The sequence below is a fragment of the Coregonus clupeaformis genome, unplaced genomic scaffold (assembly GCF_020615455.1).
Source record: "Coregonus clupeaformis isolate EN_2021a unplaced genomic scaffold, ASM2061545v1 scaf0721, whole genome shotgun sequence".
Classification (NCBI taxonomy): Eukaryota; Metazoa; Chordata; class Actinopteri; order Salmoniformes; family Salmonidae; genus Coregonus; species Coregonus clupeaformis.
Genome location: NW_025534176.1, coordinates 75041 through 205240, shown reverse-complemented (window position 1 = coordinate 205240; position 130200 = coordinate 75041). Strand labels below are relative to the sequence as shown.

Below are 130200 nucleotides of genomic sequence, written 5' to 3'. Positions count from 1 at the left end.
CGTGCATTATCATGCAGAAACATGAGGTGATGGCGGCGGATGAATGGCACGACAATGGGCCTCAGGATCTTGCCATTGATAAAATGCAATTGTGTTCGTTGTCCGTAGCTTATGCCTGCCCATACCATAACCCCACCATGGGGCACTCTGTTCACAACGTTGACATCAGCAAACCACTCACCCACATGACGCCATACACGCTGTCTGCCATCTGCCCTGTACAGTTGAAACAGGGATTAATCCGTGAAAAGCACACTTCTCCAGTGTGCCAGTGGCCATCGAAGGTGAGCATTTGCCCACTGAAGTCGGTTACGACGCTGAACTGCAGTCAGGTCAAGACCCTGGTGAGGATGACGAGCACGCAGATGAACTTCCCTGAGACAAATTGTTTTTAACGATTTTTTTACGTTGTAATCTTTACCCCCTTTTTCTCCCCAATTTCGTGATTACGATCTTGTCTCATCGCAGCAATTCCCCAATGGGCTCGGGAGAGGCGAAGGTCGAGTAATGCGGCCTCCGAAACATGATCCGCCAAAACTGCGCTTCTTAACACCTGCTCGCTTAACCCGGAAGCCAGCTGCACCAATGTGTCAGAGGAAACACCGTTCAATGGACGACCGAAGTCAGCCTACAGGCGCCCGGCCCGCCACAAGGATTTGCTGTAGCGCGTAAAGCCCCCCCGGCCAAACCCATAAATTATATGGACTCACTCTGTGTGAAATAATAGGGGTTGACATGATTTTTGAATGATTACCCCTTCCTTTGTCCCGCATACATACAACATCTGTAAGGTCCCTCAGTCAAGTATTGCATAGATTCAACCACAAAGACTATGGAGCTCTTCGAAAGCCTCATAAAGAAGGGCAGTGATTGGTAGATGGGTAACAATAACAAATCAGACAATTAATATATCTTTAAGCATGGTCAAGTTAATAATTATTCTGTGGTTGATGTATTAAACCACCCAGACACATCAAAGATGCAGTCGTCCTTCTGAACTGAGCTGCAGGACAGGAAGGAAACTGCTTAAGGATGTCACCATGAGGCCATTGGTGATTTTAAAACAGCTATAGAGTTCAATGCCTGTGATAGTAGAAAACTGAGGATGGTTCAACAACATTGTAGTGACTTTACAATAATTACCTAAATGACAGAGTCATTTAGCTCAGCTGGTAGAGCATGGCGCTTGCAACGCCAGGGTTGTGGGTTCAATTCCCACAGGGGGCCAGTATGAAAAATGTATGCACTCACTAACTGTAAGTCGCTCTGGATAAGAGCGTCTGCTAAAATGACTAAAATGTAAAAAATAAGAATACAAATATTCCAAAACATGCATCTTGTATGCAACAAGGCACTAAAGTACTGCTGCAAAAAAAAAACATCAAAGTAAAACACTTTTTTGGCCTAAATGCAAAGCCTTAGGTTTGGGGCAAATACAACACAACACGTCACTGAGTAACTGTCTCCTTATTTTCAAGCATGGTGGTGGCTGCATCATGGTATGGGTATGTTTGACATCGGCAAAGACTGGGGAGTTTTCAGGATGAAAAGAAATGGGATGGAGCTAAGCACAGTGTTGTGAAATCTGTGAATGTATTTTGATGTATTTAAAATGGTATAACTGCTTTAATTTTGCTGGATCCCAGGAAGGGTAGCTGCTGCCTTGGGGATCCATAATAAATACAAATACAGGCAAAATCCTAGAGGAAAACCCGCTTCAGTCTGCTTTACACCAGTCACTGGGAGAGGAATTCACCTTTCAGCAGGACAATAACCTACAACACAAAGCCAGAGCTTGTAAATCTATGGAAAGACTTGAAAATTGCTGTCTAGCCATGATCCCAAACACCTTGACAGAGCTTGAATAATTTTGAAAAGAATAATGGGCAAATATTGCACAATACATATGTGCAAAGCTCTTATGAGACTTACCCAAGAAGACTCACAGCTGTAATCGCTGCCAAAGGTGTTTCTAACATGTATTGACTGAATCCTTATCTAATCAAGGTACACTACCAGTCAAAAGTTTGGACACACCTACTCATTCAAGGGTTTTTCTTTATTTTTACTATTTTTTACATTGTAGAATAATAGTGAAGACATCAAAACTTTTAAATAACACATATGGAATCATGTAGTAACCAAAAAAGTGTTAAACAAATCAAAATATATTTTATATTTGAGATTCTTCAAATAGCCACCCTTTGCCATGATGACAGCTTTGCACACTTTTGGCATTCTCTCAACCAGCTTCGTGATGTAGTCACCTGGAATGCATTTCAGTTAACATTTCAATTAACAACCCTTGAATGAGTAGGTGTGTCGAAACTTTTGACTGGTACTGTATATTAGTGTTTTATTTTTCAATCATCTTTAAAAATAAAAAAATTATTCCACTTTGACATTAGAGTATTTTGTGTAGATCGTTGACAAAAAATGACAACAAGTATTTTTTTTGGGAAAATCATGTTCAGTTCAATTCAATTAATATAATTTAAAAGTATGCATCAAGGAGTTTGTAATAGAATATACTTGTCAAAAACGAATGTAGACAATTAATGGATGTCTCATCAGTGTGAGAAATGTGTCAGTAGTTTGTTCACTTAAAAGGAGGCCTAAACTTCCCTATGCACACTGCAATAACACAAATCCAATTGCTATAACACAACTACCAAGTTTTCTATAAATCATAATTTAAGCATTGCTAGCAACCTCACTCGTTCATCTCTCTCTCTCTCTCTCTCTCTCTCTCTCTCTCTCTCTCTCTCTCTCTCTCTCTCTCTCACTCACTCACTCACTCACTCACTCACTCACTCACTCACTCACTCACTCACTCACTCACTCACTCACTCACTCACTCACTCTCTCTCTCTCTCTCTCCCCTCAGTGTTGAGACAAAATACAAAACTCCTATTTTGGAAACAAAATTCTCAAGAGACATGATTATATTCAGATACAGTTTTAAGCTCATGATCTTATTGAGTTGATACAAAAGAGATAAGCTGGCTTTTCCAAAACAAATTGAAATCATTTTTCTGGGGTCAACAGTGGGAATAGATTAGTACTCCTTTAAAAGTGTGTTCCCAGCAAAACCATCTTGAATCCTCCCTCTGTCGTCTCTGTTTTCTGCAGATGCCAACATCAACTGACGGGGCCGACATCGAGCTGGGCTGCTCAACGCCTTGAGCTGAATACCTGCTGGCTGCAGGTGAGCAGAACTTCTCCTAACTGGACTGCCTCTCTGTTTGTCTCTCTCAAACCAAACTACCAATCTCTATTTGAGATTCTCTCATCCTCAATTCATCCATTATTGAAATTCATTGGACTATCACCAAAACCAAAATGTCCTCTAAAGTTTTGCTTTGTTATCCTGATCACACACACAACCCTCTGTGTGTAATTTGACACCTGTGCTCTTGTCCTCAGGAGCCAATGTCCATGCCACAACGGCAACAGGATATACGGCGCTGACGTTCGCCTGTGAGAACGGATGTGGCTGAGGTGCTGCTGCAGATGGGAGCTGACCTGGTGAGACCTCACCCTCTGGCCTCATCGCTAGGAAAAACAGTTAATGTCAATACACAGCCTTTTTGCATGAGTTGTTCACACGTTTGCATAAGTGTGGGTGTGCTTCCCGAATGGCACCATATTCCCTTCATAGTGCACTTATTTTTGCCAGGGCACTTAGGGCTCTGGTCAAAAGTAGTGCACTTTATAGGGCACATGTGTCAAACACAAGGCCCGCGGGCCGAATCCGCCCGTGACACATTTCTATCCGGCCCGCGCAATGATTTGGGTTGTCAATTCATTTTGGCCCGCTTCCATACCACCCGCGATGCGCTGCACTACAAGTCACAGCAAGCACTGCCAACGTGCTGCATGCCAACGTGCTGCATGCCAAACAGCAGTGCATTGCCACACACCCACACAAGAGCCAGCGCTGTATCACATCATCACTAATGGCACTGAGAAAATTTTCTACCGGAGCGGAAGTTTAAAATGTTGTAGGCTTAATGTCCATGCCAAGTTTTGCTTCTAAAGGGTCATTGCTGTAGCCTACAGAAAATGTAATCTTGCAAAAAGTTATAAGATAAAGGATTCACACATGGGTATAAATTACTACTAAAGGACAATAGGACACACAAGCGAGTATAAATGAGTCAACAGTTGAGTCATCTACTTTATGAAATTACAGCTTGATACGCTTGCATCTGTGAATTCAACGCTGCTTTCGTGTGTCCCATTTACAGCATGCAGCGGAGGGAAAGTGTACAGATACATGCCACACTCCTAGCTAGGCTCCTAAAATGTTGCAGTCTGGCTTCGGGTTTTAAAGCTTGACAAGGAATAACCAAAAAAACGGTATGTATTAATTTGTGAATGTCCATCACCCATTTCGTATGATATAATCCGAATTGTAATTTGTAACATATGTTACGGATTTGAAAACGTACAATATGTTATGAATTTTCTAAATGTATGATATGTTACGAATTCTAGCTAAGTGGCTAACATTAGCAAGCTCGCTAACGTTAGCTAGGCTAGGGGTTAGGGTTAGGGTTAAGGTTAAGTTTAAGAGTTAGGTTACAGGGTTAGGGGAAGTGATAGCTAAAAGGGTTATGGTTAGGGTTAGGTGAAGGGTTAGCTAAAAGGGTTAGTAGTGGCAAAGTAGCTAAAAAGTAGTAAGTAGTTGAAAAGTTGCTAATTAGCTAAAACACTAAAGTTGTCCGTGATGAGATTCGAACTCGCAACCTTTGGATTGCTAGACGTTAGCATTGTACGCCCACACATCTACCACGACCAACCACCCTACTTTCATATTTTGGCTTAAGTAACCATCTGTCTTATGTAACCATACGAAACGTAACATATCATACTAAATTAAGTGTTCCGGAATTACGTACAGAATAATACGAAAGCTCTGAGACCAAGTTGGTGATCCATCCATGCAATGCAATTTTTAAAAAAACATTTTATGTTTAAATGTTTCAACAACCTAGCTATGTTTTTGTTATTTGGAGTTATTAAAAGCATATTATGCACATCTAGCAGCAAAGGCTGGACATATTATGTATCTCTTCTTTTGTTTTAATATGTTAAATTGCTATATACAGCATCCTATGTACAGTTGAAGTCAGAAGTTTACATACACCTTAGCCAAATACATTTAAACTCAGCTTTTCACAATTCCTGACATTTAATCCTAGTAAAAATTCCCTGTCTTAGGTCAGTTAGGATCACCACTTTATTTTAAGAAGTGTCAGAATAATAGTAGAGAGAATGATTTATTTCAGCTTTTATTTCTTTCCTCACATTCCCAGTGGGTCAGAAGTTTACATACACTCAATTAGTATTTGGTAGCATTGCCTTTAAATTGTTTAATTTGGGTCAAACATTTCGGGTAGCCTTCCACAAGCTTCCCACAATAAGTTGGGTGAATTTTGGCCCATTCCTCCTGACAGAGCTGGTGTAACTGAGTCAGGTTTGTAGGCCTCCTTGCTCGCACACGCTTTTTCAGTTCTGCCCACAAATGTTCTATAGGATTGAGGTCAGGGCTTTGTGATGGCCACTCCAATACCTTGACTTTGTTGTCCTTAAGCCATTTTGCCACAACTTTGGAAGTATGCTTGGGGTCATTGTCCATTTGGAAGACCCATTTGCGACCAAGCTTTAACTTCCTGACTGTCTTGAGATGTTGCTTCAATATATCCACATAATTTTCCTTTCTCATGATGCCATCTATTTTGTGAAGTGCACCAGTCCCTCCTGCAGCAAAGCACCCCCACAGCATGATGCTGCCACCCCCGTGCTTCACGGTTGGGATGGTGTTCTTCGGCTTGCAAACCTTACCCTTTTTCCTCCAAACATAACGATGGTCATTATGGCCAAACAGTTCTATTTTTGTTTCATCAGACCAGAGGACATTTCTCCAAAAAGTATGGTCTTTGTCCTAATGTGCAGTTGCAAACCGTAGTCTGGCTTTTTTATGGCGGTTTTGGAGCAGTGACTTCTTCCTTGCTGAGCGGCCTTTCAGGTTATGTCGATATAGGACTCGTTTTACTGTGGATATAGATACTTTTGTACCTGTTTCCTCCAGCATCTTCACAAGGTCCTTTGCTGATGTTCTGGGATTGATTTGCACTTTTCGCACCAAAGTACGTTCATCTCTAGGATACAGAACGCGTCTCCTTCCTGAGCGGTATGACGGCTGCGTGGTCCCGTGGTGTTTATACTTGCGTACTATTGTTTGTACAGATGAACGTGGTACCTTCAGGCGTTTGGAAATTGCTCCCAAGGATGAACCAGACTTGTGGAGGTCTACCATTTTTTTCTGAGGTCTTGGCTGATTTCTTTTGATTTTCCCATGATGTCAATCTAAGAGGCACTGAGTTTGAAGGTAGGCCTTGAAATACATCCACAGGTACACCTCCAATTGACTAAAATTATGTCAATTAGCCTATCAGAAGCTTCTAAAGCCATGACATCATTTTCTGGAATTTTCCAAGCGGTTTAAAGGCACAGTCAACTTAGTGTATGTAAACTTCTGACCCACTGGAATTGTGATACAGTGAATTATAAGTGAAATAATCTGCCTGTAAACAATTGTTGGAAAAATTACTTGTGTCACGCACAAAGTAGCTGTCCTAACCGACTTGCCAAAACTATAGTTTGTTAAAAATAAGTTTGTGGAGTGTTTGAAAAACAGGTTTTAATGACTCCAACCTAAATGTATGTAAACTTCCGACTTCAACTGTACATAAGTGGACATTATAAAGGCCATATTTTGTTGGGTTTTTTCATTATGGCCGTGCGCTGATTGAGTTTGATTCCCCTGTTAAAGAGAATAGGGTGCCATTTAGGACGCAACTTGGGTGTTGTTTAGATGCATGACTGCTTGAATACGCGTGTTTCCATGGGTACGTTTTACTCCTGTTTTTCTCTTTGCTTGCAGAAACATGAATCGGAGGGGGACAGAACCCCTCTAATGAAAGTCAAGAAGGACCAATGTTTAGTGAGGTAATTTGCTGAGTCCAAATTGTAAGCATTGTGCATCCTACTTTTGTGTCATGTAGTTATAAGGAAGCCTGAGTTCCCGTCGAGTAAAGCTAAGGAGGGCTCACCTAAGGAGCTCTACACTCACAATTCCATTTAGTTCAGGAACTGAATGGGCATTCTTATGGAGAAATCAAATGTCTTATTCAACTGAATTGAGATCAAATTGATCTGTAACTCTTGACTTGCTCTGGTTACTCCCAGTGTTGAAAAGGGCAGTGCATTTCCTCAAAATCAAGGTGGTCCCTGACAGTTGGAAGATGGACATGAGCGAGATCTTAGAATCGTCCAGCAGCGACGAGGAGGACACGGAAGGAAAGGAAAGTGAAGAGGAGAAGGAGGTGCTAAGGGTGGTCACACCATCTTGGTGTCCTACCTCCTCAACTACCTCAACAACATCCTGTCGGTCCCCGCGCAAGACCTATCTCAGCTCACACACCCCTCCCATGACACCTCTCAGGTAGGGACCGCTAGTTTACTAACAGACAAACAACTACTGTACTTCTACAAACATGTTTGTTTATTTGTCTGGATGGAGTTGTATTGACACCAAGTTGATACCAAATATTGATACCAAATATACTTTTGTAATATCTCCTTACAACTTACGAGTTCCAAGCACTGGCCATGGTGTAGCCAGACAGAGTACCCTCCAACATTACAAAACCTCCACCCGTCATAACAAAAGGTCAGTCCAACAATAAATATAGGTCTAACTTTATTAATTCCCTGACGAAGAAGACAACTAGAATCAGTTGACTACACAAGGCATCAAAGCGTTATAATGATTACTGTAATATTGGATGGTACAACCTTGTAACTAACTGGTTGTGTTGTCCTGTGTGGCTGTCTCAGGTGGCTCCAAGCAGAGGCTGTGGCACCTACAGGATAACCCTGTCATTGCAGACTGTCCAGACAGACCTGCTGCCCCCCTTCCACCCGGACCAGCCCTTGGAGTGCATTGTGAAAGAGACGGAGTGCAAGCTGATCTCAGCCATAGAGGGTCTCAGCCATTGAGAAGACCCAGCTGCAGAATAAGAAGATGATTCTCAAGGAGCAGTAAACTAAAGAGTTCATGAAGGCCAAAGGCCTGAAGGATGACCCAGGGCAGCCCCTGCCCTTGCAGACTATCTTCGCACCTTGGCCACCCAGCAATTCAGACTTTAGTACGGCAGACTACCCCGACAGCTCCAGCCCTGACCTGCTGATGCTGATGGTGAGCCAGCAGCCGATGTTGGTTCAGCAGTTGACAGGCATGGGACCGGGTCTTCTCGACCAGACCCCCAACGGACTCATAGTGGCCTTCCCCGCACAGATCATCACAAACACGCTGGTTGACATCATGGCAGGTACATTGCTTTCCAAAAGTATTCACACCCTTTGAGTTTTTCCACATTTTGTTGTGTTACAAAGTGGGATTCAAATGGATTTAATTGTCATTTTTTCTCAACGATCTACACAAAATACTTTAATGTCAAAGTGGATGAAAAATTCTAAAATTTGTTAAAAAAAAATATATATATATATATATATATATATAGTGGGGGAAAAAAGTATTTAGTCAGCCACCAATTGTGCATGTTCTCCCACTTAAAAAGATGAGAGAGGCCTGTAATTTTCATCATAGGTACACGTCAACTATGACAAACAAATTGATGAAAAAAAATCCAGAAAATCACATTGTAGGATTTTTTATGAATTTATTTGCAAATTATGGTGGAAAATAAGTATTTGGTCACCTACAAACAAGCAAGATTTCTGGCTCTCACAGACCTGTAACTTCTTCTTTAAGAGGCTCCTCTGTCCTCCACTCGTTACCTGTATTAATGGCACCTGTTTGAACTTGTTATCAGTATAAAAGACACCTGTCCACAACCTCAAACAGTCACACTCCAAACTCCACTATGGCCAAGACTAAAGAGCTGTCAAAGGACACCAGAAACAAAATTGTAGACCTGCACCAGGCTGGGAAGACTGAATCTGCAATAGGTAAGCAGCTTGGTTTGAAGAAATCAACTGTGGGAGCAATTATTAGGAAATGGAAGACATACAAGACCACTGATAATCTCCCTCGATCTGGGGCTCCAAGCAAGATCTCACCCCGTGGGGTCAAAATGATCACAAGAACGGTGAGCACAAATCCCAGAACCACACGGGGGGACCTAGTGAATGACCTGCAGAGAGCTGGGACCAAAGTAACAAAGCCTACCATCAGTAACACACTACGCCGCCAGGGACTCAAATCCTGCAGTGCCAGACGTGTCCCCCTGCTTAAGCCAGTACATGTCCAGGCCCGTCTGAAGTTTGCTAGAGTGCATTTGGATGATCCAGAAGAGGATTGGGAGAATGTCATATGGTCAGATGAAACAAAAATAGAACTTTTTGGTAAAAACTGAACTTGTCGTGTTTGGAGGACAAAGAATGCTGAGTTGCATCCAAAGAACACCATACCTACTGTGAAGCATGGGGGTGGAAACATCATGCTTTGGGGCTGTTTTTCTGCAAAGGGACCAGGACGACTGATCTGTGTAAAGGAAAGAATGAATGGGGCCATGTATCGTGAGATTTTGAGTGAAAACCTCCTTCCATCAGCAAGGGCATTGAAGATGAAACGTGGCTGGGTCTTTCAGCATGACAATGATCCCAAACACACCGCCCGGGCAACGAAGGAGTGGCTTCGTAAGAAGCATTTCAAGGTCCTGGAGTGGCCTAGCCAGTCTCCAGATCTCAACCCCATAGAAAATCTTTGGAGAGAGTTGAAAGTCCGTGTTGCCCAGCGACAGCCCCAAAACATCACTGCTCTAGAGGAGATCTGCATGGAGGAATGGGCCAAAATACCAGCAACAGTGTGTGAAAACCTTGTGAAGACTTACAGAAAACGTTTGACCTGTGTCATTGCCAACAAAGGGTATATAACAAAGTATTGAGAAACTTTTGTTATTGACCAAATACTTATTTTCCACTATAATTTGCAAATAAATTCATTAAAAATCCTACAATGTGATTTTCTGGATTTTTTTTCCTCATTTTGTCTGTCATAGTTGACGTGTACCTATGATGAAAATTACAGGCCTCTCTCATCTTTTTAAGTGGGAGAACTTGCACAATTGGTGGCTGACTAAATACTTTTTTCCCCCACTGTATATATGTATGTATATATATATATATATATATATATATATATATGGAAAATAAAACACTTGATTAGATATGTATTCAACCCCCTGAGTTAATACATGTTAAAATCATATTTGGCAGCATTTACAGCTGAGTCTTTCTGGGTACGTCTCTATGAGCTTTGCACACCTGGATTGTACAATATTTGCCCATTATTCTTTTTAAAATTCTTCAAGCTCTGTCAAGTTCAGTGGCGGCTCCTGAAAAAATTCTCAGGAGGGGCAATTTTTCTGATGATTTAGGTGACCTACACACATTTAAAAAAAGATATGTCCAGCAACAACATGAAGACAGGGGCAGCATATAAGTCAATACCAGAAGCATTTATTGACTGATCTCAAAAGTGTTGGCTTACCAGGGTTGGTGGAGCCCTCAGTTTCATCTTTGCCTCGCAAAGCTAACTCAAACACTCCGCAAAACTTCACACACTGGATTAGCCGGCTGAGGATGTGGCGGTTCTTGCTAATGTCGTAGTAAATATATTTGTTATAGTGAATATGGAATATGATATGTTGAGTAAAATGTTGTGCTAAGATCTATTTAGGTCAGGAGCTGGTTATAAGTTATGTTCTTATCCAATAACAATGGACAAAAGGGTCCTATCTTGTCAGCCTTGTCAGCAGGTGGCCAAGGACAACACCCACGCCATAGGCCTCTCAGTTCTTCCAACTCACGAGTTCTTGCTCTGAGGACACACACACACACAAACACACACACACACACATCATCACTGTTAAACACACACACACACACACATCATCACTGTTAAACACACACACACACACACACACACACAAAAATCCCTCTCTTAGGCTGAACATTTGAAGACAGAGAACCCGACTCAGAGCCAATGCAACAGTGACAGTAGCCTGGAGGGGACCTCGCCCAACTCATCAGGACCAATCAGAAGATCAGAACTACTAGATTCAACCTACTTCATTTATTGCATAAAATGTCTGCACACAATGTTTCGGGGCTCTCTTCAGATAATAATAATAATAATAATAATATGCCATTTAGCAGACGCTTTTATCCAAAGCGACTTACAGTCATGCGTGCATACATTTTTGTGTATGGGTGGTCCCGGGGATCGAACCCACTACCTTGGCGTTACAAGCACCATGCTCTACCAGCTGAGCTACAGAAAGTGGATACTCATGGATGCGCATTGCAATTGTAAAATGTCAACACAATTGGAGACCCCACGTCATTTTTGGAGACATGTTATTGACAGTAAACTATTGTAGATGCGACTGCTAACTAAATAAAACATTTTAGCTGGCTAGCTAATCATCTTAGCTAAATGTGGGGCAAACAATTCAGTTATTTACCGTTAATTTGAGGGATTGGGGTGAAAGAAATCGAAGTTACATAGTGATACTTTACGATATACTGTATTGACAATATCGCAATATTTTAGCGCTAGTTGGCTGTACCTGCACCAAAACACCATTATTGTTCCTTCATAGCTTGTTCTCAATCTTTTCACATTGGGAGCCAATTTGTTTTCAGCACTTTTATTTCCATGACTGATCAAAACTCGTTCTCATGGCTTTCTGATCCCTCTGCAACAGACATATGGTGCGCAATAAAATCACAGTATCGAATCGCAATACGTATAGAATCATGAGACTCGCAATGCTGATGCATATATCTTATCGTGAGGTTCCTGGCAATTCCCAGCCCAAGTTCATTTGCCACAACAAATCTCTTCGCTAGCAAACGCGATGTCTTCTCCAAAACGGCAATGTGTCTCCAGCAATGTTTACTTTTTTGACGTTCTATGGCATCTCCACTTTCCAAGCATATATGACCACATGTAATATTTTGGTAAGTGATGCAAATAGTGAACTATGTAGGGCCAGGATGTAAAATATATGTAGCTGCAGCAATTTCTCTTATCTGATATGGTAAGTAATGGGGCTTAATTTATAGCTCCCTAAGAGTTTGACGAACGGGTCCGTGAACGCGATTCCAGATATCTTTACCTCTGAATAAACTGCCTTTATTATACCATATCCACCCTGTCCAAAGTCTCTACTTGGTCTCAGTTGGTTCTCCAGTAAACTTGTGATTATCAACACTAACCTCATCGTTGTGGCGGCGGACAGCTAGCCTGTATCCCTCGTCATCCAGTTGAGTGAGTGGCAATGTCTTTTTTCGTTCGTACCAATTTTTGGAAAATCCTCGGGTGTAGGACTTTCCGCCTTTAGTAGAAACCTGTTGAATTATTAAATTTGGTCTGGGAGGTCCTAATTGTTTCGTTGCCAATTTATCTTCATTTGTTCGCCGACAAAAAGGAACTTCTTTCAAACAATCCGCTCTTTTCTCAGTTACGTTCATGGTTACGTAACGTTATGACGAAAAGCGCGTAAGTGCAAGCCCACAGACACCCATTGAGATTGTATTGAAGGCTCTGAAATTTGAAAAAATAGATTTTACATGGGAGTCTATGACAGACTTCTGGGCGATTTTCAACCTGACTGAAATCGCCCCCCAAAAGGGGGAGCCATTTGAAGCACGACTTTAGCCTGATTCGACATTTAGTGGCAGTGTGGCACTGTGGCAGATCAGACGTATAGATTACAACACTGATAACTACTGTTGCCGTGATATAATTGATTAGAAAAAAAATCCCTTCCTTTTCCCGTTTGGCAGTGCGTCGCCCATATCGCCCTATTGAACAGGCCGCCCCTGGTCAAGTTGGTTGTTGATCATTGCTAGATAGCCATTTTCATGTCTTGCCATAGATTTTCAAGCTGATTTAAGTCAAAACTGTAGCTAGGCCACTCAGGAACATTCAATGTCATCTTGGTAAGCAACTCCAGTGTATATTTGGCCTTGTTTTTTAGGCAATTGTCCTGCTGAAAGGTGAATTTGTCTTCCAGTGTCTGTTGAAAAGCAGACTGAACCAAGTTTTCCTTTAAGATTTTGCCTATGCTTAGCTCTATTCTGTTTATTTTTATCCGATGATAAGCATACCCATAAAATGATACAGCCACCACTATGCTTGAAAATATGAAGAGTGGTACTTCGTGATGTGTTGTGTTGGATTTGCCCCAATCATAACGCTTTGTATTCAGGACAAAAAGTTAATTTCTTTGCCACATTTTTTGTTTTTTTGCAGTATTACTTTAGTGCCTTATTGCAAACAGGATGCATGTTTTGGAATATTTGTATTATGTACAGGCTTCCTTCTTTTCACTCTGTCATTTATGTTAGTATTGTGGAGTAACTACAATGTTGTTGATCCATCCTCAGTTTTCTCCTATCACAGTCATTAAACTTTGCAACTGTCTTAAAGTCACCATTGGCCTGTGTATTGATACACCATCCAAAGTGTAATTAATAACTGTACCATGCTCAAAGGGATATTCAATGTCTTTTTACCCATCTACCAATAGGTGCCCTTCTTTGCGAACCATTGGAAAACTTCCATGGTCTTTCTGGTTGAATCTGTGCTCGGAATTCACCGCTCGACTGAGAAAATACACTGCTCGACTTTACAGATACAGTGGAGTCGGAAAGTATTCAGACCCCTTGACTTTTTCAACATTTTGTTACGTTACAGCCTAATTCTAAAAAGGATTAAATCGTTTTTTCCCCTTATCAATCTACACACAATGTCCTATAATGACAAAGCAAAAACAGGTTTTTAGAAATGTTTGCAAATGTATTAAAAATAAAAAACGGAAATATCACATTTACATATGTATTCAGACCCTTTACTCAGTACTTTGTTGAAGCACCTTTGGGAGCGATTACAGCCTCGAGTCTTCTTGGGTATGACGCTACAAGCTTGGCACACCTGTATTTGGGGAGTTTCTCCCATTCTTCTCTGCAGATCCTCTCAAGCGCTGTCAGGTTGGATGGGGAGCGTTGCTGCACAGCTATTTTCAGGTCTCTCCAGAGATGTTCGATCGGGTTCAAGTCTGGGCTCTGGCTGGGCCACTCAAGGACATTCAGAGACTTGTCCGAAGTCGCTCCTGCGTTGTCTTGGCTGTGTGCTTAGGGTTGTTGTCCTGTTGGAAGGTGAACATTCGCTCCAGTCCGTGGTCCTGAGCGCTCTGGAGCAGATTTTCATCAAGGGTCTCTCTGTACTTTGCCCGTTCATCTTTCCCTTGATCCTGACTAGTCTCCTTGCAACTGAAAAACATCCCCACAGCATGATGCTGCCACCACCATCCTTCACCGTAGGGATGGTGCCAGGTTTCCTCCAGACGTGACGCTTGGCATTCAGGCCAAAGAGTTCAATCTTGGTTACATCAGACCAGATAATCTTGTTTCTCTTGGTCAGAGTCCTTCAGATGCCCTTTGGCAAACTCTAACCGGGCTGTCATGTGCCTTTTACTGAGGAGTGGCTTCCGTCTGGCCACTCTACCTTAAAGGCCTGATTGGTGGAGTGCTGCACAGATGGCTGTCCTTCTGGAAGGTTCTCCCATCTCCACAGAGGAACTCTGGAGCTCTGTTAGAGTGACCATTGGGTTCTTGGTCACCTCCCTGACCAAGGCCCTTCTGCCCTGATTGCTCAGTTTGCACGGGGGGCCAGCTCTAGGAAGAGTCTTGGTGGTTTCAAACTTCTTCCATTTAAGAATGATGGAGGCCACTGTGCTCTTGGGGACCTTCAATGATGCAGAATGTTTTGGCACCCTTCCCCAGATCTGTGCCTCGACACAATTCTGTGTTGGAGCTCTACGGACATTTCCTTCGACCTCATGGCTTGGTTTTTGCTCTGACATGCACTGTCAACTGTGGGACCTTATAAAGACAGATGTGTGCCTTTCCAAATCATGTCCAATCAATTGAATTTACCACAGGTGGACTCCAATCAAGTTGTAGAAACATCTCAAGGATGATCAATGGAAACAGGATGCACTCTCCCTATCACAATCACTATTCCCACACTACCGGAGCACCACGAGGAGCTGTTCTTCCACATCGTCACGACACCCCTTCACCGGATTGTCTTGGGATTGCCCTGGCTCAGACTACACAATCCCACCATCAATTGGATCACCAAGAGGATCACAGCCTAGTCTCCCTCATGCCGGAGGACCTGCCTGCCGGTGGTTTGTTGTTCCACGTTAGTGGAGAGTCCGGAGTCCACCCTCCAGCACAACATTCCACGTGAGTACGCAGATCTCTCCAAAGTCTTTACCAAGTTGGACCTGAGGAGTGCCTACAACCTGATCCGAATCCGGGAAGGAGACAATTGGAAGGAGGCATTCAGCACTACCTCAGGCCACTATGAATACTGCGCCATGCCCTACGGCCTGCCAACGGACCTTCCGTGTTCCAGTCCTTCTTCAATGACGTGTTCCGAGACATGCTGAGTAGACAGGTGGTGGTGTACATCGACAATATCCTGATCTACTTGGCTACGTTCGAGGAGCACGTTAGGGACGTCAGAGCGATCCTACTCCGTCTCCAGGAACACAGCCTGTTGGTGAAGGGGGAGAAATGCAAATTCCACCAACAGGCCATCTCCTTCCTGGGATACAGGATCAGTCCTCAGGGGGTGTTCATGGAAATAGCGAAGACGGATGCCGTCAGGTCATGGCCAGTCCCCACCACCATCAAGGGCCTACAGAGCTTCCTAGGCTTCGCAAATGTCTACCTCCGTTTCATCAGGTCCTTCAGCTCCATAGCCGTTCCACTCACCTCTCTTCTTAAGAGAGGACCTCAAGCTGGCCTGGAACCCTGAGGCTGACGCTGCCTTCAAGAGGCTGAAGGAGAGGTTCACCACAGCACCCCTCTTAAAACACCCAGAACCAGCTCATTCTTTCATCCTGGAGGTGGACGCATCTGAGGAGGGTGTGGGTGTGGTCCTCTCCCAGTGGCAAGGTAAGCCAGAGAAAATGTATCTCTGTGCCTTTTTCTCTAAAAAGCTTACCCCCGCAGAGAGGAACTATGGAGTTGGAGACAGGGAGCTGTTGGCGGTGGTCCTTGCTCTGGAGGAATGGAGACACTGGCTGGAGGGCACAGTCCATCCATTCCGGATTCTCACTGACCTCCGGAATTTGGAGCACATACGGGCAGCGAAACGGATTAACTCTCGTCAAGCCAGGTGGGCCCAATTTCTTACTCGCTTTCAGTTTATTCTGTCCTACCGCCCAGGATCCCAGAATGTGAAAGCCGATGCACTCTCCAGGATGCACCATACCAGAGAAAGGAAGAATATGGGGGGTCCTATCCTGCCACCGTCTCTCATCTTGGCACCTGTCATTTGGGATGTGGACGAAGACATCCGCCTGGCAGCTCAGGAGGATCCAGCGCCTGCCAACGCCCCTCGGGGGCGCGTGTATGTACCCACCAGGGTCCGTGACCACCTGCTGATCTGGGCGCACAGCATTCTTACGGCAGGACACTCCGGTGTGACGCGCACCCTACATTCTCTCTCACAAATATACTGGTGGCCCACCTTGGCTACTGATGTCTCCCGCTATATCAACTCCTGTTCCGTATGTGCCCAAACGAAGACACATCGGAATGCCCCGGCAGGCAAACTAGGTCCTCTCCCAGTTCCTCAGCGACCTTGGTCACACCTGTCCATAGACTTTGTCACCGACCTCCCACGTTCTGACGGCTTCACCACAGTCCTGGTGGTCGTAGATCGGTTCTCCAAATCATGCCATTTTTGTCACTAACTGGTCTTCCTTCTGCTCTCCAGGTCACTGAGGTCCTGTTCCAACAGGTCTTCCGGCATTATGGACTTCCGGAGGACTTCGTCTCGGACCGTGGCCCCCAATTCACCTCCCGAGTGTGGAAGGCTTTCCTGGAGAAGATCGGGGCCACGGCTAGCCACACTTCCGGGTATAGGCCTCAGTCGAATGGGCAGGTGGAGCGCATTAACCAGGAGCTGGGGAGGTTTCTTCGTTGCCACTGTCAGGACCGGCAGGGTAAGTGGGCGAGGTTTCTACCCTGGGCAGAATATGCCCAGAACTCCCTCGTTCACTCCTCCACGGGGGCTCACTCCCTTCCAGTGCGTCCTGGGGTACCAGCCGGCCCTGGCCCCTTGGACACCCAGCCAGACCGATGTGCCCGCTGTCGACGAGTGGTTTTGCAGGGTCGGAAAGGTCTGGGACGCCGCCCATTTCCATCTCCAGAGGGCCATTCGTCGGCAGAAGGACCATGCCGACCGCCACCGCAGTGAGGGCCCCCGTATTCCAGCCTGGTGATTGTGTCTGGCTGTCCACAAAAAACCTCCCTCTCTGCCTGCCCTGCAAGAAACTGAGCCCCCGGTTTGTGGGGCCGTTTAAGGTCCTCCGGCGGATAAATGAGGTATCGTACCGGCTGCTCCTTCCTCCTCACTACCGCGTCTCACCCACTTTTCATGTGTCTCTCCTCAGGCCGGTGGTTCCTGGTCCTCTGGCGGATGCTGTCCCTGTGAGACGCAGAGTAGGTGAACGGATGATCTCCGCATGTGTGGTTCCCACCGTAAAGTATGGAGGGGGAGGTGTGATGGTGTGGGGGTGCTTTGCTGGTGACACTGTCTGTGATTTATTTAGAATTCAAGGCACACTTAACCAGCATGGCTACCACAGCATTCTGCAGTGATACACCATCCCATCTGGTTTGCACTTAGTGGGACTTTCATTTTTTTTCAACAGGACAATGACCCAACACACCTCCAGGCTGTGTAAGGGCTATTTGACCAAGAAAGAGAGTGATGGAGTGCTGCATCAGATGACATGGCCTCCACAATCACCCGACCTCAACCTAATTGAGATGGTTTGGGATGAGTTGGACCGCAGAGTGAAGGAAAAGCAGCCAATAAGTGCTCAGTATATGTGGGAACTCCTTCAAGACTGTTGGAAAAGCATTCCTCATGAAGCTGGTTGAGAGAATGCCAAGAGTGTGCAAAGCTGTTGTCAAGGCAAAGGGTGGCTACTTTGAAGAATCTAAAATATAACATGTATTTTGATTTGTTTAACACTTTTTTGGTTACTACATGATTCCATATGTGTTATTTCATAGTTTTGATGTCTTCACTATTATTCTACAATGTAGAAAATAGTATAAAAAATAAAGGAAAACCCTTTAATGAGTAGGTGTGTCCAAACTTTTGACTGGTACTGTATATACGAAAGTATGTGGACACCCCTTCAAATTAGTGGATTCGGCTATTTCAGCCACAAACGTTGCTGACAGGTGTAAAACATTGAGTACACCGCCATGCAATCTCCATAGACAAACACTGGCAGCAGAATGGCCCGTACTGAAGAGCTCAGTGACTTTCAACGTGGTCCCATCATAGGATGCCACCTTTCCAACAAGTAAGTTCATAAAATGTCTGCCCTGCTAGAACTGCCCCGGTCAACTGTAAGTGTTGTTATTGTGAAATGGAAATGTCTCGGAGCAACAATGGCTCAGCTGCGAAGTGGTTCCAAACTGTCTCTGGAAGTAACATCAGAACAAGAACTTTGTTGGGAGCTTCATGAAATTAGTTTCCATGGCCGAGCAATTGCACACAAGCCTCACCATGCGCAATGCCAAGCGTCGGCTGGAGTGGTGTAAAGCTCACCTCCATTGGACTCTGGAGCAGTGGAAACGTGTTCTCTGGAGTGATGAATCACGCTACACCATCTGGCAGTTTGGCGGATGCCAGGAGAATGCTACCTGCCCCAATGCATAGTGCCAACTGTAAAGTTTGGTGGATGAGAACAATGTTCTGGGGCTGTTTTTTCATGGTTCGGGCTAGGCCCCTTAGTTCCAGTGAAGGGAAATCTTAATGCTACAGCATACAATGACATTCTAGACGATTCTGTGCTTCCAACTTTGTGGCAACAGTTTGGGGAAGGCCCTTTCCTGTTTCAGAATGCCTCCGTGCACAAAGCAAGGTCCATACAGAAATGGTTTGTCGAGATCGGTGTGGAAGAACTTGACTGGCCTGCACAGAGCCCTGACCTCAACCCCATCAAACACCTTTGGGATGAATTGGAACGCCAACTGCGAGCCAGGCCTAATCGCCCAACATCAGTTCCCGACCTCACTAATGCTCGTGGCTGAATGGAAGCAAGTCCCAGCAGTAATGTTCCAACATCTGGTGGAAAGCCATCCCAGAAGAGTAGAGGCTATTATAGCAGCAAAGGGAGGACCAACTCCATATTAATGGCCATAATTTTGGAATGAGATATTTGATGAGCAGGTGTCCACATACTTTCGGTCATGTACTGTATGATTGTCTGTCAGGTAGAATAGTTTTGAATTTAATACAAGACAAAGTGTTTTTCTAAACTTGGTGCATGAGGTTGTAGGTCACACCATGTTCTTTAGGCAGCAAGTCTTGTGGCAGAATGACAATGCACAAGTGGAGGCTGCTGAGGGGAGGACAGCTCATAATAATAGCTGGAACCAAGCAAATGGAATGGCATTAAACACATGGAAACCATGTGTTTGATGTATTTGATACCATTCCACTCATTCAGCTCCAGCCACTAAAACGAGCCTGTCCTCCCCAATTAAGGTGCCACCAACCTCCTGGGATGCACATCTCGTTTGGAAGCAGTGCTGGACAAAGTGTTTGCAAGTTGCATCAAATTGCAGCATGAGTGCTAGAACAGTTGGTGTATGTATGGTTATATGCAAAGTTTGCCTTGCATAAACCTGAACAAAAAGGAAACCTAGCTCGCCTTACAACTTCCCTGACTGTGGAAATAATAGACTTATACCGCCACCTTGTGGCTACAGCAAAGCCTACAGTCTTTCGTGAACCTGAATTTGTTTGATGAATCACTTGAAGACAACTCGTATAAAGAGACATTTGTAATACATGCATTTAAATGTCTCTTATTCCCCAGAATAAGTTGGTTGTTTTCCTTTTAATTCACCGGGTCTGCAGGGTTAATTCTGCAGGGTCCCAATTTGGAATAAGAATCGATATGGGTCCAACACTGTCGACAAATGCAGTATGTCTTTTTATTTACTGTTCCAATATGAGTAAATAAAAAAGTAATGCTGTGATTTAAAATGATATAGAATTTATCATCACATTTACACTGGGGGGTATTTACATTTACATTTTAATCACTTAGCAGAACCCACAACCCTGGCGTTGCAAGCGCCATGCTCTACCAACTGAGCTACACGGGACTATTTTGACTTGACGTCCTACTTTCAGAACACAGGTAAAGTTGGTAGTTTACGGGCAACACTATTCAAACATCACAGGGAAAAAATTACATTACATTGGTGTGAAATTTTAAAATAACTTTTATCCAATTAAAACACATTTGGCTCCTTTCAATGACGAAACTATGCCTTTTCGTCCAATCACAACCAAGTTAAGGGCAAAGATGATCTATTATATTTACAAGATAGCCGAGTGGCCGCTCTAACAATGGAAATACACGTCCTCAATTATTGAAGGCAGGCGAGATCAGGTGGGATCATTCTAGCCAATGAGAGGGCAGATACTCGTGATAACAACATGCACAACTAGGTAGTTTTTCTCAAAATTGCCGGAATGCCATATGCATCCACTTGTATCAGTACATGTGTAACAGCCTAAACATTACGAAACTTCTATTCGATCAAATAAGTCTCACGTAATTCGACACTCTGTCATAGACCTTTATACAAAAAAGGGCTTATCTCACGCAGACAGATTTTGGGCGGCGTAAATGCTCTCGCTTCGCTTCTTCCTCTCTGCCTAGGGTTCGGAGCTATGACTCACCAAATAAGGAGCGACAACACCATAAAAGGAAATGTATGTCTGTATATGGTGGAAAGTAGATCTCGAAAAAACGTTTCCCCGGATAGAATTCATGCGCGCTAAATTGGTTACTCTTGTACATTTAAAATGTATTTTCAAAGAGAGACATTCTTTAGATGTTAATAACATAAATTATCTATATTGGAAGAGAGACTGGGAATGGTCAAGCGTTTTCGTTGTGAACTATATGTGATCGCGGATTAATACCAATGGGTGTAAATCGAAATGTCCTTATGTGGAGAAGGGTAGGGGGTTGGGCTTGATTGATTAGTTGTAGGCGGAAACATAACTTCTAACTACAACTTTGCACTGTGATCGTAAATTATATGTCATGGACAATTTATTTCGTTTACAGTAATCTGTGGTAATTCATTTGATCGTGTTTTCCTAAAGCTCACAGAGAACACGCAGCAGTATATAGCTAGCAAGGCTTTACTTGTTGATTTAAGTCGCTAGCTAAATGCCATTTAACTAGCTAGCTATCTCTCCGTTAGCTAGATTTCAAGGCAATTTGCACCAACAGGCTGAGGAATGGACAGATTTTGAATAATTTCTGTTCGATCACAACATCGCACATTTACGCATTGACCAGTGGGACCATCGATCGCGGCGGCGCGAGAGGTTTGAAGGCCTGGGGGACAGGTTCGGAATGTTGGGGGGAAACGGGGCAGGAATAGGTACAAGAGCAGGGGGCGCGCGACCTGGAAATGGGACTGGGTTGACCGCTCTGCAAGTTCATAACCCAGGAACGAACATGAGTGGTGCTGAAGGTGGAAGGTTTGACGACCGAATCAGAGAATACTCAGCCGGGGTGGTGTACAGCGGCTCTGAACCAGAGTCCGACTCCGGGGATGATGATGAGACCATGGGTTCAGCCGGGGACAGAAGAGGGGTGAAACGGGAGAGAGCTGAGATGGAAGTCGCTGCATCGGCGACCTCGGTGGGGCTACCCCCGGGAGGTTATGGCGGTGTCACGGGAGGTGCCACTGGGGCAAAGCCTGGCAAGAAAACCCGCGGACGAGTCAAGATCAAAATGGAATTTATAGACAACAAACTTCGGCGGTACACAACTTTTAGCAAGAGGAAGACTGGCATTATGAAGAAGGTTAGTTGACAGTAGTCTGTCTCTCTGTTTTCATTGCAGACATGCTGCCAACCTGTGCTCGTGCTCCCACACCTGCGCAGACGTTCCATTTCACAGCCACATGTGTTGGCTCTTTGGTAAAAATTCATGAAAACAAATATTTGCTTTTTGGTCTTAATTTAAGGTTAGGCATAAGGTTAGCACTGTGCTTAGGTTTAAAATCAATTTTAAGAGAAATGGTAGAAGGCGGGGGCTGTGGTAACTAGTTATGACCTGTTTCATGTGATGTAACTTACAGCTAACTAATTGATTTAACCTTTATTTTATCAGGGAGTCGTACTGAGACCAAGGTCTATTTTACAGATGAACCCTAAATTACAGGAAATGCACACATCCAAATATAAATACAAAAATGCAAGCAGAAAGAAAGAAAAACACGGTCATAAAAAACAAATGCATTCATCAGTAATAAGGTCCTCAATCAGCTTTCTGAATTGCCCTAGAGGCACGAGAACATCACATTTCCAGAGTTAGCCATCCCTGAGACCGGTGTGGTAACTTGTATGTCTCAAGTTTAGTAATGATGTTAGGTATATTGGGACTTTTTGTAAAAGGGCTTTATGAATGAAAACATAGCAATGTATCAATCTACGTGACATCAGAGGGCCAACCAACTTTCTGGCAGAGAATGCAGTGATGAGTACTAAAATTGTCGCCCGTAATAAAGCGCAATGCGCTATGATAAACTGCATTTAACGGCTTTAATGAAGTGGCAGCTGCGTTCATATAGATGATGTCGCCATAGTCTAGACTGAATAATCTGCTTTCTACTATTTAGCGAGAGGCAGGACCTATTTCGATAGAAGAAGCCCATTTTTCTCAGCTTCTTAAGTAACTCATCAATATGCTTTCTCAAAGCAAACTTTTCATCTATCCAGATGCCCAGATATTTGTAAGCACGGACACGATCAATATGGACAGCATCCAAAGTACATATGCTTAAATCATCAGACTTATTTTGATGCACTCTAGAAAACAACATATACTTAGTTTTAGCTGCATTCAGTACTAATTTGAGGTCAACGTTTTTCTGTAATACAATAAAGGCAGACTGCAGTTCAGATAGAGCCTGGTCAACCGTGGGGGCAATAGCATACACAACATTATCATCCGCATACAAGTGCAGGTTACACTTTTTTTTTTACAGACAAGATGATATTGTTAATGTAAACATTAAAAAGTACAGGACTTAGACTCGACCTCTGCAGGACACCTTTCATAATGTCCAGGAAACCTGATTTAACACCATCAGTAGAGTATTTTTATTTTATGTGGTAACTTACTCATTTGAGTTCAATGGTCTGAGGCCCTATTATAGATCATATTCATAACAATGTTTTCATGAAGGGTTCTTGATTAGGCTGTCCAGAGTATCTACTTTTCATGAGCTGCTACATAGTTGCAGGACTGATTTAGATTTGTAGAGCAATTCAGCTTCTACAGAGGATCAAGAGAGACTGGTGAGAATAACATTTTAATGCATTCCTGCAATCACCTCCCCAAGTTATAGCCCAATAAAAACCTGAGCATACAATTACTTGCTGCCAAAACCACTTTCTTTTCTTGGCAGCTCAATATTGTTTGATCTGGCCTGTTTGGTTAGGCATAACACTTTGCATTTAGGTTGGGTCATCATGTGTAGGCCGATAACCTCATCCTAGATAAATCTGTCAAATGGGACTACAGCAGCAGCATGCATGTGTTCCTCAGGCCTGTGGTTTTAATGTCACATGGACAAGTACAGTGAAATGACTTTCTTGCAAGCTCCACAAAATAACAAGGTAGAACAAAAACACAAGTAATACGTTTTTCCTTTCCCTTTTATGTACAGGGTCAGTTCCAATACCATATTTACAATGTGCAGGGATACTGGAGTGATAGTGGTAGATATGTATAGGGGTAAGGTGACAAGGCATCAGGATATGATAAACAGAGTAGCAGCAGCGTAACTGATAATTGTATGTGAGTGTGTGTAGAGTCAGCATAAATGTGTGTGCTTGTTATGTGTCAGTGTGTGTAGGGTCAACTCAGTCTGTGTAGCCATTCTGTTAGCTATTTAACAGTCTTATGGCATGGGGATAGGAGCTGTTCAGGAGCCTGTTGGTGTCAGACTTGATGCACCTGTACCGCTTGCCCTGCGGAAGTGGAGACAAGTCTATGGCTTGGGTGGCTGGAGTCTTTAACGATTTTCCGGGCCTTCCTTTCACACCACCTGATATAGAGGTCCTGGATGGCAGTGAGCTCTGCCCCAGTGATGTACTGGACTGTCCGCACCACCCTCTGTAGTGCCATGTGATCGAGGTTGGTGCTGTTGCCATACCAGGCAGTGATGCAGCCAGTAAAGATGCTCTCAATGGTGCAGCTGTATAACTTTGAGGATTTGAGGGCACATGCCAAACTTTTTCAATTCCTGAGGGGGAAGAGGTGCTGTTGCCCTTTGGACCGTTTTAAGTCCTTGTGATTTGCACACCGAGGAACTTGAAGCTCTCAACCCTTGTCCCCAGGCTAAGAAGTGTCTGGTGAACGAGATTAGCAGTAAAGAGATAATTTGGGTTGAGAAGCAGGGAGGTATTTAGGTTGGGAATGAATGATGCCTCCTCAATGGGGCTTTAAGCTCAGGGAGCTAGGCAAGTTATCTGTTAGGCTACCTAAACTGTACTATGAGTAGCTTACCTTAAGGCCTTTGCAGACTGTACGATTTTAGCCGTCTTTTGCCATGATTTTGCCGTCCCAGAAAAAATGTCTATGTCGTGGGCAAATTCTTAGGTCGTAAACGATTGTCAGACGTCTTTGCTCGTTCAGTGTGACCGGGTCTAGGTCTGCCGATTTGAAGTACCACAACGTGCGGTCGTATACTTTTTTGTTTTGTTGCCTTTATCGTGTAGTGTGGCTGGTGTTACGAGCTGATCCCAGTGACTGACCAATAGGAACATGGAACCAGCACTGAGTATGCGCACAATAATATGATTATTGTGAATAGGAAGATTAATATAATAGTTTGATTTAAATTTAGCCTACATGCTGTGCAAGAACGATTTCCCTAATAATCTTGTTTACATGACACATCTGCATGATAAATGCGCAACGTTCTACCACAGCGACTACTTGATTCTGAATTCGGACATATAAAGGTTGTATGTGAACGTTTTCTAAGATGCATACTTTCAGTTTTTCCAAACTCACTTCACTCGCGCATAAGCATAGAGTGAGGCTTGCGCTACTGGCACAAAATCCCAGATCAAATACACCGCTGCAGTTGACGTAGCCTCGCAAGCCAATCGCCGAATGTGATGACAGAATTGAAGCAAATCGTACAATCCAGCCAGGTTGATATCAAGATTTTAATTTGGTAACATCACACAGTGACGTGATAATCGTAAAACTGAATCCGACGTACAGTCTGCAAAGGCCTTTAGGAGTTAAACAATCCCGCTCAGGGCAGGGGTACTTCACAGATTTTGGTACCCAGGTGTGCTGAATGCAGCAGGGAGGGGCAAAGAAAAGTTGGCAACCACTGTTACAAAATATAGGCAAGGAAGGGTCTACCTAGTCAGTTGCACAACTGAATGGATTCAACCGAAATGTGTCTTACACATTTAACCCAACCCCTCTGATTCAGAGAGGTGCGGGTGGCTGCCTTAATCAACATCCACGGCGCCCAGGGAGAAGTTGTCTTTTTCCAACTTGCTGGCTCTGGGATTCGAACCAGTGACCTTTCGGTTACTGGCCCAATGCTCTTAACCACTAGGCTACCTGCCGCCCCAGGAGGCCCTGGTTCACTTGGAAAAGCAGACTGCAATGTGGAAGGTAGAGTAAGGCACTGATTTGATGTGCCACAAAATCTGAGCTTTCACTGCTCCTCTATGGTGCACTGCCAACACACTTACAGAGCGATACTGTGTGGGTGCCTAGGCAACCACAAGGTTCCTTCCACTCTGCAATGAGGAGGCAATGCCACTTCTGCATGGGAAAGGGTATACCTAGTCAGTTGCACAACTAAATGTCTTCCACATTTAACCCAACCCCTCTGAATCAGAGAGGTGCAGGGAGCTGCCTTAAACGACATCATCGGTGCCCAGGTAGCAGTTGTTGTTGGGGGTTAACTGCCTTGCTCAAGGGCAAACGGCAGATTTTCCCACCATGCTGGCTCGGGGATTCGAACCAGCGACCTTTCAGTTACTGGCCCAATGCTCTTAACCACTAGGTTACCTGACGTGTGTGTGTGTGTGTGTGTGTGTGTGTGTGTGTGTCCACACAAATTACAGAAAGTGTTGCTGCAAAGTGGAGGACACAGGAGCGCTAGGCCTACTCGCTCAATCTCTTCAACTCTATATTCTCCTTCCTATCGTTTGCCCCTTCCTGTTTTTGTAGCCTTGTTTAATAATCAACACTGGTTGCTTTCTGATGTCGTCCCAGTTTTATGAGCACCATAAAGTGCTTGAATACATTGAATAGCATACACAGCCAACTGGCCAATGGCTTCTGCCAAAAAGATCCCCTCCCCTCCTACTACTATCCCATAGTGCCTGGGAGCCCTGGGCTTGGTCCAGCCATGCTCCCTGCTGCCTACACAGGCACAATGTTTGGCTGTGGGGTTCCCCTTGGAAACAACAGCTTGTGCTCACCGAGATCCTGTTAAAAGCTTTTAAGAAATGGCTATGCATGGTGGAAGGAAGCTTGGTCTGGGCTGCGTTAAGAAGGGCACTGTGTTGTGGTACTAATAGCCTGTGTAGAACAAACATGACCCTCTGACATGTTGAGTAAGTAATCATGTTAGTTCTATTCATGACATTTCTATTTGCAATGTTCCACAACGTTTTGCCTTCTGAACGTGGCCCTGCACTGCTCTAAGCAACTAATGCGCTTGTTCAGAAACATTGAACTCTTACTCTCCCAATAACCTCTAGCCTAACTCTCCACTCTTGGCCTTTGTAGGACTACAGCCCAGAGACCACGTTGCTTGTTCTCTCCTTTATCAATAAATACTTGATAGTTAGAAGACGTGCTTGCTGCCACACCATGTTGCATCAGTGCTAAGGAATTCTGTGTGTTTGCTCCAAGACAATTTTGGCAGAGCACATTTTTAGAATGTTTGCATTGAATATCCATGTACTGTCATTTTGATTTAGGGATTAAGCTTGTGAGAAAAATGAATAATTTATCATACATTATGTAAATTATTTGGGCTGTGTAGAGCTCCAATAGCAGCTCAATGAAGCGAGATATGAGTGATTGTCTACAGGTGGAGAGAACAGTTAGTGTTGCTCATGAGTTGAATGACGTTTTGCATGAAGTTTGTATGAATGGTTTTGCATTTATATACAGCTTTTCATGAGGTCTCAAATGACTTTGCATTGAGACCCTGTGAAAAAAAAAAAACACTATAGGCCTACATCCTAAATGAAAATCAATTCAGTCATTCATCCATCTTGTCATTCACTGAAACTCTAGGCTATACTGCTCCTGTTGCATTACCGTATCACAAATGGAACAATATATTGATAAAGATGCATGCAAAGGCCTGTTGATATCCATTGACGCCCAACTGATGAACTCCCTATATCCCTCTATCAGTGTGCAAGTGCTGTTCGCCATCAATGAAAGAAGTCTACTCAGACAATTGTCTGTCCGATGGGATTTTTCTTGATTAAGCAGTTCTTTTATTTATTTATTAGAATCTCCCTACTATTTTTAACATGTATCATAGCATTAAAATGGATCAATGGATGATTAATTTGTACAGTGACAATCACATTCTCTCTTTTTATTGTTACTGTAAAGTGTTGCGATTTCAAATGCACTTCAGCTCCTTACACTCCTGGAAATTGGCCTATATGGATAGGGCCAACTTGAAATGTTTCTAACAGAAGAGCTATTAAAAAGCATATGCATGACCAGAACACTGGCGACTATGGGGAAATTATTACATTTAGGTTATTTCAGACCAAAGTTGAGGACACAAGACTGAATCCAAACATTACACTGTTGATTTAGTGCATTTTACATTTACTGTACTTTTCACAGCATTTGTCAATAACGAAATCTGAAAATACTCTGTGGATACTGTGCATTCAGTAACATAATAAGAATATTCATTTACATTTTGGAGTAGGTGCAAGATAAGAAAAACCGATTCCAAGGGTTTGAGTGAGAGGTCTAACTGGTGTTTCCATGTGGCCACACACCACTCCAAACTGTGCACAGTTCCTAAGTAATTTCAATGCACTTTTATGACTCGAGGAAAGAGCTTTCACCTATAAGGTGCTTTTTTTTTAGCTCTCCTAACTTTACCATTGAGGAACTGAGGCAAGCTCACTTGTAGTTTTTTGTTTTGAACAAAGCTCTGCGTCCCCACCATCATACAATTGCTGTTGTTGTTTACGCAATCCCAAAATGTTCCATTTATATATCGTAATCTGGGTCAGGTGGGCATCATTTGAAATCGTATTCTATTGCCAACATGGCTAGCTATGTTATAAAATACGATCTTAGTGTTTAGGCTTTCAAAAGGCACTTCAGACAAACAGATTGTAATTTTGATGCACATAGAATGAGTGCATTCAAGTGCGTGTTCCGCGTCTAATCTTCTTCACAATACGACAACATAAGCTCATTCTGTTCAGGACAATCCAGGGTATAGCGCATGTCATCCTTGTAACTGTGTATCAAACATAGCGATCGTAAACCTTGATACTGTAAATTACATGTCTTCAAATATGGAAATGTGAAGTGCACATTTGGACTCACGGGTGTGCTTGTATGACATCAAAGCGGTATTATAACCCTCAACATCTCATCTTTCAGAACACATTGACTCCTCTCAATTTACAGCATTTCCTTCACTCAGGCAACAACAAATGTGCAAAAGGGATGGGGGCATCTTGTTGTCGCGCACATGCACAAGTTTAAAACGGCTATCGGTCAAAACCGATACAGCGTTGTAAAGCGGCAAACCTGAGCTCTGACGTCATGTATAGCATGTTACTCTACAGCCACTGCGTTCCAATTTAGGCACTTATCAATGACAAACTCTGCCATTTTCAACCCGTATACAGGATGACGGGCTGTGAGTGGAAAGGGCTACATGAAGCTTGATTTGATGCCTGACGCTCTTTCATCCCTCTTCCCACTCCCCAAGGCCTACGAGCTCTCCACTCTAACGGGCACCCAGGTCCTCCTCCTGGTGGCCAGCGAGACAGGCCACGTCTACACATTTGCCACGCGCAAGCTCCAGCCCATGATCACCAGCGAGACGGGCAAGGCGCTCATCCAGACGTGCCTCAACTCGCCCGACTCGCCACCCCGCAATGACCCGTCCACCGATCAGCGCATGAGCGCCACAGGCTTCGAGGAGACGGACCTCACCTACCAGGTGTCGGAAGGTGACGGCTGCACGGAGCCCACCAAGGTGAGGTGGTTAGACAGTCTCCTGGGATTAACACAACCGATAGCTGCTTCAGAGAACCTGGGTTACCACGCATCGAGTTGCCTAATGCTGTCTTAGATTATGATTTTAGCATAGCAGTTGCATGGAGGTGTTTTTCGAACTCATAGTTCAACAAACATGTTGATATCACACTTTTTTGGGCCTACTGTGCATAATAGTAGTAGTAGTAGTAGTATTTCAGAATGTGGAAGAGGTATATTGTTGCTCTGTTCATTCTTTCTCCTTTTGGGAAATTGGCACAGACCTCAGTACCGAAGAGGTTTGCTAGATTACTATGCAGTGCTGGAAAGAAAAGTAGTGTAGAATGTCTTAACCTGTAGTAGTATTCATCATCCCTTGAAAAGCAAAGGTGTTGGCTGTCATAATCTCAGACAGTGTTAGAATCAAAGGCAGTTTCACCTCCTTATTCTGGTAAAAAGTCTGTGGGAGAAAAAAAACTTTCCAGCCAGAGAAACCTTTTGTAGGTTTCTGGACCAAAGTCATAGTACAGCATCACAGGACATAATTCTGCTTAAATGGTTGACATCACTACAGGGGTCCTTTAACCAAAGCTGACCAATGGGTTAACTGTTAAATCTCCTTAGACTTCACTGTTATTTATGAGCATATGATCCACAAACACATCTGAAATGCTTCACAGTAGATTGATAAAAATAAGATTTGGCCTCTTTGTCCATATATGGGATGGTTTCCTCTAGTTTTCCTCTTGGCAGAGGGCTGATTGCATTCCATATAAACTGCAGCTGTTTTCAGCGTTGGTTGGAGACCGTGATTTTCAAGGAAACGTGGTGAGCTCTATGTGAGGAGGTTCAGCGATGTTTGCCTACCGTAGGCTAAATCTTATGCTTGAGTAAATAAAAAGGTCCTCGTTGGGTTAGTCTTGAGCTTTATTGTCAACCACTTGAGGTCAAAGTTTCATCTCTCACCTGGCTTAATGCAGAGGGGAAGAAATGGTAGCTTCCTCGGATGGTCATTTAGTTGGCTCATTCACCAGGCACAGGCCTACACTTTCGCTTTGGAATTATAGCGTGAGCTACACAAGTTCACATTAATATTTGGTTGTTGGTGATGAACCACGGTACTACTTCGGCTCACAGCTGACGTGGTGGGAGGAATCCTCACTGCTCACTCTGTGGAGAGGAAGTTGCTATTAGGAGGTTAAAGGGGTGTCTGTCTGACTGACTAGTCACCTCTCAGTTGTGGTGTTGTGCAAAGCACTGATAGAAAGACAGAGTACAGACGACGAAGTAGAGCCGCACGCTGGTGCAAGAAAGCTGTTGTCAGGAACACAATAATACAGATGGACAGGGACGCTATTCAGGAGCAAAAGTGGGGTGGGCTGGGGTTCTAGACTCAATCAATCAGACTACAGCCAGACAGTCAGTGTCATAACAAGGAACAAGGCCATCCAAATCAAACTTAGTAGGGCATAACCCTCGTAACCTAGTTTTTCATTGGTTGCTTTACTCTCAGTAAAGAGACAGGCTGTGAGCACGTTGCGTGGAGGTGAGCCGCGGGGCCCCCGAGGTGTTTGTTTACTAATTTTGTCCCCTCTTTTGAAAGAGACTCGTTCAGAAAATGTTTATGGAGGAGGAAATGGACTTATGCTGAGAGGGATAACTTGTTCAAATAGGCTAATGTAGATGTCCTCTAGAAAGAAAAAAGCAAACCAAGTGCCCTAGACTAGAATGCACAATGATGAATACAAGACACTGAATGCGGTCAGTTGAGTCTTTTTTCTTTTGCCAAATACACTACCAGTCAAAAGTTTGGACACACCTACTCATTCAAGGGTTTTTCTTTAATTTCTTTTACATTTTTTACATTGTAGAATAATAGTGAAGACATCAACTATGAAATAACACATATGGAATCATGTAGTAACCAAAAAAAGTGTTAAACAAATCAAAATATATTTTATATTTGAGATTCTTCAAATAGCCACCCTTTGCCTTGATGACAGCTTTGCACACTCTTGGCATTCTATAAGCGCTTCAAACGTTCATTTTTAGCGCTGCTGGAACAAAGGTGCAGCTGAATGCAGCATTGCAGTCGGCACACTTGACATTTCCTGCAGTTGAGTAGTAGCCAGCCAACCTACTGCCCAAATGTTGCTGTACAGTTTTACCCTTTGCATGATCTTTTGTTGCAGTTTTTGTTTATTGGATATTCATTGACAAGCTTTAAACTAAGCCAAACTGCCACATCTTAGTAGAACTGCGGCACACATCTGTGCATTTTCTATCCGCTGCGCTATAAACAGGACACACGTAAACAACGTAGTTGACGGTGAATACACCAATGCAAGCTCAGAAACTCCAGTCTCCTTTTCATCTCATTTAGCACCTGATTTACTTCAAGCTGCAATATGTCACTTTTGGGCAACCTGGCCAAATTCACATAGAAATGTGTGTTATAGATCTGTCATTCTCATTGAAATCAAGTCTATGAAGCGGTGTATTTTACATTTACATTTTAGTCATTTAGCAGACGCTCTTATCCAGAGCGACTTACAGTTAGTGAGTGCATAAATATTTTCATACTGGCCCCCCGTGGGAATCGAACCCACAACCCTGGCGTTGCAAGCGCCATGCTCTACCAACTGAGCTACATGGGACCTATATCTGTTTTATATGTGCTATTTCTATGCTTGCTGTACTTCAGTTTCGTTTTTGCGTCTTTTACTTTCAGTTTTGTACACCAGCTTCAAACAGCTAAACAGCGGTTTAGATGGTACAATGATTATCTACACCACAGGTGTCAAACTCATTCCACAGAGGGCTGCTGGTTTTCGCTCCTCCCTTGTACTTGATTGATGAATTAAGGTGACTAACTAGTAAGGAACTCCCCACCTGGTTGTCTAGGGCTTAATTGAAAGGAAAAAACTAAAACCTGCAGACACTAGGCCCTCCATGGAGTGAGTTTGACACACCTGCTCTACACTATACTTGCTTGTTTTGTCACAGAAACTGAAATTAGGCTAACTTAAAATGTTATCAACCAGGAAATGCCGGTGCGATTTCTGCATAGTGCATCTTTAACAAAAGGCTTAATAGGTGGTCCAGGTAAATTATGACATAGCACAAGTGGGGGGGTCTTTCCTCTTTTGTTCTCTACTGCTCCTCTGTTTATCCTCAAGCAAGGGGAGGCTGATGACGTCACGGATTCCCATCAGACCAACTCCTTGAATGCTCTACTCCTTTTTAAGTTTGCAGTTGTCTAAAAATAAATGTAATCTTGGTTGTCAAATATATCATTATGGGCTACATGCGAGTATAATGACTAAACGATTTATATGCAAGTTTAAGTGACACACACTAGTATAAACGAGTTAAAGACGTCCTCCAGCAATTTATTTTGACGTTTACTGTTGAAAAGCGTAATCCCTAGTACAGTGAGGGGAAAAAAGTATTTGATCCCCTGCTGATTTTGTATGTTTGCCCACTGACAAAGACATGATCAGTCTATAATTTTAATGGTAGGTTTATTTGAACAGTGAGAGACAGAATAACAAACAAAAAATCCAGAGAAACGCATGTCAAAAATGTTATAAATTGATTAGCATTTTAATGAGGGAAATAAGTATTTGACCCCCTCTCAATCAGAAAGATTTCTGGCTCCCAGGTGTCTTTTATACAGGTAACGAGCTGAGATTAGGAGCACACTCTTAAAGGGAGTGCTCCTAATCTCAGTTTGTTACCTGTATAAAAGACACCTGTCCACAGAAGCAATCAATCAATCAGATTCCAAAAGCTCCACCATGGCCAAGACCAAAGAGCTCTCCAAGGATGTCAGGGACAAGATTGTAGACCTACACAAGGCTGGAATGGGCTACAAGACCATCGCCAAGCAGCTTGGTGAGAAGGTGACAACAGTTGGTGCGATTATTCGCAAATGGAAGAAACACAAAATAACTGTCAATCTCCCTCGGCCTGGGGCTCCATGCAAGTTCTCACCTCGTGGAGTTGCAATGATCATGAGAACGGTGAGGAATCAGCCCAGAACTACATGGGAGGATCTTGTCAATGATCTCAAGGCAGCTGGGACCATAGTCACCAAGAAAACAATTGGTAACACACTACGCCGTGAAGGACTGAAATCCTGCAGCGCCCGCAAGGTCCACCTGCTCAAGAAAGCACATATACAGGGCCGTCTGAAGTTTGCCAATGAACATCTGAATGATTCAGAGGAGAACTGGGTGAAAGTGTTGTGGTCAGATGAGACCAAAATGGAGCTCTTTGGCATCAACTCAACTCGCCGTGTTTGGAGGAGGAGGAATGCTGCCTATGACCCCAAGAACACCATCCCCACTGTCAAACATGGAGGTGGAAACATTATGCTTTGGGGGTGTTTTTCTGCTAAGGGGACAGGACAACTTCACCGCATCAAAGGGACGATGGACGGGGCCAAATCTTGGGTGAGAACCTCCTTCCTTCAGCCAAGGCATTGAAAATGGGTCGTGGATGGATATTCCAGCATGACAATGACCCAAAACACTCGGCCAAGGCAACAAAGGAGTGGCTCAAGAAGAAGCACATTAAGGTCCTGGAGTGGCCTAGCCAGTCTCCAGACCTTAATCCCATAGAAAATCTGTGGAGGGAGCTGAAGGTTCGAGTTGCCAAACGTCAGCCTCGAAACCTTAATGACTTGGAGAAGATCTGGTGGGACAAAATCCCTCCTGAGATGTGTGCAAACCTGGTGGCCAACTACAAGAAACGTCTGATCCTTGTTATTGCCAACAAGGGTTTTGCCACCAAGTACTAAGTCATGTTTTGCAGAGGGGTCAAATCAATTTATAACATTTTTGACATGCATTTTTCTGGATTTATTTGTTGTTATTCTGTCTAGCACTGTTCAAATAAACCTACCATTAAAATTATAGACTGATCATGTCTTTGTCAGTGGGCAAACGTACAAAATCAGCAGGGGATCAAATACTTTTTTCCCTCACTGTATAAATTATGTAAAGTACACACACTAGGGTAAAAAATAAGAGTGTGCAAAGCTGTCATCAAGGCAAAGGGTGGTTAAATAATAATAATAATAATAATATGCCATTTAGCAGACGCTTTTATCCAAAGCGAGCATACATTTTTTTTGTGTATGGGTGGTCCCGGGGATCGAACCCACTACCCTGGCGTTACAAGCGCCGTGCTCTACCAGCTTTTTACTTTGAAGAATCTAAAATATATTTTGATTTGTTTAACACTTTTTTGGTTACTACATGATTCCATATGTGTTATTTCATAGTTTTGATGTCTTCACTATTATTCTACAATGTAGAAAATAGTAAAAATAAAGAAAAACCCTTGAATGAGTAGGTGTGTCAACTTTTGACTGGTACTGTACATTTTACGGACAGTATATTTTTTACTTGACAATTGCCACCAAAGCAAGCGAGCCGGCCGTGTAGGCTATTTGGCTTTGCTCTTGGCGAGCTACATGAGCATATTGAACTATATTTTCTTTGGTAGTTTGCCAATTCAAGCGAGGGGTCCTACGCCTCAATAATTATTTCCCAGCATTGTTTGTTCAAAATGGAAAATTGAATCATCTCGTCATCGCTGTCTCTCCCCTCCCATCCCCAGACTCATCTGCTTTGCTTGATTTTCATGAAGATAGTTAGCACACCAGCTTGCTCACAAACTACATGTGTCCAGGAGTTGAAGCTTAGCCCTTCGATGGAATCCTCGATGTGTATCAGCATCTTGTCAAATCTAAAAACACTCCAACTGAGTGTGCTGACTAAGATGGACAGAGTGCATTATTTTTCTGAAATGTTTCTCGGCATGAGAGAAAACGCAAATACATTTGGTTGGTACATCCCCTTATCTGTACATATTTGGCTATCAAATTATCTACATATCATAACACAGCCATACAGACGTAAGTAAAGATTCTCTCCAAATGCACTGATAACAGATCAATATCATAAATATATCTCTCCTGCTTTCTCCATTTTTCTGGACATGATGAAGCCGACGTTCACCATGGCCAATCTGCCTGCCAGTGTCAACACCCAACCCACGTCGACGTCCTCGTCCTCCACTTCCTCCTCCTCCTCCTCCGTGGCCATGCACTTGCAGAACAGCATCCCTGCCACCTGCTGGCAGGTCTCGTCGGGCATCAATACTCACAGTGCCACCAGCAGTGCCAACGGCACGGTGCTGAAGACCTCGGCCACATCAACAAGTGTCATGCTACCCGGAGGGTTCACCCTCATGTCCGGTGAGTGAGGGGTCTCCTGTTTTTATTTATTTAGATATCTCACTTTCTTTGCCTCATCATTTACCCCCTTTATTACACACCTTATTGGCTTGATGTTCATCCGTGTCGCACCCAATTTGATTTACTTCTATTCACCCCCCTGAATTATTCCCTTGCTTCAGAATTGTCATTAAAAAAAAATTATGGTTTTGAGAATATTGCACCCCAATAAAAAAAAATTCCTCTGGGGCCTTTTGGCTGTGTGTTTGTGCATGTGTTTTGTCTGTATGGCTGTGTTTTGACTGAGTGTGTTTTGTCTGTGACTTTGTGTTTGTGAGTCTCTTTTGTCTGTGGCTGTATTATTTTCTGTGAAGCTGTATTTTTTAAATGTGAAGCTGTCTGTATTTTGTCTGAGGCTATGTTTTGTCTGACTGTGTTTTGAGGATGTTTTGTCAGTGATGCTGTGTTTTATCTGTGGCTGTTTTGTTTGTGTGGCTGTGTCCGTTTTCTCTCTCTATCTTATCTTTTGTCTTTCTCGCTGTGTTGTCTTTGTGTTTTCTTGGTCTATGCGCCGGTTCCGCTGCGTGAGACCTGTGCACCGCTAATCTTCTCTGCGCGCCCTCTAGGCACAGCGCTTCCCCCTGGCATGCACACCATTCCGCTCAGTCAGCTGCAGGCCCTCCAGGGCACCTTGGCCCAGACCAGCATCACCACCGCTACCGCAGGGCACACACAGCAGGGCCAGCAGACCACCCTGCTCCGCCTACCTGCAACTGTCTCGCTCACAGGTCAGGGGCTTCTTCACCCCACCGCGTCATGTTTTGTTTCCTTGCCACGATACTTCCGAGCATCAACTCTCCCTGAATTGCAAATCAACCCCTAGCTCCTACACTCTTGGCAGGCAATATGACAACAATTCTGCCTTAATGAAAGAAATGTTCTGCACAACATAAATAATCTTCAATGATTCATTTATTCTCTGTACGGCCGCAGCCTTCTTTAGTGTACAGAATAACCAATTTTGTTACTTTTTAGACGATTCTGCCTTACATATCAGAGGGCATGATGGAGCTACCACTATATTGCTTACACACATCCAATCCTCTCCGATCTACACCAAGGGGTTGATTTAGGGTCTGTCTCCCTCTGTCTGCATGTATCTCTCACTGTCTAAGTTTGTGTTGTCTGTCTCCAAATTGAGCCCAGTTTGTTTGCATCTAGGATCCTAGTAATTTCTCTGTAGCTACCTCTTGTCGCTGTTCAAAACTGTATCTCCCAATATCTCTATGCCTGTCTGTTAGCGTCCTTTTCTAGGTTTCCCTTTACCTCACTGTCTCTCTATGCATCTCGGTCTCTCTCTCTGCATATTTGTCTGAGCCTGCGTCAGTGTCTCTTCCTGGACTTTAGTCTATCTCTTTGCGTCGCAACAAAGGCAAAAATACTAACATTTACAATGCAGTGAGAAAGCATGTTTGAATGAACTCTTATGAGGTTTGAATATGGTGCTCTGCTTGCAAGCAGTCACAGGAGAGGGCTCATTTGTTGACGGGACAAAGGAAGGCAATGAGGATGGATAAAGACTCATGGAAGGATAAACGGGAGCTATATTTTAGGGACGAGGAGTGGGAGGAGTAGCAAAGTCAAGTGTGTAGATAGGGACACGAATATAGGAGAGAGGATATTTTAGTCTGTTCACTGGTCAGTGTTTGTTACTGAATGGGTGTGTGTGGGGGGGGACGCGCATTAAGGCTGTTTCTGATTGTGTGTAGCAGAGCTCTAACCGCTGTTATCACAAGAAACAGGAAAGATGGCTTTGTCCACATATGCAAGCCGACGCCCCAAGTCATTTTTGAGCAGGGTTAAAAATAACCACCAGAGTTTTATCAGTTGTCTTAGCGGACGGAAAAAAGCGGGAGTTGAAAAAGTTCCACACTTGTGTCCAATGTACCCTCACGTATTTTTCGGTACTTAAATGTTGTGAGAATTCTGTGCAACTTCCAGTGCGCGTTTACTGTGAACACTGAGGCTGTAGTCGCTTTAAGTTCGTTTTAACAGTGGCCAAGTAGGCTACTGTGGCTATTTGATCATAATGTAGGCCTACCAGAATGGCCTACCATCAGAAACAATGGAGAAAATGCATCCTATAAAATTCAAGCCAGTCTCAAAATACAACACTACCCCTTTTTAAGAAGATGTCTAGAAATGTACATGTTTTGTGCTCTTGTAGGAAGCAATCACTACCATATTGCTGACTACAAATTATCTATGACTGGGGTAATAACTCACTAACTAGCAAAGGATATGAACAAATGTGCACACGTGGCTACATGCAGCTCGCTTTGATCTCAAAACAAGCGCATCTACTCACGACCGCTCATGCTGTAAACACAGTCCAGTTTAAAGTAAATGGCACAGATCCATATTTCGAATGGCAATGGTCTATTTGCGCATAGGCATACTGCAGCTCTGATTGGTTATGCCACACCGGTCTGTGTAGAGTATGGGCTGAGTCGTGTGTCAGTGCAATAGAATCCTACTCTGATGCGTTCTGCCTACAACAAAATCTCTTGCATAGTAAATGTTTCGATATATTGCATTGAAGGTGGCTAATATTGCGTTGATTCGATCCCAATTGCCACAGTAAAGGGAAACATTGATAGTGTTAACAGGGAAAACTCTAGAAAGTTGAGTGAAGTTTAATCTCGTGCTTCTCTCAGTGGGCTGATATTTCTTCTGCGCAGCAGTCCCGGGGCTACTGCACGGATGCGCGCTGCCTAGAGGGAACATTGCTTGTGTCAGTTTTATATCTCACTTGGCGTTCATCTTCATGAACGGTAGTGAAAGTAGGCTAACAGCTGTGCACATTCTTTAAAATTGTCAGTAGTAATATCCCAAGTACTTCATTTGTAAAATCACAACGGCTGAAAATGGAACACCTTTTTGTGTTAAACAGCATATCTGACAGTTGTATAGAGGGGGATTCTGTGTTGCTTTTCTGTAGGTCAGTTAACCCTTGCTCAGCCTTGTCCACACCACTTAACTGGTACACACTCATAACTAACCCGTTCATATTTACCACCAAACTGTAGTTATGTACCTAGCAGAGGTAACATGCAAACTTGGGCTCTATAATGAGTGTGCGAAAATAGCAGAATAGTTGAATGGCAAATTAATATTCTCACTCTAGGTGTGTGTGCATGTGCGTCTTTCTCAGGTGGAGGGATGGGCCAGCAGCTGCAGGCCATTCAGGTTCACCCCAGCAGCCAGCAGAGCTCTGTGAGCCACAGTGACCTCTCCCACATCACAAGCAGCTCCACAGGTAAACAACAACAACCATACTCTCACTGCAGCCTGTCTGTGCTTATGATCCCATTTTACTATTATGCCAATGTGATTTGAGGGGGGGTTGGAAACAGCACTGCGATAATATTATTAGTATTTTGAGAAAAAAAAAGTGAATTGTTAAATTGCTATATGATGACTAGTAGGCTATTTACCCCACTCTCAAACGCGACAAGCAGCGGTCTGTTTACAAGTTGATGTAATAATGAAATGGGCTCATTGATGGACCCAATCCGAAGGAGGAGGGTCTGGAATGACTGGTGTAGAAGAGCAGTAGCCCCATCTAGAGGGCAAATAGAGAGACTGACATGAGTGCCACTTCTCAGTGGCAAGTGAATCCGAAATCGACCTCTAGGCTCTAGCTCTTCCTCACTAGGCATTCCTTTAGATCTGAAAGGACTGGACAGGTATTAACAATATGGTAATTGCTTCTCCTGTATATAATGACGAGATGGTCTTGTCTCCGCCCTAACAATGGGAGTCGTCCCAAAGGCAGGAAGGCAGGCGGTCTGCTTATCTTTGACGGGAGTAAACCCTCTCGCTTCACCTCTTCCTCTCTGTCATAGGTTAGATGGAGTTTCTTCCATTTTGCTTACTTTCTAATCCTTGCAGATTTATTGGGCCCAGTTTTTCAAAACCTTTCTGATTGGATTTTGGCAATCGGATTTGATTAAATGTTAGATTTTGGTATTTCAAAACAGAAAAACTAGAATGATTCTGATCATTTGGATTGGGATTTGGTAATCCAATCTGACCTTTAATCAAGATTAACCAATGATGTGTATATATAAACCCTGGATTGCTGATGCTATGTATTGACCAATGAGAGGCTTTGAAGCCACCGGCCGCCATATTGGTAATCCTCAGAAGGATCAGTCCTCCATAGGAATGAATGGAATTCTACAGTATTTCATTCAAATATTTCAAGGTCAGAATTACGTATATTTGAGTATTTCTTTGTTGTAGTGGGGACTGTAACATTAGTACTCTTTAAAAAATAATGTTAAGGAATAGGTTTTAATATTTTTTAAATGTTCAGTTCACATAATATAATTTGTAAGTATGCATTAAGGTGTCTGTAATAGAATATAATTGTCAAAAACGAATGTAGACATTGAATTAATGCATCTCTAAAGGATCCAAAATCCTTTTTCTTTTTTTTTTAACAAACGAAGAGTACCAAAATGGCTGCGTGGTGGCTTCAAACAGAGCTCCCTGTCAGTCAACCAGGGCTTATACATACCTTTAAAATCATTAAAGGAGAAGTTTCCTTTTTTTACAACCAAATCTCTATTTTTGATGTAAATGGCATGTTATAGAAGGGTCCATACACCTTTTTTGTGATTTCACATGTTTTTGAGAAATGTGCCCCAAACAACAGCAAATCACTTCTTCGTGCTCGTTGTGTAGTATGGAGGCCCTGAAAAAACATGAACAAACGCTCCAAAAACACCCAAATACATTTTAGAAAAGGGAAAAGATCTCAGTATAGTGATACAGGTCTTTAGATGTTGTACAAATGAAATTGTCATTCCAAACTTTATCCGCAATGTTATATTCCCTTTTGTGTGTTTCTCAAAAACTTGAAATCACAAAAAAGGTGTCTGGACCTCCTTCTATAATAGAGATTTGGTTGTAAAAAAGGAAACTTCTCCTTTGACATTTTTTCCAAACTCAAAGGTGTGATTTAGGATAGTTTTGATGCCAAACATGTGGATAATGTTGATCCCACTGGAAGGGTGGATATAGAAATGTGAAAGGCACTACAACTGAGAAATGTCAATGTCACTAAGGTGGGGAGATCAAACCGCAGTATTCCATCTGAAAACCAAAGGTTACTGATTGTATTACAGTGGGGGAAAAAATTATTTAGTCAGCCACCAATTGTGCAAGTTCTCCCACTGAAAAAGATGAGAGAGGCCTGTAATTTTCATCATAGGTACACGTCAACTATGACAGACAAATTGAGAGAGAAAAAATCACATTGTAGGATTTTTAATGAATTTATTTGCAAATTATGGTGGAAAATAAGTATTTGGTCACCTACAAACAAGCAAGATTTTTGGCTCTCACAGACCTGTAACTTATTCTTTAAGAGGCTCCTCTGTCCTCCACTCGTTATCTGTATTAATGGCACCTGTTTGAACTTGTTATCAGTATAAAAGACACCTGTCCACAACCTCAAACAGTCACACTCCAAACTCCACTATGGCCAAGACCAAAGAGCTGTCAAAGGACACCAGAAACAAAATTGTAGACCTGCACCAGGCTGGGAAGACTGAATCTGCAATAGGTAAGCAGCTTGGTTTGAAGAAATCAACTGTGGGAGCAATTATTAGGAAATGGAAGACATACAAGACCACTGATAATCTCCCTCGATCTGGGGCTCCACGCAAGATCTCACCCCGTGGGGTCAAAATGATCACAAGAACGGTGAGCAAAAATCCCAGAACCACATGGGGGGACCTAGTGAATGACCTGCAGAGAGCTGGGACCAAAGTAACAAAGCCTACCATCAGTAACACACTACGCCGCCAGGGACTCAAATCCTGCAGTGCCAGACGTGTCCCCCTGCTTAAGCCAGTACATGTCCAGGCCCGTCTGAAGTTTGCTAGAGTGCATTTGGATGATCCAGAAGAGGATTGGGAGAATGTCATATGGTCAGATGAAACCAAAATAGAACTTTCTGGTAAAAACTAAACTCGTCGTGTTTGGAGGACAAAGAATGCTGAGTTGCATCCAAAGAACACCATACCTACTGTGAAGCATGGGGGTGGAAACATCATGCTTTGGGGCTGTTTTTCTGCAAAGGGACCAGGACGACTGATCCGTGTAAAGGAAAGAATGAATGGGGCCATGTATCGTGAGATTTTGAGTGAAAACCTCCTTCCATCAGCAAGGGCATTGAAGATGAAACGTGGCTGGGTCTTTCAGCATGACAATGATCCCAAACACACCGCCCGGGCAACGAAGGAGTGGCTTCGTAAGAAGCATTTCAAGGTCCTTGAGTGGCCTAGCCAGTCTCCAGATCTCAACCCCATAGAAAATCTTTGGAGGGAGTTAAAAGTCCGTGTTGCCCAGCGACAGCCCCAAAACATCACTGCTCTAGAGGAGATCTGCATGGAGGAATGGGCCAAAATACCAGCAACAGTGTGTGAAAACCTTGTGAAGACTTACAGAAAACGTTTGACCTGTGTCATTGCCAACAAAGGGTATATAACAAAGTATTGAGAAACTTTTGTTATTGACCAAATACTTATTTTCCACCATAATTTGCAAATAAATCCATAAAAAATCCTACAATGTGATTTTCTGAAGAAAAAATATCTCAATTTGTCTGTTGTAGTTGACGTGTACCTATGATGAAAATTACAGGCCTCTCATCTTTTTAAGTGGGAGAACTTGCACAATTGGTGGCTGACTAAATACTTTTTTTCCCCACTGTAAATGCTTGACTGCAGTATAGGTATGTGGTCATTTGTTACATTGAGAAGTGTCAAATTATATGCATGTACTTGCAGTACAAGTGATATGCAAGCTCTATTTTTAATCTTAGTTGCCTTTATTAACATAGTTTTCTGTTTCACTATGACTGTGTAGAAGTAGTAACATGTCCTGTTCAACATGTTGAAGTCACGATTCATAATTGTACGAATGAACCTTGCAGAATATTGATTATGCCCCCCTTGTTGTCCTGTCTCCCTACTCTAGTGAGCCTCCCCACCACCATCGTCACGTCTTCGGTGCCCTCGACGATGGGTGGTCACATGATGTACCCTGGTGCCCACACTGTCATGTACGCCACACCTACGACCTCGTTGGGCGACGGCAGTCTGACCGTGCTCAACACCTTCCCACAGACAGCCCATACGCAGTCCCATGACCCCGGTGAGCCAATCAGAGTCCAGATGCCACAACTGGCCTAACAGGGCGCTGATATACAATGAGCTCAAAGTATTGGTACAGTGACAACTTTTTTGTTGTTTTGGCTGTACTCCAGCATTTGGATTTGAAATGATACAATGAGGTTAAAATGCAGACTGTCAGTAATAATTTGACGGTATTTTCATCCATATTACATTTTACATTTACGTCATTTAGCAGACGCTCTTATCCAGAGCGACTTACAAATTGGTGCATTCACCTTATGATAGCCAGTGGGACAACCACTTTACAATTTATTTATTTTATATTTTTCTAATTTTTCTATTTATTATTTTTCTATTTATATCAGGTGAACCGTTTAGAAATTACAGCACTTTTTGTACATAGTCGTCGTCCCCCCCCCATTTTGGGGGACCAAAAGTATTGGGACAATTTCACTTATGTGTATTAAAGTAGTAAAAATGTAAGTATTTGGTCCCATATTCATAGCACACAATTGTAGAGTCCACCTTGTAGAGTCCATGCCCCGCAAATTGAGGCTGTTCTGAGGGCAAAAGGGGGGGCTGCAACTCAATATTAGGAAGGTGTTCCTAATGTTTGGTATACTCGATCTATGTCAGCTGTAGAGAGACGAGAGGGCATGAGAACTAGTTTTGATCAGTCAGCTATAGGATGACAAATACCAGAGTTTAGGTGCAGGTACAGCCTACTAGCGCTAGCTAGTTGGAGTCAAATATCTATGCTATCGTCCAATAGTATAGATGTTTGTTCTCCCCGTTTGTTTTTAGGTTATTCAAAAACAACTAGCACGGCTGGAGAAATCAGCATGCATTAAACTGAAAGACTGGTTAATAGGCCAAGTCTTATTCCTATCAAATGGAAAGAAAATATAAAATTGGGCCATTAAAACAATAAGACACCAGAGTGTCCGATCCTATAAAAATAGACTTCGGATTTTGGTCCAGATAATCTGACGTTTGAGAGAGGAAATTTTTTATAAATTCTGACCAGACATTTTGTGCTGCTTTGGTGAAACTCTTAGCTCTGTCTACATTATTCTCTTACATTCTGTAAATATAACATTTATTGAAATAGGCTATAGCAAATAGAAATATAGGCCATTTTCTCAATATCACCCATGCACTACCCTGCTCTGTGCTGCCTGACTCTGCTCTTTACTGCATAGCGGCATGCAGTCAAGTTGAAATAGCTTAGTCTCGTCTGTCATATCATGATGTTGTCACTATCGACGATGGCTGTCAATCATCCTCAATAGACGATACTATCGTAATATCGGCCAACCCTACCTACTGGCTCGTTTATGTGTGCGCGATTCATTTATTGGACTTTTTCCCCCCCTCCCAACTAGGTGCTGTATCGCAGGTGTTCCTCACAGGACATCCTGGGACAGTTCAGATCCCTGTGTCAGCAGTGCAGCTCCACCCGGTAATGATACCCATGTCCCTCTGTCACCACAACTCTACTGTCACCTCAACACTACTGTCACCTCAACACTACTGTTACCTCAACACTACCCTCCCTACTCAACATTACTGTCACCTAATCCCCTCTCCTTTTGACCTGTAGATGGTGATTGGTCAGCAGTCAAGCAGCAGCAGCAGCAATCTCACAGAGCTTCAAGTGGTCAACCTGGACGCCCATCATCACTCAAAGGACGATTGACACACCCACATATCAATAGACTGCTTTACCCAGACACACATTTAAATGCACACACGCCAGGGGATCACTGACGCCTTGCCAACAGACTGCCACCCCTATTTATTACTGCCATTTCACAGCAATGATACATTTTTTTTATTTTTTATAAACCTTGGTGTTACAGAGGATTGACGTGTGGTACCGCCATTTTACTTTGTATACATTTTTGTATATTTGTATTTTCTTTTCTTTCTCTGCAAGAGTTGCTTGGCTTGACATATCCACACATTGCTGGGGCTACAGCTTCACATTTCAATCAGACACTTGTAGTGTGTGCACATACCGGTTGTACGTATGTGAACTGAAAAGAGGTTTTGATATTTAGTTTTTCTTATGAATGTATTCTCTTTTAAGCCCTCTGTGCATCCTAATGTTGATTACTTATATTTGTATTATGTTGGCAAATGAATGATAACTCTACAATACCAGTTGCTGACATTAGGGTACTCATATATTTTTATTTCATTTCTGGGGGGAAATGTGCCAAATGATAACAGTATCTATTTGCTGATAATGCTACAGTTAAATAAATAAATATATACTCAATTACGCACAGATACACACAAACAAAGCATTACCCTCAAAATCAAGCATCTGTCAGATTCACATACGTGTACATTATGACTCTGGACTGACTCTGCCATATAGCTTGAATGTGCTACGCTTCTGTGCTGTGCTACAATGGGCTGATACACTGACTTGTCCTTGTCCTCTGACAGGGTACCACCACTGGTCTAGGTACAGTACTGCCCTATCATTCTGTAGGTTAAGGAATTACTTTTGAACATCACAAGGTTAATCTGGAAGGCTGACGCAGGCACTTTTTCCTCTTCTCTGTGTGAATCTACAGCACTTACTCTGTTGCTGCAGAGAATAGTACTGTATTTCCCATCAAAACAACTGAACTATTACCCCAATTGTAAGGGTGTGTTTTCAGGATGCTGGTTACGATTTCAATATTGAAGGACATTGTCTTAGTACCTAATACCCAAGATTTTATTTTAAAAAATTACACTTACAGTATCATACCCTATGCCAGTCTAGGTTGTCATAGTTAAATCTTCAAGAAACTAAAATTCTGGAATATGTCTATCTGGGTTGTGTTCATTAGGCACCAAACGGAAGAAAAACGATCATATCAAAGCCTGTTTAGCCCATATTTTAGAAATAGGCTCTGCAATGTTGGGTATTAGTATAACTGCACAAGTGTGGTTTTTAAAGAGGAGATCATCAAGACAGAATTTATCGGTGTGGTTCTCTTGGGCTCAACCATTGCCAACATGAGGGAAAAGCAACAACATCAAAATGTTAAATGGGTAATAATATTAATTTACTTTTGTGGGAATCCTTGAATGGCAAGCACCACTTTTCTATCACTTGGCTTGCCTGAAAAAAGACACACACGGCTTCATGCCCACATTCTCTACCACCTCTGAGATGGTTTTTGACTGTTAACCATTGTCACCTTTGTCAAATATCTATTCTTCAATTTAAATGTATGAATAAAAAGAATGTTTGTAGTTTGTCACCAATATTTCCCCGCTTCCTGTATGAAACAAATTGAAAAAGAATGCCCATAATCTTCCCTGAAATTGTTGTGTAAATAGGACTACGAGTAGCCTTAGCTGATATGTCAATAGCTAGGTTTCCATCCAATTGGTGTCAGATATTCATGCGAATATTCTAAAATAGGCATAAAAAAGATGCGCAATTTGCCACCAGAGGTGTGTTTCCATCAAACGTACTTGTTGCGGCTACAATGCTGTGCGTGATGACATAGTGCACATAAAAACACGTGCGTTATGAACCTCCTCTCCAACTAGTAATTACTAATGGGAAAGTCCTCTATCATCCCTGAGCTCTGACTTCTCCCACATGCTGACCTGATGTCAACCACTAAGGAAATGACCTTGATAACAGCATTTCAGCAGTTAAATGCAACAACAAAACATTTATAAAAAGCTATCTATTAACATGATTTTTAAACACTATAATTTCTTGTCAAGCATGATAGATGTACCTTTTGTTTACAGTTGATGCATCTTCTCAACGTGTTCAAAGCACGTGAATGCATCCAACTGGTATTTCAACTTCACAACTGGTAATTTCCACCTTCCCTCTTGGTTATGAATGCAGCATTAATAAGCTTTTGTCAGAAATCAGGACTAATAAAGCCAATGCAACTGCCTGTTTTACAAACGCTAGGCTACCACCAGATGGGCATTCATAACATTGCATATAGTTTGCTGATAAAGTGGACAGGGTAGGTTACAGTGGAGACTCCTCAGAGGAGGAGGGGGAGGAACATCCTCAGTGAATTTCATACAAATATATATTTAAAACATTTAAAAAGTTATCCTTTTTAGATAAAACTATACTAAATATAATCACGTCACCAAATAATTGATTAAAACACACTGTTTTGCAATGAAGGTCAACAGTAGCCTCAACATCATTCTGTAGGGTAGCACCATGGTGTAGCCAGAGGACAGCTAGCTTCCGTCCTCCTCTGGGTACATTGACTTCAATACAAAACCTAGGAGGCTCGTGGTTCTCACCCCCTTCCATAGACTTACACAGTAATTATTACAACTTCCGGAGGACGTCCTCCAACCTATCAGAGCTCTTACAGCATGAACTGACATGTTGTCCACCCAATAATCAAAGGATCAGAGAATGAATCTAGTACTGAAAGCATAAGCTACAGTTAGCTAGCACTGCAGTGCATAAAATGGGGTGAGTAGTTGACTCAAATAGAGAGAAAGACAATAGTTGAACATTTTTAAACAAATTAATTTCTTCCAAAATGAAGGAGAAGCGAGAGAGAGCTTCCGTCATTTTTTTCTCTCACTTACTTAGCTAGCAAATGCAGCTAGCTAGTTTAGCCTACTCAAACACCCTGCTCAAACAGAGGGATGTTATGTTAGCTAGCTGGCTATGACTATCCAACACAACACTGGAACTCTTCCAAGTCAAGGTAAGCTTTTGGTTTTACTAATTTATTATTGACACCGGAGCCCGCTGGTGTAAGTGCTAAACTGCTTACTGACTGAACACTGTAACGTTACTGCATGATTGTAGCGGGTTTACTAACGCGTTAGTTCTATTAGTTATGTTGACTATGACTTAGCTAATATGGTGACAACGATGTAGGCTGTGTGTAGCGGTTATGATATGGTTGGGCTTGGAAAGTTTTTTTCGCCTGGTCACATACAGCTGATGTGTTGTGCATTGAAGTCCACAAGCGAAGGGAAAAGGTGAGAGGAGGAGAGTGCATAGATGCGAGAAGGAATAAAACATGTCTGTTATGAAAGTGAACTGTCTTTACATATGATTAGGGGTGTATTCATTCCGCCAATTCTGTTGAAAAACTTTTCTTAAACAAGCCAACGGAACAAAACAGCGATAAACATACCTGAATTTATCCAATAGAAACTCTTGTTTGCAACTGTTGGACTAATGATTACACCCTATATAAGCTAGATGCAGGCAAGAGTGTACAAGGCGGTATTGAATGTTTCACTGTCTGTCACCTCAAATGTTTCTGTGCACCTACATTGTAAACTTTTATTCATAGGCTAAGTTGTAGCAACCTCATGATGGGTATAGGGAACATTCGAGTATCATGTAGTAGCCTAACCCTATCACTGTTACATTGAACTGGGTGAATGGAATGTGGTGTAATAGAAATAAGGCCATGCTCATGAAAAAAATATTGTCCTCCCTCATCTTAAATGGCCACTGGTAGGTTATATGATGAGATATGGATCAGAGCAATACTCCGTCTTTTCCTGGAGATCCAGTCCACCCACTCCTCACATCCAAAGTGGAAAGACTGGGTCCTCATTTTCCTTAAATTCTGCACCGGAAGAATTCTGGACCATGATGTGGAGCTTTTCCCTACAGCGTCAATGCGCAAAATAGTAGCAATATCATCTGGATATAAATGTATGTGCAACAAAATGTCTACATTCACCTTCTGCTACCCTTCTGTCAAGCTGTCTACGCATACAATTTGATGCATCCATCGATTTATCCAACATATGCACCACACAGAACGCACTGCAACTCCCCCTGCAAGGCAATGCTGCAAGGCAAACGCAGTGTTCCATTGGAAATTATGCCTCAATCACACCGACAGTGTTATTGCATTTTGGTATACCACAAGTACATTCATTTCCAATGGAATGCTGCGTTTGCCTTGCAGGGGCAGTTGCAGTGCGTTCTGTGTGTTGCATAGGTTGGATTTATTGATCCAACATATGCAGTCAAACTGTATGCGTAGACCGCTTGAAAGAAATGGTAGCAGAAGGTGAATGTTGAACTTTTGTTGCTGTTATGTCTCCTCCCTCTGCTCCCCTCCAGCGCTATGATTCGCCGGTCTACTGAGCCACCGGTCTGAGCGCACCACCTCGGCAACACCGGAATGAAAACCCAACGCACCCTAATCACCTCCAGCGCACCTGCACCTCATCATCTCATCACCACCCCTATATAGTCCTGGACTGTTCAATGTTTTGTTGTGTGTGATTGTTAGTGTCTTGTCGTGTACTCGCTCTTTGTTGTTCTCTTGCTCAGTGTTAAGTAAACCTTTACATTGTTGATTCCTGCGTCTGCGTCCTGCCTCTTAGTATCCTCAGTACTCGTCACAGAATCACACACCAATCACGAAGATGGATGCAGCAGGTAATCCTCCTGGAGTTTCCCAGCGCCTCGACCAGCACCAGCAGCAGATTGCCCAGCTGAATGCCGCCATCCAGGAAGTGCTCCAAACGCTGCATAAACTGACCATCGCTCCGGTTCCACCACAGGGAGCGGCGAGTGCACCCAGTCCACCTCCTCCCGGGCTATCACCAACAGCTGAGGGACCCCTCGCCCTGCCGGAGCGCTATGACGGGAAAACGACGAAATGTAGAGGCTTCCTGCTACAGGTTTCACTGTATCGGGCGCGTCAGCATGGGGCATCTCCATCGGATCAAGCCAGGATAGCGCTGGTGATTCTGCTACTGAAGGGAAAGGCGCTGGATTGGGCCACGGCAGTCTGGGAAGGAGGTGAGGCCGCAGCGCTTCCCTACTCCACCTTCCTCGCTCGGTTCAGGGCGGTGTTCGATCATCCCACGGAGGGAGAGGACTGGGGTGAGCGTCTTCTCCGGCTACAACAGGGAGAGGGAGGCGCGTGCGAGTACGCCCTGAGCTTTTGCACGGTGGTGGCGTCTTCCGGCTGGAATGAGCGTGCTCTGCGCACGGCCTTCAGGAGAGGCTTACGGGAGCACATCATGACGGAACTTGCATGTCAGGATGACGAGATGGACCTTGATACCCTCATCGCCACGTCCATTCGTCTTGACGACATGTTGAGAGACCGACGGCGTTCTCAACACCTCCCGGAGCCTTGGCGCTCACCCCATCTGAGCTATGGAAGCCGCCCTGCATCCGAGTCCTCACCCATGGAGGTCGGCAGCACCCCCTACACCACCACGGACCACATATCTCATGGCGGCTCCCTATCTAGGCAGTATGACTCCCGTCGCCGCTCCGTGAGTGTTCCGTCATCACCTGTCACCAAACCATTGTTTTTAGTTCCCCTGACGGTGAATGGTTCTTCCTTCTCTTCGCTTTCCACGGCAATGATAGATTCCGGATCAGCGGGGAACCTTATAGATAGGGAGCTGGTCTCTGAATGGGGGTTGCCCACCGTGCCACTGCCTTCTCCGCTACGGCCTCGCCAACGCACCTTCCATGTTCCAGTTCTTCATCAATGACGTGTTCAGAGACATGCTGAGTAGACAGGTGGTGGTGTACATCGACAATATCCTGATCTACTCGGCTACGTTCGAGGAGCATGTCAGGGACGTCAGAGCGGTCCTACTCCGCCTCCGGGAACACCGCCTTTGAAGTGGGAGAAATGTGAATTCCACCAACAGGCCACCTCCTTCCTGGGATACAGGATCAGTCCTCAGGGGGTGTTCATGGAAAGAGCGAAGACGGACGCCGTCAGGTCATGGCCAGTCCCCACCACCATCAAGGGCCTACAGAGCTTCCTGGGCTTCGCAAATTTCTACCAGCGTTTCATCAGGTATTTCAGCTCCATAGCCACCTCGCTCACCTCTCTCCTTAAGGGGGGGCCTCAGAAGCTGGCCTGGAACCCTGAGGCTGACGCTGCCTTCAAGAGGCTGAAGGAGAGGTTCACCACAGCGCCCCTCCTAAACACACAGATGCAGCTCGTCTTTTCATCTTGGAGGAGGACGCATCTGAGGAGGCTGTGGGTAGGGTCCTCTCCCAGCGGCACGGTAAGCCAGAGAAAATGTATCCCTGTGCCTTTTTCTCGAAAAAGCTTACCCCCCCGCAGAGAGGAACTATGGAGTTGGAGACCGGGAGCTGTTGGCAGCAGTCCTCGCTCTGGAGGAACCCGTTGCTCCCCTCCGGCGCTCTGATTCGCCGGTCTACTGAGCCACCGGTCTGAGCGCACCACCTCGGCAACACCGGAATGGAAACCCAACGCACCCTAATCACCTCCAGCGCACCTGCACCTCATCATCTCATCACCACCCCTATATAGCCCTGGACTGTTCAGTGTTGTGTTGTGTGTGATTGTTAGTGTCTTGTCATGTACTCGCTCTTTGTTGTTCTCTTGCTCAGTGCTAAGTAAACCTTTTCATTGTTGATTCCTGCATCTGCGTCCTGCCTCTTCGTATCCTCAGTACTCGTCACAGTTGCACACATATCCAGATGATGCTGCGTACCATTTTGCGCAATAATGCTGTTGGTGTGATCGAAGCCTTATTGTACTTCTGGTGCACCAAAACACAAAATCACTGTAGGTGTGATCGAGACATAAACCAGTACTGTGAAATCCTACAGCCTGTCTCCAAGCCACTAGACAAGTTCGGGATCTGGTACAGGGTCAGAAGGTACAAAGTATGTCTAAGTAAGATCAACGGACCTCCAGTACAGATCCCTAACTCCATCTTGCTGGGTCCCTACAATGGGAAAATCAGTTATCAAGGTCAGACCCCGCGCTGTTACACCTATCACGGTCTTGGCCATCAGGTCAGAGATTGTCATAAAGTTGGAAGTGCGCTGGTCTGGGCCACATTAAACAACCTACAGTGAGGGAAAAAAGTATTTAGTCAGCCACCAATTGTGCAAGTTCTCCCACTTAAAAAGATGAGAGAGGCCTGTAATTTTCATCATAGGTACACGTCAACTATGACAGACAAAATGAGGGAAAAAAATCCAGAAAATCACATTGTAGGATTTTTAATGAATTTATTTGCAAATGATGGTGGAAAATAAGTATTTGGTCAATAACAAAAGTTTCTCAATACTTTGTTATATACCCTTTGTTGGCAATGACACAGGTCAAACGTTTTCTGTAAGTCTTCACAAGGTTTTCACACACTGTTGCTGGTATTTTGGCCCATTCCTCCATGCAGATCTCCTCTAGAGCAGTGATGTTTTGGGGCTGTCGCTGGGCAACACAGACTTTCAACTCCCTCCAAAGATTTTCTATGGGGTTGAGATCTGGAGACTGGCTAGGCCACTCCAGGACCTTGAAATGCTTCTTACGAAGCCACTCCTTCGTTGCCCGGGCGGTGTGTTTGTGATCATTGTCATGCTGAAAGACCCAGCCACGTTTCATCTTCAATACCCTTGCTGATGGAAGGAGGTTTTCACTCAAAATCTCACGATACATGGCCCCATTCATTCTTTCCTTTACACAGATCAGTCGTCCTGGTCCCTTTGCAGAAAAACAGCCCCAAAGCATGATGTTTCCACCCCCATGCTTCACAGTAGGTATGGTGTTCTTTGGATGCAACTCAGCATTATTTGTCCTCCAAACACGACGAGTTGAGTTTTTACCAAAAAGTTCTATTTTGGTTTCATCTGACCATATGACATTCTCCCAATCCTCTTCTGGATCATCCAAATGCACTCTAGCAAACTTCAGACGGGACATGTACTGGCTTAAGCAGGGGGACACGTCTGGCACTGCAGAATTTGAGTCCCTGGCGGCGTAGTGTGTTACTGAATGGTAGGCTTTGTTACTTTGGTCCCAGCTCTCTGCAGGTCATTCACTAGGTCCCCCCGTGTGGTTCTGGGATTTTTGCTCACCGTTCTTGTGATCATTTTGACCCCACGGGGTGAGATCTTGCGTGGAGCCCCAGATCGAGGGAGATTATCAGTGGTCTTGTATGTCTTCCATTTCCTAATAATTGCTCCCACAGTTGATTTCTTCAAACCAAGCTGCTTACCTATTGCAGATTCAGTCTTCCCAGCCTGGTGCAGGTCTACAATTTTGTTTCTGGTGTCCTTTGACAGCTCTTTGGTCTTGGCCATAGTGGGGTTTGGAGTGTGACTGTTTGAGGTTGTGGACAGGTGTCTTTTATACTGATAACAAGTTCAAACAGGTGCCATTAATACAGGTAACGAGTGGAGGACAGAGGAGCCTCTTAAAGAAGAAGTTACAGGTCTGTGAGAGCCAGAAATCTTGCTTGTTTGTAGGTGACCAAATACTTATTTTCCACCATAATTTGCAAATAAATTCATTAAAAATCCTACAATGTGATTTTTCTCAATTTGTCTGTAATAGTTGACGTGTACCTATGATGAAAATTACAGGCCTCTCTGATCTTTTTAAGTGGGAGAACTTGCACAATTGGTGGCTGACTAAATACTTTTTTTCCCCACTGTATGTGTTGTGATAATTGCTTTGTTTGCTTTATAACCTGTTAGTTAATATGCCTTGCCACCGTGATATATAGGCCTAAGGCCAAGACAATAAGAAGACACAGTGGCAGAATAAATTGAACACCACCTTAGTTTCATCACAAAACCAGAGAACAACATCTATTTGGAGGAGTCCACAAAGCATATTGCATGTAACAAACAGTAATATGACCTACAGCATGGTCAATCAAGTTAATGTTTCCGACATTTTCGGACTACTAACAACTATTGATTTAGAACACTCAAAGAAAATAGGAGCTGCCTCCACTATTCCAGCACCATTTCAACATGATCAAATCACCTATGCTCAGTCTAATATAGTGACAACTAAAAGATACCAAAAACTATTTAGTCCAATCAACATAAGCTAAATATCATGTGGCTGTCCATTGTACTGATTTCTGTTTGTGTGTGTGTGCGCGTGCTTAAGTAGAAAAAATGTGTTGACTCACCCTACTTGTAGAGAAACGCCAATACTATCCTCTCTCTGTCATGTTGCCGAAACGGTCTATGACTCTGGCATACAGTACACGCTTTTAGTTTTTGTTGTCCTAGGCTACCTGGCTAAAATGCTTGCTCGCTAGTCTAATTTTCTTTCATGCGCAACGATGAGGCAGCTAGTTAACATTAGCCTACTACATCTAGCTACAGTACCAGTCAAAAGTTTGGACACACCTACTCATTCAAGGGTTTTTCTTTATTTTTACAATTTTCTACATTGTAGAATAATATATTTTGATTTGTTTAACACTTTTTTGGTTACTACATGAATCCATGTGTTATTTCATAGTGTTGATGTCTTCACTATTATTCTACAATGTAGAAAATAGTAAAAATAAAGAAAAACCCTGGAATGAGTAGATGTGTCCAAACTTTTGACTGGTACTGTACATATTGAACTTCTATGCTCTCAGGCCAGGGGAACAATGTATGAATTTATGGTTGGATCAGAATCGCCATTATAATCATTGGCCAGTACAGAGAATCAAATCAAATCAAATGTTATTGGTCACATTACATATTAACAGATGTTATTGCGGGTGTAGCGAAATGCTTGTGTTCCTAGCTCCAACAGTGCAGTAATATCTAACAATACACAACAATACACACATCTAAAAGTAAAAGAGTGGAATTAAGAAAAAAAATTGATAGCTAGCTAGCCACCAGAGGACAACAACACAATGAGATGCAACAATTCAAGTTTTTTCTGTCAATGATGTTTGGCTTTTGATGTGATGTGATTAGTGTGAATCCAAATCCAAACTGGCTTACCTTCACACTTTTTTTTTTTGTGAGCCAGGACCATTCACAGTTGAGCTCACTGTTTCGCTCAAGGATGCTCGCTGGCTTCACTTGCATTCAATGCTACGGGCGGCAACAATGTCACACTCTTTTTTACCAGACAGCATCAGATAGACGGGCTACACATACAGAGACAGAGGGGCGCTGTTTTGCTCGCTCTGATACTTTCCATGGTGAGATACATTCTGCCTCTTGTGAACTGAAGGAAAATAATGAAACACAGAGAAACTAAGGATACATTGATTTATTATTTTGGAGGGAAGCCTGGCTTCCCTTGGCATCCATGAATATACACTATTGACTGTCATTAATAAATGTAGACTATAAGATCTTAGCTAAAATAATAATGAACAGACTAAATGGGGTTCTTGATACCATAACAGAAAAAGAGCAAACATTTGCCATCAAAGGGCGTTTCATGTGGGACAACCTCTGTACGCTGAAAGATATTACTACATCCACATCAGAATTTTATTTCTACATTTTGTTGAGAAAAAATATTTTAATTGTGTTTCACGTGAATATTGATGGTCTGTAATGAAATGTTATTGGTTCCCAAGTCCATTAATTGATATAATTAAGTCCTTGTATGCCGATCTACTGTCCAAGTTAATGTAAATGGTTTCCTGACCGAAGCAGGGTTGCCCACTTAGCACAGCCTTGTATGTAATAGCTATTAGCCCTCTCCTAAAGGGAATTAAAGAAGATCCAAGTATTCAAGGTACTATCACCAGCTCTAGATAGCCCGTTGTCGCACATACTTATGCCGATGATGTATCTGTCATAATCAGAAATCAAGATGAGTTGAATAGATTAAACAATCATTTTAATTTATACAAAGAAGTCGCTGGAGCTAAATTGAACCAAGATAAAATGGAGGGTGTTTGGATTGGAACTCCAATAAACATACAAGTAAGGGATTACATTAGAATTTTGTGTGTATAAATATGTAACTAAAGCGCATATCGGATGGTCTGCTCTACCCATAACAGTCAAACCAAGCATAGGGTTTGCTATAAGATTGAAATTGGAAATGTAACTGTGAAAAAACTATGAAATAGCTCCCCAATACCGTCTGATGTATATATTTAATGTATTACATGAATGGTGATGACAGACCTTCCGAACATCTTAACAGTGTTTTAATGAGATTTTTTCCAACCTGCTCCATGGATTCAATGTATTCCATTTCAAATGTGGCTCCCAGTGCGGATTTACTTCCGGGCTATTATGAACCATCTGACGGTTCCTTCTCTGTATTGCCCTGTTCATGTGCTAGTCAGAACTAGGAAACTCTGAATTTTCCGATTTGATAACTGGTTGTAGTTATACACGTGCTGTGTTCAACCAGTAAATAAGTCAGAAATCAACGTTTTCTAGTCCCGACTAGTACGTGAACTCGGCATATATTCCTAATTAGCAACCAGGAAATGGCGGAGCGATTTCAGATAGAACAATGAGACAGATATTTAACTGGATGGATAAATGTGAAGCATCCACTCCAAATATGGTAGTGAGAGGGACGCCCACTGGCGGGCAGTGGGAGAAGATGTATTTTGGCCGACATGCTGCAAATTTTATCATCGATTAAACATTTGATCTCAATAAAGTTTTCTGTTCCCAAAACTAGAATATGGTATGAACAGAATGGACTAAGTTTTGTAGATTTTACCCTTTTCAAACGTTTTAAAAAATCGCGCTGTTTAGAAGGAGTGCAAAAGCGAATTGAGTTATTGCACACGCGCACTTCACAGAGTAGGCCTTCCGTAACGGAAATATGCAGATACTAGAACCATTGGAAACGACAAGCAGTGGTCTATGTTGGTTTAGTTATAAAAATCTTTGGTACACCTTTAATCGGATCTCTATGGTGACGACCCATAATACGTCATGCAAATTCTTGTCTCTCGCTTACGGCGTCACTAGAGCGACACATGCGGCGGTCTTTTTTTCTACTTCCCGCAGCAGAACTCGAGCTGGTGAAGTTGTCGATTTCATACGTTTTTTGTGAAAACTCTCACAAAAGCCATGGAAGTAGCCACCGTACCACGTACGAGGCGTCTATTGAAGGAGGAAGACATGACCAAGATCGAGTTTGAGACCAGCGAGGAGGTCGATGTTACTCCTACCTTCGACACGATGGGCCTACGAGAGGATCTCCTCCGTGGGATTTACGCATACGGTAGGGCCGGGGGTTTGTTTGGGACAGTGGGCCCATATAGGCAGATACCCAAGTAAGTTATTTGGACACATTTTCTGTGCTTCATGACTCAGTTGCACACCCAGAACGAACACATGCTGCGAGTATTGTAATGAAAAAAGCCAGATTTTGTATTTGTTTTTCATTAGTTCGCATTAGCCAACTGTTACGGAGTCTAGTTGATAGGTAATCGACTAGTTGGACCGTTCCCCAGACTCCACGCGTAGGGATTTGTACAAGGCTTAACAAGGCTATTGAACTGAACATTGGTGTCTGTCTTTATTCCTTAATCCAACATATCATACAGAAACATGGTATCAGAAGTGGCTCGGAAAACACACGTTTGTTATTTTTGTAGCTAAGTACAGTATAGGCGCAGTTACGTTCCATATGCGAACACAAGCCGTTTCCTACTCACAACACTGATCAACTCGTGTTAGCTGGCTAGCTAGCATCACTACCTACCTCCATGACTGAAGACAAAGAAATCTCCTATTCCATTGCTATGGCAGCGAACATTCCGCCACCAAATCACATGGTTCTCACAGGGGACTGGAATACTAATTGGGACAACTTCAGGGATGAATTCGAGGACTATGCGCTGGCGACCGGTCTACATGAGAAACCCAACGAGGTACAAGCGGCAACTCTGAGGAGTTTAATGGGCAGCGAATGCAGGCATATCTACCGGCACAATCTCACCCTCACGGCACGACAACAGTGTGATGCAAAGGCTATATTGGATGCATTGGGGAATTACTTCAAACCCGCCAGAAACGTAATTTACGAGCGGTTCGTTTTCGGAAGCTGCAAACAGGAAGAGGGTGAGTCAGTACACAACTTTGTAACCCGTTTGAGAGAGAAATCCGCCACTTGTGAATACGGGGGGATTGAAAGATGAACTGATTCGTGACAAAATAGTACTGGGAATTGCAAATGAGAATACGCGCCGGCGTCTACTGAGAGAGAGAGGCTTAACATTAGTAACTGCCATCGAAATGTGCCGCACTGCTGAAGTCACTGACATGAGAATGAGAGCAATGGAAACGGAAACCCCACGCTCCGACGTTGATACTGTTCACGCTGTTGCTAGGCAGACATTCAGACAAAACCAATCGAGGCAGAGTAATTCACCACGAACGGTGAACACAGAGAGCCCCCGTAGCATGTAAATACTGTGGGAATACACACACACGTGGCAAAGAGCACTGCCCGGCCTATGGAAAACCATGCAGAGCTTGTGGAACTAATAATCACTTTGCAAAAGTGTGTCTCAAAAGCAAAAGAAGGGTGAGTGAGGGCAAGATTCACTGTGTTGATGATGTTACTCAATGTTCAGAGCTGAACAGTGAAAGTGACATTTACATGCATGAATCCATTGGGGCTGTACACTCAAGAGGGAAGAAATGGTTTGTGACACTACGATTACACAACAAGCAACAACAATGTCAACTGGATTCGGGCGCTACATGCAACGTAATGAGCTACAAAGACAAAATCAATCTGGCACCTGACACACATCTATTTCCCAGCGATACTAGACTAAAGATGTACTCAGGAGAACTAATGAGCTCTATGGGCACCTTTGAGACCGAATGTGTTATTCGGGGACGCAAACACAAGCTGGAGTTCGAGATTGTGAAAACCAGTCAAAATCCTCTCCTCTCAGGCTCTACATGCGAACGCCTGGGACTGATGCAGTTCACTGTACCAAATGACCTGCACATTGTGGATCATGTCCAGCATGGACCCCTGTCCAAAGAACAACTACTCAGCAGATATGACGATGTATTCAACATGCCCGTTGAATCAGTGCCTGGGGAGGTACACTTTGAAGTGGATGAGAGCATTACTCCAGTCCAGTGTGCTCCTGCAATGTGCCCATTACAATGAAAGTGGCTGTGAAGGCCCAGCTGGACAAGTACGAGGCCGATGGCCACATGACATCTGTGACTGAACCAACTGACTGGATCAGCAATATGGTCATAGTGAAAAAACCAGAGAAGCTGAGGGTCTGCATCGACCCAAAGCATCTGAACCAAGCACTGAAACGATCCCACTACATCATGCCGACACTAGAGGATGTCCTCTATAAGCTTCCCAAGGCCAGGATTTTCACCTTGGTGGATGCCCGAGATGCATTCCTTCAATGCAAGCTGGACGAAGAAAGCAGCTTCATGACTACCTTCTGGACCCCCTGGGGTCGGAAACGCTGGCTCAAGCTCCCGTTTGGTGTCTCAGTGGCGCCTGAGGTATACCAACGCAAGCAGCACGAGTTACTGGCTGGGCTCAAGGGCATTGAACCCATCGCCGATGATATCCTGATCGTAGGCTGTGGTGAAACAGACGAAGAAGCAGAACGCGACCACGATGTGAAGCTCCTGGCACTGATGGAGCGCTGCCGATCAGTTAAGCTTCGTCTTGGCCTGAAGAAGCTGCAGTTCAAGGTGAAAGACGTCCACTTCCATGGCCACATTCTCTCGGCAAAAGGCCTGAAGCCGGACCCAGACAAGGTCCAAGCGATCCTCGACATGCCAAACCCGTCTGATGCAAAAGGAGTACAGCGTCTCATCGGCTTTGCAAACTATCTTGCAAAGTTCATGCCACACCTATCAGCAGTCTGTGAGCCTCTGCGCCGGTTGCTGGACAAAGACACACCATGGCACTGGCTACCCAAGCACGAGGCCGCAGTGCAGGAGATGAAATCTCTGGCTTCATCCGTGCCAGTGTTGCGCTACTACGACGTCACGAAGCCTGTCACAATCCAGAGCGACTCTAGCCAAAGGGGACTTGGATGCTGCCTTATGCAGGAAGGCCAGCCCGTTGCGTTTGCCTCGAGAGCGCTCACCCCCACCGAACAAAACTATGCACAAATTGAGAAAGAGTGCCTCAGCATCGTCTTCTCCTGCCAGCGATTCCATCACTACTTATATGGTCGAGAGCTGGTCACCGCTGAAACTGACCACAAACCACTCATTGCCATATTCAGTAAACCTCTCCTCAACGCGCCCAAGAGGCTTCAAAGTATGCTCCTGACTCTGCAAAACTACAGCCTGAAGGTCATTTACAAGCCAGGACCTGAGATGTACATCAGCGACACACTGAGCAGGGCAACAGCACAATGTACAGGTAGAGGCACTGCCTATCAGCGGCAGGCCATCTGTTCGCTACAGCAGGAACAACAAGATGTTCAACAGATCAATCAGGCAGACTACTTAAACGTGACAGATCACCGCCTAGCCCAGATCAGGCAACATACTGACAAGGACGAACACCTACAGTCACTGAAGTCCATGGCTCTAGCAGGTTGGCCATATCTGAAAGAGGAGACACCTTTCACAGTGAGAGAATACTGGACCTTTCGAGATGAGATCAGTGTGCAAAATGGCGTCTTGTTCAGAGGTCAGAAGGTCATTATTCCCAAATCACTACGTCCAGAGATGCTTACCCGCATACACTCCAGTCACGTCGGAGGTGACGCATGCTACCGTCAGGCTCGTGAAACATTATACTGGCCAAACATGCAAGCAGAAATTAAAGACTTTGTCAGCAACTGTACCACATGCAACGAGTACGCTCATGAACAGCAAAAGGAAACCATGATGTCACACGAACTGCCCACAAGGGCCTGGCAAATCATTAGCATGGACTTATTCAGCCACAGACAAAAGGACTATCTTCTCCTCGTTGATCATTACTCTGACTTTTGGGAAATTGAACTGCTCCCTGACTTGTCCGCAGAGACGGTCATAAAGCGCTGCAAGGCGCAGTTTGCAAGGCAAGGTCAGCCTGACAAGGTAATCACGGACAATGGCCCACAATTCACTGCACAGTTCAAGCGTTTCGCCTCAGAATGGGAGTTTGACCACGTGACCTCCTCTCCAAGACACGCAAAAGCAAATGGCAAGGCAGAATCAGCTGTCAAGATTGCAAAAAACCTGTTAAGCAGGGCCTTGCGCGACAGCAACGACCCATGGAAAGCGATCTTACAGTGGAGGAACACACCCACCGAAAACATGGACAGCAGCCCAGCACAACGCCTTCTGTCCAGACGTCTGAAGACTACTATCCCCGTAGCTAACAAGCTACTTGAGCCCTGCGTCATGGTTGGCGTCACGGACAAACTGCGTCACAGAAAGCAGCTCGCTAAGTGCTTCTACGACCGGACTGCTCGAGACCTACCAGAGCTGGAGGTGGGTGAAACTATAAGGATGAAACCGCTGCCGGGAGACCACACAGGAGTTTGGAGGCTGGGCACATGCCTACAGAGAGTTGCACCACGTTCTTACCTGGTGGATGTTGGTGGCTCCCTCTATCGTCGCAATCGGGTGGATCTGCGCGTAGCAGAGCAGACAAACCAGAACATGCCATACACTCACTTAGATGAGCTGGATCACAGTCCAGGCCTAAGGGTAAGGGGTGCAGAATTGAGACATGAGCCAACTGAAGGTGAAGCTTCTACCCCACCAAACTCTCCAGCTCGTGGCCCTAATCCTACCCCTGTCAGAGCCAATACTTACTCACGGGTGGGTCGGCTGTGCAAGCCACCGGACAGGCTTACTCTGTAAGCAAGAGACTTAACTTGTTGTCTGTTAATTTAAAAAAGGAAGATGACAGCTGAAGTAAAAAGAAAATGTCATGCTTTTCAATTGTTATGACTTGACTGTTAAGAACGCAATGTTATGCCGTTATGTTTGCACTTTCTATTGAAAAGGATGATGTTACGGAGTCTAGTTGATAGGTAATCGACTAGTTGGACCGTTCCCCAGACTCCACGCGTAGGGATTTGTACAAGGCTTAACAAGGCTATTGAACTGAACATTGGTGTCTGTCTTTATTCCTTAATCCAACATATCATACAGAAACACCAACTACCTAGCTAACGTTAGCTATTTAACTAGCTTCATTTTTTTATTATTTTTTTTCCTTCATTTTTCCCAAAAAAAAATTTCTCCCACCTTTATTTAACCAGGTAAGCCAGTTGAGAACAAGTTCTCATTTACAACTGCGACCTGGCCAAGATAAAGCAAAGCAGTGCGATAAAAACAACAACATAGAGTTACATATGGGGTAAACAAAACAAAGTCAAAAATACAACAGAAAATATATATACAGTGTGTGCAAATGTAGCAAGTTATGGAGGTAAGGCAATAAATAGGCTATAGTGCAAAATAATTACAATTTAGTATTAACACTGGAATGAGAGATGTGCAAGAGATGATGTGCAAATAGAGATACTGGGGTGCAAATGAGCAAAAATAAATAACAATATAGGGATGAGGTAGTTGGGTGGGCTAATTTCAGATGGGCTGTGTACAGGTGCAGTGATCGATAAGGTGCTCTGACAACTGATGCTTAAAGTTAGTTAGGGAGATAAGTGTCTCCAGCTTCAGAGATTTTTGCAATTCGTTCCAGTCATTGGCAGCAGAGAACTGGAAGGAATGGCGGCCAAAGGAGGTGTTGGCTTTGGGGATGACCAGTGAGATATACCTGCTGGAGCGTATACTACGGGTGGGTGTTGCTATGGTGACCAATGAGCTAAGATAAGGCGGGATTTGCCTAGCAGTGATTTATAGATGGCCTGGAGCCAGTGGGTTTGGCGACGAATATGTAGTGAGGACCAGCCAACAAGAGCGTACAGGTCACAGTGGTGTGTAGTGTATGGGGCTTTGGAGACAAAACGGATGGCACTGTGATAGACTACATCCAATTTGCTGAGTAGAGTGTTGGAGGCTATTTTGTAAATGACATCGCCGAAGTCAAGGATCGATAGAATAGTCAGTTTTACGAGGGCATGTTTGGCAGCATGAGTGAAGGAGGCTTTGTTGCGAAATAGGAAGCCAATTCTAGATTTAACTTTGGATTGGAGATTCTTAATGTGAGTCTGGAAGGAGAGTTTACGGTCTAACCAGACACCTAGGTATTTGTAGTTGTCCACATACTCTAGGTCAGACCTGTCAAGAGTAGTGATTCTAGTCGGGTGGGCGGGTGCCAGCAGCGTTCGATTGAAGAGCATGCATTTAGTTTTACTAGTGTTTAAGAGCAGTTGGAGGCTACTGAAGGAGTGTTGTATGGCATTGAAGCTCGTTTGGAGGTTTGTTAACACAGTGTCCAATGAAGGGCCAGATGTATACAAAATGTTGTCGTCTGCGTAGAGGTGGATCTGAGAGTCACCAGCAGCAAGAGCGACATCATTGATATACACGGAGAAAAGAGTCGGCCCAAGAATTGAACCCTGTGGCACCCCCATAGAGACTGCCATAGGTCCAGACAACAGGCCCTCCGATTTGACACATTGAACTCTATCTGAGAAGTAGTTGGTGAACCAGGCGAGGCAGTCATTTGAGAAACCAAGGCTATTTAGTCTGCCAATAAGAATGCGGTGGTTGACAGAGTCGAAAGCCTTGGCCAGGTCGATGAAGACGGCTGCACAGTACTGTCTATTATCGATCGAGGTTATAATATTGTTTAGGACCTTGAGCGTGTCAATCAACCTAGCTAACATTTACGTCATTTAGCAGACGCTCTTATCCAGAGCGACTTACAAATGGGTGCATTCACCTTATAGCCAGTGGGATAACCACTTTACAATGTTTTTTTTTTTTTGTGGGGTAAGGGGGGGTAGAAGGATTACTTTATCCTATCCCAGGTATTCCTTAAAGAGGTGGGGTTTCAAATGTCTCCGGAAGGTGGTGAGTGACTCCGCTGTCCTGGCGTCGTGAGGGAGCTTGTTCCACCATTGGGGTGCCAGAGCAGCGAACAGTTTTGACTGGGCTGAGCGGGAACTGTGCTTCCGCAGAGGTAGGGGAGCCAGCAGGCCAGAGGTGGATGAACGCAATGCCCTCGTTTGGGTGTAGGGACTGATCAGAGCCTGAAGGTACTGAGGTGCCGTTCCCCTCACAGCTCCAGTAGGCAAGCACCATGGTCTTGTAGCAGATGCGAGCTTCAACTGGAAGCCAGTGGAGTGTGCGGAGGAGCGGGGTGACGTGAGAGAACTTGGGAAGGTTGAACACCAGACGGGCTGGGCATTCTGGATGAGTTGTAGGGGTTTAATGGCACAGGCAGGGAGCCCAGCCAACAGCGAGTTGCAGTAATCCAGACGGGAGATGACAAGTGCCTGGATTAGGACCTGTGCCGCTTCCTGTGTAAGGCAGGGTCGTACTCTCTGAATGTTGTAGAGCATGAACCTACAGGATCGGGTCACCGCCTTGATGTTAGCGGAGAACGACAGGGTGTTGTCCAGGGTCACGCCAAGGCTCTTCGCACTCTGGGAGGAGGACACAACGGAGTTGTCAACCGTGATGGCGAGATCATGGAACGGGCAGTCCTTCCCCGGGAGGAAGAGCAGCTCCGTCTTGCCAAGGTTCAGCTTGAGGTGGTGATCCGTCATCCATACTGATATGTCTGCCAGACATGCAGAGATGCGATTCGCCACCTGGTTATCAGAAGGGGGAAAGGAGAAGATTAGTTGTGTGTCGTCTGCGTAGCAATGATAGGAGAGGCCATGTGAGGATATGACAAAGCCAAGTGACTTGGTGTATAGCGAGAATAGGAGAGGGCCTAGAACTGAGCCCTGGGGGACACCAGTGGTGAGAGCACATGGTGCGGAGACAGCTTCTCGTCACGCCACTTGGTAGGAGCGACCGGTCAGGTAGGACGCAATCCAAGAGTGAGCCGCGCCAGAGATGCCCAGCTCGGAGAGGGTGGAGAGGAGGATCTGATGGTTCACAGTATCAAAGGCAGCAGACAGGTCTAGAAGGACAAGAGCAGAGGAGAGAGAGTTAGCTTTAGCAGTGCGGAGAGCCTCCGTTACACAGAGAACAGCAGTCTCAGTTGAATGACCAGTCTTGAAACCTGACTGGTTTGGCTCAAGAAGGTCATTTTGAGAGAGATAACAAGAGAGTTGGCTAAAGACGGCACGCTCAATAGTTTTGGAGAGAAAAGAAAGAAGGGATACTGGTCTGTAGTTGTTGACATCAGAGGGATCGAGTGTTGGTTTTTTGAGAAGGGGTGCAACTCTCGCTCTCTTGAAGACGGAAGGGACATAGCCAGCGGTCAAGGATGAGTTGATGAGCTAACTCGCTACCTAGCTAATGTTAGTTAACTGGCATGCCCCACCCCCTTTAGGATTTAGTACATGTTGCGTTTTCCTCACTTGTTGATGAATATTGATGTGTGTGAGCATTTTGTGCCGCAATCTGTTATAGCCAGTGATAATCCAAAATTTGACACGAACAGTCTGCACAACTGGAAAAAGATTCAGTACTACCAGCTATATTTTCCAGTTGCTCAAAGGATTACATGAATAGTATGTAATGTTTGTTGAACTATTTAACTTGAAAGAGTATCATGGGCCTACATAATTAACCACCTTTTATTTCTTCTCAGGTTTCGAGAAGCCATCCGCAATCCAACAAAGGGCAATTAAACAGATCATCAAGGGTAGAGATGTCATTGCACAGTAAGTAGTGACTGTTTACACTGGAGAACCACAACATCCAGAGCTACAGACTAAAGATAGTTAAATGTTTGGAACTTGTTCGATTTGGCTATTCATCAGGGGTGTATTCATTAGTCAGATTCCGTTGCAAAACGTTTTGCACTGGAAACCGTTTTCTCTAGGAACCAAACGGGGGGGCTTACCTGAATTAGTCCAATAGAAACTCACGTTTTACATTTGGAGTAAACGGTTTCCGTTGCAGACAACGTTTTGCAATGGAATACGACTAATAAATACACCCAGGGCCCTTGTTCAAATGTTTGTTTATAGTGGCCGTTGAATACCATCTTTCTCTGTTCTTCAACACTCTTCTTTCTTTTTTTAGGTCTCAGTCGGGAACAGGAAAGACTGCCACGTTTTGCGTATCAGTGCTGCAGTGTCTTGACATTCAGGTATTTGAGTTAGTGTTGTTGATATGTGCAGACTAGGGCCCGTATCCAGTGTCTCAGAGTAGGAGTGCTGATCTTGTATCAGTTTTCCCTTTTAGATCATAATGAATAATTTTATATGAACATGTAGGACAAGCTCCTAGATCAGCACTCTTACTTTGAGAGACTACATGAATACGAGCCCTGTTGTAGGTACTGATGTGCCGTTATCATTACATATCATTTTTAGATCATCCATCAACATTTGGTGTTGTGAAATTTTCTCACTCGGAATATGTGGAGTTTGGACAGCGTGAGCAAAATGTGATTTTTTAGGGTTTTGTCACAGGTGCGTGAAACCCAAGCACTGATCCTGGCTCCCACCAGAGAGTTGGCTGGACAGATACAGAAGGTATGTGACTGAATATCAAGTGTATTCTGATGGACTGGGGAAAAACTGCTTTGGAAGATAAAGGTCTTGGTCAGTAGGGCACACAGTAACAAAATGTATTGAAACAAAGTTTTTCTATTGGACAGGTTCAGGGTCATGTTCATTTGGAAACACTGTAGCAAATACTTCAAAACGCTGTGCAATGGAAAATGGGAACAAGTGTTTATTTGATATGTTCAGATAGTACCTCCCTGTTTCCCTCAGTTTCAAAACGTTTTCTCCTGTTCTATGCCGACTGAACACGGCCCAGATCAGAACACTGGCAAAGGATTGGATTGGTGATGCATTGGCTGGAGGGAGTTTCCACCATTGTGAAATCCATGACGGGGAGTGTGCAAGTGCACACTCCGTTAGAAGAGTAGAGAATTGGGACGCAGCCATTATCTCCTATTACTCAGATGTTAACATCCCTTCCCTCCTCTAGGTGCTCCTGGCCCTAGGTGACTACATGAACGTCCAGTGTCATTCCTGCATCGGAGGGACAAACGTGGGTGAGGACATCCGCAAACTGGACTATGGCCAGCACGTGGTAGCAGGGACCCCTGGGAGAGTGTTTGGTGAGTTCCCTGGACCCTAACCTTCTTGTATATATCTCCCATCCACAGGTATGAACGTCTGTCTGCCCAGCTAAGCAGACTAGACATTTAATGTCTCTCCGAATTCTGTCACAGGAATCAAAACGGAATTCTGCTGTTTCAACATTGTTTCACTTCGTGGGTTCAGTCTGGATCTGCGTTCATTGGAACAGTTTGTAACTTATGTAATGAGGCTACTCTGCATACTCAGGACAATAGTAAAGTCAAGAAAATCATTCTTCGTTGCACTGTTCGTAACCTGGCTCAGTCCTCAGTGTGAGCTGTGGGTTCCATTCCAGTGCCACAGTAAAGCCCAGAGAGTGGCAGGGGTCCGGTACGTGTTGTACCGTTGCTCTGTTCACTCTCTGGTAACATGACCCCCCCCGTAACACAGACAGGGGAAGAATGACAGTAAATCAATGACTTAAGGTCCCGCTCCAGTCTCCCAATCTCCTAATTTTTCACATGATTTACCTGAGACAGAACATTTCAAAGAACGGTAACTAGAACATTTGCATGAGTAGAAAATCTTGAATTAGGCTCACTGTAGTCACCGCACCCGCACGGGTCGTGTCTTCAGTCAGAGCCTGAATTGAGAAGAGTTCCCTCCATTTTCACACAGCAGGCTGACTGATGCAGGCCCTGCTGTCTTTCTGTTCTTTAGATATGATCCGCAGGAGGAGTTTGAGGACGCGCGCCATCAAGATGCTGGTGCTGGACGAAGCAGATGAAATGCTCAACAAGGGTAAGCCAGACACGCTATTGTGCATTACATAGATGAAACGAAAGACGTCTTCCAGTCTCTCCTGATGCCCAACAAGAACAAGAGGTCTCATGGTAAAGCAGGATAAGTTACAGTGCAGCTTGTTCAGTGCTGTTTTGTCGTTCCCCCTGCACACATCAACTAGTTTCCTACTATCCCTGTCTGTCTGCATCCCACGGCAGGCAGGGACGCTTGGTCTCAGACACTTTTGCACAGGAAAGTCATTTTGACGGTCTGCGCATCTTTTCCCAGGAGGTGTAGTGTAATATGAAGGGGAAACTGAATATCTTTCCCTCACCCGTCCGGCAGGTTTCAAAGAGCAGATCTATGACGTGTACCGGTACCTGCCCCCCGCCACCCAGGTCTGTCTGATCAGCGCCACGCTGCCCCACGAGATCCTGGAGATGACCAACAAGTTCATGACCGACCCAATCCGCATCCTGGTCAAACGGTGAGTCAAGAGTTACGCAGCTGTATATTAGGAAGTACCACCCTGGTTTCTAGCCTAGTGGAACCAGCCTGATCACTGTGTTGAGAATGATGACCAGGCTGGTTCAACCAGGCTACCTGGTTCCGGGAGTTAGACTCGTTCAAGTTGTGAACTCTAGGGGGCAGCATTGTGTAATGTATACAGAGGGGTGAAAAGGAGGGAAGATTAAATCAGCCGGTCCTAAATCACTCGCTACCCCATGGCCCTAACCCTTCATTTCTGCAGGTCTGTAAGGTGGAAGAAATATGGTGGATGCTCCATCACTGAACTGCTTATATGTATCCAGACCCTACACATCTGCAATCATCCAGGGGTTAGGGCCAAGGGCGAGGGATTGGGAGTGATTTGGGACCGGCTTAGTCTGAATACGTGTACTTAGTCTGAATACAAACCTCATATAGTCATCAGAGAATCAGCCATGCTTAAATCGAAAAGGGTCCCCACCGTTTCTGTGGCAACTTTCAGAGAGCAGAGCGAAATATTCCATCTTATCTATACCAGTATTTCTGACTATTATATAGGCGAGTCAAGGAAATATTCCTTTTGGCACTGTTCGTAACCTGGCTCAGTCCTCAGTGTGAGCTGTGGGTTCCATTCCAGTGCCACAGTAAAGCCCAGAGAGTGGCAGGGGTCCAGTACGTCTTGTACCGTTGCTCTGTTCACTCTCTGGTAACATGAACCAAACCCCCCTGTCATGGCAAGCTACATGCGGCTCTCCTTCAATTGCGATGTATTTTTGTTGATGGCATGGTTGTGCTTTTTGGGGCTTTGCGCCCTGCCTAGAAAATATTATATGGGAAGAACGGAGTTTACTGGAATAGGAAGACCTGCACTCACTGGAAAAAAAGTATTTAGATGTGTTCATTTTCTTTAGCAGCAGAAGAGGTCCAATGCTGAGTTAACCCCTCTCTTCCTTTCCCTCTCCCAGTGATGAGTTGACTCTGGAGGGCATCAAGCAGTTCTTCGTGGCCGTAGAGAGGGAGGAGTGGAAGTTTGACACCCTGTGCGACCTGTACGACACCCTCACCATCACGCAGGCTGTCATCTTCTGCAACACCAAGCGGAAGGTCTGTACACAACTAAAACAAAGTTACATGTATTGTGAAGTTGCCCCTAAACACTGATCTTGGGTCAGTTTTGCATTTCCCCCAATAATAGTTCAGGTTAGGATTAGGGGAGAGGGAAGCTGATCTGTGCCTAGGGGAAACTTCACCCTGGAGCTACTTGGGTTATGTGGCAGCTGTTGATAGTTATTGTATGTTTTTCCCCCTAGTGAGTACGGTCTCCCTTAGCTTATATGTACTGGTAAAATAGTGATGGCAGGAGTACTCCATTGAAGGTTTGTATTCGATCGGTAATGTGTACTTAATTTTTTGAATGCAACTATTTAGCAGGTTAGATTTATAAGCACTGTCAATGTCCACAAAGATGTTTGTTTGTGGAATATGTCAAGCGCAGTGAAGATATGTTACGTTTCGTTTTCAGTTGTATATCGGAGTGAAATACATTTTCAATTGCCCATCATTGTAAAAAACTAGATTTTAAAGAAATTAAAACTAAAAGAAGAGGTCCCAGCTATTTTGTCGCTCTTCCATCTCCCCAGGGCCAACATGATTTGACATTGTTAGTTTGTCAAATGAAGAATGCCAGTGTTTCCTCAACCTCTCATTGATCCTGCCGATCACACCGATGAATGTCAAGAAAATCATTGTTGGCACTGTTCGTAACCTGGCTCAGTCCTCAGTGTGAGCTGTGGGTTCCATTCCAGTGCCACAGTAAAGCCCAGAGAGTGGCAGAGGTCTGGTACGTCTTGTACCGTTTCTCTGTTCACTCTCTGGTAACATGACCCCCCCTGTCATAGGATACGTCCCAAATGGCACCCTATTCCCTATATTGTGCATTTCAGGAATCCTGTTTGGCCTGACCCTCTATCTGTCCTCACTCTGCTTACGATAGGTTGACTGGCTGACTGAGAAGATGAGGGAGGCCAACTTCACTGTGTCCTCCATGCACGGAGACATGCCCCAAAAGGAGAGAGAGTCTATCATGAAAGAGTTTCGGTCCGGCGCCAGGTAATGATGAGTACATTTTGGGTGTATGACCACTGGGTCAATATTGATCAATAATGAATGTGCTCTCGTGTCAGTAGTTACTTTGTCATATTTCTATGAGAAAGTTGAAGCTGGTCTTACCCATTTCTGTTTTTAACAAACGTTTATAAAAATAAAAAAAATCTCACAGGATGCAATCGCCAATAATTTGCACATGTAGTTGTGTAATCTAGATGTATATCTGAGTCGTGTCCATCTTGTGATGACAAGAGACGTTAGCTTAGTTGGTTGAACAGTTGGTTGAGTCTCTTAGCTGGAGGAACATTTTGAACCTATTACATGACTATGTGCTGTATCGCGTGGATTCTTTCTGGTCCACCTGATAAAGAATGTTGTCTTTCCTATACACACCCAGATAAAGCATACTAGTGGGCAAAAAAAATACATAATTTGACATTTTTCATTGCACTGTTCGTAACCTGGCTCAGTCCTCAGTGTGAGCTGTGGGTTCCATTCCAGTGCCACAGTAAAGCCCAGAGAGAGGCAGGGGTCCGGTACGTCTTGTACCGTTGCTCTGTTCACTCCCTGGGAACATGTCTAAGCATTGTTCTTTTAAATCTCCCAGGGGTGGACTTAATTAGTGCATACCGTAGCAAAACGTTTTGCAAAGGAAAATGAAAACGAGGGTTTCTTACTACCGAAGTTCAGATAGTCCCTCCCTGTTTGCGACCGTTTCAGCCCGTTTGGTTCCAAATGAATATGACCTTGGTTTGGCCTAACGTGTGATCGCTCCTCTCCCCCTGTAGCCGAGTGCTCATCTCCACTGATGTGTGGGCGAGAGGTCTGGACGTGCCCCAGGTGTCCCTCATCATCAACTACGACCTGCCCAACAACAGAGAGCTGTACATCCATAGGTACGTCTGGCTGCCAGCTCAGAGCACAACTATAGAAACTGAGCGATATATGGTATGCAATGTGGCTATTCGGACAATGGCTGTGTATTTTACATGATGTTGAGGTAAAAATCAAGAGTATAATGCTTGTATGAATGTCAACCCCAATAAATGGTCATGTCATCAATCAACTGAATTAGAGTTAAAAACGACTGACTACTACCACTCATTTCTGTATGCTAGTTATGCTACCAGCTTATACGAACGGGAGTTAGCATTTAGCAGTCGCTTTTTCTAAACTTGGAAAGGGACAACTTCTAAATGTTATGCAGCGAAAACAGCCACATATATCCAAATCGGATTTTAGTAATCACATTGTGGGCCTGTTACAGTACATAAATCATGACGGATTTGACATCCACTAAGATCAGATTTGTTGAATGTGTGCCAATCCAGCGTCCATCTATCCCCCATGGTCTGCATTCCATTGACCGCTTTAACACATCTATCCCCATTACCTCCCTGATCTCTTTCCAGGAGCCTCTGGCTCGCATCGCATCAATCATAAATCGGCTTGTCAGGGCAAACATTTTACTGGTGTTTTCTGTCCCTCACCCTCTCTTTTCATAGGATTGGCCGATCGGGTCGTTACGGCCGCAAGGGTGTGGCCATCAACTTTGTGAAGAATGACGACATACGTATTCTCCGTGACATTGAGCAGTACTATTCCACACAGATCGATGAAATGCCAATGAACGGTAAATTAGCATTTGTTAATCTTCTGCCTGAATATTTAATAGACAATGTTGATATGTTTAGTATTGCTGTTTTGGTTGTTCAAGCAACTAAATGTAAGTGTTTCTTCAGTTTTAGGGCCATTTAGACCTGGGGTTATTTTACAAAATGGGCATTGACATTAGATGGCTGTCATTAACATGACATTTTTTTCTCCTCAGTGGCTGACCTGATCTGAGGCGCTGGTGACGGAAGTGGAGAGACCGCTTTGATTACATTTTGGACCCCTTTTTATTTTACTGTTGGAATTCTTGTCTCATTTGCTTTGTTTTTAATAGTAGCTTTGGAACAGCCTTCAAATTTGTGGTGACTATTGTATTCTTAGGGAAATGCCTACTGCAACCATCAGTTATTTTGTAAATAAAGAACATTTTGTTTCTCATTTGAATGCCAGTTGATTTATTTTTCCTGTTTTTAAAGGGGCAATCTGGGATTTGAAAAACAACTAAATGGGCACCCCAACCATTATGTTTTGGTAAATGGCTGAGGGAATGGGCTGGAAAAATGTAACCACTCAAATTCATAGAAAGAGCTATGGATCCAAGGACCATCCATGAGATCAAAAGTACAGTTTTAGCCATGTTATAAGGCTATAGTATTTGTTTACAATTACATTCTGTCTTCAGATGGGGTACGACGGATGAACTAAGATCATGAGATATATTTATAAGTTAGTTATTACTTTACAATCACTTATTCTGTTAGACTTCCATAGACCTCCCAGTGCAACTGTCAGTCATATGCCAGGATTCAATCTAATGTGTGTTATAGAGCAGTGCATTGGACAGCCGACAAAGGTGTAATTTAAAGGCAATTTCCCAGGCGTTTGCAGTGATTCCATTCGTGGATCCCTGCAAATGTCGACTCAAGTGTTAATTACCTTTAAAATATGCTTTGTCGACTGTCCAGTGCGCTGCTCTATAAAGTGCCTAGGATTGAAATACGGCCATGGTTTAATTTTTTTTAGTTTATTTACCAGATCCGTTGTTTGATAATGATGACCATGATGATGAATACTTGCGCAGGTGGAAAATTCACCAAAAGTTAGGTTTTGGGCCAAAATGCAATGTGGGAAACTAGTTATAATGCTCTATTGATAATACATTTAACAATTATATGACAAGAAAACAAAATGCTTTGTTTAAGGGCACTACTACAGATTTTTCTACCTTTTATCAGCTCCGGTATTCAAACCAGCAACTTTTTGGTTACTGGCCTAACACTTTAACCAGCAGGCCACCTGCCACCATATTGACTGGAAATACAATTTTCATTTTCAATAATTCCATACTGCTCAACCTCCCACCACTCAATTTTGGTTGAGAATCGCTGCACCGCACTACACACTGCTATATCGGTATGGGGCTAGTAAAGGCCCAGTGCACTACTTTTGTGATTTTTTGTTGTCTTTTTTAGATTTCCCATGTCTATGCTCGTGTCCAGGGTGCCCCCATTGATTCTGTTAGTCACTCTCCCTCAGATATCATATTAGTCATGGCAAAATGTGTAGAATTACAGGAAATTAGCTTTTTAAAATGCAAAACCTTTTTCTGCTAACAGATCCCTCTGTACGTATTATAGTTTTTAATCCTGGTGCTGAGTTCATGTGTAGCATGTAATTGTATAGCTAATATGCTACGTTTGTAGATCGACTGAGGTGAATGAAGCTACAGCAATCAATGTGATGGCTGGGGTCATTTTATTCTAGATTTTTTCTGTTCTCCAAATAGCATTTTAGAGCTTTTAAATTGTGTCAAAATGCAGTAAATGAGCTTCAACTGTCTTTAAATGTTTTGAAAAAAGTAATGGGATAGGCCGAGCTCGCTCCTGCCGATGGACGTCGCATGTCGTCTGCCGCCTTTTGGCAGTTGCGTTCGTTTTACTGCTTACTAAAGTAAGCTGATCAAGATGGCTAATGTATTGTATCTGAAACTGTTAAGGGATGGGAAAAAAAGTATAAAATGTTCATACTTGAGTAAAGGTAAAGATACCTTAATAGAAAATGACTCAAATAAAAGTATTGAGTAAAAGTCAAAGTATTTGGTTTTAAATATACTTAAATATAAAAAGTAAATGTAATTGCAAAAATATACTTACAGTGCATTCGGAAAGTATTCAGACCCCTTGACTTTTTCGACATTTTGTTACGTTACAGCCTTATTAAAAAATTGATTAATTTATTTGTTTCCCTCATCAATCTACACACAATAGCCCATTATGACAAAGCAAAAATAGGTTTTTAGAAATTTTTGCACATTTATAAAAAATTAAAAACAGGAATATTATATTTACATAAGTATCCAGACCCTTTACTCAGTACTTTGTTGAAGCTCCTTTGGCAGCGATTACAGCCTCTAGTCTTCTTGGGTATGACGCTACAAGCTTGGCACACCTGTATTTGGGGAGTTTCTCCCATTCTTCTCTGCAGATCCTCTCAAGCTGTGTCAGGTTGGATGGGGAGCGTCACTGCACAGCTATTTTCAGGTCTCTCCAGAGATGTTCGATCGGGTTCAAGTCCAAGCTCTAGCTGGGCCACTCAAGGACATTCATAGACTTGTCCCGAAGCCACTCCTGCCTTGTCTTGGCTGTGTGCTTAGTGTTGTTGTCCTGTTGGAAGGTGAACCTTCGCCCCATTCTGAGATCCTGAGCACTCTGGAGCAGGTTTTCATCAAGGATCTCTCTGTACTTTGCTCCGTTCATCTTTCCCTTGATCCTGACTAGTCTCCCAGTCCATGCCACTGAAAAACATCCCCACAGCATGATGCTGCCACCACCATGCTTCACTGTAAAGATGGTGCCATGTTTCCTCCAGACGTGATGCTTGACATTCAGGCCAAAGAGTTCAATCTTGGTTTCATCAGACCAGAGAATTGTGTTTCTCATGGTCTGAGTCCTTTAGGTGCCTTTTGGCAAACTCCAACAGGGCTGTCATGTGCATTTTACTGAAGAATGCTTCCATCTGTCCGCTCTATCATAAAGGCCTGAATGGTGGAGTGCTGCAGAGATGGTTGTCCTTCTGGAAGGTTCTCCCATCTCCACAGAGAAACTCTGGAGCTCTGTCAGAGTGACCATCGGGTTCTTGGTCACCTCCCTGACCAAGGCCCTTCTCCCCCGATTGCTCAGTTTGGCCGGGCGGCCAGCTCTAGGAAGAGTCTTGGTGGTTCCAAACTTCTTCCATTTAAGAATGATGGAGGCCACAGTGTTCTTGGGGAACTTCAATGCTGAAGACATTTTTTGCTACCCTTCTCCAAATCTGTGCCTCGACACAATCCTGTCTCTGAGCTCTACGGACAATTCCTTCGACCTCATGGCTTGGTTTTCTGCTCTGACGTGCACTTTCAGCTCATGTCCAATCAATTGAATTTACCACAGGTGGACTCCAATCAAGTTGTAGAAACGTCTCAAGGATGATCAATGGAAACAGGATGCACCTGAGCTCAATTTCGAGTCTCATAGCAAAGAGTCAGAATTCTTATGTAAATAAGGTATTTCTGTATTTTTTTTTGTCATTATGGGGTAGATTGTGTGAGGAAAAACATTTATTTAATGAATTTTAGAATAAGGCTGTAACATAACAAAATGTGGGGAAAAAAGTCAAGGGGTCTGAATACTTTCCGAATGCACTGTAAGTATCAAAAATACAAGTATAAATAATTTCTAATGGCTTATATTAAGCCAGGGGCGCATTACAACATGCAGACATCATTTACAAACTAAGCATTTGTGTTTAGTGAGTCAGCCAGATCAGAGGCAGTAGGGAGGACCAGGGATGTTATTTTGATTAGTGCGTGAATTTGACAATTTTCCTGTCCTGCTAAGCATTCAAAATGTAACAAGTACTTTTGGGTGTCAGGGAAAATTTATGAAAAGTACATTATTTACTATAAGAATGTAGTGAAGTAAAAGTTGTCAAAAATATAAAAAGTAAAGTACAGATACCCCAAGAAACTACTTAAGTAGTACTTTACAGTATTCTTACTTTACACCACTGAGATTAGGGACAGACCTACATGATAGTTTAAATCTGAGTGGTATCAACGGAAACAGTGTTGCCAATTTAGCAACTTTGTCGCTATATTTAGCGAGTATTCAGACCCCTCTAGCGACACATTTTCAAAAAAGTGACTAGCGACAAATTTAGCAACTTTTTCTGGTGTTATTGGAGACTGACGTGAAAGCACGTATCGTTCTTACTATTCTCAACGAGCAGCGGGTGCACTCTGTGGGAAATTATTCTCTTATATTTTAGATGTGCTGTTATCTTAATAAGAAAGCATTAATGATTAAACATAAAAGGTTTGTACTGTACTGATATAAATTGTTTAACCTAACAAGCTGTGATTAATGTGAGGAGCTGTTAGGGAGTAGGGGGTGATAAGGCTTGTGACTCACACTGCCTCTTCGTTGAACCGTCCAAGGACGTAGGTACAAAGAGTATAGTTAGGGTGGGAAAGTACAGGGGAACTGTGTCTATGGGGGCTGACTCTCTGGATGAGTGCAAAACAACCAACACCTGGCAACAGTGAAGCGCCAAGGGGCTGGGACCAGCCTGTGCACCAACGATAGGCTGAGTAAGTCTAAACCACGCTCAGTCTCTACTCTGATAGGCCAGCAGGGAGCAGGAACTATCTCTGTCAGAGTATTTGGAGAAGAACTTAGAACAATGGATCAGTTCTCTGTCTGCCCTGCGTGGTATTTCAGTGGACCCGTAGATACGAACATCATATTTACCATTGAAGTGTTTTGCATTAATTAAAATACTAGTCTATTTTAGAAGACGTGTATTGACCTCTTTTGTTCCCAATACCAGATTTGAATTGACGCAACTTATCAACTCACAGGCGGCCCAGTCCTCGCACAGCTTTTTACTCACTTTTTGTCTCTCCGAAGACGTTATTCCTCTCCTACAGCATCCATCACAATTACATGCACATGGCCAATTATGCAAATTATGTGATGACGTTATTTAGCAACTTCTAGCGACTTTTAGGACAGCCAATAGCTACTTTCCTTACTGAGGAGTTGCCAACACTGAACGGAAAGACCGTCTCTGAGGCTGCGCTGCTAGCAGTCGACTCTACTGCTTCCACTGCCTGCTGTTCTCCACAAGCGACAGCGTGTGAACAAAAGCCGGTTACTGTGACTTTAACAACTTGCATATAGCACTCAACAAGCATGAGAAATCTGTGTCTCACATCCAAAGACAGATAGCTTTTAAGATATTTGGCAGCTCACGAATAGATCTTAGCGGCCGGCGAGCCTAAGCGATTGCATATGCTGCTTATGCCCGGAGCCGGCCCTGGTAAAAGAGAACTGTGAGATTTTGAAAGATCTAGGTAATTAATGCTACCTTGGGTAGCGTACCTAGTTAAACGGGAGTTGGCATTTTGTGGCAATGATGAGAGTGCCAGCTCATCAAACAGGCCCAGGGGCAACTATGTGGAACTGTTACATGCTTTACTGAAAAAAATTAACAGTTAGCAACCCATTTAGAGGTCGCCACCATGTTTGCTTTTTCAGTCAATTGAAATAAATTCATTAGGCCCTAATCTATGGATTTCACATGACTGGGAATACAGAAATGCATCTGTTGATCACAGATACCTTTAAAAAAAAAAAAAAGTAGGGGCGTGGATCAGAAAACCAGGCAGTATGACCACCATTTGCCTCATGCAGCGCGACACATCTCCTTCGCATAGAGTTGAATAGGCTGTAGATTGTGGCCTGTGGAATGTTGGCCCACTCCTCTTCAATGGCTGTGTGAAGTTAATGGATATTGGCGGGAACTGGAACACGCTGTAGTACACGTCGATGCAGAGCATCCCAAACGGGCTCAAAGGGTGACATGTCTGGTGAGTATGCAGCCATGGAAGAACTGGGACATTTTCAGCTTCCAGGAATTGTATACAGATCCTTGCGACATGGGGATGTGCATTATCATGCTGAAACATGAGGTGATGGTGGTGGATGAATGGCACGACAATGGGCCTCAGGATCTCGTAATGGTATCTCTGTGCATTCAAATTGCCATCGGTAAAATGCAATTGTGTTCTTTGTCTGTAGTGTATGCCTGCCTATAACATACAGTGGGGAAAAAAAGTATTTAGTCAGCCACCAATTGTGCAAGTTCTCCCACTTAAAAAGAAGAGAGAGGCCTGTAATTTTCATCATAGGTACACGTCAACTATGACAGACAAAATGAGGAAAAAAAATCCAGAAAATCACATTGTAGGATTTTTTATGAATTTATTTACAAATTATGGTAGAAAATAAGTATTTGGTCAATAACAAAAGTTTCTCAATACTTTCTTATATACCCTTTGTTGGCAATGACTCAGGTCAAACATTTTCTGTAAGTCTTCACAAGGTTTTCACACACTGTTGCTGGTATTTTGGCCCATTCCTCCATGCAGATCTCCTCTAGAGCAGTGATGTTTTGGGGCTGTCGCTGGGCAACACGGACTTTCAACTCCCTCCAAAGATTTTCTATGGGGTTGAGATCTGGAGACTGGCTAGGCCACTCCAGGACCTTGAAATGCTTCTTACGAAGCCACTCCTTCGTTGCCCGGGCGGTGTGTTTGGGATCATTGTCATGCTGAAAGACCCAGCCACGTTTCATCTTCAATGCCCTTGCTGATGGAAGGAGGTTTTCATTCAAATCTCACGATACATGGCCCCATTCATTCTTTCCTTTACACGGATCAGTCGTCCTGGTCCCTTTGCAGAAAAACAGCCCCAAAGCATGATGTTTCCACCCCCATGCTTCACAGTAGGTATGGTGTTCTTTGGATGCAACTCAGCATTCTTTGTCCTCCAAACACGACAAGTTCTATTTTGGTTTCATCTGACCTTATGACATATGACATTCTCCCAATCCTCTTCTGGATCATCCAAATGCACTCTAGCAAACTTCAGACGGGCCTGGACATGTACTGGTTTAAGCAGGGGGACACTTCTAGCACTGCAGGATTTGAGTCCCTGGCGGCGTAGTGTGTTACTGATGGTAGGCTTTGTTACTTTGGTCCCAGCTCTCTGCAGGTCATTCACTAGGTCCCCCCGTGTGGTTCTGGGATTTTTGCTCACCATTCTTGTGATCATTTTGACCCCACGGGGTGAGATCTTGCGTGGAGCCCCAGATCGAGGGAGATTATCAGTGGTCTTGTATGTCTTCCATTTCCTAATAATTGCTCCCACAGTTGATTTCTTCAAACCAAGGTGCTTACCTATTGCAGATGCAGTCTTCCCAGCCTGGCGCAGGTCTACAATTTTGTTTCTGGTGTCCTTTGACAGCTCTTTGGTCTTGGCCATAGTGGAGTTTGGAGTGTGACTGTTTGAGGTTGTGGACAGGTGTTTTTTATACTGATAATAAGTTCAAACAGGTGCCATTAATACAGGTAACAAGTGGAGGACAGAGGAGCCTCTTAAAGAAGAAGTTACAGGTCTGTGAGAGCCAAAGATCTTGCTTGTTTGTAGGTGACCAAATACTTATTTTCCACCATAATTTGCAAATAAATTCATTAAAAATCCTACAATGTGATTTTCTTGATTTTTATTTCTCAATTTGTCTGTCATAGTTGACGTGTACCTATGATGAAAATTACAGGCCTCTCTCATCTTTTTAAGTGGGAGAACTTGCACAATTGGTGGCTGACTAAATACTTTTTTTCCCCACTGTAACTCTACCGCCACCATGGGGCACTCTGTTCACAACGTTGACATCAGCAAACTACTCACCCACACGACGCCATCTGCCCGGTACAGTTGAAACCGGGATTCATCCGTGAAGAGCACACTTCTCCAGCATGCCAGTGGCCATCACAGGTGAGCATTTGCCCACTGAAGTCGGTCACGACGCCTAACTGCAGTCAGGTCAAGACCCTGGTTAGCACGCAGATGAGCTTCCCTGAGACGGTTTCTGACAGTTTGTGCAGAAATTCTTCAGTTGCGCAAACCCACAGTTTCATCAGCTGTCCGGGTGGCTGGTCTCAGACCATCCCGCAGGTGAAGAAGCCGGATGTGGAGGTCCTGGGCTGGCGTGTTTACACGTGGTCTGCGTTTGTGAGGCTGGTTGGACGTACTGCCAAATTCTCTAAAACGACATTGGCTTATGGTAGAGAAATGAATATTCAATTCTCTGGCAACAGCTCTTGTGGACATTCCTGTAGTCAGCATGCCATTTGCACGTTCTCTCAAAACTTGAGATATCTGTGGCATTGTGTTGTGTGACAACCACATTTTAAAGTTGCCTTTTATTGTCCCAGCACAAGGTGCACCTGTGTAATAATCATGCTGTTTAATCAGCTTCTTGATATGCCACACCTGTCAAGTGGGTGGATTATCTTGGCAAAGGAGAAATGCTCAGTAACAGGGATGTAAACAAATTTGTGCACAACATTTGAGATGAATAAACGTTTTGTGCGTATGGAAAATTCTGGGATCTTTTAATTCAGCTCATGAAACATGGAACCAACACTTTACATGTTGCATTTATATTTTTGTTCCATATATGTAGGTAGGTGATATAAATTGCTTACTATTCCTTGCCAGGAGAGGGTGTAATCACCTTATGGGATAAAAAGTACTTGACCTAGGCCTAGGAGTGTTGTGGAATCATTCAGGTTCCAGACGTTCTTGAAGGTCGCTATTGAAGTGATACGTTTTTTAAGGTGAGCAGAGTCGGATTAAACATTCACCATTGATGTTAGAGACAGCAGGTTGCCTAGCTGTTAAGCGAGTTGGGCCAGTAACCGAAAGATTGCTGGTTAGAATCCCAAGCTGACTAGGTGAAAAATCTGTCATTGTGCCCTTGAGCAAGGCACTTAACCCTAATTGCTCTGGATAAGAGCATCTGCTAAATGACTAAAATGTAAGTTGATCTGCTCTTTACTACATGTTGTGATGTCACGAGAGGCTGTGTCCTGGAGGGACGTTACATCCCCCTGAGGTGGCTGCAAACCCAGACAGCTATGGCTCCATCTGCTGGTATGGTCGGGAACTCCAACCCTCTGTGGCCAATCTTCCCACGCAGCTGAAACCAATCAGGGGCTGATGGGCTGGGGTTGTTTTTGAAGGGAAGAGACACGGTCTGGAGGGTGGGTTGGAGGAAGAAGAGAATTGTGTTATAATTTCGTTAGTTGCCGAAGACCTTTAATAAAAATCCTTGTTTTGGTTGAACCTGGACTCCTTGCACTACTTGGGCAACCCCGCTGGAAGCGGTAGCCTCTCGTGGCATCACAGATGGTGGAGAATACAGGCACGCTCAAGCGTTAATAGTGCATGTCAGAGGAGGATACCGAAGGTTTGATCACCCAGTTTTCCAAGTTGGCCGTAGGCTCCCCGCCGACTGAAATGGAGGACATATTGAAAGCCCTTGTTGCTGGCCAGCAAGCCCAGATGCAAGCAAACGTGGCTCTCTTGGAGGAGCAAAAGAAAGCCAACCTTCTGAAGGCGGAGGAATTGCAGTTGCAGAGACAGAGGGTGGTCCAAAATACCCGCCCAATAAAGGCAAGTGACTTTATATCTAAGATGGGAGCTACCGATGACATTGAGGCATACCTGCATGCATTTGAGGCCACGGCCACTAGGGAAGCCTGGCCCAAGCAACAGTGGGTTGGTCTGTTAGCCCCCCTTTCTAACCGGGGAAGCGCTGAATGCTGTCCGGGACCTGGGCCCTGACCAGGTTACTGACTATGATGCCCTGAAGTCTGAGATCCTCAGCAGATATGGACTCACAAAGTTTGGTATGGCCCAGCGCTTTCACAGTTGGACCTTCCAACCAGACCAACCTCCTCGGGCGCAGATGCATGAACTTGTCCGAATCGCAAGGAAATGGCTGGATCCGCAGAGGAATACAGCAGCGGCGGTGGTGGAGGCCGTTGTGGTGGATCGTTACCTACGCGCCCTGCCTTATGAGGCAAAACGGTTCCTCAGTCAACAGGCCTTGACCACGGCTGATCTGACCGTGGAAGCTGTGGAAAAGTACCAGGCCACAGCGGAGATGCTGAATGCTTCCCGAAAAGACCCCCAGGAGTGCGGCCCCACCACAAATGGGAAGGACCCGTCCAAAGGACCCCAAGGTCTCGAACCCAGCCACGTCAGGACTTATCCCGGCTCCAGGGGGAGCCAGAAACCAGGCGGGTCCAAGAAGAGTACACCAGGAGGGGGGAAACTCGACAGTGTTACCGGTGTGGGGAGATGGGACATATCTCCTGGCAGTGTGGGAAACCAGCCGATGAACCTATGCCCACTGCGGAGTCCTCCAGCTCAGCACCCACACACCGTGTTGCCTCGCTCTTGGGAGTCGTAGATGGCGGCCCAGATCGACCCCCCACCTGCCCGGTAACTGTGAATCACCATGATGTGGAGGCCTTACTGGATTCTGGTAGCCGGGCCACCCTGGTGCGTAAGGATTTGGTGGGCCCAACGTGTCTGACCCCGGGGAAAGTCCTCCCAGTTTCCTGTGTCCATGGGGACACCAGAGAATACCCCATTACTGAACTTACAATGACCAGCACACGGGGAACCATACACACGACGGCGGGGGTGGTTGATTCCCTCCCCGTCCCTGTCCTAATTGGACGAGACTGCCCAGCCTTTTACCCACTCTGGAGAGAGTCTCAGGAGAGGATAACCCGAGTACCTCGGAAACGGAGAGGCAAGACTCATCCTGGGAAGGCTCCGGTGCAATCCTCCGAGTTACTCACTCCCGCCCGGGCTCTGATAGGGATGGCAGGTGCCCAGACCGACACCGAGACTGGTCCGGATACGGGAGAAGAGAACGCAGCCCAGGAAAGTGCTCCGTTCTCCAGTGAAGAAGACGTCCCCAGGCACCCAAGAGCTTCCCCTCTCACAGGCCAGTATGGTACGGCTCAATTACAAGATCCTACTCTTGCAAATGCCTTAAGAAATGTGCAGGTATTAGAAGGGGTAGTGTTAGGTGATAAGACAACCCCTACTTACCCCCATTTCGCAGTAAACCGGGGGTTAGTATATCAGATAGTCAAGAAAAATGAGGAAGTGCATGAACAGCTCCTCGTGCCACAGCCCTATCGGGCCACAGTACTCAACCTAGCCCACACACACCCGCTAGGGGCCCACTTGGGGGTAGAGAAGACTAAGGAAAGAATCATGCAACGTTTCTTTTGGCCAGGAGTACACAAAGAGATAGAGAACTACTGCCGTAGTTGCCCTGAGTGTCAGCAGGTTGCGCCAAAGCCCACATATAGAAACCCGCTCATTCCCTTGCCCATTATCGAAACTCCTTTTGAGAGGATTGGATTAGACATAGTCGGGCCCTTACCGAAAAGTGCCAGGGGACATCAATACATTCTGGTCATTCTGGACTATGCGTCCCGGTACCCGGAGGCCATTCCGCTGAGGAAGGCTACATCCAGACAAATCGCCAAGGAGCTGTTCCGTCTCTCAACTAGTCTGGGAATCCCAAAAGAGATATTGACGGACCAAGGGACTCCATTCATGTCCAGGGTGATGAAAGAACTCTGTGCTTTACTGAAAATCAAACAGCTGAGAACCTCGGTCTACCACCCCCAGACAGATGGCCTAGTCGAACGTTTTAACAAAACACTAAAATCCATGCTGCGGAAAGCGGTAGGGGAAGATGGGCGCAACTGGGATCAGCTGTTACCATACATATTGTTTGCGGTGAGAGAGGTACCTCAGTCTTCTACTGGTTTTTCACCCTTTGAGCTCTTGCTTTCCTACAGACCCAGAGGACTGCTCGACATCGCCAAGGAGGCCTGGGAGGAGCAGCCATGCCAACAGCGGACACTGATCGACCATGTAGGGGCTATGAGGGAGAGAATGAAGGCCATCTATCCCATGATGCGGGAACACATGGAGGCCAGTCAGCGGCAACAGCAAGCCTCCTACAACAGATCTGCTCAGCCCAGGGAGTTTAAGCCGGGGGACAGAGTGCTGGTCCTGGTGCCAACCGTTGAGTGCAAATTCCTGGCAACCTGGCAAGGACCATATGAGGTCATTGAACGCATGGGAGAAGTAAACTACAAGGTGAGGCAACCAGATAAGAGGAAAACTGAGCAGATTTATCATGTTAACCTTTTAAAGAAGTGGCACGCCAGAGAGGCGCTGTTTAGCTCTCTACCCCCACAGAGACCCAGGAACCGGCGCGAGAAGAGGTTCAGCTGGGTCCAAATCTGTCCCCACATCAACGACAGATGGCCCTGGAACTCGTGGAGCAGAACCAGGATGTCTTCTCCTCCCTTCCCGGTCACACAGAGGTGGTCCAACATGAGATCCGCACCATGCCTGGCCGAACGGTAAACCAGCGCCCGTACCGCGTGCCAGAGGCTCGTAAAGTGGTTATACAGAAGGAGGTAAGGAAGATGCGGGAGTTGGGAGTAATCGAAGAGTCCCACAGTGCCTGGGCAAGTCCCATAGTACTAGTTCCCAAGCCAGACGGTTCAGTACGATTTTGTAATGACTATCGAAAGTTGAATGAAGTGTCTGAATTTGATGCATACCCAATGCCTCGTGTCGATGATTTAATAGACTCCTTGGGGCATGCTCGTTTCATAACCACTCTTGATCTCACAAAAGGCTACTGGCAGGTGCCCTTGACCCCGGCGTCTAAGGAGAAGACAGCCTTTGCCACCCCGGGAGGGGCTCTACCAGTATACCCGACTTCCGTTTGGTCTCCACGGGGCCCCTGCCACGTTCCAACGCCTGATGGATCGAGTCCTTGCGCCCCACAAGAGGTACGCAGCGGCTTATTTGGATGATGTGGTTATACAAAGTCAGGATTGGGCCAGCCACCTACCCCGGGTACAAGCGGTGCTGGATTCGCTCAGGGAAGCAGAGCTCACGGCAAACCCGAAGAAGTGCAAGGTGGCCTTCAGTGAGACAAACTACCTGGGGTACACCATTGGGCGGGGGTTGGTCAAACCACAGGAAGCCAAACTGCGGGCCATACAGGACTGGCCGCAGCCCATCAACAAGAAGCAAGTAAGGTCATTTTTGGGCCTCGCTGGCTACTATAGACGCTTTATTGCAGATTTTGCTACCATAGCGGCACCATTGACGGAGCTGACGACCAAACGCCACTCACGAATGGTGAAGTGGAACCCTGCGGCGGAGGCGGCTTTCCGCAACCTGAAGCGAGCACTCTGCTCCAGTCCGATCCTGGTGGCACCAGACTTCAAGAAGGAATTCATGGTCCAAGCGGATGCTTCGGAGGTGGGTCTGGGTGCTGTCCTCACCCAGGCACATGACGGGGAAGAACATCCCATTCTCTACCTAAGCAGGAAGTTACTTCCAAGAGAGAAGAACTATTCAACGGTGGAGAAGGAATGTCTGGCTGTAGTCTGGGCCCTGGAGTCCCTTCGGTTCCATCTCCTGGGCCGACGTTTCATGGTGGTATCTGATCACGCCCCTCTGCAGTGGATGGCCAAGAACAAGGAATCAAACAGTAGAGTAACCAGATGGTTTTTGAGCTTGCAACCGTTTAACTTTTCGGTTGTCCACAGGGCTGGCAAGCACCACGGAAATGCGGACGCCCTCTCCCGGCGTGATGCCTTCTTCACTGCCTTTACCCCGACGAGGACGTCGGTCCCGAGGAGGGGGGATGTGTGATGTCACGAGAGGCTGTGTCCTGGAGGGACGTTACATCCCCCTGAGGTGGCTGCAAACCCAGACAGCTATGGCTCCATCTGCTGGTATGGTCGGGAACTCCAACCCTCTGTGGCCAATCTTCCCACGCAGCTGAAACCAATCAGGGGCTGATGGGCTGGGGTTGTTTTTGAAGGGAAGAGACACGGTCTGGAGGGTGGGTTGGAGGAAGAAGAGAATTGTGTTATAATTTCGTTAGTTGCCGAAGACCTTTAATAAAAATCCTTGTTTTGGTTGAACCTGGACTCCTTGCACTACTTGGGCAACCCCGCTGGAAGCGGTAGCCTCTCGTGGCATCACAATGTACAGTTGCGGCCAAATATATTGGCACTTTCTTTAAATAATTAATTATTTCTTCTAAAATAAGTAGAAATATATATATATATTTTTTTATTGCAATCAGAAGATTATCAAGGTCTTTTGGAGTGCAATGTTCAACCCAGTGTCCAAAAACTGTCTCTGTCGAAGGTTGTGGGTCTTCCAGAAGGACAACAACCCCAAACACTCATCAAAAGCAGCATGGAATGGTTGAAGAAACACTGGACTGTTCTAGAGTGGCCAGCAAAGAGTCCAGACCTGAATCACATCCATAATATATGTTGAGAGCTGAAAACAGCAGTTGGTGGAGGGCACCCCTCAAACATTGAAGAATTAGAGCGGTTTGAATTAGAGCAGTTTGCTGCTGAAGAGTGGGCCAAATTGCCAGTAGAAAGGCGCAGGTCATTGATGGCTACAATAAACATTAGTTGGCAGTTATCTTGGCCAAAGGCAGTGCAACCAACTACGAGTGTCAGGGTGCCAATAATTATGTCCAAGCTATTTGTCTTTATTTTCTCATTAAAATTCTAAACTTAAGGTTACAAAGATCAAATTGGTTCTGCAATGTTGAAAATCCAATAACAAGGTGTGGAGTTTTTTTCAACTTATTTGAGAAGAAATAGGGAATTATTTAAGAAAATTCAGGGGTGCCAATATATTTGCCAGCAACTGTATATCCATGACTGAAGTGTCAGTTGAGATTACACATAAGCATACTCCAAATGACTATGATGGATCATACATGAATTTTGGACAAATCAAATTAATTTATAAAGCCCTTTTTACATCAGCAGATGTCACAACGTGCTTAAACAGAAACCCAGCCTAAAACCCCCATCAGCAAGCAATGCAGCTGTAGAAGCACGGTGGATAGGAAAAACTCCCTAGAAAGGCTAGAGCCTAGGAAGAAACCTAGAGAGGAACCCGGCTCTGACGGGTGACCAGTCCTCTTCTGGCTGTGCCAGGTGGAGATTATAATGGCCATTAAGGCCAGATTGTTCTTCAAGATGTTCAAACGTTCATAGATGACCAGCAGGGTCAAGTAATAATCACAGTGGTTGTAGGGGGTGCCAGGAGTAAATGTCAGTTGGCTTTTCAGAGGTCGAGACAGCAAGTGCGGTAGAGAGAGAGAGAGTCGAAAACAGCAGGTCTGGTACAAGGTAGCATGCCCGTTGAACAGGCCAGGGTTCCATAGCCGCAGGCAGAACAGTTGAAACTGGAGCAGCAGCACAGCCAGGAGTACTAACTGTAAGTCGCTCTGGATAAGAGCGTCTGCTAAATGACTAAACTGTAAACTGTAACTGTAAACTGAGTCATCAGGCCAGGTAGTCCTGAGGCATGGTCCTATGGCTCAGGTCCTCCGGGAAGGGAGGGAGAGAGACTACCAGGTGTGAAACAGGGAAGGGACTCAGGGGGTATGCTAATTTGGTATAGAGCAGACCTAACTCACTCTATTAAATTAATCAAAACAGGAACATTTTACATTTGGTTAGAAATTCAAAAGGAAATTATCTCAACAGAGAAAAATGTCCTCCTGTGTGCTACCTATATTTTACATTTACGTCATTTAGCAGACGCTCTTATCCAGAGCGACTTACAAATTGGTGCATTCACCCTATAGCCAGTGGGATAACCACTTTACAATTTTATTTTTTTTATTTTTTTGGGGGGTTAGAAGTATTACTTTATCCTATCCCAGGTATTCCTTAAAGAGGTAGGGTTTCAAATGTCTCCGGAAGGTGGTGAGTGACTCCGCTGTCCTGGCGTCGTGAGGGAGCTTGTTCCACCATTGGGGTGCCAGAGCAGCGAACAGTTTTGACTGGGCTGAGCGGGAACTATGCTTCCGCAGAGGAAGGGGAGCCAGCAGGCCAGAGGTGGATGAACGCAATGCCCCCGTTTGGGTGTAGGGACTGATCAGAGCCTGAAGGTACGGAGGTGCCGTTCCCCTCACAGCTCCATAGTCAAGCACCATGGTCTTGTAACAGATGCGAGCTTCAACTGGAAGCCAGTGGAGTGTGCGGAGGAGCGGGGTGACGTGAGAGAACTTGGGAAGGTTGAACACCAGACGGGCTGCGGCATTCTGGATGAGTTGTAGGGGTTTAATGGCACAGGCAGGGAGCCCAGCCAACAGCGAGTTGCAGTAATCCAGATGGGAGATGACAAGTGCCTGGATTAGGACCTGTGCCGCTTCCTGTGTAAGGCAGGGTCGTACTCTCCGAATGTTGTAGAGCATGAACCTACAGGATCGGGTCACCGCCTTGATGTTAGCGGAGAACGACAGGGTGTTGTCCAGGGTCACGCCAAGGCTCTTCGCACTCTGGGAGGAGGACACAACGGAGTTGTCAACCGTGATGGCGAGATCATGGAACGGGCAGTCCTTCCCACTAGAATCCCCATACTTTAATGAAGACAGCTTCTCCATCCTGGAGGGGGAAATCAATCATTTCCAGACCCAGGGACATGTACTAGTCTGTGGCGACCTAAATGCCAGAACTGGACAAGAACCTGACACCCTCAGCACACAGGGGGACAAACACCTACCTGGAGGTGACAGCATTCCCTCCCCCATATGCCCCCCTAAGCACAACTACGACAACATAACCAACAAAAACGGGTCACGACTCCTGCAGCTCTGTCGCACACTGGGTATGTACATAGTCAATGGTAGGCTTCGAGGGGACTCCTATGGTAGGTACACCTATAGCTCATCTCTTGGCAGTAGTACTGTAGACTACTTTATCACTGACCTCAACCCAGAGTCTCTCAGAGCGTTCACAGTCAGCCCACTGACACCCCTATCAGACCATAGCAAAATCACAGTCTACTTGAACAGAGCAATACTCAATCATGAGGCATCAAAGCTAAAGGAACTGAATAATATTAAGAAATGCTATAGATGGAAGGAAAGTAGTGTTGAAACCTACCAAAAAACAATTAGGCAACAACAAATTCAATCCATTCTAGACAACTTCCTGGACAAAACGTTCCACTGTAATAGTGAAGGTGTAAACTTGGCAGTAGAAAACCTAAACAGTATATTTGACCTCTCAGCTTCCCTATCAAATCTAAAAATCTCTAACAGAAAACCAAAGAAAAGTAACAACAGTGATAAATGGTTTGATGAAGAATGCAAAAACCTAAGAAAGAAATTGAGAAACCTATCCAACCAAAAACATAGAGACCCAGAAAACCTGAGCCTACGCCTTCACTATGGTGAATAACAAAAACAATACAGAAATACACTACGGAAAAATAAGGAACAGCATGTCAGAAATCAGCTCAATGTAATTGAAGAATCCATAGACTCTAAACACTTCTGGGAAAATTGGAAAACACTAAACAAACAACAACACGAAGAGCTATCTATCCAAAACTAAGATGTATGGGTAAACCACTTCTCCAATCTGTTTGGCCCTATAACAGAGAACAAACAGCAAAAAAATATACATGATCAAATGCAAATCTTAGAATCAACTATTAAAGACTACCAGAACCCACTGGATTCTCCAATTACATTGAATGAACTACAGGACAAAATACAAACCCTCCAACCCAAAAAGGCCTGTGTTGTTAATGGTATCCTCAATGAAATGATAAAATATACAGACCACAAATTTCAATTAGCTATACTTAAACTCTTTAACATCATCCTTAGCTCTGGCATCTTCCCCAATATTTGGAACCAAGGACTGATCACCCCAATCCACAAAAGTGGAGACAAATTTGACTCCAATAACTACAGTGGGATATGCGTCAACAGCAACCTTGGGAAAATCCTCTGCATTATCATTAACAGCAGACTAGTTCATTTCCTCAGTGAAAACAATGTACTGAGCAAATGTCAAATTGGCTTTTTACCAAATTACCGTACGACAGACCACGTATTCACGCTGCACACCCTAATTGACAAACAAACAAACCAAAACAAAGGCAAAGTCTTCTCATGCTTTGTTGATTTCAAAAAAGCTTTTGACTCAATTTGGTATGAGGGTCTGCTATACAAATTGATGGAAAGTGGGGTTGGGGGAAAAACATACAACATTATAAAATCCATGTACACAAACAACAAGTGTGCGGTTAAAATTTGCAAAAAACACACACATTTCTTTCCACAGGGCCGTGGGGTGAGACAGGGATGCAGTTTAAGCCCCACCCTCTTCAACATATATATCAACGAATTGGCGAGGGCACTAGAAGAGTCTGCAGCACCCGACCTCACCCTACTAGAATCTGAAGTCAAATGTCTTCTGTTTGCTGATGATCTGGTGCTTCTGTCACCAACCAAGGAGGGCCTACAGCAGCACCTAGATCTTCTGCACAGATTCTGTCAGACCTGGGCCCTGACAGTAAATCTCAGTAAGACAAAAATAATGGTGTTCCAAAAAAGGTCCAGTTGCCAGGACCACAAATACAAATTCTATCTAGACACCGTTGCCCTAGAGCACACAAAAAACTATACATACCTCGGCCTAAACATCAGCGCCACAGGTAACTTCCACAAAGCTGTGAACGATCTGAGAGACAAGGCAAGAAGGGCCTTCTATGCCATCAAAAGGAACATAACATTTGACATACCAATTAGGATCTGGCAAAAAATACTTGAATCAGTTATAGAACCCATTGCCCTTTATGGTTGTGAGGTCTGGGGTCCGCTCACCAACCAAGAATTCACAAAATGGAACAAACAGACAAACAGACCTGGCTCTCAAGAGAAGACAGGCTATGTGCACACTGCCCACAAAATGAGGTGGAAACTGAGCTGTACTTCCTAACCTCCTACCAAATGTATGACCATATTAGAGCCACATATTTCCCTCAGATTACAGCGATCCACAAAGAATTCGAAAACAAACCCAATTTTGATAAACTCCCTTATCTACTGGGTGAAAAACCACAGTGTGCCATCACAGCTGCAATATTTGTGACCTGTTGCCACAAGAAAAGGGCAACCAGTGAAGAACAAACACCATTGTAAATACAACCCATATTTATGTTTATTTATTTTCCCATTTGTACTTTAACTATTTGCACATTGTTACAACACTGTATATATACATAATATGACATTTGAAATGTCTTTATTCTTTTGAAACTTCTGAGTGTAATGTTTACTGTTAATATTTATTGTTTATTTCACTTTTGTTTACTATCTACTTCACTTGCTTTGGCAATGTTAACATATGTTTCCCATGCCAATAAAGCCCTTAAATTTAACTGAATTGAAATTGAATTGAGAGAGAATTAGAGGGAGCATACCTAAATTCACACAGGACACCAGATAACACAGGAGAATTACACCAGATATAACAGACTGACTCTAACCCCCTGGAACATAGACTATTACAACATAGATCCTGGAGGCTGAGACAGGGTGGGTCGGGGGACACTGGGTGGCCCCATCCGACGATACCCCCGGACAGGGCCAACCAGGCAGGATATAACCCCACCCACTTTGCCAAAGCACAGCCCCCACAACACTAGAGGGATATCAACAGACCACCAACTTACTACCTTGATAAAAGGCTGAGTATAGCCCATGAAGATCACCTCCACCGCACAAGCCCGAGGGGATTCAAAACTGGACAGGAAGATCACGTCAGTGACTCAACCCACTCAAGTGATGCACCCGTCCTAGGAACGGCATGGAAGAGCACTAGTAAGCCAGTGACTCAGCCCCCGTAATAGGGTCAGAGGCAGAGAATCCCAGTGGAGAGAGGGGAGCCGGCCAGGCAGAGACAGCAAAGGCGGTTTGTCACTCCAGTGCCTTGCCATTCACCTTTGCACCCCTGGGGCAGACTAAACTCAATTATAGTACCTACTTAAGAGATGAGTCTTCAGTAAAGACTTAAAGGTTGAGACCGAGTCTGCGTCTCTCACATGGATAGGCAGACCATTTCATAAAAATTGAGCTCTCTAGGAGCAAGCCCTGCCTCCAGCTGTTTGCTTCGAAATTCTAGGGGCAATAAGGAGGCCTGCGTCTTGTTACCGTAGCGTATGTGTAGGTAATAACGGCAGGACCAAATCGGTGAGATAGGTAGGAGCAAGTCCATGTAATGCTTTGTAGGTTAACAGTAAAACCTTGAAATCAGCCCTTAACAGGAAACCAGTGTAGAGAGGCTAGCACTGTTTATCACATTTTCTGGTTCTAGTCAATATTCTAGCAGCTGTGTTTAGCACTAACTTAAGTTTATTTAGTGCATTATCCAGGTAGCTGGAGAGTAAAGCATTGCAGTTGTCTAATCTAGAAGTGACAAAAGCATGGATTAGCTTTTCTGCATAATTTTCTGACAAAAAGTTTGAAATGTTAGTCAAAAGAGAGATCAGGGTCCATAGTAACGCCCAGTACCTTCACAGTTTTATTTGAGACAACTGTACAACCATCAAGATTAATTGTCAGATCCAACAGCAGATCTCTTTGTTTTTTGGGACCTAGAACTAGCATCTCTGTTTTGTTTGAGTTTAAAAGTAAAACATTTGCCGCCATCCACTTCCTTATGTCTTAAACACAGGCTACCAGGGTAGGCAATTTTGGGGCTTCACCATGTTTCATCAAAATGTACAGCAGTTGACATTGTGTTTCCAAATGACATCACCAAAAGTTAGAATATATAGTGAAAACAATAGTGGTCCTAAAACATAACCCTGAGGAACACCGAAACTTACAATTGATTTGTCAGAGGACAAACCCTCCACAGAGACTAACTGATATCTCTCCGACAGATCAGATCTAAACCAGGCAAGAACTTGTCCGTATGTGGTGATCGATGGTGTCAAAAGCAGCACTAAAGTCTTGGAGCACGAGGACAGATGCAAAGCCTTGGTCTGACGCCATTAAAAGGTAATTTACCACCTTCACGAGTGCAGTCTCAGTACTCTGATGGGGTCTAAAACCAGACTGAAGCGTTTCGTATACATTATTTGTCTTCAGGAAGGCAGTGAGTTGCTGCGCAACAGCTTTTTCAAAAATGTTTTGAGAGGAATGGGAGATTCGATATAGGCCGATCCTAGGTCCTGGCAGTTCTGTGCAGACTCAGGACAACTGGGCTTTGGAGAAATACGCAGATTCAAAGAGGAGTCCGTAATTCACTTTCTAATGATCATGATCTTTTTGTCGAAGAAGTTCAAGTTCATCACTGCTGAAGTGAAAGCCATTATCTCTTGGGGAATGCTACTTTTTAGTTAGCTTTGCGACAGTATCAAAAGTAAATGTAGGATTGTTCCGTTGTTCTCAATTAGGTTTGAAAAATAGGCTGATCGAGCAGCAGTGAGGGATCTTCGATATTGCACGGTACTGTCTTGCCAAGCTAGTCGGAAGAGCGCCATTTCCGTTCCAATTTTCTGGAATTTTCTGCGTACCAGGGAGCAAATTCTTTGACATGTTTTTGGTTTTTAGGGGTGCGACTGCATCTAGGGTATTACGCAAGGTTACATTTAGATCCTCAGTTAGATGGTTAACCGATTTTTGTACTCCGACATCCTTGGGTAGGTGGAGGGAGTCTGTAAGGGTATCTAGGAATCTTTGGGTTGTCCGAGAATTTATAGCGCGGCTTTTGATAATCCTTTTGCCCAACCTAGATCGAGGCACAGACACGGTCTCAATGGGGATAGCTGAGCTGACTACACTAGTCGCAGACTGGCCTGCACCCTCTCATTGTGGCGGTAGAGCCCATTATCAACTTCCTCACTATACGTTACATCAGGATGCCACAATTAAAGACAATTTAATTTCCCTAATTTTACCCATCCCTGGGTCAACATTCTTGCCCCATACAGCCAAGATGTACAACTCACGTACAACCAGTGGAGGCTGGTGGGAGGAGCTATAGGATGGGCACATTGTAATGGCTGGAATGGAATTAATGGAACGGCATAAAACACAAAACATATGGAGACTATTTATTCAATTCCAGCCATTACAATGAGCCCATCCTCCTATAGCCCCACCCACCAGCCTCCTGTGCGTACAACAGTTGTGATACAATGGCGTTTTTCTGCACAAACATTACACAAGTGTTGTGACACCAATGGCTATGTAAACATTGTGTAGACAAACTCTCCATTGGAATAAAAAATATCAGTTGTATCACAACCATTGTCAAATGCATCCACTCTCTGAATATATAGTTTACCAAGCTACTTCACACTGGGAGAAGTTAAGCTACACTAAAGCTACCGTTAAGAAAAATAGTTAAACGTTTTTGAAAAAGTAGTTCACTACATCCAAACTACTGCTTGATGAAAAATGTATGCACTAAAGAGCTTCTGCTAAATCACTAAAATGTATTAAATTATTCTAAATCTGAAAAGGTCAGACTACAAATTGCAAGAACTGATCATTCTAGTCAGATCTTAACAGAATGTGCAATTTAGCCTATTAAAAACAAAACAGTTTCAAATGTAAATGACAATTAGGCAGGTCTGATGCCGGAAAAGGAAATTGCCTACTTCACCCATATTTTATTTCCTTTTTGCAAAAAAAAGTTGTCGTTACAGTAGTTCGCTACACAGCAAAAAGTTCAGCTACCGCCAAGCTACTGCAAAATGTAGGAAAATTACTAGTTGAACAACATGTAGTTCACTACCCCAACACCGCTGAATGTGTACGGGGGCCTCAGTCTGTACAAACAAACCAATCAAGCATTACTTCATATACTGTAGTATTGTTTTAATCTTGTATTTAAAAATAAATTAACGAAAATAACTTTAAACTGCAACAGAAGACAAAAATTAAGTTTACAAACATTCTTTGCCAGCAGGGGTGGAATTGCAGTGCTCAATGTAGATTACTTTACAAATGTATATAAAAAAGAATTTATTGGACATGTACACAAATCACGAAAGCATTCATTTACATACAGTAAACTGCACACAGTGGCCTACCACGAAACCATTGTTCTTCCAGCTACAAAAAAGGTATAGAAAATGTATTTATATATGTATATTTCATACACATGCCCCATTTTGGATGAGTTTAAAAAACTAAACTGTACAAAACAGCACACATTGGCGGTAATGGTCTGGATGGAATAATCACAACAGAATAACAATCCTAAAATACAAAATGATTAACCTTAAGAGCAGCTGGTTGAGAGATGTAGCGGGAGGTGTGAAGGGAGGGTGACGCTGAACTGATAGGCAGGCTACAGCTAGCTATACCTTGATCGGTGTGTAACGGTGTCTCATAAAATGGCAAAGTGTTAGTGAAACAGAGCAGTGGTTGTTCTTTGACATTGATGTCCATTCACTCCGACAAGTGGGAAGGAAAACGAGAAAGCTGGAGAAAGTTCTTACAGACAAGACAAGGAGTAAATGGTGGCTTAAGCAGTCCTCTAAACGCTGCCTGTCCCAGACAACCACTAATGAAAACTACTGAGCTCAAAACTTGTGAGACATCTCACAAGACAACCAATCAGCAGTCTGATCAAGGAAAATGAGGCGGGCCCATCCTTCCCCACACTGCCAACCGTTCGTAACGCCGCCTTCTCATTTGGTGCCCGAATTAAGTGACGAGCAGCTAGGACCAATTACAGAGGGTAAAGCTGTAAACTTTGGTTCTACAGGCAGGTGGGCAGTGTTCGTGTGGGCAGCGGACCGTCGGTCTCTCATTTTGTCTTTAACTTGGCGTGCTGCGACACCTGCTCTCTCAGACAAGCAGAGACTGTGTCGACCACACTCCTAATGTTATCCTCCATATAGTGATCGCCAAGAGGCTTCAACACCTGGGGAGAGAGACAAGAATGGTAGGAAAGACAAAAGAAGAAGGAGGGGGAATATGTCAGACGAAAGGAAAAGGGGGGAAAAGAGGATAAAACCAGTAACAACAACTGGAGGTGGAGAGAAAGGAGCGAGGAAAGGAAAGCAAGCTTAATTTGTTCGTTCGTACATTCATCCATACCAAAAATTGTGGCAGCTTATCATGCACACACACAATAAAACTTAAGCACCCGATGTCACCCTACCCCACCCTTAGCCCCCACAATCCCCTCAACATGGAATGAGAAAAAACAAATCAACAATGAAAGTGCAAACCTGTATTCTACATTTGTGGTGAGAACCAGGTATACAATTCAGTTTTTAAATACTAAACCAGCATGGCATGGGGACCATGAGCTACCAAAAAAGAAAACATTTATATATAGTCCTAAAAATGGACATGGGAAACCGAGTGAAGGGGGAAAAACAGCAGGTGCTAGTTTTTCTTCTTGACATTGTTGTTTGAGGCCAGTCTCGTTCTCTGGGCCGGTATCAAGGAACCCAACGGGACTCGACTCCTCGCCACCTCAAAGAGTTTGGAAAAGATCTGAAAACAAGGCAAGGGAAGTATTGTGGCCGTATTAATGACATTAGTGACTAAGTTATTTCTGCCTCCAAAATGACAAAATATGGAGCCTTTTTTCACCCTGTCCACCTCTCACCTTTCGTGGAGTCCTCTGTGGGAAGCACAAAGTAAAAGAGGGAAGAGTAATTAGTGGGGAAAGTAGTGAGGGAGGCGTCCAAATTCTCTACCCTTCTTCCAAAGTGTGCACTTGCACCCTCCCTCTCATGGATTTAACAATGGTTGAAACTCCCTCCAGCCAACGCTTACACCAATACATTTATTTTAAATCCATGGCGGGTGCACACTTCTGGAGAAAGGGTAAAGAATCAGGGTGCAACCAGAGAGACAAAGGCAGATAGGGAACAAGGGATGAAAAGGTTGGGCTGATGAGGAAATAAGAAACTTGATTTGGGGAGATTCTGGTTTGAGAGGGAGGAAAGAGATGTTTGGGTGAATCACATTCAGTCACATCCAGATAGGTTAGGAAAAGAACAGGATAAAAAGTTTGGGAGCGAATGCTCTCTGTGAAAGAGTAAGCAGGAGAGGGACATGGTGTGAGACGGGGAAAGAAAAGGGAAGAGAGAGTGAGGGGGTAGAAAGAAAAAGAGCAAAAGGGAGTAGAAAGAAAACAAGAGAAAGAGGTACACATTAAAAAGGGAGATGAGAGGCGTAGAAAGAGAAGTGTGAAAGAGCCCGAGGAAGAGAGAAATGGAACATGCATAATATTCGGATTGATCAAGAGACGTGCAGCAGGCATTTCTTCCCCCCCGGTCACCCACCTGCTCCCACAGGGTCTCGGCCACCTGGTCGATGACGCTGCCCACCTCGCGGAACTCGCCGGAATACTTCACATAGGCCCATAGGCAGAGCGCCGCCAGTGCCACGCCCATAATGAGATTACACACCGTGGCCACTGTGTTGATACCCAGGAAGCCCGTGACCAGTGACGCCACATACATGGCGAACATCACGGCGAAGAGCGTGGCGGGCGTGCGCGCCGCGTAGAACATGTTCTTGCCATCGTTGTGCTTGATGAAGTTGGTGAAGGCCTCGTCCAGCTCTGCCTCCAGCTGCTCCTGGTAGCACCGGCAGAAGTCCTCGCCGCCCATTTTCTTGACCGAGCGGAAGTGTTTGACCGCCACCTGCCGCAGGTTCGCGTGGCCGCGCTCCAGTTGATCGGGGGCCATGTAGGGCTTGTCGCCGCCGCACACCTGGGAGAAAGGGGAGTTCGCTATGAGGGACATACACATATTGTAACTCATTTACTTATTGAATATTCAGTGTCTTATAAGCCCATATGGCCTGGGCATCGACAGATGCAAGACAATTTAATAGCAATCAATCATACACACACGCATGCCTTTCCGATTGCAAATCAACCCCTAGCCTCTAAGTCTAGACACGTCTCTTTGCCTCTCAGATCTAGTAAAACTATACTGAACAAAAATATAAAAAACGCAACATGTATGTTGGTCCCATTTTTCATGAGCTGAAATAAAAGATCCAAGAAATATTCCATACAAAGTTCATTCCTCTAAAATTGTGCACAAATTTGTTTACATCCCTGTTAGTGAGCATTTCTCCTTTGCCAAGATAATCCATCCACCTGACAGGTGTGGCATATCAAGAAGCTGATTAAACAGCATGATCATTACAGGTGCAACTTGTGCTGGGGACAATAAAAAGGCCACTAAAATGTGCAGTTTTGTCACAAAACACAGCGCCACAGATTAAAGGAGCGTGCAATTGGAATGCTGACTGAAGGAATGTCCACCAGCGCGGTTGCCAGAGAATAGAATGTCAATTTCTCTAACATAGGCCAACGTCGTTTTAGAGAATTTGGCAGTACGTCCAACCGGCCTCACAACCACAGACCATGTGTAACCACGCCAGCCCAGGACCTCCACATCCGGCTTCTTCACCTGTGGGATAGTCAGACCAGCCACCTGGACAGCTGATGAAACTGAGGAGTATGTCAGTCTGTAATAAAACCCTTTTGTGGGGAAAAACTCATTCTGATTGGCTGGGCCTTGCACCCAAGTGGGTGGGCCTATGCCCTCCCAGCCCCACTCATGGCTGCGCCCCTGCCCAGTCATGTGAAAGCCATACTTTAGGGCCTAATGGATTTATTTCAATTGACCGATTTCCTTATATGAACTGTAACTCAGTAAAATTGTTGCATTTATATTTTTGTTCAGTATAGATGATCAATACAGAAGAAACAAGGTAAATGTGAACACACCAGACTACACAGGGAGGCTATACACCGGGACTAATCCAACCAAATCCTTTCAGATCTACAAGGAGCCATTGCGTATCTAGATGTAGGAGCTAGAAGGGCACAACTTTGCGGAGAGCACAAACGGAGCTATTTACCGAGTTTATTTAGAGCAGTCTAATGAAGATCTACGGTTAAATGGACAACAAAAAAAGCTTTACGACTGAATCAACCTCGAGTATAATGTAGGTAGTAACACATGCCACAACTCATCTGCACAGAGGACAACGCTTCAACTGCTTTTATTAGTCAAAGTCATACAGTAAATTGGATGCTTAAAACTAAAAGTAAATTGTTCAATTACCTGCTCCATGCCTTTGTTGTAAAGGTCTTTTGCTCCTGCAACTGCTGCAAGGTTGTTGGCTTCAGCCGTTGCCTAGGTGACAGCGGGAGAAAGCAGAGGGGAAAACGCAGCCGTCCTGAGATTAGGTTCCTTTGGTGCATCAACGTTCTCCTACATTCACATTAAATTCTGCTCAGGTTTTAAAGAGGCTATATAGAATACGTGTTGCCTCTGGAGGTGCTCTACCAAAAGGGGCCCTCTAAATAGACAAATATTGCTCAGAGATTACCTCATTGGACAGAAAGGGGCACACCTCCCCACGCCCATGAGTAAAAGCATATATTGTTTGCTAATCTCTCATTGACTAAGTAACATAAATGGTATCATAAGGTCTGTAAAAGGCTTTGGGATGCAACGAATGTTCATGTCACACAATACATTGTCAACAACAAGTGAAAACATGATCATGCTTCAGGGTTGTATTACCAGAGCATTTTGCAACAGAAGACAAAAACAAGCTTTGTAATAGGTTAAATTCAGGTAGTACCTCCCCGTTTTACCCCCGCCTCAAACTATTCTATTCCATTTTGTGCCTACTGAACATAATACAGTTGTTAGGGGAATTTATCATTGACTATCTGGAGAGTTAACTACCTGTAACATTGACTTGGGATGAGGCAGCTCCTCCCCTTGGTATATTTTCATGTATGCCTGTGCCGAAAAAGAAAAACACAAGCAAAAACTTTTTCACAAGAAGAAAAGGTATAAAGGAAGAAAAGTATAGAGGAAAAATGGGTATATAAAAGGAGAGGTATATAGTAAATCAAATCCAATGTTATTGGTCACATACACATATTTAGCAGATGTTATTGCAAGTGTAGCGAAATGCTTGTGTTCCTAGCTCCAACAGTGCAGTAGTATCTAACAATTGACAACAATACACACAAATATCAAAGTAAAAGAATGGAATTAAGAAATAAATAAAAAATTAGAACGAGCAACGTCAGAGTGGCATTGACTAGAATACAGTATATACACATATTAAATGAGTAAAATAGTATGTAAACATTAAAGTGACCAGTGTTCCATTATTAAAGTGACCAGTGATTCTATGTCTATGTACATAGGGCAGCATCCTCTAAGGTGCAGGGCAGGGTACAGGGTGGAAGCCAGCTAGTGATGGCAAGACATAAGGGGAAAAGGTATAAGATTTTAAACAATCGACTTACTTTGAAATACTGTACAAGGTCTCGGCACGTCACTTTGGATCCTCCGATTTCTTTCTCCACCAAGTTCTCCGGGGACAACAAGATTGGCACTAGGTTGACTAGCTCAGTCTTGAAATCATCATCAATATCTGGAGGGAGAGACAAGTGGGAAATCCATTTCTTGTTGAAATATTCCATTACAAAAATAAACCAACCATCAGTTGACCTTAAATGCAACTATATAAAGGCAAATGTGTTGTTTTATAACTTTGAAAAGGTTAGCTTTGTATTGTAATAGATTGCATTTATGTAGCACTTTTCTTCTAAGATAAAAAAATGCAAGTCTACAGTGAACCATATTCCCTAGGCACACCTGGATATCTGAGATGATTGGATAGATATAGCATTATGGTAATAGCTTCATCTTGGCTAGGTAGAAATTTGACCATAGTGCTTAGACCTATCCAATCGCTTCAGATCTACAGGAGTGCCTTGGGGTAGGGAATGGTTTATTTAGAATTGACAGAGTTGGCTAGGGGGTGAACTTTGACTAAAGCCTGTTTTAGCATGGGCAGCGCCATGAACTGTCAATACACTCAGAAGTAGAAGAAATTGACTACTTTAAAATGGATAGCCCTCAATGGCGCTGTCCATGCTCTCATAGAGATAGGTGTGCCATCTTTCCACAATGGTAATTGAGCAAGCTTTTCCTATAGCATACCTGTGAGTCTGCCATCAAAGTTGGGGTTGGTGGCCACCTTGAGGCCAGGGTGGGGCAGGAGGAAGCAGCCAATGTTAGAGAAGCAAGAGTGGATGTGCTTCCTGACATTCTGCAGCTCCTCGTGCTGGTTCTGTTTCACCTGCACACAGTGGAGAGACCCTTGCTTATTCAAGTAAATGGTTGGACAAATATTGTTCCAATTAACTTGTCTCAGATCTGTTTGTGCTGAAACCCTGATGAAGGCAGCATAGCTGTCGGAGTGTTTGCATCGATTACATTTATTTGGTGCAGCTTTTCTTTTCCATGTGCCGTTTGGCCTACTACTGGTCATTGTCATGCCAAAACATAACAATGACCATAACAGTTGGCAAGACTGCACAAACATATGACACCAGGCTGTTTGAATAGTGGATGCAAAATTTGAATGTGTGTAAGTGCTTTAGTTCCTGAAACGTCAGAAGTTGAAGCACTGATTTTCTTAGAACGAATAATGGAGCCAGTGAAAAAATACATACTTGTAATCTCTTCTCCAGGAAACTCTTCCCTCCTTCCAAGCCGTAGGGATGCTCGTAGGGGTAGCTCCAGTCTCTTATAAGAAACATTAAAGTCTGTTGTGGAAGACAATGAAGGAAGAAATAACAAGATACTATAGGACTATTGACTTTTCACAAAGGGTCAAGTAATGGTGGCCATATTGAATAAGACTCTAGAAATGCCCATTAGCGCCATCTCAATTACTTAAAAATCTCTTTATTATCCAATAAGAAATGTGTTGCAGGCCATTCATTCCGGAAAGGCAGCAGAGAAATGTGGCAATACCTGAAAGGGTTTCTCATAGATTTCTTCCAAGGCCAGCCTTCCATATTCGGTAAAGAGCTAGGTAGGGAAAAACAAAAGCCAGGCATAAATCAGAGTATTAGTCCACATCCTCGTCAAAAAGGTCAGTCAGTCAAACAATCTGACTGTTGCCATCTAATAGGATAGTGATGTCAATAACACGTCTCTTTTAAGAGAGTCTTCTGTTGAGTAGGTTTTAAAGAGACTATACAGAACTTTTGCTTCTGGGTGTGCGCTTGACCCAAAAGGGGTCCCATAGTCACATTTGAAGCCAAGATTTGACGTTCATTTAGCAATTAAAACATCCATTGTTTATATTTAACAAAGGGAGGAATCAGCTATACACTTCCATACAAGTGCTCTCTACTTGTGACCCACTAAGTACAATAGTTCCAACTGCATGGTTGATAATCAAAGGAATATCATGTCGACATTTCCCCCTGGAGGGCTATGATATATAACAAAGTTACAAGCCATTTCAAGTTACATCATCTGCTCGTGGAGTTCAATGTCCAAAGCTCATTGCCAAAGCAGTGTTGAAGATTGTAAGCCCCTTCCAAAACAATCCAAACATGCGCGCGTGCACACACACACCTGGAGATGTTGAAGGTCGTCTTCTTGCACATTCTGAGACAAGTTGTAAACCTAACGGGGGGACAAATCATCAAATAACCTGTACTAAAGTCTACATGGATCACATTTTCAATCAATGTTTTGCATGAATTGAAATGTTGGTACGGGGAGGAGGAAAGGCTGGTATTCAATCATAGTCTAGAACTAGCACATAACAATATAACTTCATAAACTGTCTGCATTTAGCATGCAATAACATGCACACAAGTCTCAGGAAAATGGCCAGTTTTTCAATTCGGATACTTACTGGCGAAAGGGGGATAGGTAGGGGCATTCCTCGTCCAAACAGACTATAATAAAATCAGTTCCCTACTATTGTTTTTGTTCAATACCAGCAATGAAACATACGCAAATTGTGGATCCCACCTACTTCTTTGAGCAGTGAATCCCTTAATATAAAGGGTACACAACACTGTGGGGGGGGGGGGAGCATCATACCTGTACAGAGCTGGTCATGGTGCTCAACGCAAACAGCGTCGCACAATCTTTGATGGTCGATTGGCTGTCGAAAGCCCCCTGTGTGTCGATTAGAAGAACAGCAACCTGCAGAGAAAGGATAAATCAATTAATAAGTCATATTCTTCACCAATCAAGGGGTATTAAATCAGTTGCAATAACCAATGGACAACTGGAAATCTTACATTGTCTTTAAAGGGACATTACACTCCAAAATCAAAGTTTGTAAACCTGTTTCGTAAATCCAGCTATATGCCGCAACCCAAAATGGATGGAGACGATAAGCGGCATATAATTTCTACATTTTGCTTCACAACTGATGCCGTTTGATATGGACTCATCTTGACTGTATCGGACAAACTTTGATTTTGGAGTGTAATGTCTTTTAAAAACAATTCAATCCTTGGTTGGAGAAAACGTGTGCCCACCCAAAGGAAAAGTAACTTTGTATTTACCTTGCTCCCATCTGGCTTGTCCACCACAAACACCTCGCTCCAGGCCAGGATGCCCGTGGTCTCCCTCTCGCAGCCCCCCCGCCAGGTGAAGCCCGTCAGTGGCTCCTCGTGCCCACCAAGCCAGGAGCAGGATGTCTGAAAGGAGGAAGAGGACACATCAAAGCAGGGCCTTAGCGATCATATGAGCCATGTAGCTACAGTATCGAGACTCGCGTTGGCTGAAGCAGTCCTCTCAGGCCCTGCCCAGAAACAACCTCTAGCCATTTCCCCTAGACAATTCATGTAAACCTGAAAGGTATAAGCGAGCAATATGGTCAAGGCCCTACCAAGCCTATTAGATGGCAAGAAATACTACCATATACTACAGTACCGGCTTATACCCATCAGATGTATTCCAGATATGCATGAAGTGTCTAGGGTTTTTTCTGGACACGCCCTTACTCTCCTATTGAACACCCCTAACCCAGGCTCTCCTGATTGTTAGCATACTTGAGTGGCATATTGGATATGATCCCTGCTCGAACCTCGAGGGGCACACACAAAAGCAGCCTTTATGCCTGGAATAAAGGGAAGTGTTCTTGCAAAACCGGTCCACAGTCCAAAGCATTGTGCTGCCCAAAATCAGCTTTAAGCATAGCTCAAATGGATTACAATCATCCCCCTAAACAAGTTATGAACAGAGAACGCTAATTCACTGACAAGGGTTTAGCAAGTTGTGGAAGGACATGTAGAGAAATCCTGATAAGTTTACTCCCTAAGCGTCCGATGAATGGAGTGAATGAATTCCTCGCAGCTCTTAATAGTTTCACTGAGTGAAAAATATGAGGACAATGTTCTCCAACTCAAGATAAGTATCATCTCTGGTTGGTTGTGGTATTTTACCTAACGAGTTTGTCTGAAGTCCATCCTTGTAACATTTTCTAGTAGGGCCCATAGAGTCTCCTGAATGTCCTACTTGTTATAATATGCCATTTAGCAGACGCTTTTATCCAAAGCGACTTACAGTCATGCGTGCATAAATGTTTTATGTATGGGTGGTCCCGGGGATCGAACCCACTACCTTGGCGTTACAAGCGCCGTGCTCTACCAGCTGAGCTACAGAGGTCACTCTTCATGTTAGATGTCCCAAAGCACCGCCATGTAGTCCAACACAAACACTATTTTCAATAAGCGATACTGGATAATTTCACAGCGCAGCTGCAGATAATAGCTCTTCAATGCTGCGGAACCTCACCAGTCATAAAGCACTCAGACCCACATAAAGTTCACCAGACATGTGACATAAGCCGTGCTCCAGTCCTCACAGGGTTTTGACGTCAATGGGTTTTCTCCGGTCGGGGCAAGTAGGTCAAAAGTCTACTGGCTACCAAGTGAATTTCTACTGTCGTCTATCAACTTAGCCCAAAGCACGCGTTTACCTTCTCTGGGAAATAAAAAGCGGGCGAGCGTTAATGTTGTATCCTGCCTCATATTCTAGTATGTCCCAGACTGGCGGGTTGACAGCCACTGTGTTTGCATTGCAACCTGTGCATTTCAATACTTGGTGGGTCAGATCAGGTGTGTGTCAGTATAGGCTGCCACTTAATGTGTTGTGAAATGTAAATGTCATTAATGTTGCTGGACGTCAGGAAGAGTAGCTGCTGCCTTGGCAAAAATACAACTAATTCTACACCTATATGGCCCCTCCTGGTTGTACAATGTACATGTACTATAAAAGCCCTGGTTATACATATAGGCCTGTGTGTAGCTTCACCTACCTTTACATGTTTTCATCTAGTATGACAAGCTTTCATCTAGCCTCACCTTGTAGCACACAGGGCCTAAAATTAAAACCCGACGGGCCAAATGCAGGTAGATTTTGGCATTGGCGGGTAAGATATACATTTCACCAGTCACGTTGGCGGCTGGTCAGGGCTCCAGTGCGAGCATTTCACTCACATTTGTGAATAAAAAGTCATGTATGATATTTACAGAAAAATTAATGCTGCAGTAGCCATTTTGTTTAATAGCTGGTAAATTAATCGCACAAAGTCAAAGAGCTATGAATCCTATAGCCTATCCCACCTCGCGCTGCAACTGTGCCTGGCTGGGAGCTGTGTGCACGTGAGGAGCTGAGTGAAAGCTTAATTTATAGAAGCACTGGCATAAAAGTTGGTCTAATATACTTGAAACGAAAGTCTACTGAAGTGAGACTTTGTCCTTGTATTTCTTGGCTATTTACATTGTTTTTGTTCACAAGCTAGGTTTTTTTTTTTTCAACGTTTGAGTTTCAACTGCTAGGGAAGAGAGAACAATGCAGCTACTAGTCAGACAATCTCACAGGCACAAACATGACTCCAGTCGCATTACCACGGTAACCTGTGAACATTGTCTGATCTGTGATAGTTTGGTTAAAAGACTGTCACAAATTATAGAAAAATAAACAATATACCACATAACTTCTTACTAGTAATGCATTTATTGTTTCAGAAACATTACAAAAGTATGCTCATCCGTTTTACTGCGTTTTGTTGGTGTAATTTGAGCAAAAACTTGTTGGCTGGTAAAAAATCTGAGTGACTGGTAGATTTTAAAATCTACCTACCACAGTGGTTGGTGGACCAAAAAGTTCATTTTAGACCCTGGTTGTACATGTATACTATACAAGCTTGTCTAGCCTCAACAGGTTGTACAAGTAAAACTATGTGTGGCCTCACCTGGTTGTACATGAAGCGCAGCATGAAGTCCAGCAGGAAGGACTTGCCTTTGCGGAAGGCACCGGCCACCGACACCACCACCACGTTGAGGTCGCACACGTGCTCCTGCAGCAGGATGCGCTCCAGCGCCGCCTCATCGAGCTCAAAGGCGTGGTCGTCCTCATGAGCCACAACGATCTGGACCGGCCTGGCCGACAACACGTCTTCCGCCGATAACAGGGCCTCCTCTTCCTCAGGGCTCATCTTATGAGGCACATCCTCCACCCCATGCCCACCTGGGAGAGATGTTTAGAATTATTAAAGGGGAAAGTCCTCACTTAGTTCATAACTTAAAAGAGAAGGTCCACCCCCAAATCAGAGTTTGTTAAACATTTTCAAACCTTAAAGTGGTTACTGGTTAGATAAAGTGGCTATTGCACACAGATACCTGCATATGCCTACTAGTTCACCCACAATATCAATTAAACTATGTTACTTTAACTAGATTTTTTGGGCATATTAACCCATTACGCCATCGTTTTCCACTCAACGATGCTAACACCAATCTGTAGCCATGTTAAACCTACCTAGCCTAAATCTTGGGTTACTGGAACTAGGCCAAATCTTGGAACTATAGTATCATTAAAAAAAACATCAGCAACGGTACTCTGCAGAGAACCCGATCAAAATGCCGATATGTCAAAAAGGTTATTTTGTTTTCTAAATGTTGTGTTAGCTAGCAGCGAGTTGGTGTCTGTCTGGTTGCCTTTCTGCCTCCTGTTTCTCTACGGTGTGGTTTAGACAGGTAGTCTATGGTCTGAGAGACACCTGCTCTGATCACACCAGTACGGTTCTTGAACGAGATGAAAATAGTTTAATTTGTGGGAACCGTCCCTTTAAACACCAGAAACAGCAGACTGCAGTCATAACAATAATGGGTCCCAGTCAATCTACACACAATGACAAAGTGAAAACAGGTTTAGAAATGTTTGCTAATTTATTAAAATAAAATAAAACAGAAATACCTTACGTAAGTATTCAGACCCTTTGCTATGAGACTTGAAACTGAGCTCAGGTTCATCCTGTTTCCATCGATCGTCCTTGAGATGTTTCTACAACTTGATTGGAGTCCACCTGTGGTATATTCAATTGATTGGACATTATTTGGAAAGGCACACACCTGTCTATATAAGTTCCCACAGTTGACAGTGCATGTCAGAGCAAAAACCAAGCCATGAGATTCAAGGAATTGTCCGTAGAGCTCTGAGACAGGATTGTGTCGAGGCACAGATCTGGGGAAGTGTACCAAAAAATGTCTGCAGCATTGAAGATCCCCAAGAACACAGTGGCCTCCATCATTCTTAAATGGAAGAAGTTTGGAACCACCAAGACTCTTCTTAGAGCTGGCCGCCCAGCCAAACTGAGCAATCGGGGGAGAAGGGCCTTGGTCAGGGAGGTGACCAAGAACCCGATGGTCACTCTGACAGAGCTCCAGAGTTCCTCTGTGGAGATGGGAAAACCTTCCAGAAGGACAACCATCTCTGCAGCACTCCACCAATCAGGCCTTTACGGTAGAGTGGCCAGACTGAAGCCACTCCTCAGTAAAAGGCACATGACAGCCCGCTTGGAGTTTGCCAAAAGGCACCTAAAGGACTCTCAGACCATGAGAAACAAGATTCTCTGGTCTGATGAAACCACAATTCTACTCTTTGGCCTGAATACCAAGCGTCACGTCTGGAAGAAACCTGGCACCATCCCTACGGTGAAGCATGGTGGTGGCAGCATCATGCTGTGGGGATGTTTTTCAGCGGCAGGGACTGGGAGACTAGTCAGGATCGAGGGAAAGATGAAAGGAGCAAAGTACAGAGAGATCCTTGATTAAAACCTGCTCCAGAGCACTCAGGACCTCAGACTGGGGCGAAGGTTCACCTTCCAACAGGACAACGACCATAAGCATACAGCTAAGACAACACAGGAGTGGCTTCGGGATAAGTCTCTGAATATCCTTGACTGGCCCAGCCAGAGCCCAGACTTGAACCTGATCAAACATCTCTGCAGAGAATTAAAAAGCTGTGCAGCAACGCTCCCCATCCAACCTGACAGAGCTTGAGAGGATCTGCAGAGAAGAATGGGAGAAACTCCCCAAATACAGGTGTGCCAAGCTTGTAGCGTCATACCCAAGAAGACGAGGCAGTAATTGCTGCCAAAGGTGTTTCAACAACGTAAAACATTTCTAATAACCCGTTTTGGCTTTGTCATTATGAGGTAGTGCGTAGATTGATGAGGGGGAAAAAACTATTTTAGAATAAGGCTGTAACATAACAAAATATGGAAAAAGTCAAGAGGTCTGAATACTTTCCAAAGGCACTGTATGCTGATGTTCTCTGAATAGTTGAGCTGCTCTTTGGGTGAAACAAAGGCATGTAAAATGTATGAAAAATGTATGCACTTACTAACTGTAAGTCGCGCTGTATAAGAGCTTCTGCTAAATGTAAAACATTGAAATGTAAACAAAGCTGAAAGATGAAAGAATACTGTCTGTACCATACGCTCATAGAAATGCACAACAGGAAACAAAGTGGCCGGAACTGGGTTGCAAAGTTTGCAGTTCGCAAATGGGTAAGAAACAAACATTGGTTAGAACAGTTAGAACAAAATGCACACACACCTAGCAGGCAGACGGTGCAGCCCTGCCAGCGCGACATCAATCGGCCTCCCCGGCCAAATTCTTTCATTAATAAAGTCTGTGGGCTCTGGTTCGGTTCCCCCTGTCCTCCCAAGGACAGTCAGCCCATTGGGTGGGGGGGGATCATAATGAGGGGCGCGCGCACACGTAGCCACCCTCATCACATTACAGTTGATGACACGGCAGTAATCGCCAGCCAGTCGGGAAGAACGCAAGACAAATAAAGCCCCCGTCGTTTCAGACTAGATCAGCACAACATGAGCGAGACATTTAAGAAGGGGTTAAGGGCAAAGCAACCAGTCTTGTGCTAATTGCTCTGCTAATCGAATAGCTTGATAGACATCTACACACCCAGCAACTGTTCATCATAGCCATGGCCTTGACTGACCATGATGACTGATGGGGGAAAGGGGGGGATTTGACCACCATGACCGGACCCTTCGTATAAATAATCCTGCCTTATGTGCTGCAGAATCGAAACAGCCTTCTGTCTTATAAGACTTAATATGGGCAATAAGGGTGCTTGACTGGGCACCTCAATAAGCATCTATAGACACAAACCTAAACCTGGACTAAAAAGCATGTTCAACTGAGAATCCTGTGGCCGGAAAATGTCCCTATAGGCATAGGCCTACACCTAGCGCAGTACCGGAATGGGCATCCACGGCCACAGTGTGTGTGCAGGATTTTGTTCGGGACCAGCACTAGCTAAAACGCACCTGGAGTCGCACTGTTAGAGCTGGAATGGAACAAAAGCCTGCACACACTGCAGCCCTCCCGGAACCCTAGTTTTGAGGATAGAAGTGTTGAGGCTAGAAGCTTCTTTGGCCAAATTAACAGCTGGAAGCCAATGCTGCTGGGAGGAGCGGGTGATGAACGTTCTGACTAAGTACGGGATGAGGAAGACTCGCTGCATTATTTAGAGTGCTTTGCTCATATACCAACGCGTTATCATGCCAAAACGTCAGGGGACCATCCAAGAGGATGGGTGCGAGTGACTCAAATGACTCAAGTGTCTTCAACTATAAGATGCTTTTTTGAGCTCTCCTAGCTGTGCCATACAGGAACTACAGCAAGCACACTGGTTTTGTTTGGAACACAACTCCTCCATCCCCACAATCACGCAATTACTGTTGTTTATGCAATCCAAAAACAGCTCATTACAAATCACAATTTGGGTCAGGTGGGCATAATTTGAAAGCTTGTTCAATTGCCAAGTTATAAAATACGTTCTTAGTGTTAGGCTTTCACAGGGCAATTCAGAGAAACCGATCGTAATTTCAGTGCGCATAGAAAGAGTCATACGTGCATTTAGTAGTGACTGGGGCAAGAAAGAAAAAAATCTATACATTTACAGGGATATTATTTTTGACGATACATCATATCGTTTTGATATTGCAGTATTATTTTTGCGCTAGTTGGCTGTACCTGCACCAAAACTCCAGTATTCTTCCTTCATAGTTTGTTCTCTCTCTTTTTAAATAGGGAACCAATTTGTTTCCAACACTTATTTCCATGGCTGATTTTCTCATGGTTCTCTTGTCCTTCTGCAGCAGACATATGGTGATCAACAGCCTGTTTGGAACATCGAATTGCAATAAAATCACAGTATAGAATCGCAATACATATCATATAGGCACCTAAGTATCATGATAATATCGTGACGTCCCTGACAATTCCCAGCCCTAGCATTCAGATGAGTGTGCCGCGGCAAATTTTCTTCACAATAGACAAACTGAAACATAGGCTCACTGTTCAGAACAACCTTGGGTATGACGCCATGTCATCTTGTAACTGTACATCAAACATAGTGATTATAAACATTGACACTGTACATGACAAGTTTTACGATATGGAAATGTGAAGTGCACATTTGGACTCACGGGTGTTTGGCTTGCATGACATCAGTGGTATTTTTTATAGCCTAATCTTCAACATCTGCTCTTTCAAAATACATAGTTCTCTTAAATTTACAGCATTTTCCTCAGACAAAAAAAATATTTGCAAAAGTTGCCCAATTAGCGGGAGGTACGGGAACAACGGTCTCGTGCGGTGCTCAAGTTCAGAACGGCAGTCAGTCAAAACCCATACAGCTGCTTATCAGTGCCCACATCTGCCATCTTCAACCCGTATATAGGTACAAGTGTGAAGGGTTAAGGGGAATTTGGAGAAGTCCAAGTGTTATATTGATTGGTGTAGATTAGGGATGTGCATCATTCCCTTCAAGACGATTTGATATGCATATAGATACATGGGCAACAATAAGATACAGGAGCGAGGTGTTTTAGTTTGAAATGATTTGGTGCGATTCGGTATATACACACATATAAATAATCATCGACGCACTAACAATTTCCATAAATATAAATGTTCAATTCTAAAATAAAATTAACTCAGCTGCTGATGGAGCTCATGAGCTGAATCTGTCTGAGCTGACATGTGTATAAATTATGTAGGTCTATGGTGTGTGCGTAAATTACGTATGACTATGGCGTATGTACCATGTAGGCACCTGATCTGAGCCATAAAGGAGATTCGGTATATACAACCCCACTACCAGATTGGGGGGCAATTTAGCCTGTTTTTTGTTGCCCCACTTTGGTTCTGAAATCACCATCACGCATTAATGAACTTGTCATTTTTGCAGATTAAGTGTTTGAGCTAGTAATGTATCAATATTTACCGTTCGTAAATTAGCTATGACATAGATACGGAATATATAGTACAACTTTGGATTTCACCCCATCTCAAAATCAAATGGTTTTGACCGTTTGGAAGTTTAGTGAGGTTCTTATCTCCTTCTGCTTTGGCCATGCAGTGTGCCTCACAAAGTGATTGCTGTCCTCGTTATGAAATAGTCAACGTTACCCTGTATATCTAAAAAATGACCATATACACTGATTGTTTAAAGCAAATCTACAAAAACTATTGCTGATTGTGAACCTGAACAACAAAAATAAAAAAATGTAAGCCCCGTTCAGCAGGTAGCCTATAGCCAGATGAGAGTTGTGTCTCCGGTTAAATGCTTAGTTTGACACTGAAGGAGAGGACGCATCAGTTGTCACAAAACATGAGGTATTTTCGGAAGGTAGAAAAGTAATATGTGCAACAGAAAAATAGTGAATCAGTGATTCGTAACATTTCCAATCAATTTTCTGACCGATGCATGCTACATTTGGATCGGTTTGGGGTCCGTAGACCGATGCAGTCTTAAAACTGATCCAGTCTTAGCTTAAACATTTGAATCGGGGGCCGATGCCTATTGGTGAATGGTAACATCCCTAGTGTAGAGTGGGGACTGGTTTTGTGAGCTTCGGAAGCATGCCTCATCAAGCCGTTTATCCAAAGGGCATCAATCAAAAAGCATCAACACCAGAGAGTTGTCAAGGCGGGGAGAAATATTACAGGAGGAATACAGTGGTGCCAGTAAACTATTGGCTGCTGCACAAATAGTGAACAGCAGTCGTCACGACAAATCAGAGAAATCAATACTCAATCAAATGCCATAAATATGAAGCAAGATATTGGGCAAGATGAAACCTATAACCTGTATGACATCAGAAAAAAATTATAATAATCTAGGCTAGAGTTCAATGGCATTTCAGAAGTGCTGGCATGCCTCCCTGCCAACAGTCCAGATGAATCAACCATTCTTAATATGTTAGTGCTAGGAGGGATTCTTGGGACATCCCTCCCCTATACACTAACCTTACCCATTTTAAATTTAAACATCAATGGGGTAGGGACGTTAATCTGTTAATCCAAACGAAACCAGACAAAATCATACCATAGGTCAAAGGGAGCTAACCTAGGCTATTTATAACCTAGGCCCTGCAATGTTGTTCACTTAGGCCAATGTTCTCTTGCTCACTTATCAGCACTCTGTTCAGATGCATGCGCAGATGTCAGTGTAGGCCGAAATTGCACATAGACATTGCTCTCGGTCAGTTTTGTATTTTCCCTACTAATGGTTAAGGTTAGGATTGGGAGAGGGGAAGCTGATCCTAGTCATCATCCTATAGCCGTAGATCTCTTCCGTCAGCAGTTGTCCACTGAGACAGCTGTGTCAGAGATAATGCCATGTTAGGATGATGACGGGACTCCCCTTTTAAGAGTCTGTGCCTTGCAGTGACGCAACTCGCACAACTGGAACTTGCACCAGTCAAGCACAATTTCTTGCTAAGCAGTAGGCAGTCTAAGCACACATAAATTAAAGCATACTCAGTTTGTCGTTACTGCAGGGGAGATATGTTGGTTGAGAGTGTAAGCAATGCTAAATGCCTGCTCCAACTAAGCTAGCTAGCTCATAAAATGTTAGCCAAGAGGTGCAAAAGATTGGCCTAGGTCTTAAGGGTGGAAATGGGGAGAAAATTGTATAGGAAAATTTTTTATTGTATAGCCAGACATAAGACAGAGTAGCCTCAAGTTGCCTCATGCTATAGAAACAGGAGATGGGCTCCTGCCCTATGGTCCATCCTGGCTCGAGCCTCGGACAAGGCTTAGCCTACTTCTTAGACAGAGGCAAAAGATCCCAATCATAGCTTTCCTTTTACAAATTTGCCATCCTCTTAATCTCCCACGCTTGGACGGATGGTCAGACGTAGTTATCTCCTTGTATGGGAACATTTCTATTCCTAACAATTCCAATAAGTTTTAATTCCTACACCTCTGACCTTGGCTCATTTCAAGAAGTCCAAATTAAGAAGTCCAGCAGAACCAACTTAAAGGGATATTTCGGGATTGTGGCAATGAGGCCCTTTATCTACTTCCCCAGAGTCAGATGAACTTGTGAATACCATATATTTTTAAAGTAATTTTTATGTTAGTTTGAAGGAAGTTGCTAACTAGCGCAATTGCTAACTAACATTAGCACATTGACGCTGGTTAGCATTGGCAAGCAAAACTACCTCCAACTTCTTCATACCGGACACAGATAAAAATGGTATCCACAAGTTCATCGGATTCTGGTGAAGTAGATAAAGGGCCTCATTGCCAAAATTCCAAAGTATCCCTTTAAAACATGATCTCGAGCTCAACCGAACTCCCTCCCCCACCAACTCAAGCCATTCCTCCAATCCACCATGCAATCCCAAGGACTGACTGGCTAGGTCAATGTTCAAAAACACACCATGTGAGATAGCCCTAGACTTGTGCATCAAAGCAGCTGGGCTAGGTAAGGTTACAGGAACAACTGCTGCAAGTAAACAAACTTGATCTCTAGGGCTTAGTGGAAGCAGTGAAAGTGTAATGGCTTACTTCCATGCTTGTTTGTATGCAGTCAGTATTGAAACATTTAATGATACAGTAGTTGGCAAGCTAAAGTATCACAAGTATTCCAACATCTTTGGTCAACTGGCTAGGTAAACTACCTAATCCTCTTGAAAGGGTTGTGTAACAGAATATAAGATCAGCTACTACAGCAGCTAACTAACGTATCGCTGGCCAAATTAATGATGTTTGCAGTAGACTAACGTTAGAACATAGGTTCCTTGGCCTCTTTCCCTTTAACAAACCTCTAACAGGTTAGCTAGATATCCAACTAAAATAGTTAGCTAGTTAGGTACACAAAACACTTATGCCACTCATGTCATCCTGTACTTTGATTATTCATTTAAAACGTTTACAAGCTCACGCTAGCTAACAGTAGCTATCTAATAATGACATTGACACATGAAGATTGCTTTGACATATGGTGGATCATGGCTTAAGGTACAAGTGTTGGCTAATGGGGCAAGCCATACTGGTAGTTCGCTAGATATAAAAAAAACTAAGACTACCTAGATTTACTAAAACGAGCAAGTAAGACAATTGTCAGCCAGCTAACATCAATTAGCTAACTAGCATTACAAAAAGGAACAGTCAGTCCTAGCCAGCTTATTGTGTAGCGCTAACTTAATATTACTGGCTAGTTAGTTTGCTAACGTTAGTTGAGGCGTTTGACTTTGTTGAACCGAAACATTTGGGTTGTCATAATATTTTAGTTTCAGTCATACACAGTCAAGACGTTAATATTAATTCAATATTTTCTTCCCAAAATTGAAAGGTGATGTTGAGTAGGAAACGAATAATGGGATGGATGCTCTGCACTGGAACTCGATAGCATTCCCTCGTCCATGATAACGTTAGCGCAGAATGAAAATAACAAGGATATTATCGTCAATCCTACAAAACAACCTAATTGTATTTATGTTAAGATATAATTTCCTACATAAGGATAAATAATAAGATATAATTTCCTACATAAGGATAAATAATACCTTCGTCGAAAATGCTGTTTTTGCAATTTTGCTGAGAGTGATTCCGATGCTTCAACCCGCTCTCCTCCGCCATCTTGACCCGTTCAAAATAATCAAATTCAGCTGACGTCAAAAAACCCAAACCCCCCCGCCTGCCTCTTTATCAAGTTCAAACGATGGGGGTTTTCCGCGGGGTCCTAAATTAAAACATGAAATATGTAAGAGCATTGTTTGTACATAGATTGAAAGACTCTACGTTCTGATTGACTTGTTTTGTTTATTATGGTCTGATAATGGGCATTGTTCTTGCCATACAGACACACACACACAAATGCCAAAACAAAATGTTGCCTTTAAATATGTTCAATTTATAAAATATCCTTTAATGAAAATCATTTTTGTATGTTCTATTTGGTGTTTAGAGATCTAGGATGGCAGTGTGTGATTATTCAGTTGCCCATGTGATGTTCATGCATTTTTCAGTTGATGTGCCAATTACTGACCCATGTAGACTGTAGAATTTTTGTAAATGGGAGAACAAAATAATTACATTTTTCCCCCACAGAATATATAGACAGACTGTGGAACGTAAAATACAAATATACAGAAATAGTTCAACTCCATGTCACTTATCACCAACTCCACAGATGTACAAGGACTGAAAGAGAAATAGGCCTAGCCCACTATAATCCATTATTAGACATAGGCCGGTATTGTGAGGGCAGCGAGCCATCAACACAAGTGGAAGCAATAGAACCAATAGAACAACCTAAAGCATCAATCATATTTATATAACTAACTGTGGTACATAAAGCAAAGCAAGCAGGGGATTGTAATGTTATGTTTCACGCTTCACTGAGTAGACACATTAAAACAGTCAATGAAGTGTTCTCTATCCTTTTTTTGTTACATATTTTTTTATTTTACCTTTATTTAACTAGGCAAATCTAAATAGTTGATTAAAGGATTAAAGCCTACAAACATATTTTTCAGTCCCAAACAAAGTCAAGTGTGCATCTTCGTGGACCCTTGTTAGTTTGTGGCACGAGATAAGTGGAGCATGCCATGTGACGCAAATAAGTGGTGTTAGGAAAAGTACTTGCAAATGCATTGGCAATCGCACTATCAAAGCACTCAGCAGTTTTAAAAAGAAGCCAGTGAGTGCATTTACATGCACACTAATAATTCGATATTAAACTGATTATGGCTGAAAGCCGAGTATGGCATTAGTCATGTAAACACCTTACTCTGCTTATCTTAATCGGCGTAAGGTCATAATCGAAGTAAGCATACGCCGATTTAAACACCTGGTTTTCTGAGAAATCTTTCGAATTATTAGGACATGTAAATAGCTTAATCGGCGTTCCAGCGGTGTATTTGATCTGCGCATGTGCCAGCACCCGGTAGCGCAAGCTTCCCACTGTATGCGCTAGTGAAGTGAGTTCGGAAAAACTGAAAGTATACATCTTATAAATAGTTTTCACATACAAACTCTATATGTCCGAACTCAGAATCAAATAGTCTTCGTAAAAATAATATGGTCACTGTGGTTGAACGTTTATCTGGATTGGCGATTTTCTGCATTTATCAAAAGTCCAATCAGTAGCCTGATTTCAGATGTGTCCATGTAAACAGGATTATTAGGGAAATCGTTCTTCTTGCAAAGTATGTAAACGTTTTAAACGAGCTATTATATTAACCTGACTATCCGTCACAATAATCGCAACCGAGCACAATGAGTCTGATTGCCTCTTAGGGATCGGTCGAAATGTTCACAATTATTAGCCTACCGGGAAGAAAATGGGGGAAGGGTTGTGCTTTTTCAAATTCAGTCAGGGGAAGGGTTTAGTATTATTTATTTTTTCATCCATGGGAGGGTCATATAATTTTTTTTTTAGATTAAATGTCAGCATTTGTCAGCATTTTGGAATTGACGTATTGAATTTGACTATGTGTAACTTTGATGGCGGCAGGTAGCTTTGTGGGTAAGAGCGTTGTGCCAGTAACCGAAAGGTTGCTGGTTCTAATCCCCGAGCCGACTAGGTAGAAAATCTGTCGATGTGCCCTTAAGCAAGGCACTTAACCCTAATTGCTCCTGTAAGTCGCTCTGGATAAGAAAAAAACCTATATCTCTGGCTGGTTGGGGCGTTTCTGTTGGCTGTTTGATCAGTCAATCTTTGTGCTTGGCCTATCCAGCACATGGGCATGTAGAGTATCTGGCATATAAAATAGCGCTTGTAGTGATGACATACGGAGCTAGTGCGCAACAGAAATGCTGCATTCAAAACAACTGGGAACTCTGAAATCTCTGACTTCCGACTTCAGTGCGTTCAAGACAACTAAGAACTCGGGAAACAATAATCTTCACAATAATGTAAGGGTTTCTTGCAGTGTCTGTACGCTGAAGAGAGTCTAGAAAAGTTCAATGGAATTTTGGAGTCGAAAGGAGATGGTTCCTCAATGCGGAAAAAAGGGAATGGATTTAATCAGGTGTTGGAGAAGTTGCTACCAAATGGGGGGACAACAGTCCATGTGGATGGCTGGACTATCTATATGCCTATGAGTTGTTATCCTTCTTTTTCAATCGATATGTTTATCATAGACTGCCTGTCATTTCATATAAATCTGATTTATAAAAAAATATTTCACTGTGTAAATTCATTGGGTAGACCTTGGCCTATTCACAGCAGTATTATTTATAATAATTCCTCTTTAGCTCTTGGAGTCCCAGGAAAAGCTAGACTTACAATAGCTTGTTGTACACTTATTTCAAGCATTTTATTTACTACTACAGCTTGGTCTTGCTTGCTGAATGTAAAATACAGAAACCAAAAGAACTGGGGCATATTCATTACACCAATTCTGTTGCAAAATGTTTCTTAAACGGAAGCAAATGGAACGGAATGGGGAGGGAACTACCTGAATTTGTCCAATAGAATCGTTTTTCTCTGTTTGCTTCAGTTTGGTTATAAACGGTAAACGGTTTCCATAATGAATATGCCCCTGGCTTGGAGGAGAGAGAGAGTGCATGCGATGGTGTGATCAAAATAAACCATAATGAGTAACTTGCTAATGTACCTTTCTGGACCTTGTAAACTGTTGAGAATAGACCCATAACTGATCCAAATGGTTGGATAATCAGGTCTATGCTGTATGGTACTCCCTGTATATAACTCCATTCTTGTGTATTTTATTTTATTCCTCTTGTGTTCCTATTTAATTTGTATTATTATCGTTGGGAATGGCTCGTAAGCAAGCATTTCACGGTAAAGTCTACCCCAGCTGTATTTGGCGCATGTGACAAATACAATTTGATTCGATTTTACAGTTGAAGTCGGAAGTTTACATACACCTTAGCCAAATACATTTAAACTCAGTTTTTCACAATTCCTGACATTTAATCCTAGGATCCTTAGGATCACCACTTTCTTTTAAGAATGTGAAATGTCAGAATAATAGTAGAGAGAATTATTTATTTAAGCTTTTATTTCTTTCATCACATTCCCAGTGGGTCAGAAGTTTACATACACTCAATTAGTATTTGGTAGCATTGCCTTTAAATTGTTTAACTTGGGTCAAACATTTCGGGTAGCCTTCCACAAGCTTCCCACAATAAGTTGGGTGAATTTTGGCCTATTCTTCCTGACAGAGCTGGTGTAACTGAGTCCGGTTTGTAGGCCTCCTTGCTAGCACACGCTTTTTCAGTTCTGCCCCCACATTTTCTATAGGATTGAGGTCAGGGCTTTGTGATGGCCACTCCAATACCTTGACTTTGTTGTCCTTAAGCCATTTTGGCACAACTTTGGAAGTATGCTTGGGGTCATTGTCCATTTGGAAGACCCATATGCGACCAAGCTTTAACTTCCTGACTGATGTCTTGAGATGTTGCTTCAATATATCCACATAATTATCCTTCCTCATGATGCCATCTATTTTGTGAAGTGCACCAGTCCCTCCTGCAGAAAAGCACCCCCACAGCATGATGCTGCCACCCCCATGCTTCACGGTTGGGATGGTGTTCTTCGGCTTGCAAGCCACCCCCTTTTTCCTCCAAACATAACGATGGTCATTATGGGCAAACAGTTCTATTTTTGTTTCATCAGACCAGAGGACATTTCTCCAAAAAGTACGATCTTTGTCCCCATGTGCAGTTGCAAACTAGGAGACAGAACGCGTCTCCTTCCTGACGGCTGCGTGGTCCCATGGTGTTTATACTTGCGTACTATTGTTTGTACAGATGAAAGTGGTACCTTCAGGCGTTTGGAAATTGCTCCCAAGGATGAACCAGACTTGTGGAGGTCATTTTTTTTTTCTTCTGAGGTCTTGGCTCATTTCTTTTGATTTTCCCATGATGTCAAGCAAAGAGGCACTGAGTTTGAAGGTAGGCCTTGAAATACATCCACAGGTACACCTCCAATTGACTCAAATTATGTCAATTAGCCTATCAGAAGCTTCTAAAGCCATGACATCATTTTCTGGAATTTTCCAAGCTGTTTAAAGGCACAGTCAACTTAGTGTATGTAAACTTCTGACCCACTGGAATTGTGATACAGTGAATTATAAGTGAAATAATCTGTCTGTAAACAATTTTTTGAAAAATTACTTGTGTCATGCACAAAGTAGATGTCCTAACTGACTTGCCAAAACTTTAGTTTGTTAACAAGAAATGTGTGGAGTGGTTGAAAAACGAGTTTCAATGACTCCAACCTAAGTGTATGTAAACTTCCGACTTCAACTGTATGCACTTATTTCGGCATGAAGCATTAAAAACAGGACGTTTGAGCGGTTATTGTCTTTCTCGTCACTGTAATCAGAGGGCTAATATCAATACTTTGCATGCCAGTCTTGCTTGGCTAAAAGTAAAGGAGGACTGACTGCATCACTTTTTGTTTTAATGTAAGAAGCATTCATGTGGTTAAAGAAAATTGAATTTTTCAATTTAATTTATCATACAAAATTCTTGCAACCAATTTAATTCTATTAATTCTTCCCAGCTCTGCAGATTTTGCTGCGAAGAGGCAGAGTCATTAGATCATTTATTTTGGTACTGTCCATACATAGCTTGTTTTTGGTCACAGGTCCAGAAATGGCTAAAGAATTGCAACATTTACCTGGAGCTAACTCTGCAGATAGCACTACTGGGTGATTTGAAAAGTCGTAGTCAATCGATCAATAATACAATAATACTTTTAGCAAAAATGTTTATCTTTCATTTACAATCTTGACTTTTTCCACATTTTTTACGTTACAGCCTTATTCTAAAATTGATTACATTATATGTTTTCCTCATTAATCTTTCTACACACAATACCCCATAATGAAAAAGTGAAAACAGGTTTTTAGAAATGTTAGCATTTTTTTATATATATAAAAAAAAAACATTATTTACATAAGTATTCAGACCCTTTAATATGAGACTCGAAATTGAGCTCAGGTTCATCCTGTTTCCATTGATCATCCTAGAGATGTTTCTGCAACTTGATTGGAGTCCACCTGCGGTAAATTCAATTGATATGACATGATTTGGAAAGGCACACACCTGTCTATATAAGGTCCCACAGTTGACAGTGCATGTCAGAGCAGAAACACAAGCCATGAGGTCGAAGGAATTGTCCGTAGAGCTCTGAGACAGGATTGTGTCGAGGCACAGATCTGGGGAAGGGTACCAAAAAATGTCTGCAGCATTGAAGGTCCCCAAGAACACAGTGGCCACCATCATTCTTAAATGGTTAAATGGAAGAAGTTTGGAACCACCCAGACTCTTCCTAGAGCTGGCCGCCCAGCCAAACTGAGCAATCGGGGGAGAAGGGCCTTGGTCAGGGAGGTGACCAAAAACCCAATGATCACTCTGACAGCACTCCAGAGTTCCTCTGTGGAGATGGGAGAACCTTCCAGAAGGACAACCATCTCTGCAGCACTCCACCAATCAGGCCTTTATGGTAGAGTGGCCAGATGGAAGCCACTCCTCAGTAAAAGGCATATGACAGCCCTCTTGGAGTTTGCCAAAAGGCACCTAAAGGACTCAGACCATGAGAAACAAGATGATCTGGTCTGATGAAACCAAGATTAAACTGTTTGGCCTGAATGCCAAGCATCACGTCTGAAGGAAACCTGGCACCATCCCTACGGTGAAGCATGGTGGTTGCAGCATCATGCTGTGGGGATGTTTTTCAGCGGCAGTGACTGGGAGACTAGTCGGGATCGGGGGAAAGATGAACAAAGCAAAGTACAGAGAGATCCTTGATGAAAACCTGCTCCAGAGTGCTCAAGACCTCAGACTAGGGCGAAGGTTCACCTTCTAACAGGACAACAACCCTAAGCACACAGCCAAGACAAAGCAGGAGTGGCTTCGGGACAAGTCTCTGAATGTCTTTGAGTGGCCCAGCCAGAGCCCGGACTTGAACCTGATCTAACATCTCTGGCGAGACCTGAAAATAGCTGTTCAGCGACGCTCCCCATCCAACCTGACAGAACTTTAGAGGATCTGCAGAGAAGAATGGGAGAAACTCCCCAAATACAGGTGTGCCAAGCTTATAGTGTCATACCCAAGAAGACTCAAGGCTGTAATCGATGCCAAAGGTGCTTCAACAAAGTACTGAGTAAAGGGTCTGAATACTTATGTAAATGTGATATTTCAGGCTTTTATTTTTATTTATTATATAATGCTTTGTCATTATGGGTTATTGTGTGTAGATTGATGAGGGGGGGGGGAAACAATTTAATCCATTTTAGAATAAGGCTGTAATGTAACAAAATGTGGAAAAAGTGAAGGATTCTGAATATTTTCTGAATGCAGTGTAAGCCCATAAATGGTCATAAACAAGTTTAACATTGCACCCAACGACCATATGGCAACACACCTGTCAATAAACACCAGTCAGTGGTCAAATCAATGAACCCCATCATCCAACCTTTGGAACACATTAGTAACATCACATTATGTGTCCAAATCGTAAATACTAGCATCAGTGCCCTCTGGTTGACCTTCGCCCATGTCAGTTTCCTCCTTGGACTAGGGAACCTACAGAAGAACAGGGGGTTTTCACAGGCCTTTCTGTGGTAGAGAATAGAGAATAGAGCCGTAATGGCAGCCATTTCACACAGTGCTGACTTGGTTCTCGTGTTTTCCTGTATCCGAGTGGCCTGGGGCACTAGGAAGCCCTGGGCCCATGTCATGTGAAGGGGGCCTAATCTGGGCAAGTGAGGGTGATTGAATCATACCGAGATACTGAGAAATTTCAAGGCCCGGAGCTGTCCTGATATACATGCACACCCACACACAAGGACTAACACACACACACACAGACACACACGCACACAAACAAAGACATTTACCAAAGCAAGTACACAAAGGCTTCCTGTATGGACAAGGAGATTCTAAAGGCCACCACTTTCATGTTACAGCCATTACTAATAGTAACAGACATTTACCCTGCCCCCACCCCAATGGACATTTATCATTGTTGCAGTTGTAAATATGTATTTAAAAATACAATTGATTATTTTATTATTATTGTTATTTTTATTGTTTCATTCACATGGAGCTCTGAGCTTAAGAATTTCACTGTACCCTGCAACTAAATCTGTGACCCTGTGCACGTGACTAATACAATCAAATCTATTGAAATTACAGTTGATTTTCACATTCTGAGGCATTTAACTGCCCATCTACATGAATCTTGGTAGATAACATTTATGTATAGCAGTATTATTCATTATACGTCTGTAGCTGTATATTTGCAACCATTTTCATCATTATTAGACAATCATTTGCAACAACATGACTGTGATTACTTTAATTTGCTGTATATTAGATTTGGTTAGATTTATGAAAAGTTACTTTATTTTGGTCAGTTTAATTTTGTAATATGAATTCGATTAGGGTGTTTGTACACTGGTTCAGACATATTTTCAGAATTAATAGGGTAATATCATATTGTGATTATAGTGTATTATAGTGTACACATTATTCACAAATATGTACATATAGTGTACATATTGTAGTATACATAGTGTCATACTATGATTCTAACAAAACACAATATGAAATAAGTGAAATATACAGTGCATTGGATAGTATTCAGACCCCTTGACTTTTTCCACATTTTGTTACGTTACAGCCTTATTCTAAAATTGATTAAATTGTTTTTTTCCCCCTCATCAATCTACACACAATACTCCATAATCACAAAGCAAAAACAGGTTTATGTAAATTTTTGCAAATTTATACAAAATAAAAGCCTGAAATATCACATTTACATAAGTATTCAGACCCTTTACTCAGTACTTTGTTGAAGCACTTTTGGCATTGATTACAGCCTTGAGTCTTATTGGGTATGACGCTACAAGCTTGGCACACCTGTATTTGGGGAGTTTCTCCCATTCTTCTCTGCAGATCCTTTCAAGTTATGTCAGGTTGGATGGGGAGCGTCACTGCACAGATATCTTCAGGTCTCTCCAGAGAAGTTTGATGGGGGTCAAGTCCGGGCTCTGGCTGGGCCACTCAAGGACATTCAGAGACTTGTCCCGAAGCCACTCCTGCTTTGTCTTGGCTGTGTCCTATTGAAGGGTGAACCTTCACCTTAGTCTGAGGTCCTGAGCGCTCTGGAGCAGGTTTTCATCTCTCTGTACTTTGCTCTGTTAATCTTTCCCTCGATCCCGACTAGTCTCCCAGTTCCTGCTGCTGAAAAACATCCCCACAGCATGACGCTGCCACCACCATGCTTCACCGTAGGGATGGTGCCAGGTTTCCTCCAGACATGACACTTGGCATTCAGGCCAAAGAGTTCAATCTTGGTTTCATCAGACCAGAGAATCTTGTTTATCATGGTCTGAGTCCTTTAGGTGCCTTTTGGCAAACTCCAAGCGGGCTGTCATATGCCTTTTACTGGAGTGGCTTTCGTCTGGCCACTCTACCATAAAGGACTGATTGGTGGAGTGCTGCAGAGATGGTTGTCCTTCTGGAAGGTTCTCCGATCTCCACAGAAGAACTCTGGAGCTCTGTCAACAGCATTTACAACAATAACAGAGACATCTTCCGTCTTCCTCCGAGGCGATTGGTTACATGGACTAGGGATGGAAAATGGAGTCCTCACGGCCTAGTATTTATCTGTGCCCTTTGGTGTGTGGGTGAGTTCATTAGGAGAGTGATATACAGTGGACCGGTAAGAAATCAATACCAGCTCTGTGTCCCAAATGGCACCCTTTACCATATATAGTGCACTACTTTTGACCAGGGTCCATAGGGGTCTGGTCAAACATAGTGCACTATGTAGGGAATAGGGTGACATTTGGAACACACCCAGGTCTGCTGAAGTGATGAGGGCAACATGGAGTGGCACACTTTCCTCGCTGTTATATGTTGTTTTCGGTAGCTCCCTATTGATCTAGCTTGGCTAATGACCTCAGGGCTGTCTGAGGTGCTGGTCTTAGCTCGTTAAGCAATACTGCAGAATTCTGCAGGGACCTGTGTAAAGCTAAGACATGGTGTTAGGGTTCCAGGGACATAGTGTACATATACAACCTTCAAACCTTAATCGTTAGTACAAGTTTTTAAGCCCCTTTGCTCACCCTACTAGCCTGGGGCGGTATGAAACAAGCCCTCAACGTGAGCAAGACAAAGGAGATGATCGTGGACTACAGGAAAAGAAGGGCCGAACACGCCCCCATTCACATCGATGGGGCTGTAGTGGAACGGGTTGAGAGTTTCAAGTTCCTTGGTGTCCACATCACCAACAAACTATCATGGTTGAAACACACCAAGAAAGTCGTGAAGAGGGCACGACAACGCCTTTTCCCCCGCAGGAGACTGAAAAGATTTGGCATGGTTCCCCAGATCCTCAAAAAGTTCTACAGCTGCACCATCGAGAGCATCCAGACTGGTTACATCACCGCCTGGTATGGCAACTGCTCGGCATCTGACCGTAAGGCGCTACAGAGGGTAGTGCGTCCAGGACCTACAGTTGAAGTCGGAAGTTTACATACACTTAGGTTGGAGTCATTAAAACTCATTTTTGAACCACTCCACACATTTCTTGTTAACAAACTATAGTTTTGGCAAGTCGGTTAGGACATCTACTTTGTCTATGACACAAGTAATTTTTCCAACAATTGTTTACAGACAGATTATTTCACTTATAATTCACTGTATCACAATTCCAGTGGGTCAGAAGTTTACATACACTAAATTGACTGTGCCGTTAAACAGCTTGGAAAATTCCAGAAAATGATGTCATGGCTTTAGAAGCTTCTGATAGGCTAATTGACATCATTTGAGTCAATTGGAGGTGTCCCTGTGTATGTATTTCAAGGCCTACCTTCAAACTCAGTGCCTCTTTGCTTGACAACATAGGAAAATCAAAAGAAATAAGTCAAGACCTCAGGAAAAAAATTGTAGACCTCCACAAGTCTGCTTCATCCTTGGGAGCAATTTCCAAATGCCTGAAGGTACCACGTTCATCTGTACAAACAATAGTACGCAAGTATGGGACCACGCAGCCGTCATACCGCTCAGGAAGGAGACACGTTCTGTCTCCTAGAGTACTTTGGTGCAAAAAGTGCAAATCAATCCCAGAACAACAGCAAAGGACCTTGTGAAGATGCTGGAGGAAACAGGTACAAAAGTATCTATATCCACAGTAAAACGAGTCCTATATCGACATAACCTGAAAGGCCGCTCAGCAAGGAAGAAGCCACTGCTCCAAAACCATCATAAAAAAGCCAGACTACGGTTTGCAACTGCACATGGGGACAAAGATCGTACTTTTTGGAGAAATATCCTCTGGTCTGATGAAACAAAAATAGAACTGTTTGCCCATAATGACCATTAAGTTTGGAGGAAAAAGGGGGCTTCTTGCAAGCCGAAGAACACCATCCCATCCATGAAGCACGGGGGTGGCAGCATCATGCTGTGGGGGTGCTTTGCTGCAGGAGGGACTGGTGTACTTCACAAAATAGATGGCATCATGAGGAAGGAAAATTATGTGGATATCAGTCAGGAAGTTAAAGCTTGGTCGCAAATGGGTCTTCCAAATGGACAATGACCCCAAGCATACTTCCAAAGTTGTGGCAAAATGGCTTAAGCACAACAAAGTCAAGGTATTGGAGTGGCCATCACAAAGCCCTGACCTCAATCCTATAGAAAATGTGTGGGCATAACTGAAAAAGTGTGTGCGAGCAAGGAGGCCTACAAACCTGACTCAGTTACACCAGCTCTGTCAGGAGGAATGGGCCAAAATTCACCCAACTTATTGTGGGAAGCTTGTGGAAGGCTACCCGAAACATTTGACCCAAGTTAAACAATTTAAAGGCAATGCTACCAAATACTAATTGAGTGTATGTAAACTTCTGACCCACTGGGAATGTGATGAAAGAAATAAAAGCTGAAATAAATCATTCTCTCTACTATTATTCTGACATTTCACATTCTTAAAATAAAGTGGTGATCCTAACTGACCTAATACAGGGACTTTTTTACTAGGATTAAATGTCAGGAATTGTGAAAAACTGAGTTTAAATGTATTTGGCTAAGGTGTATGTAAACTTCCAACTTCAACTGTATATACTAGCTGCGCCACTCGGGAGGCCATTAATTTGACATTTTATTCAAATAACATTTTTTCCTATATTTATTGTCAGTCCACCAGGTAATATCGTCTCAAAATACAATTAGCTATTTTAATAGCAGGCCTGTGTTTACTTCCTGGAAAAGTCTCTTGATGATGCAAAATGCATCATCATAAGACTTCTTGCTCTTGCTTGATTTTTGGGCTTCAGGGTCCAGTAAAAAACAACAACATTTAATCCAGATCAAAATTATCCTGTGTTGGGTTAAATTGTGCTCCCCCTTCAGATTTGGTCCCTCCTTGTTCTTCGGTGCAATTTTAAGCGATAACTGAACATAATGCTGCAACACAGATCATGTTATATAATCTCATGATGTGGGCAATTTTTTTTATTTCTATGTCCAAAATGATGGGGGAACATAATTTTATGGGGGATCAGGATTTAGACAGGATCATTTTGACCTGGATTAAATGTTTTGAAAAACTGGGCCCAGGAGGCTGAAAATACTATCTTAAAAAACTTGAACAATGACATGTGCAATTTTGTTGCAATGTATCAAAAGTGGACTAATGAAAAATAAATGTTTTTTTTGTTCTCGAGTAAAGTGTCCCTTTAAGGGTTATACATCCACCATCAACAATTCATATTACCAAAAAGCTTAAAAGAAACAAGTTTCTGAAATAATAAACTTGTCACACCCTGGCTATGGGACTCTAGTTGTTGAGCCAGGGTGTGTTTGTTCTATGTGGTGTGTTTCTATGTTGGGGGTTCTGGTTTGTTGTTTTCTATGTTTGCCTTAGTGACTCCCAATCAGAGGCAACGAGTGTCAGCTGTTGGCTGGTTGTCTCTGATTGGGAGCCATATTTAACTGTCTGTTTTTCACTTTGTGTTTGTGGGTTTTTGTTCCGTGTTGGTCATTGTTACCAAGGACGTCACGAGTCGTTTGTTGTTTTGGTTTCGTGCTTTATTAAATAAAGTAACATGTTCGTTCATCACGCTGCGCATTGGTCTACTTCTCTCCCTGACGATCGTGACAGAAAAACCCACCAAGATGTGACCAAGCAGCGTGTCCAGGAGCCATCGCCAGGGAGATCCCTAACAGATCTCCTTCGCCTCCTCGACTGGGTCAAGCCGAGTGAGTAAGAGAAGGGCTTGACCTTGTGGCAGAAGGGCGAAAGGCTGGCGAGGGACATGGAGACCTGGTCCACGGGGAGGGGAGACGCCCAGAAATTTTTTAGGGGGGGGCTAACGCCGTGGACGACGGGGCAGCAGGAGGACGCCAGGTTACGGGAGTCACTGGTCACCAGGGGGAAGGAGGTTGTAGAGGCACGGCGAGAGGTACTGGCGTGTGTTGCCAGTCCGGTCCGGCCTGTTCCTGATCCCCACGTAGGGCCAGTGGTGTGTGTTCCCAGTACGGTCCGGCCTGTTCCTGCCACTCGCACCAAGTCTACGGTGCGCATCGCCAGCTCGGCCCGGCCCATTCCTGCTCCCCGCACCAAGTCTGTGGTGCGCTGCCGCCAGCCCAGTCCGGCCCATTCCTGCTCCCCGCACCAAGTCTGTGGTGCGTTTCGTCAGCCCTGTCCGGCCCGTTCCTGCTCTCCGCACCAAGTCTGTGGTGCGCGTCGCCAGCACAGTCCGGCCCATTCCTGCTCTCCGCACCAAGTCTGTGGTGCGCGTCGCCAGCCCGGTCCGGCCCATTCCTGCTCCCCGCACCAAGTCAGTGGTGCGTTTCGTCAGCCCTGTCCGGCCCGTTCCTGCTCCCCGCACCAAGTCAGTGGTGCGCGTCGTCAGCCCGGCACGGCCCGTTCCTGCTCCCCGCACCAAGTCAGTGGTGCGCCGTCAGCCCGGCTGGGCCCGCTCCTGCTCCCCACACCAAGCCAGTGGTGTGCGTCGTCAGTCCGGCACGGCCCGTGCCTGTTCCACCGGTGGCGGGTCCGGCACCGGTCAGGTGCTGCGTCACGCCGGAGCTAGAGCAATCCGCTCCACCAGTGTTCAGTTCAGCTCTGGTCAGCAGGGCCAGACCGGACCAGGGGTACTTTGGGGGGTTAGAGAAGGAGTGGGGGTCAAGCCCGGAGCCAGTACCGCCGCCGAGGAGGTATGCCCACCCAGCCCTCCCCTGTTTTGCTCTTTTTGAGACGCGGTCGCAGTCCGCGCCTTTAGGGGGGGGGTACTGTCACACCCTGGCTATGGGACTCTAGTTGTTGAGCCAGGGTGTGTTTGTTCTATGTGGTGTGTTTCTATGTTGGGGGTTCTGGTTTGTTGTTTTCTATGTTTGCCTTAGTGACTCCCAATCAGAGGCAACGAATGTCAGCTGTTGGCTGGTTGTCTCTGATTGGGAGCCATATTTAACTGTCTGTTTTTCACTTTGTGTTTGTGGGTTTTTGTTCCGTGTTGGTTATTGTTACCAAGGACGTCACGAGTCGTTTGTTGTTTTGGTTTCGTGCTTTATTAAATAAAGTAACATGTTCGTTCATCACGCTGCGCATTGGTCTACTTCTCTCCCTGACGATCGTGACAAAACTGATGGTTCTGGGAACTCATTGTGATTGTATATTACAAGTAAGGTGCCACAGGTAACAGATAGAAAGAGAGTTGATGGTTTTCTTCGTCTGCCTGTGTGTAGTGAGCCTTTGATACTCCAGTGAGGTCCTGAGGGAGAAAATCAACACTGACAAAACTAGGCCACAGAGTTCTACAGCGGAGAGTTTCTATGACACGGGTGACTGAAAGCCATAATCTCTCTCTTTCTCGCTCTCTGTCTCTCTTTCCCTCTCTCTCTCTGATGGCTCAAGAGGAATTCTTCTAACTTCTCATCTTCTCTCTGCTCTCTATGAGTACATTGAGTATATTTGTACATTTCAAAGGGGTCAGGCATAGCCTACGAAGTCAAGCCACATTAGTAGCCCGTTTTGGCTACTCACACCATAGGCTAGCTAGGCTACTCTCTCACTGTCGCGGGGGGAACCCAGGTTATAACTCAAAAGCCAACGCTGGAATGCAAACACACCAATGTGGCTGCACTGTAAACAAACATTGGCTGACCTGCTCCCCATGACTGCTGCTGACTTCCTTAAGATTCCCAGTGCCAGGGCAGGTGTAAAAAACACATTTGTGGCAGGAGGCCTTTGTACTTTTAGAAATGTACAAAGGCCTAGTGCCGTCAACGACGATAGCAGGCTGAGGTTAATTTAGAGCCAGATCATCTAAGCTCAGGCTCCCACAGCTGGGTCGTATTCATTAGTGCAAAATGTAGCAAAAAGTGTTAGAACGGATTTCAGTCTGTTTTCTTCCGTTTGTGCCTAGTGAATATGACCCTGGTGAGAAAAACATGGATTGCTAGAGCCAGGGAAGTGTGAAAAGAGGGAAGAGAGGGAAATAAGGAGGTCATACGGTTGTTTTCACTGAAGCACACAGTCATGCAGAGTGGGTTTGGTCTTTTCGGGACACAGCTGTGTTTACCCCTCACACATCACTTCAAGACCCCAAGACCAGAGGGGCAGCCGGGCAGGAGCCACTACCATGGGCCCCTGTGGTTATAGTTGAATACAGAGCAGAGATACAGATGGATGGTCTCTAGATCATTGTTTTTCAAACCTCTCCCAAAGTACCAGCATCAGTGCTTAACAAACCCCTGCTCGAGGACCCCCCACTATTCCACATATTGGATCTATTCCAGTACTAGCACCCCTGATTCAACTCATTAAAAAACGTTGACCAGTTGAATCAGGTGTGCTAGTACAGGAATATATCAAATAAATGGAACAACTGGGAGTACTTGAGGAAACGTCTGGGAAACACTGCTCTAGATAATGTAACCCAGAGCTATATAGATAGATAGTTTGGCAATTGCTTTTGCAAACCTCTTCACTGAGGGGGCCAGCCGGAGGCCAAGATGCGACCAATATCTACAACGACTATATCCTAAACATTTTTTGCTTATAATCATAATATGATTTGCCTGCTTAATTGCTTACACATAACTTTAAATGGTCTGAAGTGTTTTCCATAACCCGGTGACCCAGATGTCAGGACACCAAATTCTAGGTCAGGAGCTGACAGTCCAACCTTGATCTTGCTA

General features: G+C 43.9%; 3 protein-coding genes and 5 non-coding genes across 11 annotated transcripts; 7 read left to right on the top strand and 1 right to left on the bottom strand.

Moving 5' to 3' along the window:
• Positions 1–21201: 21201 nt before the first annotated feature.
• On the top strand, positions 21202–46225 carry LOC123485529 (serum response factor-like). Of its 3 annotated transcripts, XM_045216484.1 has the most exons (8): positions 21202–22049; positions 29227–29496; positions 35514–35763; positions 36369–36530; positions 38957–39061; positions 42796–42972; positions 44339–44415; positions 44557–46225. In XM_045216484.1, the coding sequence occupies exons 1-8, from the start codon at positions 21594–21596 to the stop codon at positions 44650–44652; spliced, it is 1593 nt and encodes a 530-aa protein (XP_045072419.1). In that variant the 5' UTR covers positions 21202–21593; the 3' UTR covers positions 44653–46225. The 3 variants fall into 3 exon arrangements, with proteins under 3 accessions (XP_045072419.1, XP_045072421.1, XP_045072420.1); XM_045216486.1 differs by lacking the exon at positions 29227–29496; XM_045216485.1 differs by lacking the exon at positions 36369–36530.
• A 10294-nt stretch (positions 46226–56519) lies between these two features.
• Positions 56520–72191, top strand: LOC123485531 (eukaryotic initiation factor 4A-III). Its single transcript, XM_045216488.1, has 12 exons — positions 56520–56905; positions 65312–65384; positions 65749–65815; positions 66141–66203; positions 66667–66799; positions 67482–67562; positions 67890–68031; positions 68999–69137; positions 70027–70142; positions 70928–71035; positions 71645–71772; positions 71971–72191. The coding sequence occupies exons 1-12, from the start codon at positions 56752–56754 to the stop codon at positions 71985–71987; spliced, it is 1221 nt and encodes a 406-aa protein (XP_045072423.1). The 5' UTR covers positions 56520–56751; the 3' UTR covers positions 71988–72191.
• LOC123485537 lies at positions 67061–67194 on the top strand. Its single transcript, XR_006659040.1, has one exon. It is a non-coding gene; the product is annotated as a small nucleolar RNA SNORA54 (small nucleolar RNA).
• LOC123485533 lies at positions 67658–67786 on the top strand. Its single transcript, XR_006659037.1, has one exon. It is a non-coding gene; the product is annotated as a small nucleolar RNA SNORA63 (small nucleolar RNA).
• On the top strand, positions 68615–68748 carry LOC123485538. Its single transcript, XR_006659041.1, has one exon. It is a non-coding gene; the product is annotated as a small nucleolar RNA SNORA54 (small nucleolar RNA).
• Positions 69783–69916, top strand: LOC123485536. Its single transcript, XR_006659039.1, has one exon. It is a non-coding gene; the product is annotated as a small nucleolar RNA SNORA54 (small nucleolar RNA).
• Positions 70585–70718, top strand: LOC123485534. Its single transcript, XR_006659038.1, has one exon. It is a non-coding gene; the product is annotated as a small nucleolar RNA SNORA54 (small nucleolar RNA).
• Positions 72192–94568: 22377 nt separating the features above from the next.
• Positions 94569–114674, bottom strand: LOC123485528 (atlastin-2-like). 2 transcript variants are annotated; one of them, XM_045216482.1, is made up of 14 exons: positions 114579–114674; positions 105657–105931; positions 102961–103095; positions 102488–102592; positions 102011–102061; positions 101399–101455; positions 101095–101187; positions 100580–100718; positions 99880–100007; positions 99305–99361; positions 98672–98743; positions 96869–97300; positions 96187–96201; positions 94569–96071 (listed from the first exon to the last, which is right to left on the bottom strand). In XM_045216482.1, the coding sequence occupies exons 1-14, from the start codon at positions 114649–114651 to the stop codon at positions 95961–95963; spliced, it is 1743 nt and encodes a 580-aa protein (XP_045072417.1). In that variant the 5' UTR covers positions 114652–114674; the 3' UTR covers positions 94569–95960. The 2 variants fall into 2 exon arrangements, with proteins under 2 accessions (XP_045072417.1, XP_045072418.1); XM_045216483.1 differs by lacking the exon at positions 96187–96201.
• Between the last annotated feature and the right edge of the window lie 15526 nt (positions 114675–130200).

Excerpts from the sequence above, each read along its gene's own strand:
- LOC123485529 (XM_045216484.1), top strand. The coding sequence starts at position 21,594 with ATGTTGGGGGGAAACGGGGCAGGAATAGGTACAAGAGCAGGGGGCGCG. Across the intron at positions 35,764-36,368 it reads AGGGTTCACCCTCATGTCCG|GCACAGCGCTTCCCCCTGGC; the intron begins GTGAGTGAGGGG and ends CGCGCCCTCTAG. Across the intron at positions 36,531-38,956 it reads TGCAACTGTCTCGCTCACAG|GTGGAGGGATGGGCCAGCAG; the intron begins GTCAGGGGCTTC and ends CGTCTTTCTCAG.
- LOC123485528 (XM_045216482.1), bottom strand. The coding sequence starts at position 114,651 with ATGGCGGAGGAGAGCGGGTTGAAGCATCGGAATCACTCTCAGCAAAAT. Across the intron at positions 102,593-102,960 it reads ACAAGCCAGATGGGAGCAAG|GTTGCTGTTCTTCTAATCGA; the intron begins GTAAATACAAAG and ends CTTTCTCTGCAG. Across the intron at positions 100,719-101,094 it reads TCCTGGAGAAGAGATTACAA|GTGAAACAGAACCAGCACGA; the intron begins GTATGTATTTTT and ends CACTGTGTGCAG.
- LOC123485531 (XM_045216488.1), top strand. The coding sequence starts at position 56,752 with ATGGAAGTAGCCACCGTACCACGTACGAGGCGTCTATTGAAGGAGGAA. Across the intron at positions 68,032-68,998 it reads ATCCGCATCCTGGTCAAACG|TGATGAGTTGACTCTGGAGG; the intron begins GTGAGTCAAGAG and ends TCCCTCTCCCAG. Across the intron at positions 71,036-71,644 it reads AGAGAGCTGTACATCCATAG|GATTGGCCGATCGGGTCGTT; the intron begins GTACGTCTGGCT and ends CTCTTTTCATAG.